This window comes from Schistocerca serialis, chromosome 2 (genome assembly GCF_023864345.2).
Source record: "Schistocerca serialis cubense isolate TAMUIC-IGC-003099 chromosome 2, iqSchSeri2.2, whole genome shotgun sequence".
Taxonomy (NCBI): Eukaryota; Metazoa; Arthropoda; class Insecta; order Orthoptera; family Acrididae; genus Schistocerca; species Schistocerca serialis.
The window spans coordinates 876,433,959-876,578,137 of NC_064639.1; the positions used below are offsets into that span (position 1 = coordinate 876,433,959).

A 144,179-nucleotide genomic window follows, 5' to 3' on the forward strand; every position below is an offset into this window, starting at 1 on the left:
GTATTATTGTAAATGCATATTCGAGAAGTTATTCTCGAACAAAATAACAGACATGTACTACTATTGTAGTGTACTAGCTGTTCTGGAGTAAACATACATTTATATGTGTATTTTCAGTTTTTATATTTCAATTATAATTGTTAATTAATCAAAAATGATTCTAAATAATGCCGAGGATTGTTCGGGATTGTTAAGAAAGTATAAATAGTTACAGCCATGTTGGCAAAGGTGTACTTTGAGTGTATTTGGACAGGATGCATGTAGCTTCATGATTTATTTCATTATTGTAAGTATATTACAACTTATTTCAGATTTGTCAAGATGCTTTTATTTACTTTGAGATTGTAATAAATATTCAGCTGAAACGCTGTACTTGATTAAATATTGTTTTCACTTTATAGTAAAAACCTACAGTTGCTGTTTTCCAGGACTTCTTCTCCGACAGATTGCCAGCTAGATGAGTAAAACAATGCATAGAAGGTTATAATGTGCATTCTTTAGGAGTGCTTAGACTGGTGTAAACACACTTCTGGTGTTTTCCACACATTTTAGTCAAGATTACAATTATTCATATATTTTAAAATCCTAGTGAGCAGTAGTAATGAATTTTCCTAAAGATATTAGCACTAGCAATTGGTTGCCAGCACACACTGTTGGTATGACTTCGCACACAATGGTAAGCATATGTAGGAAAACTGCACCAGAGGAGAAATGATTATTGAACAAGCTACTAAAATAAACATAAGATTTACTTACACTTCTCCAAGCATACTAAGACTCATCAGTACATATATTATATTACGAGGGTAATCCCAAAAGTAAGGTCTCCTATTTTTTTATAAGTACATAGACCTGTTTATTTCTACAATGGTTTACATCAGTTTACAGCTTGAACATTTAGCTATTTTTCGACATAATCACCATGTCTCTCGATGCATTTTTGTAGATGCTGTGGCGGTTTTTGTATTCCAATGTCATACCAGCTCGCCGCCATGCTGTTCAGAAAGTCATGAACCTCTTCTTTCACCTCGTCTTCGGAGCTGAATCGCTTTCCAGGCAAATTTTCTTTTCACCTAGGGAACAGGTGATAGTCACTGGGCTCCAAGTCAGGACTATCGGGTGGGTGGGTGATTATGTTCCACTGAAACAGTTGCAGGAGAGCAACAATTTGTCGAGCGATGTGTGGGCGAGCATTGTCGTGGAGAATGTGTACGCCCTTGCACAACGTTCCTACTCTCCGGTTCTGAATTGCCCATTTGAGTTTTTTCAGAGCCTCACAGTACCTGTCAGCGTTAATTGTCCCAGCGATTCAGCTCCGACGACGAGGTGAAAGAAGACGTTCATAACTTTCTGAACAGCATGGCGGCGAGCTGGTATGACATGGTCATACAAAAACTGCCACAGCGTCTACAAAAATGCATCGACGGAAATGGTGATTATGCCGAAAAATAGCAAAATGTTCAAGCTGTAAACTGATGTAAACCATTGTAGAAATAAACAGGTCTATGTACTTGTTAAAAAAATAGGAGACCTTACTTTTGGGATTACCCTCGTATATTATAAAACTAACTGTACAATGTGCATGCCGCTAAAACTCAGAAATGAGACGTGGTATGATGAAGGGAGTTATATGGTGTTGTATCCCTATATCCCCCGCCCATCAACAAGGTTCTCGTTTTTATCCGAAGAGATTCCTGGGAAGTTTCGTCCTCTAGAAATTTCTAGAACATTCTAGAGTATTCGAGAACATTCCAGAGCATTCTAGAGCATTCCGGAATGTTCCAGAATGTTACACAGTGATCCTGGATGTTCTGAAGTGTTTGGGAATAGTCTGGAACATTCGGGAAGAATGTTCGGGACTATCCCAGAACATCCCAGACCATTGTCTAACATCCCAGAACACTCTCTAATGTTATGGAATGCTCTGGAACATTGTGGGCCATTCGAAACCTATTTTCTATGTTCTGGAATTCATCACTGGTAGGGCTACCCATTGGTATGGGTATACGAAGTAAGACCCATCATAGCTTCTGATATGATTGTTGCTAATATACGGACTGATGGGGAAAGTTTGTGTACATCACTACATATTATAAACATGCCTTCAGGCCACAGATACCTAGTGCTACCCATGTGAAGCCGGAGTGGGTCCGCTAGCTACAAATAATGCAGCTAGAAATAGAGCCCAAATGTCAACAAGGATGAACTAAGCACAAATGATGGTGTCAGAGCAGCAACTAGGCGCCATCTGCGTAACAAACTGGCTCCGAGTGTGTGTGGGCTGGTGGCTGCCACTAGCTGTCCTACATCGCGGCAGCAGAGGGCACATGTAATACGGAGCCACCGGAGGCGTGGTCTCCATTGGGTCTGCTGGAACCCGCGGAACCACTATCGATGCCTAGCAGAAACTTGCAATTCCGTTGCCAACGTTGACACCCGTGTTTAAAGATACAGCCTGTGTTCGTGTATAGTTTGAATACCTCACATCTGAATGCTCTCGTTCATGATGGGGTTTATGCAACATAATGTGTGAGCGAATGAAAGAATGCATGATGATCGCAGATTGTTCCTACACATTACTGGGGAGCGGCGAACTGTAAGATATTGTCCAGGTTAAACACACACCCATCACAAACAATCAAATTTATTTATATCACCAAGATGCCCTATCACATAGGTCTTGGACAACTGCTGCAATTCTGGAAATATTGCGCTTCAATGTGCTTTCATATCTGCTATTTTTTGGCTCCCATCCATTATTAGCACTTCTTGCTCTCAGACCTGGAGAAATGCCTAGATGATTAAAAATTCACATTAAACAATGAGGCTGAAGCTGAGAGACAGATTCACTATACACAGATGCACAAATCTAATTTTACTGAGAATAACAAAAAGTTGGGAAAAGGACATGAGCAAGGAGAAGTGTATCGAGAATCTTAGGCACAGTAGGTTGAGATTAGCAAAACACGTCAACAGCACACAGCAATTCGAAATTTGGCACTGAAGACAGAAGTACATGGCAAAATGGTGGCAGCAAACAAAAATTGCAACAAATGAAATAGTTCGGTGCGGATGTTGGTTGTAATAGACAAGCAGAAATAAAAATATTGGTAAAATATAGGGACGATATAGAGGTTGGAACTACATCACTCAAAAACCTGATAATTTAGAAATAAAGGTACCAATCAGATGTCTGCATCTCAGTGCATTTTCGTTAACTACTCCACGACTATTAAAACATAAACATGCACTACTTTTTTTAAAGACTGGATAAGATAAGTTTCCTTTGACACTAACGAATTGGATGATTTCCGTAGTCAGTTTATAGGTCTACTTTTGGAATTATAATGATGAAGATAGGTTTCATCGCGAAAAAAAAGATAAATTGTACAGACGTTGGCATACCCTGTTAAAAGTTGCCGACGCTCCTCGCAAATCTCAGTTTGCACTTGCTTCTATTTACGTGTTATCAGTCACAACACCCACTGTTTATAGATGTGTATAATGTGCAAGCGCTATCACTATCAAGAATAGTGGATGACTGTACTTGATTTCTGCATTGTATGTGATGACGTTCAGTCTTCGATAAGTCCAACAGCAGCAGCTGTATTAATCACGATCTGCGTCACTGAGGTGATTGTCTACTAATTTTTGTCTTTTTATTTTAAGAAATAAAATAATACATTCCACAGCCACGGAGCCCAGTAAAATGGACAAATTAATGTTAACTTTTGCTCGTCTAGGCCTCTGCCTTCTTTTTTGAACCACGAGAGCAACAATCTCTGTTTTCTCAACATTTTGTTACTGAACCACGTTGGATGCTTTCCAGCGTTAACCACTTAACACGGCACGTACTTCTCCAGTGCGCGATTTACGGTTTTAAACTTTGCCCGTAATTCGCCTACACCCACCATATTGGAACAAAATAACATCCATTCGATGTCTAAGCTGGATGCTTAGAATTGCTTGTCTGCTCTTTCCAGCATAGAAATCTTCTGGCCTTCTTGACGGATTTATTAACTTGAGTAACCATTGTGACTGTGATGACATGGTGATCACTAATCCCCGTCTCCCTGTTTGTAACTACGAGGTTTAAGGTATCTACAGTATGTGTGGCTTTTTGCACTAGTTTTTCAAGACAGTTTTCAGACAAAGCATTCAGAAGTTTTCGTAAGACTCCGCTCGTACCACCTGCAACAAATTCAAGGATGCCCAATCTATACCCAGTAGGCTAACGTCGCCTTCAGCTAATATTGCATGATCGGGGTACTCCTGCGCTACTAAGCGTATAGCAGATTTTCTTTGAATGATTCTACAGCTGTTACAACGGAATCGGATGGGCACTAATAACATCCGATAGCTAATTTGTGTCCACCTAGGTCGGTTACTCGCGTCCAGAACACTTCGGAATCAGACTCAAATTCGACATGGATGGAACTAATATTTTCGTCGACTGCGATGAACAGTTTCCCTCCTATGGTGTCTAACCTGTCCTTTCGATATACGTCGCACGCCTCGCTATATTTCTCGGAACTTTCTACTTCGAGTTTCATCCACCTCTTGGTCCAAAGGACAATTTAAGCGCATTAGCTTTCCTGGAGGGCGTTAAATCCAGGCGCATTACTCGTCTTGCGAATTCTTTCGCAATTTACTATTGATACCTTGAGAGTCGAAGTGCCTCTACATTGTACGTATACACCTGTATCATTGACAATGACTTGCACTAGAATTTTGAAACATATACTGAGTTTCAACGTAATGACATACCTCGAAGAAAACGACCTATTGATATACACTGAAGCGAAAGAGAAATTGGTATAGGCATGCGTATTCAAATACAGAGGTGCAAACAAGCAGAATACGGCGCTGCGGTCGGCAACGCCTATATAAAACAGTAAGTGTCTGGAGCAGTTGTTAGATCGGCTATTGCTGCTACAAAGGCAGGTTGTCAACATTTAAGTGAATTTGAACGTGGTGTTCCGGTCGGCGCACGAGCGATGGAACGCAGAATCTCCGAGATAGCGATGAAGTGGGAATTTTCCCATATGATCATTGCACGAGTGTACCATGAATATCAGGTATCCGGTAAAACATCAAATCTCCGACATCGCTGCGGCCGGAAAAGCATCCTACAAGCACGGGACCAAAGACGACTGAAGAGAATCGTTCAACGTGACATAAGTGCAACCCATCCACAAATTGCAGCAGATTTCACCGCTGGGCCATTAACAAGTGTCAGCGTGCGAACCATTCAATGAAACATCATCGATATGGGCTTTATGAGCCGAAGGCCCATTCGTGTACCCTTGATGACTGCACGACACAAAACTTTACGCACCGCCTGGACCCATAAACACTGACATTTGACTGTTGATGGCTGAAAACATGTTGCCTGATCGGACGAGTCTCGTTTCATATTGTATCGAGCGGATGGAGGTGTGCGAGTATGGACACAACCTCATGAATCCATGGACCCTGCATGTCAGTAGGGGACTGTTCAAGCTGGTGGAGGCTCTGTAAAGGTGTGGGGTGTGTGCAGTTGAAGTGATATGGGATCCATGGTACGTTTTGATACGACTCTGACAGGTGACACGTACGTAAGCATCCTGTCTGATCACGTGCATCCATTCATGTCCATTGTGCATTCCGACGGACTTGGGAAACTCCAACAGGACAATGCGATACCCCACACGTCCATAATTGCTACAGAGTGGCTCCAGGAGCACCTCTTCTGAGTTTAAACACTTCCGCTGACCACCAAACTCCCCAGACAAGAACATTATTGAGCATATCTGGGATGCCTTGCAACGTGTTGTTCAGAACTCCACCCCCTCGTACTCTTGCGGATTCATGGACAGCTCTGCAGGATTCATGGTGTCGATTCCCTCCAGCACTACTTCAGACATAATTCGAATTCATGCCACGTCGTGTCGCGGGACTACTGCGTGTTCGCAGGGGCCCTACTCGATATTATGCAGGTGTACCAGCGTACCAGCGTACAGCAAAGGACCTGGAAGAGCAGTTGAATGGAATGGACAGTATCTTGAAAGGAGGATGTAAGATGAACATCAACAAAAGCAAAAGGAGAATAATGGAATGTAGTCGAGTTAACTCGGGTGATGCTGAGGGAATTAGATTAGGAAATGAGACACTTAAAGCAGTAAATGAGTTTTGCTATTTGGGGAGCAAAATAACTAATGATGGTCGAAGTAGAGGGGATATAAAATCTAGACTGGCAATGGCAAGGAAAGCTTTTCTGAAGAAGAGAAATTTGTTAACATCGAGTATAGATTTAAGTGTCAGTACGTCATTTCTGAAAGTATTTGTGTGGAGTGTAACCATATATGGAAGTGAAACATGGACGATAAATAGTTTGGACAAGAAGAGAATAGAAACTTTCAAAATGTGGTGCTACAGAAGAATGCTGAAGATTAAATGAGCAGATCACATAACTAATGAGGAGGTACTGAACAGAATTGGGGAGAAGAGAAATTTGTGGCACAACTTGACTAGAAGAAGGCATCGGTTGGTAGGACATGTTCTGAGGCATCAAGGGATCACCAATTTAGTATTGGAGGGCAGCGTGGAGGGTAAAAATTGTAGAGGGAGATCAAGAGATGAATACACTAAGCAGATTCAGAAGGATGTAGGTTGCAGTAGGTACTGGGAGATGAAGCAGTTTGCACCAGATAGAGTAGCATGGAGAGCTGTCTCAAACCAGTCTCTGGACTGAAGACCATAACAACAAGTTTCTTTGGCTCTGTTCAGTGCCTAACCGGCATGAATTCAGAAAATATCGTTTTTGTAAAACACAGCTTGCTCTTTCCTTACTACGTGATGAGAGCTATCGATAGGAGATTTCAAGCTGATCCCATATCTTAAAGATTTCCAGGAAGGGTTTGACACCATCTCTCACAAGCAACTTGAAATCAAATTGCGTGCCTGTGGCTATGCGGCTGGAGTCAGAGTTTCCTATTAGGGAAGTCAGTTTAGTAACTGACAGGTGGTCGCCTACTGAAGTTGAAGTTGTATGTAGGGTTCCGTAATGATGAATTACAGGCGCTTTGCTGTTCTTAATCTATACTAGCGAACCCGGCAACACTACGCAATTGCTGAAAACGTATTGGAATTGCATATACGTAGTCCTGACCTCCTTCTCTCTTTCTGTCGGTCTCCTCCTTTTCTCTTTCGTTATGCTTCTCCTCTCCCCTCTCTCTGTCCATCTCCTCCTTCTCCCTCTCATGTTCATTTCCTCCTTCCCTCTCTGTTCATTTGCTCTTCCCCCTCTCGCTGACCTTGGGTCTTCTCTGTTCTCATTGCCAATGAAACCTTGAGTGAGAATTGAAGTCGCTTAAAACAAATGGGCAAATCGGCCGGGATCATTGGTATACGAGCTGAGAGACTTCTCGAGCTGCTGTTTCTCTGAGGACAGTAGCTTCAATGACAACATTTCGCGTACTTTTAATCTGCGAACTTGTAGCATTACAAAGTTTCGGACGATTCAGATTCCGTAACAGTATTCCGATCATAAGCCAGTAAGCCGTAAATAAAACTTTCTGGTTTCTGTTAAAACCGACTGCGAGGGAAAAGAAAGAAGGGCAGCTCACATTTTATATACAATTGTTGTTTAAAATTATATACAAGGAGAAAGAATATCCTGTATGTGGGAGAAACAATTTCTCTGCTATCGTAGTTAAATCAGATGATAAAGTAAACAAAACCGCTCATTTTCGCAGCACAACATTTTCTTCCTCTCAGCCGGCTTCAAAAGAAAAGCTGTACCGGTACATTGTTGTTTAAAAAATATATGGCCTATGTCTGTAGGAATGTTTATTAAGATATCGGTCAAGAACTTTTCATGGTTTTTGATAACCATGTCTCCCCTCATATACATATTAAAAAATATAACCTATGTCCCAACGTTGATTAGGGTATCGTGTAAACATCTGAAGCAAATCGTTAAAACAGACTATCTATCGTCAGGGCCGTTTCTACCATTAGGCAAGACCTGGCGGCAAAATTTTAGGGGCGGCAAATGGAGGAAAAAATTCATTTCAAATCAGACAGCGAAAAAATTGAGCAAATGGGGAGAAAAACAGAAAAAGAAGAAAAAGCAAAGCACAGAACTGTTTTCAAAACCATACGGAACAGTTACTTAATAATTCTTTACTTACTTTGACGAAAGTAAACAAATTGCCTCTGCCTAACTCAAAACTAAAGCAGCCGCTATTGAAACTTTCGACTTAGGGTTTAAAGACCACCGTGATCAACTCAATGGACTATAAATAGTCGCCCGTCCATAATTTAAGGCCACAGCCTATAGGGAAGTGAAGAAACACTGTCTTTAGACAAACACAACATCTATGCCTCACCGGGATTCGAACCCGGTTCCATCTCGGATGAATGATCCGAAGCCAACTTGCTTGGACACTGCACCACTGTGGCGGGTCATAAAAATTGTAAAATTCAACAGAAAATCCAAACAAGATATCATTTATTTATTTAATCGCAAGAGGATGCTGAAAAAGTGAGATTTATTTCGCATTCTAAAACTATTTCAATTAAAACAGACACCAAATAATACTGCGATTATCCAGATCAGCTAGCCTGATGCTTCGGCAGCCGTCCATCAACATAGCATAATTTACAAATTCAAGGAAAAATTCATTTGCACCAGAAAATAGTTCCACATCTTTATTAGTCCATTTTCTTGTAATCAAATAAAATAATTAATTGATGGCAAATTTGGCTACACTGGTTTATGCAGTTGAGTTCTGGCTTAAAATGCTTAGCACGTTCCTCCTGTTCCAATTATTCTGGGGAAATTTCAGAAATTGGGGACAAAAAATAAGAAACTAAGGACATTTGTTGTCCTCAATCAGTTTTAAGGGAATTGCGGACAAAGCATGAAAACTGAGGGCTGTCCCCAGAAAACAAGGCTGCCTGATCACCTTAGTTAAATGACGAAAAGTGTGGGAGGTGATCAGTGTTGTGCTGTTGGATGTTGTTGGTGGTGGAGCGGGTAGTGATACCGGGGAGACCGCTGGTAGTAATAAAGATGGGGTGTCATTTTCCAATTCTCGCCTAAGGCAGCAAAACACGAAACAGCTCCCCTGACTATAGTGTAAAAATTTGATTTAAATCGGCCGAGGACTTTTAGAGATTTGTGCTAACAACGTTTCCGAAATTGTGTAGCCCGTATCCGTCCGACCGTTTGTTAGAATATCGCGTAAAAATTTGACATAAATCTCCCAAGAACTTTTCATGGTTTTTTGGTAACAATTTTTGACATCGACTTGCCTTTAATTAGTCGTATAGGCTTTAAACATAAATTTACGTACCACAAATTTAAAAAATATATATTTAGCTTATGTCCGCCCGAAAGATTATTAGATTATTGTTTAAAATTTGATGTAAATCGGTCAAGAACTTTTCGAGATTTTTGGTAACAACATTAAATAACGATTTGTCTTTATTTAGCAGTTGCATAAACGGTTTAGGATACAATCTCAGTAGCCCTTATATATTTTTGTAGTTGGTGCTGTCGTTTACCGTCAGTGATTGAGACGACATATCTGTGTACTGCGAAAGGTGGCAAGTGACTGTAAATAGTAGAAAGTGTTAGGTCATCCACGTGAGTACTGAAGGCTATTAAAAGGAATCTGTTAAATTTCGTTAACACGATAAATCATACCAGTTTAATGGCTATCTATTCAACTAAAATTCTGGAGATTACAAACTCCGTAATTTGGAATAATCGCATCAACACAGAAAATGTTGTGAGAAAGGCGAACCAAAGAATACGTTTTATTGACAAAACTCTTAAAACAGTCGTTCTCGAACTGATGGTAATTATCCACTGAGAAATAGAAAGAAATTTTATGAGGGTAAAAACAAAAGGGTCCGGTTGTGTTTCGGTCAGGAAACTAATTACTTTTAAAAATAGTTACCGTTATCATTATTTCGTAAGACTGTAATAAGGATTACACGAGTTACCAATAATTACATTTTTTTCAAATACTACCAATGGGTGGTACCCGGGGCGGATATCGACGGTGTCACCCTATTAATAAAAACTCTTAAAATTAAAAAAAAAAAAAACCTGTATGCGTGTCAAGTATACAAGACAAATAAAGAATCTCGAGTCATTAACCATCAAATTACCATATGTAATAGTATTCTTTTATTATTGGGTTATACATTAGTATATAGCAACATACCTTGTACGGTAACATATAGTGTTATACTCTATACATTAATAGACATAAAACTATTTGCCAAAGCGCGATACAAACACTTAAAATTTCGTTCTAGCTTTAACAGTCGCGAACTATGATAACACGTCTTTAAAATTAATAGCTTGTGTTGCCTCGTGTGCCGTAGTTTACAAGGTAAGATTATTTAGCCTCGTGCTGCTCATTGTTGATCGTAAGTAATTTTTGATTAATTTTAATTTTCTAAAGCTACTTTCACATGACGCAACTGATATGCAAATCATCATATATAACTTTAGAGCGAGCATAAGGATTTGAAGAGGGTCTCTAAAATCCCATCCAACGATGACATTCAAAAAGTCGAGATATGCCCAAACAGAAACCGAACATTTGCAGCTTTGAAATGTCTTCTCAGCCTTGGAATCTCATGGAGGAGTTCTCCCTCTGATACTTGACCATAAAAACTAATGAATTTAGAAACAGCTAATTTCAACTCCTCATTATTTGCCAAAAGTGTAGTATTTGGCTGCACAACCTGGAAGAATGAGGCGGCGCATTAAGTGGACTTCGATCTGGTTCGGAGCTCAATACTGATTCGGTCAAGATATTTCAGTAAATCCTTTTGACGCTCTTCTATCAGCGTTGAGTCCTGCATCGGGGACCAATTCACCAGCCATTCGTTTTTTTACGACGAATTCGTCGCTCTTTTAGAACGTCGTATTCCTCTGATTTTTTCACAGCAAGACGCATGCCTCTTCTACAACATGACCTTGTTTTTGTTCAGTATAAAGACGAAGTGCCACTATTTTTATAACTGACTGATAAAGACTCAAGCTTTTACTTTGAATTGCAACCTGAATACAATTTACTTCTCTCACTACATCATTCAAAAAGTAAAGATATCAAAGAAATGCGAAATTACGTACAGCAGGCATAAGATTTTATGCAGCACCTCCGATTTCCAAATTTTTTTGTTGATCACATAATGCGACAACTGTAGCGACAGCCCCATAAAAATTTTCTGCCAATGCTCTTTCTGCAGCATAATGAGCATTCCATCGCGTTGTTGAGATCTTTTAACAGATGCTTTGCTGTGTTTAATAAGAACATCCCAGCGGCTACTGGAAACAGAAAAAATGTAAAAATGGTCTCTATTGTTCCGAAAAATGTTACACAAGATACATTATGCGCAAAGGAATGTTAGCCTCGTAAATTAACTGAATGAGCAATAAATCCAACAAAAATGGCTTTATTATATTTCGCTTTAATAATAGCTTAAACTACTACTACATGACACTCATAACAGCTGCATTGTCATAACCTTGGGAACGACACATCATAACGTCTGAATCGTCAATTTCAAACTTCTTAAGAATTTGTCACTTAGATCAGCGGTTTTTTTTCTTTTAGACCAAAAAAATCCAAGAAATATTTCTTTTACTTCCACTTTTCTGTTATCAGTTTACACGAAACTAATTACTTTAGCACATCTGATCAATAGGTGAAATGTCGGCTGTGTTGTCAAACATAATACCAAAACATTTAGACGACTTGATTTCGTTGACAAGCATAGATTTTACGTGTTTGACTAAAATATTTATAAATTCATTCTGTGCTTCTGGCAACAAATATGATACTTTTTGAGATTTACAATGTTCCAAGTTCAAGATGTGTTCTTTCAACACTGCATCATACTTTGACCGTAGTTTTACTATTTCTATAAAAAAAGAAAAAAAATGCCTTTATTTCTAGAGCCTTGTCCTTCGTCATGTACACGAAATGCTAGGTTTTGTTTATCCGGAAACAAAGGTATATCCAACAACCTTGATAAAAGATGCTTCCACTTGAGTTTTTCAGTATCCATTAAATGCAAGGCTGTGTTACCTATTATTTCATGCAGTTTTAGTATCATTTCCAAAGTTTTACACGATTTCCCAGGTCTTCATTTGTAGTTTTACTGTCGGCACCTTTGGTATTCAGTTTCCACCAATTCTGAAATCCAGTCACAAATGTATATCTTGCATTAGTACTTCTGGTGGCAGCTAACAAACGACATCAGTAGCAGTAGAGGTTATTAGTTCTTGGGGAGTAGACCAACCAAGCCCGCAGAATTTTTTTACCAGCAGGCATCAACTTGTAAAATCACTCCTTTGAAAGATACCACAATCACCTTTTGTTTTTGATCTGTGCCTAGATATAGTACCAAATGGCTCTTCTCTGTTTTGGAAATGTTCACTTCCTTTATTTATGATAGCAATGCAAACATTATCAAGTACAGTTATGCTCCAATGAGAGATGTGTCCGAAGTCCTGCAGGGATTCATTTATATTTGATACTAATAACATTATCAGTATTATCACAATTATTTTCAGAATTTTTGCTGATTCGTCTTCTTCATGGTTTGTCATCATATCCGTGTTGTCGCTATTGCCTTCTGAAGATGAGCTGTTATTATCCAAATCATTCCTTGCATCAATGTGAGAATCAGTTTCTTTTGATGAACTTCAGCTGTCATCAGTTTTTGTAACATATTTGAAGATGGCGCTAGACATGCTCTGAAGTGCATCAGTTTTAGCCTGTTTTGCTTTTCTCTGCTGAAATGCAATTTTTCTTATAGATGCATGAACTCCTCGAAGCTTTTAATGTTATTTGGTCTTTGGTACAAGTACCTAAAAAAAGGCATTCTCAATTAGTATAGCCGACCTCATATATATGTTGCTTTGTGAAAGAAACTTGCTGAAATGCGGTGACAAACTGATACTATTTAATATTTTTTAGTTTCAAGAAAAGCATTAGTGTGGTTTGTCATTAAAGCTTCCTAACAGCTAGACAGGTGCCTCTCCTGAAAACTACCTGTCTACCACTGTATCTTCCATTTGCATGCATTTAGAGTTAATGTGAATGTATTAAGAAGTTCCATTTTAACATTAATCTCACTTGTACATTTATTTTGTCACCGCCCTTCAAAAACGTATAAACGAGGTTCTGCTGTACATGATTCGATTGTCCGCACAAACTAGTTTTCCGAACACCCATTTCCCATAATTAGTTCGGATAATCGACTCTCTACAGTACTTAGTTCAACAGAAAGGTGTCTCCCGTAACAGCTTACCTCAAAAGAATGAAATGGAATATTCCTTGCTGCACATGTTTGCAAAGCATAACATTACATACTAAAAGATAATACGGTGATGTTGCAACCAGTTTCGATTAGTATAAGCCATCCATTTTCTATAGTTACATGAGATGATTTATGGCATATTTGTGCTTGGGTAGCAGAAGTGGTACTGTCAGCACGAATTGAGCTGACGACACTATTGTAATTGACAAGTGATTATTATCACTTCTGTTCTGCCCACACACAGACATGTCAGAAATATTTATGATGCAACTTTTGAAACTAGATAGTTTATGCTAACCGAAAGCAGCCAAAACAAATTCCATGCCAGACACAACTTGTGGCTGTTTATTTCAGCCTGAATTATATCATAGTTCCTGAAGCGACGGAAGTCTTGCATACAATATTGATATATTTTGATACAAATTATTAAACTAAACTACTTTCGTTGGTTTTAGTTTTTTACAAGATATATGTTCTGCTGTTTATAACATGCTATCGAAATAACAATGACTCACTTCACGTCAATCAGACTTTCATAACACGGAAGAAACAAGAAATGAAACAGCCGACAAGAAACAACGATTTTGGGGGAACCACGATCGAACCGCAGTGGTTTGAAAATAAAAAGAACAGAAAGCAGGTCCAAAACAGTCTGTCCAATCCATCGTGAGCTCAAACACTGAAGCTGAACTCTGTAGAAGCCGCTGTACTTCGTGCCGTCTATCACAGCTGCCAATCCCACGATCTGTTGTTTGGTACAAAGCAGGGTTACTGGAATGCATTCCAGCAGTAGCGGCAGGTCCTATTTGAACAAGGATCTTGTACCGAAGTTTCAAGGTTGCATTTTTGAAACGCTTGCAAGAAAGAAATTCTGAATTTCGGCGCCTGCGTTCCCTACGTTCTTTATTTACGAGCGACAAAAATGTAAAATGCAATTATGCTGATGAGAAGACATTTCCTCCGAATTTTTATCCTCAAAACAAATATGTGAATGAAGCAAAAGTATTATGTTTGCTGCCGAAATATGAATATTAATTATATACTTGGTGGCGTATCCTAACAGCTAGGATAACAAATTAACGTTGCGGGAGGAGAGTCTACATCTACTTTTTTTTTCTTTTTTTTTTGGGGGGGGGCGGGGGTTGTCATCAGTCTTCTGACTGGTTTGATGCGCCCCCCCGCCACGAATTTCTCTCCTGTACCAACCTCTTCATCTCAGAGTACCGCATGCAACCTATGTCCTCAATTATTTGCTGGATACATTCCAATCTCTTGTTTTCCTCTACAGTTTTTGCCCTCTACAGCTCCTTCTAGTGCCGTGGAAGTCATTCCCTGATGTCTTAACAGACGTCCTATCATGCTGCACCTTCTCCTTGTCAGTGTTTTCCATATATTCCTTTCCTCTCCGATTCTGCACAGAACCTGCTCATTCCTTACCTTATCAGTCATCCTAATTTTCAACATTCGCCTGTACCACTACGTCTCAAATGCTTCGATTCTCTTCTGTTCCGGTTTTCCCACAGTCCATGTTTCACTACCATACACCGAGCGAGGTAGCACAGTGGTTAGACACTGGACTCTCATTAGGGAGGACGACGGTTCAGTCCTGCGTCCGGCCATCCTGATTTAGGTTTTCCGTGATTTTCCTAAATCGCTCCAGGCAAATGCCGGCCGACTTCCTTCCCCATCCTTCCCTAATACGATGAGACCGATGACCTCGCTGTCTGGTCTCCTTCCCCAAACAACCCAACCCAACTACCATACAATGCTGTGCTTCAAACGTGCTCTCAGAAATTTCTTCCTCAAATTAAAACCTATGTTTGATACAAGTAGATTTCTCTTGGCCAGGAATGCCCTTTTTGCCACTGCTAGTCTGCTTTTGATGTCCTCCTTGCTCTGTCCATCATCGGTTATTTTGCTTCCTTGGTAACAGGATTCCGTAACTTCATCAACTTTGTGATCATCAATCCTGATGTTAAGTTTCTCGCTGTTCTCATTTCTGCTACCTCTCATTACTTTCGCCTTTATTCGATTTACTCTCATTCCAGCCCTTGCTGTGGGTGGGTGGTACCCATGGGGAGAGCCCCTGATCAGAGTGGGTGGTATCAGGGCAGATGCTTGGTGCTTGAAGCGTATCAAGCTGCAAAAATCTGGCTGTTCTCAAACAGCCATCTCTTTGAATGGTGAAGGATGATTGAATGCTGCTTTGTATGACCCGGCAGCCTTCCCTTTCTTGGCTACACCATGGAAGGAGGGGCAGGCTCACTGTCTTGGGATGAAACACTTTTCCCACTACCTAGTCTGTACTAGCAAGGATGGGGACATATTCATCGCCACAGAGCCATTGTTTTTTTGTGGAGGACAAGTTTGATGGAGTCTCTCAGTAAGATGCAGTTGGGCTCCCTTTTGATCAAAGCTTCTTCTGCCACCCAATCTGCAGCTCTTCATGCTTGTGATTATCTTGCCAATGTCCCAGTGTGTATTACTCCTCATCAATTCGTGAATATGGTCCAGGGAGTGATTTTTCATAGGGACCTCATCCTGTAAATGGATGAGAAACTCCAGACTAAATTGTAGCATTAATTTTTTCAAAGTGTGCAGAAGGGTCGCAAAGACAAGTGCACTGATACCAGTGCCTTCATCCTGTCTTTGAGGGGGTCAAGGTTATGTGCTACAGATGTGACATGAAGCCCTATGTGCCGCCACCCATGAGGTGCTTTCGGTGCTTGCATTTTGGGCATATGTTTCCCTCCATATGGTGGACCCTCTGTGTGGTGACTGTGGATATCCAGTCCATGAGGGAAGTCCCTGTGTCCCGCCACCTGTGTGTGTCACTCAGTTTACAAGAGAAAAAAGAAGATCCAAGAGTACAAGTCCCTGGATCACCTGTCTTATGCTGAGGCTCACCAAAAATATGACACACTCCATCCAGTGTCACTTTCTTCAGTTTTTGCCTCTGTTACATCCTTTCCCCCTCCTACCTCTTCCCCAGTCCCATCCCCTTCTCCATGGCCAAAGAAGTGCTCCTCTTCTTTGGTATCTGCCAGTGATGGGGCTCCATCCCCCCCCCCCCCCCCCCCCGCCTCCCCCAGGACCACTCCTCCTGGCAACTCTCAAGCCAGAAGCCTCTTACCACAACTCGGCCCTGAGACACACCATCTGTGTGCCCCAAGTTCGCCCACTCTGTTTTGGTTCCAGATGCTACAGACGCCTGTACTCTCTTTGTACCCTGCCCTCCTTCAGCTCCATAAGATTAGAAGACAAAACTTAAGTTCCAAGACAAGGCCACCCTGGTGCCCCCGGAGGTGCCACTCCTCCCTCGCAACCTGAGTCTGACATCTTATTTACGGATGTCACCCCTTTCTTGTCGATGACGACCACTGAGTGACATGACCTCCTCTCGGCTTCTTTATGTCTAACCTGGCCTCTCACCACACAATCACCCAGTGAAATTGCAACAGATACTATAGTCACCTACCGGAAATGCAACGTCTTCTTTCCTCCTATTCTGTGCTGTGTCCTGCTCTTCAAGAAACGCACTTCTTTGATGACCACTTTCCAACATTTCGTGGTTATCGGGCATTCTGTCAGAGCTGTGCCCGCCCTAGGGTAGCATTTTGAAGTGTCTGCACTTTAGTTCACTCCATTGTCATTAGTGATTGGATCCTCCTCCATACCAAACTGGAGGCAACAGTAGTTAGAGTGCAAACAACTCTGTCTATCACCGTTTGCAATGTCTACCGCCCTCCAGGTAGGCCAATTCCTTATGTTGAACTGTCTACCTTAATGCAGCAACTCCCGTTCCCATTTCTCCTCATCAGAGATTTCAATGCCCGCAACCCACTGTGGGGGAATGCTACTTCAAAGGGTACTTCAGTGCTGCTCATGGCACCTTTACTGTTATCGATCTCATGATCTCCTCTCCTGTTCTTGTGGCTTCCTTACACTGGTCATCCCATGATGATCTTTGTGACAATGACCACTTTTCGGTGATTCTATTGCTCCCCTGCTGCCACCAGGCAGACAGCAACCCACATTGGGTATTCTGCAGGGTCAGTTGGCCTTTATATATGTCTGCTGTGCACTTCGACACCCCCCTCTTGAAGTGCATTGATGCGTTTGTGCAAGCCATCTCTGCCCCTATTCTTCATGTTGATGGTACTGCTGCCCCCCCCCCCCCCCCCCCCCCCCCCGTCCACAGGTTCCCGTCATCATCAACCGGTATCGTGCTGGGCCAAGGATGTAGCAGTCACTGTGCAGGACTGCCAACAGGCACTGCCGCAATTTAAATGACACCCACTTCACAAACCAACCTCCTTACTTTTAAGCATCTCCATGCTAAGGGTTATTACCTTATTAAACAGAGTAAAAAATGAATGCTGGGAGCGCTATGTTTCCTCCTTGGGGACATGTGTCTCTTCATCACAGATTTCATTCAAGCTCCATAGCCTTCTGGGCCACCAGCGACAGCCAACTGTACAGGCTCTTAGCCTGATCCGTCGGTTATTGCAGAACACCATGCAACACACTTTGCGATGGCATTGGCATCCTCTTCCAATTCTGCTGCCTTTCTCCAGCAGAAATGTGGAGTTGAACAGACCCCCTCGGTTTCAACCTGCACCACACTGAACTGTATACTGAGTCCTTCAGTGAATGGGAATTCTTGCAGGTTCTTACCTCTTCACTTGATATGGCCCCAGGCCCTGATTCCATCCACAACCAGATGGTCCAACACTTGGACATTACCCAGAGGCAACATCTCCTCAGGGTCATCAACTGCATTTGGTTCACGGTTGCTTTCCAGTCACAATGGTGAGACAGTGTAATAATCCACATCCTTCACTCAGGAAGAACCCAACATCTCTCAACAGCTACCGCCCGATTAGCCCAATGAATGTACTCTGTAAACTGCTTGAGAATGGTTAGATTCAGATTATGTTGGGTACTTGAATCTCGTGGCCTTTTGTCTCAGTATCAGTGTGGTTTCTGGGAAGGACAATTTCCAGCTGACCATTTACTCAGATTAGAAATGGCAATCCAACAGGCTTTTACTAATCACCGGCACCTTTCTTTAATCTCAAAGGCATATGACATGGCTTGGTGCCATCACATTTTAGTTACCCTCCATGACTGGTGTTTCGTGGCCCCCTTCTGACTTTTATCCAGTAGTTTTTATCTCACTGTGTCTTCTGGGTTTGAATTGGCACTTCACTCAGTGCCCTGCAGATTCAGCAGAACAGTATCCTATAGGATTCTGTGTTATGTGTCACACTCTTCCTCATAGCCATCAGTGGGCTTGTAATCTCTGTTGAGCCTATGGTTACCCCAGTGTTGCACGATGACAATTTTTGCATCTGGTGCAGCTCCCACTTGGTAGCTTCTGCTGAAAGCTGGCTTCAAGGTGTGCCATCTGATGGGTCTCTGCATGGGCCATCTCCCATGGCTTTCAGTTTTCTTCTTCCAAAATGTGGGTTATGTGTTTTTGTCGTCAACCCACAGTATGCCCCAAATCCAGAACATTGTTTAGGCAAGCAGCTCCTCGATATTGTAGCACAGTCCCATTTCTTGGGCCTTATTTTTGATAAAAAGCTGACATGGCTGCCCCATATTGGCCTCCTAAAGACTACATGCTTGAGAGAGCTTAGTGCTCTCCGTCTCCTGGCCCACACATCTTGGGGTGCAGAATGTGCCACTCTTCTCCATCTTTACTATGTTCTGGTCTTGTCCAGACTAGATTATGGTAGGTTTATGGCTCAGCGGCTCCTTCCACTCTGCAACTACTTGACCCTGTTCACCATTGTGGGGTATGTCTGGCTATTGGTGCCTTTCGCACTAGTCCCATTGACAGTCTCCTCACAGAAGTGAGGATTCCCCCGCTACAAATACAACAGAGCCAACTACTGGTTTCTTATGCAGTCACCATTCACCAATTACCTGATCATCCTGTGTACCCTGTTCTCTCTGCAAATGAGGGATGTCTCCTTTCTGACAACCGTCCACAGGTGGGATTTTCGATGGAATGCATCTCAGTTCCCCTGTCAGGATCTCCATCTCCACTCGCTGGAATGTGCTCCATGTATTTCCTCCCACATCCCCCTTTGGATGGTGCCTAAACCATGGTTTAGACCGACCTGTTACAGGGTTCTAAGATCTCTATCACCCCTATGGGTTTCTGGCATCTTGTATGTGCCATTTTGCCGAGTTCTAGGGTGCCACCATCTTCTACACTGATGGTTCTAAGACGATAGATAAGGTGGGATATGGTTTCATGTCTCCTACTGGCTTAGAACACAATTTATTGCTGAGATCATGTAGTGTGTTCACAGCAGAGCATTTAGCCATTCACAGAGCCCTCCATTTTGTTTCTCAGGCCTTCCTCCACAGTGTTTTAATTTGTACTGACTCAATGAGCAGCCTGCAGGCTGTTGACTGATGCTACTCTCATCACCCTTAGGTCTCTGATATCCATGACCTTTTCTCTGCCATTGGCAATGCCACCTGCTCAGTTGTCTTTCTCTGGATCCCAAGTCGTGTGGGCATCCCAAGGAATGAACTGGCTGACTGTTTGGCTAAAGAATCAGATACTTATCCTCCATTCCCTTTCAGGATTCCAGCTGTGGATAAGCGGATCTATGTCAAATCTCTCATTGCCCAAAAGTGGAATGACATCTGGTGCACTACTGCTCACAGTATAAACTCTGCATTATCAAGGAGTCTACTATAGTTTGGCACTCTTCCTTCTGCTCCTCTTGGAAGGACTCCACTGTTTTATGCTGTCTACACATTGGTCGCACCCAGCTCACCCATTGCTTTCTCTTGCATGACAAACCAACCTCACAATGTGCATTACCTTTTACAGATTCAGCATGCAGCCGGAAGCCAGGGTCACGGCAGCAGACCATGTTGCATTTTGGCATGAGGAACTTCCTATGGAGGTGGACACAGCCTCATCCCTGATTCCATCATCATAGCAGCCCATGTTGCCATAGGCAACATTTCTGTGCCCTACCACCTCCCTTCTGCCCCCCCCCCCCCCCCCCCAGAGAAAGATAATCTCACTGCAAATAAAAGATGGTTCTGGCTTTTGGTAAATGTTAGCAGCATTAGCCACAGTTGTTAAGAGGCAGACCAAAAGCCAAAACATGATTCACGTGGTAATAACAGAGATAGTAAATATAAGTAAAATCATTGGTATGAATACTAAAGTTTAAGTTCAGGCAATATTATGTAGTACCCAAATGTGTAATGGTACATTAGAAGCAAATTTGAATGCATAAAAAAATTAGGTTAAAAGACACAAAGAGCTTTCAGCTGGAATCAGTTGACCATACGCCAATCAATGCTTGCAATTGAACTTTACTCTTAAAAGGCAGTGAATTCAACAGAACTATAAAGTGATATAAGCATGTTTTATTTTCACACTGCAAATTAATATGCTCTTGCTATTGACACAAACGAAAGTATAAAATATTCCCGGACTTCTTGCCATGTCAGTTCAGGGTAATACCTTGAGCTTTCAATGAATTCTACAATCATCTTCGTCAGGAGCAACCAACAGTCAAAATTGCTGCTGTAGTGGCCTTATATAGTCCAAAGACAGCTTCTGATTGATCGATAGTTATGTCATGCTGTTGCAGATGGTGTCAGTGTCTGCGCTGGTGTTGCTACCACCCCTGATGTTGAGTAAACATTCTGACAAATATCTCTGGCTCTTATTTGCATTGACAGCTCGTTTCCATGCACAGCTAAAACTATATCTGCCATTACATTTTTATTTCTACAGCCTCTTTAATTTTAGAGTTCCAATATGCGGTGGCCTGAGACAAAACTTTTGTTTCATCAAACAGTATTTTATGTTTGTTTGTGAGGCTGTACCCAGCAGCTGCAGATTTCTCCAGTTCTCTATTTTTAATATGCCACTGAAGTTCTGCACAACAGTCAGAAAGATGTGGCTGGACTAACTGATGTAACTGCTTCCACATTCACGTGGGATGTAGAAAATCCTTGAAATCCTGAGGCTGAGAGTGTTGTTAACAAGGCATAGTGTCTGCTTTATCTTAGGAGGTCAGAAAGTAGATCTGATAACTTGTCTTCCCAGGACTCTGCCTATTTTGCTGACTATAGTACTGCAGAACAGATGGAATGCAATCAGTGACTCAACACATGAATGTTCAATGTTTTCACCTTTCCTTAACTTGGAGAACACTGACTTGTTAACATATGACCCATAGCTATACATTCAAAACACGTACTTCAGATGATTAATTTTGGAATCCAAGCAGCCCTTGTCATTTTTTGCTCTGTATACCAATGCGTTTAAAGCTACTCTCTTCTGGACTGTATGGTGAAAACCCTGGGCACTAGGGTAGAAATCAGTGTGACTCATGGTACACTGAGTGACTGAGACATTCATCAGACTTTTGTTGTACCAGAACATCTAAAAACGGTAGCCTTTCCTCTTTCTCTGTCTTGCCAGTGAACTGGATGTTTGGGTGCATGCTGTTCATATGTTTCTGGAAGTGCTCAAGAGCTTCTACACCACGTGGCCAAACCACAGACATGTTGTCAACATAATAATAAAGTGAAGATGGATGGAGGGGAGCTGAATTTAATGCATGTTTCTCAAAATGTTCCATAAAAATCTTGGTCATTGCTGGTGACAACTGAGAACCCATAGTCATTCTGTTTGTCATTTCATAAATGCTGTACAAGAAGTAGATGGTTGTCGTAACATATCAGAACAACATTATTGTTTCAGGAGTAACATGCTCTGCCAACAGTTTCAATTTGTCTTCCACAGAAACTTTTGTAAATAGTGATATCACATCCAGGATGACTAAAACATCATTTAGACCAACACTGATGTGTTTAATTTTCTCAGTGAACATCTGTGACGTTCACAGCGACCAACTATCGAAGTCATCAACGTACTTAAATATTTGGCCAGCCTCTAGGTAGGACAACCAATGGTGCTACCTTCCTTGTGGACTGTAGGTAATCTGTACAGCCTGAGAGGGCTAGCAGCTCATGCTCTACGATTTTCGATTACATTCTCTGGTACACCTGCCTTCCTCAGTAGCTCCACTGTTTTTCTGCTGTGAGACAGAGTTTGGTCTCATTTTAAGCATTTGTATGTGCTATCTTCCAACAGGGATGTCACTTCATTGTGATATTCGGTGGTATTACAAACAGCTGTGGCATTTCCCTTGTCAGCAGGAAGTACCACAAGATCTTGATCTCTCTGCAATGCATTCAGCCTTCAACTGTGAATGTGGATATAATCTTAGGGGTGCATGGAAATGAGCTCTCGTGGTGCAGAGATGTGCCAGAGGTATTTGTCCCAATGTTTACGCTTCAGCATGAGCGATGGTGGCACTAGTGCAGACATTGACACCATCTGTAACAGCATGATGTAACTACCAACCAATCAGGAGCTGCCTTTGAGCTATTTAAGGCCATCACAGCAGAAATTTTGACAGTTGGTTGCTCTTGACAAAGAAAATGATGGAAATTGTTGAAAGCTCCAGGTTTTACCCTGAACTGACGCAGAAAGACATCCAAGAATGTTTTATACAACAGTGCTACCATGAAAGACTTCGTTCTCAGACAGAAAATATTGTTTCATTGCCTTATGCCCCTTACAGGAGCCAAATTTTATTGCCATTTTCTTTTCTGACTTTACATCATGGAAAAAAAAAAATATTTGAGGTGCAACCAATTTGAATGGTACCACATGTTAATGTGGCAGCTGATAGCTGATTCATTTGATTGTGATGGAAGATACTTTCATCACTTCTATTTGGTTGACCGGGGGTAGAGATGGCACACTGCTACTGATGTCATTTGTTAAATTCTGAACCTATCCTTAACACCACATGGAGAGAGTGCATGTAATACTATCAATTGTGATCCATGCATCAGATGAGTACATTAAGTTCAGCAGCCACATTAGTGTTGTTTGATGGATGAAGGCTGTGGGCTGACATCATCTTATACACCCTTCCTACTGTTCTCAATATGGTCAACAAAAATTTGGACAACATGTTTCATCTTGTATACTTTTACTGTTACCAGGCCTGTTGAATGTGAGCAGTGTCAGATGTTGAGTGATCACTGTGAATACCATGGAGATGCTGTATGTCCATGAGAGACAAAATTATCAGCATCTGAGAGTTTGACAGGGGCCTCATTGTGGGTCTCCATTTGGCTGGCTTGTCAAATCATGCAATATGCAGATTTGTGAGGCATTGGGATGTGACAGTGGCCCAGTTTTTGACTACATGGGAACATGAAGGCAGGCACACTTGTCATCAAGGTTCTGGCCGCCCATTGCAACACAGGACTATCATATTGTGGGCCAAGCACATTGTAAACCCTTCACATCTGTGCCTGCCGTCCAATAACAAAGGAGTTCTGATAGCACAGCATCATGCCACAGACATCCTGCATCCTCACATTTTAGCTGGCATGCAACTGTATTTTGGTGCCATTTCTCAACAGGAGACTGCCTGTCCATGCAAGGCAAGTGTCTCTATGAACTGTCTGCATGATACTGAGGAACTCTCATGGCCAGGAAGATCACCAGATCTGTCCTTGATAGAACATAATTATGTGGGACCAGCTTAGACATAAGCTCTGGCCCTGTGTCAGTATCCAGGATATCAAGGACCAGTTGCAACAGTTCTGGGCCACCATGCTTCAGTAGACAGACCAGTGGCTTTATGACACTGTAGCTAACCAAATTAGCACATGCAGCCAGGTCTGAGGATGCACAAAATCATATTGATAAGTGGTCTCATCCACTCTTCCTGCAAGTTCTTTGTAAATTTGGCTTGATTTGTAATTACTGAAATAACATCTCACACTCTCTCGACTAGTGAAGTTTCATTTCATTCCCTTCCACCTGTAATCTCCCCTCTCCTTCCTAACTGCAGCTGTTGTCCGCATTAGTCTTTTATGGAGATTTGAAAGGAGTGAAGATTACAATAAACTTTCTAGTTTACTTAGCTTTTCATGTTAGATTGGCTCCAGTTCTTCTTACCTAGGGGTCTGATTCTTGAAGGTGAAATTGTCATATTTTAGGTCCTCATGGATGGATTTACCAAATAAATGTGAAGATTGTTGTTGCAGAATTTTTGTTATCATGTAAACATATTTTTTCACATTTTAGTATATCATAGAGTCTTTTGATTTTTCACATTAACAAAGCTGAAATTACATTGTTCACACAAAATAGAAAAATATGTCTGATCACATCAGAGGTGTGCTTACGACTCCCACACTCTGTGGAAATAACTATATTCCAAAGGTTTAAAATTTTTCGTAAAAAATGGATTTTTACAAGTTTCTGTTAGATTTTTACTTTTGATTATTATTTCATAAATGAGTCTAGAAATAAACATAGTAACCAGTACAGTATTGCATAACTAATAACAGAAATTTAGGTGTGCTAATAATTCGTAATTTCAAATGTTTTTTAAAAAAATAATTGTAACTGTACTTTCAGAACTTGTACTTATGGATTATAACATCACAACTAATACGTTTTATAAAGTAATTCATTTTCATAAATTTTAGCTTGAAATATAACATACTGTGTATAAAATTATATGAAAGTTTTCAGAAAAGCAATTGAGATAATAATGACCTGTCCAAAATTTGAAAAATAATACTGGTACCGACAACTACTGTTGAGGAAAAGTAATGCTAGAGGAGGATGCCCCATTACACACCCTTCTGTGTGCTTTACTTTTTATGTCAGACAGTGTATGTTTTCAAACTATGTCCAACATGTAGCTGAGCAGTCAGCAAGAGTAACTATAATGCAGAGGATCCATGTTCAATTTCTGGTACTGCCTCCTTTGGTGGAATAACAAACGGGTTGGACTCAGCCTTGTGAGTCCAAGAGATGACGTACTAGAATGAGAAGTAGCAGCTTCAAGATCTGTGATGCTGGCAACGGCAAGGAGAGCGGGGTCCTGACACTATTCCCTCCCATACCCCATCCAAATGATGCCGTGTGACAGAGGATGGTATGGTGGCCAGTTGGTGTCATGTGTTCCTATGGGCCCTATGGTGGAGTTACTTTTTTAAAGTTTTTTTTATTCAGATTTTATCTCCTACCATTTATAAATTGTTGATAAAGCACAAACTGTACAATGAAGCAAATTGCAACCTCATTTTCGGTGGCATATACAAATAGCAGTTTCATAAAGCTGATCTAAATTTTAAAAGCCAGAGGTTGATATTTCATAAATGTGATGGCTTACCTACATTTATACTCTGAAAACCACCATTAAATGCATGGAAGAGGGTACTTACCATTGCAGAACATATTAAGGTTTCTTCTTGTTCTATTTATGTACAGTACATGGGGAGAATACCTGTGTGCATGTTGTAATTAATCTAACCTTGTATTCATGGGTCCTATGGAAGTGATGTATAAGATGCTGGATTATATTTTTATTTTTTAAAAATATTTTACAGATATGACTGACAATAATTCAGAAGTAACGAGAAGGAAATAGCCACTCAACATGCAGACACAGAGCTTGCTGAAAATAATGACAAGGAAAGTGCTGGAACAGATAGTTTGTTACTATGCTACAAGTTCAATATGCAACGACATCTGATCACACCACTCTCCAAACTAGGTTTCCTTTTATAACAAAACACACTGAAGTTAAAATTTACCATCCATTAAAATTATACAAACAACACCACTAGTAAGCCAAGGCTGATGGGACTAGATGGAAACCATACCGTAATACATTCCAGACAAATTGTATCAGTACTTCTAAACATGAAATTCTGTATCCACACACAAGTGGGAGGCAGAACAATAACTGATGATACATGTTCCTATTAGTTAACTCATTCCTAATTTCATACAGACATTTACTTCCACAATTGGACTATTACCGTAATAACCCACTATATGATTATCCCCAATTTTTATGTGCCTCCTTGAGAAAGTTTTGTTGTTAATATATTCTGACCAATCAAAATTACAAACAGGTTTACTGATATAAGGTATCTGACTAAGAAAGTTAACATCGTACCTATTCTAACCTTGTGCTATTTATTGACGCAATACATTTTGATGACACAAGGAGAAGTAAAATAAGGAAAAAGAAATGGTTTCCATTAATTTTTATCGCCGTGTACTCTTTTTGCTTACTATCTAAACCAGTGCTCTGTGGTGTCACAATTATTAATGATCAACACAGATATGTTACACCATAACTTCGTCAGGTATGATGATCTGCTCTTGTGATAGTCAGCAAAATGACGTCATAAAGAGGGAAGCGAGTGTCAGCCAAGACACCATTTCACAAGAAGGTATATTCAGAATGAAAGATTGCATGTACATGAAGCTGACAAAATGGCAGAAGCTAGCTTTTGCCCCCAAATGGTGAAATTGGGCAATAGTACAGCTCCAGCTAGGCTCCTGCAGGAACTGGCTGAACAAATGAAGCCATTGGCAGCCAATGGCAATATTCACTCTCAGGTGCCAACCAACATTCTCTGTACACAACCATATCGTGGAGAATATGTGATGATGGCCAGTCCAGTCTCCATCAGCTGCTGAGTTAATGGGGAGGCTACTGCAGTGCTAGATGAAGTATCCAGTCTTCTACCAAAGACTTTGCCTCTGGTAACAACAGGCAATTGCCTGAGCTGGGAACGCTATGCAGATGACTTGGTGTCTCGCATTGCTGGGTGACTAGACTCCACACAGAATACTGTGGTGATGCACAGTGACCAGTTTTTGTCCAAAGCACTAGGTGAGTTCATTCATTTGCTCAGAAGGGAGGCCAACATCATTTGTCCACTTTTGGCTGGTTGGCCAAACACTGCAATGACAGAATCGAGGCACATATCCTTCAATCTTTCTCAAATTATTTTACAGAGACTATTCGGTAAAAAATTTCATTTTCACATTACTTATAGCTTTATATGTCAGCTTCATGATGATGCACCCATCATTTCATTAATAGTCATAGTTTTTGTGATATTTGTGAGCAAGTAAGACATCATGCAAAATTCAAAAACGTTCACATTGAAAAATAGGGGTTGCTATCATTTTACATTTGGCGCATGTTACATATGTTGCTGCATACGAAGTGTAGCCAATACATTGAATTTTTCTTTAGACTTTTGTAGTGGTCTCTTGTCTGTCACCAATGTTGAGAAAATTGATCTTATGTAGTGCACTCATTTCTGTCACCAATGTTGAGAAAATTGATCTGATGTAGCACACTCATTTCTGATCGCATGCACCAGTGATAAAGCCAGAAAGAAATATCCACAACATTCCTCACATTTCATAAATGGTTTGAGATATTGAAATCAGTTTTTGGCAAATGACAACACACAAAGAGGAGAGTATTTTGCCATAAGGTTATTACGCAAAACTTCGTTATCTACTGTGTTATTCCATATTTTGCCATAAGGTTATTATACAAAACTTCATTATCTACCATGTTATTCCAGTAGTTACAGACATTTTCAACGAAAGAATGTAATTTTAGAGGGTCATCGATAGGTAGTGAAATGAGAAATGCTGTGAGTTCTGGAACAGCACAAATGAAGGCATTACATGTTTATTTTTGTAATGAGGATATGCTTTTTCATAAACTATTGACCTTTGTTTTCCCCAGTTCCTCAATAAACCACAATTTCAGAATTCTCTCAGAATTGCACCTTCACAGCACGTTAGTGAGAAGACATTGTGTAAACACCACTGTTTTCGCAAAAGAAGCAAATTTTAACATGGCAACAAGAGAAATGTAGATTTTACTAAAAATTCACCACCCATGACGCTTCCCTGAAAGTTACAAATTGTTAACAAGCCAGGCGAAAATAAACTGCTGCTTTTGTTGCATTTTCAGAATTCTTTCTAGATCTACATCTACATCTACATTTATACTCCGCAAGCCATCCAACGGTGAGTGGCGGAGGGCACTATACGTGCCACTGTCATTACCTCCCTTTTCTGTTCCAGTCGTGTATGGTTTGCGGGAAGAACGACTGCCGGAAAGCCTCCGTGTACGCCGAATCTCTCTAATTTTACATTTGTGATCTCCTCGGGAGGTATAAGTAGGGGGAAGCAATAAATTCAGTACCTCATCCAGAAACGTACCCTCTCGAAACCTGGACAGCAAGCTACTCCGCGATGCAGAGCGCCTGTCTTGCAGAGTCTGCCACCTGAGTTTGCTAAACATCTCCGTAACGCTATCACACTTAACAAATAACCCTGTGACGAAACGCGCCGCTCTTCTTTGGATCTTCTCTATCTCCTCTGTCAACCCGACCTGGTATAGATCCCACACTGATGAGCAATACTCAAGTATAGGTCGAATGAGTGTTTCGTAAGCCACCTCCTTTGTTGATGGACTACATTTTCTAAGGACTCTCCCAATGAATCTCAACCTGGTACCCGTCTTACCAACAATTAATTTTATATGATCATTCCACTTCAAATCGTTCCGCACGCATACTCCCAGACATTTTACAGAAGTAACTGCTAACAGTGTTTGTTCCACTATCATATAATCATACAATAAAGGATCCTTCTTTCTACTAACCAAAGCAGAGAAAACAGTGGTAATCACGCAATTATACGCATGGAAGAGCTTCAGCTTAAAATAGCATATCCCCTACAGCTCTCGACATTTCTCTTACAGTGCCTGCCCGCAATCCCCAGCACTACTGCTCTCACCACGTGTGGCCTGCTGACTGTGCATCTACTGGCCGTGTGCACTCTACCTCCTGCTGGCGGCCACCTCCCTCGTGGGATGTGTGTTTGAACCTGGGCCAGGAGCAAATCTTGTCTCCCTGTTGCTGTACACCAGTTCCTGAGGGGTGGCCTTAATGGTCTGAACACTGTGTGTCCGAGTGTGGTACACTCTGATCACAAATTAGTCAGGCTGAAAGGACTTGTGTTTAAGAGACTTTGGGACAGCTTTATTGATGCCACTGCCTGTAGCTGCTAAGGTGTGCTGAGCTGCCTCTCGAGCCAGCAGTTGCTGACCACTGACATCGTCAAGGGGCAGTAGCCTCCCACTTGATGTAATCCCATCTCTGTACTAAAGTGAATAAAGTATTACTGTAAACAGGGCTGTTTCATTAATGACTTGCCATGTGGCTTCAGTCACCACCACTGCTATACCTCACATCCAGGTGAGAAAGCAGCACCATCTCCTGATCTTCAAATGGCAGATCTTTCTGCTGCCCTGGGGCCATGTCCCAACCCTAGCAGGTTATCGTCATCTTCATCTGTAAGTCTACCAGCATTTATTCCTTCCTGACACTCCTCCCATAGCACGTCATCTTCTGAGCCATTCACAGTGCCAGCTACGCAGCATCTTTTGAATTCTTTCACAACAGATTCACTTGAGATTCTGCAGTGGGCAGTAAGGATACATTGGCCTTGCATGATCACTTGAATACGTCAAGCACTGTAAAGCCGTTGCAGGTGAGCCTTAAGAGTTCTATTTATAACAGCATCCATTACTTGAAATTGTGAGATCACGCCATCATGAAATATTACCAGGTCTATGTTGTCCTTTGCTATCCAATCCTCAACTTTCTGTGTAAGATGTCCTCGGAAAGAACCGAGCACCAATATTTTTCTCCTGTTAGGGAAATAGTCTGTTATCCTGTTCCAAAAAACCTAGCATTGGCTCACATGTCATCCCATTCCTTTGCTTGGTATCTGCAGTCGTATTTTCTTTCAGTATCATTTTTCTGTGAAGAATCACATGTAAGAGTAACTTCCTTCCTTCTGCTACTGCACCCAGCATTAATTTCATTCTGGTCTTTCCATTGCCAGAACTTCTCATAGGAACACTTTAACATCCTTCCCATTGACAGTAAAATATCAATCAGGCGCCTGGTAGGTGTAGCAATCTGTCATGCGCTTTCCTTAGATCTGTATGACTAACTGGCTATATTCACCCACTCCCAGTGGCAGGTTGCCTATCTGATGGCTTCCAGGGGCAACAAAGATTTGATCTTCAGTACTTCATATAATTACTGATTCAATTTAAAATGCCATTATAATCTACTCCTTCTGATATATCATCTTGCATTAAATGTTTAACACAGTAGTCATGCATTAAAGATAGAAACTGCTTATATATCTTAAGGCAGTGTAACTCACAGCTCACAAATTCCATAGAACTGTGAATTTACTTTCAAAACCTTTTCTTAAGAATTTACTTTATTTACTAATGATTCATCAAGAACATTAACACATTTAATCACACTATGTGAGCATGGAAATAGTTGCCAGTGGGTAACTGATGAAAACAAATTAAATTTCTTTCAACAAATGGAAATTTTATACCTAAAAGCCCTTTAAAAAAAACCAGATTTAAAATTATAATCAGAAAGAACCCTCTAAAAATCAAGTTACAATTTCTTCAGAGGCAGAAAGAACAAATTTTGACAGTATGAGCTTTCGTACTGAGAACCTTGCTGCTCCCTTTGACACGGCCGTTGTCATGACCGCTCACAACAACCTCTGAAAGTCTACACTGGTGCAAATCTGCAAAACACCAAATTACTTTAAACTAAAAATTTTAACAACTCACACAAGCACAAAAACTATGTACCCCGTAGGAGGGATGGAAATGGTACAAAACACTAACATTAGAAAAAATTAACTTGTCACCGAAGGTGCAACTTGATTTTTTAAAAAAACTTTTAGAGTGGAAGGGTGGCAACTTTATATACTAAAATGACCATTTAAATAAAAACCCATGAAATATACAAACATGCTCTACATTACACATATACCGCCTCTCAAGATGATAGGCAAGATAAAAACATATTTAAGGAATTCGGCCGTTACACTTCAAGCAATAAATTCGTTAACACCGAATCCGACAAACATGACAGAGGCAGCTATTAACGGATGGCAGACCGACAGACAGACACTAACTGCCTAACAAATGCAGACGAGAGACAGACTAGCAAGCTGGTGAAGAGAGACTGATCAAGAAAACAAGTAGAATTTAACAAGTAAATGAAACAACATATCGCGAGTCACTTAACTTCTAATAAACTGCGATGTCTGTTGAAGACCTGGCGTAGCACCCCCGAAATGCTCTCCCGAACTGTCCACTGCCAGCCGCTTCAACGGACGCAGGAAGGCGCGCCAATCTTCTGTCTCACTGCATCACAGATCGCACCGGCCATCCTGATGACGTGGGTTGACTCCTGTTGCTCTCCTGTCGGCTGCAGAGCCACTACCCCTCGCTATATGGCACGGGCCACTGGACTGACGTGACGACCTCACATGCGCTGATGCTCAAGGCGGACAAGTCATCTTGTGTCTCAGGGCGCGACCGACCAACAGATCGATCCAATCACCAATGACTGCTGCCTGATCAACTCGAGCAGACTGGCGGCCTAACACACAGACTCAGATGCAAGAACTCAGCCCCGACCGGGCGACCACAAGCTGAGTTCTGTTACTGGACGAGTGGCAAGGCTCTCATTTTCTGGCTTTAAAGTTTGATCCAAACGACCGACATACTAGCACTCCGAATGACAGTCAGACACTGACTGCCCCACACTGACCCGGCTGACCAACTCACCAGACTCACCACCTAGCAAGCTCATAGCGCCCCTTAAATGCACGTGAACAGGCAACCTTTCCTCTTTCCCAGCAGAGGGAGACACCAAAGTTGCGATTGCCACAGCGGCGCCACCGCCAGAAACGGAGGGCGACTGCTTCACACTACGCGCTGCGGCGCGCTCTTCAAAACAGCAATTTTTACCACAGCTCATTCATAGGTCATATTTGTCCAGTATTTGAAAGAGAGAGAGAGAGAGAGAGAGAGAGAGAGAGAGAGAGAGAGAACACAACTTCAAACAAACTTAAGTGGCATTTTCAAATATTTTCAAAACCTTTTCTCGCTGACACCCCAACAAAATAATGAAAGGAAAAAAAAGTTTTCTACTTTCTACCTTTTTCACTGTTCATAGAGTGAAACTGGTAAATCACACATCAAATTTTAATTTTTTGCTTCTTTAGTACTAACTTTGTTTGCAACACTTTTGCAGACCATATCAACATTTTCCACTGGGTATACATGAAAAATTACATCATTGTACAAGGACTGTTCAAGAAATTCCAGGAATTTCTCCACAAAATTTTTCTACATTTACCTTTTACTTATTGTGCTTAGTCTCCCACAAAAATACTCTCCTCTACAATTCATGCACTGTTCCCAATGCTGTTTCCACTTCTGGATCATGCGAAGTGCTGCCTGCAAATTTTCTTTTATTTCCAGAATGAGATTTTCACTCTGCAGCTGAGTGTGCACTGATATAAAACATCCTGGCAGATTAAAACTGTGTGCCAGATTGAGACTTGAATTTGGGACCTTTGCCTTTCACGGTAGAGCACTTGCCTGCCAAAGGTGCCAGGAAGTTTCTTTTATCTCATCTATCATTGCAAATCTTCATTCTTTCAACTGGGTTTTCAACTTTGGAAATAGAAAAAAGTCCACAGGGGCCAAGTCTGGAGAGTACAGAGTTGAGGCAACACAATGATTTTGTTTTTTGTGAAATAGTCATGCACCAACTGGTATGATTGTGCAAGTGTGTTATTGGGATGCAAGAGCCATGAATTGCCTTGCACACATTTCAAGCCATTTCCTTTTCACATTTTCTCTCGGGTGTCATAATACGTTCTGATAGTACCATCAATTAACAGTTCATTCTTGTGGCACAAAGTCATGATGAACTATTCCTTCAAAGCAAAAGAAAACTATCAGCATGGCTTTGACGTTTGAACTGACCTGAAAAGCTTTTTTTTGGTCTCGAAGAACATTTCTCAACCCACTGTGAAGACTGAACCTTGGTCTCAACAGTATATCCGTAAACCCACATTTCATCACCAGGTAAGATTCTCTTAAGCAACATCTCGTTCTCATTTGCGCTACCGAAAAGCTCTTCACGGATTTTGAAGTCTTGACTCATGAGCTGCAGGACGAGCTAGATGGCAGCACAATGCATTCCAAGATGCTGTGCCAGGATTTCATGACATGATCCAACTGAAATGTTACATTCTTCTGAAATCTCTTGGGCAGTCACTATTTGATTGGCATGCAAAATTTCATTAATGTTCCAGACATGAACATCACCGCTAGACGTCAAAGGGCATCCTGACTGAGGGTCTTCTTTAATTTCTGTCAGCCATTTTTAAACCATGTGAACCATCTGTAACAAAGTACGGCTTAAATAGTCATCACTGTAGGCTTCCGGCACTATTTGGTGCATCTTTGTAAAGGTTTTCTTTAATTTCACACAAAATTTAATGCAGGCACGTTGCTCCTCTAACTCTGCCATCTCGAAATTTGCAAACTGTGTGACACAATGTTCTACTCAATACAGCGCTGAACAGTAACAGATATACAAAAATGCAACTTCCACCAGTTACACATAAAACACAGGTGTTTGCTGGGATGCCAACTGCATTTCACCCCAACACACCATTGGCGCAAAATTACGAATGTTCCAGAATTTGTTTGTGAAACCTTCCTTGCTTCAGGCTCCTGAATGTCTGGCATTCTTTACTTTAATCTTTATCTGATTCAATCTGCATATGTTCCCCTTTGTGATGCCAAATTTTTTCCTGCTGCACACTTGTTGGTGACCATTACCTTACAATCAGCACTGTATTGTTTGAGTGAACCACTTGTGAGCTGTGAACTCATACACCCACATTTCTCAACAGAGGTATGGCTGTGATTTTAATTCGTTATTTATTGTACAATTGACAGCACGGTTGTAGAAGCAAACTAAATGACAACATTACATTGTCCTCTCAGCCCCCATCACTTGAAGCAGCAGAAATCGTACCACTTTAGATCAACACCGTAGCCAGACTTTAAATTCATTTGCTGCAGATCAGTACCAGCTTTTGCTGCTGTTGATGAGGCTCATGTTTCATTTATTGTGATGCATTTCAAGTGTTCTGTGTGAACATATTTTCCTTAGCATTAATTTCTCTGCTGTAGAAATGTATACTATCCTCAGTATTTCTCTGATTTGAAGTCAATTTAAGTCCGACTACAAATGGATTCAAGAAGATGGCAGTTTAAATGCAAAAGGCAACAAAAAATTAAAACAAATATGGTACAGTTGACATTTGGATAAAATCAGCCAATTAAATATGACACAAACAAAATATTAGGCTACACTATAGGTCAACCTGTTACCACAACCTTTATTTGGCATTCAAATTTGTTAGTTTTGCTGATTCATAACCAAATTACCATCTTTCAACCTAGCCCTGGGGTTATGCTACACATCAGCTTGCCTCCACAATCAAATCAACTGTCATCCAACATCAATAGTACCATACTGATTTTAGCAACTCATTAAAAAGCCCAGCCCACAGTCAGCAGCACAACGAAATTTGCTGCCTGCTCACTGCTTCCCTCCCTGCATTCATCCTACTGTTTGCCCAAGCTGGCAAACGGTTGAGCGCCCCCCCCCCCCTTCCCCCCGCAAATCCTTAACAAATGACCTTATTTGTGAAAGCTTCATCTGTAAATTTAAGTTGGCCCATATCTTAATGCATTACTTTACGTACAAATGTTGACCTCAGCAGTGTTGTGACAGGTGTTTGTGCTAGAGGGAATTCAGTCAGTTCACCAAAATGAGAGGGAGACTATTGACCTTCCTAGCTGACATCTCTCTTTACTAAAGCCAAGGCATTTCACAGAGACAGTGAAGGCCTGTTCCAACTACTCACTGAAACCCTTGTCTGAATCTAAGGTCAACAGAGCCTTGCAGCTATCTAATTCTGGCACAGCAGAATCAGGCTAACACTCTGGCTGCCTATGCCTGCACTTATCTCCACCGGAGCTATCTGCTTCTCTACTGTACTGTGTGCTATGAATCTCCCACTGGACCCCTGGTCCTAGCATGGCAGCCAGAGACAGTGGTCATGAGTGTGCGAGATGTGTTTGCATGAAAGTATGTGTGTAAACTGTCTAATTCAGAAGAATGCCTTTTGGCTGAAAGCTTACTTGTTTAGCAGTTTTTTTTGTTGTGCCTGTCTACGACTCAACATCTCCTCTATATGGTGAGTAGTAATCTATCTTTTTCATAATATTGTCATTACTCAACACTGGATTTTCCACTGTTTGCTTCATTGGCTCTCTTACTTTGTTATCCTTTAGCTATCTTTCAAATGTTGTGTGTGAGGGTCAGGAAACTTTTCCCTTAAGACCACCAAATTCATCCTAAGTTTCCCATTGGTTTCTCTTGATGTATCGTGGCCTCTAACACAAGCTCCTCTCTTTTTACCTCTCACACAACTTTGTTTGCAGTCTCACAATTACTGCTTAAGGACCTCGCTTCATTAATCTGTCACCTAATGACCTTAACTATCTATGGTCTTCACCTCATTAATTTGACCAAATTACTTATCCCTTATCTCATAAGCCTCCTGAGTTGCTCTCCTGGCTTGTGTAGCCCAAGCATGTGACTTTTTCGCAATAGGCCGCTCAAGATGGCTCCAGTGGCTAAATAAGTGTGGCGCTTGTGGCTACTTCTGCCACACACAAAATTCCATCTTTATTCTTCTTAATATTGTTCACATGACTTGTCTTTTAGCTAAGGATGTGACAGCAGCAATAGTTTTATTTGTGAATGTAAGGTGACTTTGTATTTTTTAAATGACAGATTTGAGAAAAACCTTGTATTATAGTTGGGTAAGTATGGTGTTCTGGCTTATAAGCAACATTAACTCAGTAACTATGGTGGCTACTAGATCTGACAACTATAAACAACAGATGTGCATTTGACCACACAGTTGAGGGCAGGCACTGTTAATTAGTGGATGTACAACTGTAGTATGTCAACACTGTTGAGTCGTAAATTAGAATGGAGCAACATCTCTAGATCATGTGTTCAAGATATTCTACACAATATTTTGAAGAAGAGAAAGGAATACGCAAAGTTTGTCCTGCACATGTTGACTTCCAAACAAAAACAATGCCACATGGATATTTGCTGTGACTTGATTGAAATGCAAACTGTGAACAGTTCTTTTCCGGAAAAAATCACCAAGGGTGACAGACTTGTGTTATTAATACAAACTTTCAACAAAATCACAAAGTGTAAAAACTCACATGAAGAGCCATACTTTGACAACATAACAGACATTTGAGCCAACATGACATGCAAGTTAAACAACTTCCCAAAGAGGTCTTTTCTGACAATTTTGCATGGTTGTATAATTGTTCTGCACAATGTGTCAAAGTGGCTGGGGACTATGCAGAACATCTGAAGCTTTAAAACCACAATCATAATGTTTTTTTTAATTTTTATTAATCCGGTCTCAAAACTTATTGGACAGATATCATATGTTACTTCAAACTTCTGCGCCTGAAGATTGTGATATTATTGTTGGTATACACATCACACACAGTAAATATTATTATCTAAAAATCTTTGCTTTGAAATAGCAAGTTGTTTATTAGTTGCACTACTGTTGTTTGTTGCAGCTATTTCACATTTTTGTAAATGCGAGGGCGAGGACAGTCTGAAAAGTTCTTGGCCTGATAGTGCAAACAACAATTTATGCTTTCAAAGAACTTTTGTTTTTCAACATAATATAATATCAATACATTTCCAGCGGCGATACAGTGCCTTTATCCCCTCTTTGCAGCATTCCTCCAGAAGTGCTGCACCACTGACCAGTGAGGAATTTCTTCAGTTTTGAGAATAGATGAAAGTCCAAGGGAGCCAAATCTGGAGAATAGGGTGGATGTTCCAGCACTTCATAATGCAAACACCTCAGTCTCCCCTTTGCCAAGATAATTTTGTGGGGAAGTGCAGTGTCCTGACGGAAGATGACTTTTTATAATTTTTTTAGCTGGGCCTGTTTTCACAAATGCTTGCATCCTGTTTAGTTAGAAGTTGAGGGTAGAATTCTCTGGTTGTAGTTCACCATGTTCAGTATAATCAATCAAAATAATTTCTTTCGCATCCCAAAACACTGATACCATGATCTTTCCTGCCAATGGCACTGTCCTTCCCTTTCTTAGAGCTGAAGAACTGGCTTCCATGCACTGCATAGACTGCTGTTTAGATTCGGGTGAGTAGTGTTGAATCCATGTTTCATACACTGTCACGTACTGATGCAAAAAGTCACTTCCGTTTCTCTAAACAGCAACCCAGCACTTTTTGGAAAGTGTCATGTGAACATGGTTGTGATCTGCGGTAAACACAAATGGCATGATCTTGTACAAAGCTAATTTCCGATGTACTCGCACTTTTTGGACATTCTTTGTGAGCATCATCTTGGATGCTTTTATGACCACATTTAAACTTGGCAGTCCATTACTTCACATTGGAAACTGAAGGTGAAGAACTGCCATATGAATTTTAGTTGGTGTTAAATCTTCTTTGACTAAGACTTTAATCATTGCAAAATAATCGATTTTTTTCCATTTTCAACACCACCCACAACTGCTTCAAATGACTGCCTACAGTAAAAATTGTTGCCCGAAATGACTTGCCGTTTTACATGGTGTCTACCACCAATTGTACCAACGAAAGGGGGGTGGGGGGTAAGGAGGGGGGAGATCATACATGTAGTGGTGCAATCTCTAGACCAGACAGAGAACTTTTCAGACAGCCATCAGGAGTTTGACACTGATTATACTGAAATCATGGAGCTTGTTCAATTAAAAAGTTGGTTGGAACTTTGAAGAGATGTCAATGAAAACAAGGTAAAAGTACAGGAGGCCAAAAGCTGTGTGTATGCCATAAAAAAAGAGTATCTGCAAAAGCAGGCAATGCTTTGACAGTTACCTTTACACAAAACATTTTTGGGCTACAACTTACACTGCAAGAAGTAAGTGTGGAAACACATTTTCAGGAAGACAGAGTACCTTCTCACATTTTAGTAGTAAATGTTAATATTGTTAACAGCTTACTTTCAAATCCAGTGATTTCTCAGAATGAGGATCACTGTATGGCCCACATACTCAACAGATTTCACATTTTGTGGCTTTTTTCCCTTGGGTTTACCCGAAGAGTAATGCATCATGATAACACGCCACATACACCCAAAGTGGTGAAATAACAGCTCCAACAGGTTGTTGTTTAGCATTGTTGCAGAATGTGACAAGTAATTTCTCAGGGCTCAGCTGGAAAATAGTGTACATCTCCACCAACGTCATCTTACCAGAGTAAAACTCATTCCTTATCTATTCTTTACGGCTTTTTACCTAAATTAAGGCAATAAACAAAAAATAAGAAAGGTAACTTTTTTCACTTTTCAAAATTGCTCTTTATTCTGCTCATCCTGCATAAGATAAATGTGGAGTAGAGTCTATGCAGGGGATAAAATAAAGAGGGATATGCAGCCAGGAGAACGTTTATGGCTTGGGAATAATTTAGGCAGGCAACAAAGGTCATGTTACATTCATGGATTACTCTCACTTACTGCCCTTCCCCTTCCCTCACCTCTTTCCATATTCAACCCAATGTGGTTGCAGCTTCAGAAGAGAGGCTCACTCATTCCCTCTCTCTTTGTGTGTGTGTGTTTTCCACATCAATAACCATACAGCTATTAGTAATCAACATTTTGTTCACATGTCTATTCACTGCTCCACTTATGTACATGGTGGGTGGCTGTCTTTCTTCACATTACTGATTATGTTTTTTTTAGGTGTCTTATTCAGCTGTATTTTTATTTTGACGAACCTTTTCTACACAAATCTATTTACAACAACATTGCCAAAATTTTTAGGGCTAACAATTAAATGCACAACTATAACCCAGAGTACATATTTTACATTTTCCATGACAAATATGCACATTATTATTGAAAGACATCTATTGAAAGTTAAAAAGAGAGACAAGAACAACAGGAAAATATAAATTTATTTTACACCAGCCAAAATGCAGTACATCATAAATACATATTGTCTGTTAAAGCAATGTAACACGGAGCTATTTCCGTTTAGCAACAGGTTTCTTTTTCAAAAGAAGATCCTCATCGATAGGCTTTATTATCTTTCCAAGGTACGTCTTATACTTGGGTGCTGTAAGCTTTCTGTGGGATGACTGTGTTACCCATGTTGCACCAATTGGAGCTCGGACACTTGCTTCATAATCTTTGACTGTTGTAAATGGGAATGGCACCTCGCTCACCTATCAAAAAATACATTATGTTCCTATACACCATTACACGACATAAATAACAAAAAAATGCTATATCATCAAACACAAACATTTTCATCAGCAACACAAAACATTAAACAAATGATTTTCACAGAGTTACTGAAGACATTTCATTACCTGATGTTCTTTTATTTTAACATCCTTCTCTTCATTTATTATCACATCTCCTTTATTGGAGTCTTTTCGAGGAGGTGGCTTTGGGAATTTAATTATAAATCGCTTCTTTTTCTTCTTTGGAACACTAGCCAGAATACCTTTACCTCCCCAAGTCCCCCAACCTGGTAAGGAAAGGTCTATGTCTTCTGGCTCTGATTTCTTCACAGCCTCTTCTTTCTCCTTCCTATAAACAGTTAAACATTTAATAATATAAATATAATAGAGGGAAACATTCCACGTGGGAAAAATATATCTAAAAACAAAGATGATGTGACTTACCAAACAAAAGCGCTGGCAGGTCGATAGACACACAAACACACACAAACATACACACAAAATTCAAGCTTTCGCAACCCAAGGTTGCTTCGTCAGGAAAGAGGGAAGGAGAGGGAAAGACGAAAGGATGTGGGTTTTATTGGAGAGGGTAAGGAGTCATTCCAATCCCGGGAGCGGAAAGTGTGGTGTCACCGCCAGACACCACACTTGCTAGGTGGTAGCCTTTAAATCGGCCACGGTCCGTTAGTATACGGCGGACCCGCGTGTCGCCACTGTCAGTGATAGCAGACCGAGCGCCACCACACGGCAGGTCTAGAGAGACGTACTAGCACACACCCCAGTTGTACAGCCGACTTTGCTAGCGACGCTACACTGACAAATACGCTCTCATTTGCCGAGACGATAGTTAGCATAGTCTTCAGCTACATTTGCTACGACCTAGCAAGGCGCCGTATTCAATTGATATTGAGATTCTATTAATGTATCATCAAGAGCAATGTTCTACAAATGTGGATTAAAGTTAAGTATTCCAGAAGCTACTTACTTTTCTTTATAGCATTCATTACGTATCCTGTTTCAGACCTCACGCCAGCCTGCGTGAGTTTAAGCGCGTGCCTTTCGGCTTCCTCTCATTGTGTCTAGGCTGTCTTGTCTAGACACAACAGAAAGACTTACCTTAGAGGGAAAAAAGGACCACTATACACTCGCACACACACACATATCCATGCGCACATACACAGAGACAAGCAGACATTAGTACAGGCAAAGAGTTTGGGCAGAGATGTCAGTCGAGGCGGAAGTAAAGAGGCAAAGATGTTGTTGAAAGACAGGTGAGGTATGAGCGGCGGCAACTTGAAATTAGCGGAGGTTGAGGCCTGGCGGATAACGAGAAGAGAGGATATACTGAAGGGCAAGTTCCCATCTCCGGAGTTCTGACAGGTTGGTGTTAGTGGGAAGTATCCAGATAACCCGGACGGTGAAACACTGTGCCAAGATGTGCTGGCCTTATACAGAAATATTCCGCACGTCCAGGGCCTCACTGCGATGGAGCACTTCCTTTCACACCGATCAGCTGCCACCCTACCTAAAACCTCTTTCCTCATTACCTTAGCCAGCTTCATCCTGACCCACAACTTCTTCACTTTTGAAGTCCAGACATACCAACAATTAAAGGGAACAGCCATGGGTACCAGGATGGCCCCCTCGTACGCCAACCTATTCATGGGTCGCTTAGAGGAAGCCTTCTTGGTTACCCAGGCCTGCCAACCCAAAGTTTGGTACAGATTTATTGATGACATCATGATCTGGACTCACAGTGAAGAAGAACTCCAGAATTTCCTCTCCAACCTCAACTCCTTTGGTTCCATGAGATTCGCCTGGTCCTACTCCAAATCCCATGCCACCTTCCTTGACGTTGACCTCCATCTGTCCAATGGCCAGCTTCACACATCTTTCCACATCAAACCCACCAACAAGCAACAGTACCTCCATTATGACAGCTGCCACCCATTCCACATCAAACGGTCCCTTCCCTACAGCCTAGGTCTTCGTGGCAAACGAATCTGCTCCAGTCCGGAATCCCTGAACCATTACACCAACAACCTGAAAACAGCTTTCACATCCCGCAACTACCCTCCCGACCTGGTACAGAAGCAAATAACCAGAGCCACTTCCTCATCCCCTCAAACCCAGAACCTCCCACAGAAGAACCCCAAAAGTGCCCCACTTGTGACAGGATACTTTCCGGGACTGGATCAGACTCTGAATGTGGCTGTCCAGCAGGGATACGACTTCCTCAAATCCTGCCCTGAAATGAGATCTATCCTTCATGAAATCCTCCCCACTCCACCAAGAGCGTCTTTCCGCCGTCCACCTAACCTTCGTAACCTCTTAGTTCATCCCTATGAAATCTCCAGACCACCTTCCCTACCCTCTGGCTCCTACCCTTGTAACTGCCCCTGGTGTAAAACCTGTCCCATGCACCCTCCCACCACCACCTACTCCAGTCCTGTAACCCGGAAGGTGTACACGATCAAAGGCAGAGCCACGTGTGAAAGCACCCACGTGATTTACCAACTGACCTGCCTACACTGTGAAGCTTTCTATGTGGGAATGACCAGCAACAAACTGTCCATTCGCATGAATGGACACAGGCAGACAGTGTTTGTTAATAATGAGGATCACCCTGTGGCTAAACATGCCTTGGTGCACGGCCAGCACATCCTGGCACAGTGTTACACCGTCCGGGTTATCTGGATACTTCCCACTAACACCAACCCATCCGAACTCCGGAGATGGGAACTTGCTCTTCAATATATCCTCTCTTCCCGTTATCCACCAGGCCTCAATCTCCGCTAATTTCAAGTTGCCGCCACTCATACCTCACCTGTCATTCAACAACATCTTTGCCCCTTTACTTCCACCTCGACTGACATCTCTGCCCAAACTCTTTGCCTTTACTAATGTCTGCTTGTGTCTGTGTATGTACGGATGGATATGGGTGTGTGTGCGAGTGTATACCTGTCCTTTTTTACCCCTGAGGTAAGTCTTTCCGCTCCCGGGATTGGAATGACTCCTTACCCTCTCCCTTAAAACCCACATCCTTTCGTCTTTCCCTCTCCTTCCCTCTTTCCTGACGAAGCAACCTTGGGTTGTGAAAGCTTGAATTTTGTGTGTATGTTTGTGTTTGTTTGTGTGTCTATTGACCTGCCAGCACTTTTGTTTGGTAAGTCACATCATCTTTGTTTTTAGATATATAAACATTTAATAATCTATGTAAGGCAAATAAAATTAAAATCTAATAAAAACAGAACAAGTACTTATTTATTTATTTATTTTAGTTTAGTTTTATGTCCCATGGATCACTTGTACATTTAATTGTAATGATGTGAAATGAGTAATTTTACACTCTTATTACAGAATCATATGTAAATAAAACTACACACTGGCCATTTGCAAGTTGATTTTTAATACAGATCCAGATTAGTAATTCTTCCTACCCACCAACAGTCACATATATTGCAATTCTTATACAGATCAGTGCTCATCAAGGAGAAAATTTTTCAGTTTGTATTCAGATCTAACATTGCTGTCTTTCGTACATTTTATGTCACTGGACAATTGATCAAAAATGTTGGAGGCAGCTGTGCGCATGCCCGCCCCCTTTTTGGTTAAATGTAGTCCTAATGTGGAATAATTAGTGTCATTTTCCCCCCTGATATTGTAATTATGTACATCATTGTTTCTTCCGAACTGTAATGCGTTATTTACAACAAACTTTATGAGTGAATATTTATGCTGTGAAGCAGTAGTCAAAATCACTAGCTCCTTAAACAGATGTCTACAAGTTGATCATGAGTCAGCACGACATATTATTCTTACAGTACATTTCTGAGCAATGAAAACGTTCTTACCGCAAGAGAGGTTAACTCAGAACATTATTCCATACATTATTGAATGAAAATATGCAAAATAAGTTAACTTACTGATTTGTCTCTTCCTAAGATTTGCACAATTGGCAAGATTAAGTCACATAGACAGATGGGAGATTTACAAGATCTGTTTTGTAAAAGCGGGAAGGTGTCTGTTTTGTAAAAGAGGGAAGGTGTGTAGACGATACACATTTTAAGAATGAGACAGGTAAGGCATCACTGCCTCATATAATCTCTCATGGGCTCTCATTCTGGCTGACTGAAAGTTCCTTGTCTTTCATTGCCTTTCTCGAGATGTTGGAATCTCTGGTTATGAAGGCTCGTAAGTTGTTTGATTTTGTTACACGACTGCTAATCTGTCATTGCAACTATACAAAATCATATGGTGTCAGATACACAAACCACTGCCGCAACATGCCTAAATAGTAATAAATGTTATCTGAAGAGAAAAGTGGCCCATAAACTTTGGTAGAGGACATAACACCAAATACATTCTCTTTAGGAGAATCACAAATGTGTCCCCACAGACACATGAGAGTAATTTGTGACTTAAAGGCATTCATTTTAATGTTTTATCTTACTAGACACATGAAACTTATGTTTTCCACTAGATACTAACATCTGTGCCCAACATCTCCCCACTGCAACCAGTAGACATCTCTGCAAAAATAAACTGGGGTTCAAAACAGAAGGTATTCAGCATGAGCACACAATATGATTTGACATGGACATGTTTGCACAGAATGCATGAGCCCATTGCAGCTCATAGCTTGTGTGTTTTGTAGATCAATCTGTGTGTCTGGAGAATGTTTCTCGCACATGCTTCACTTTAGTTTGTTGCACCACAAGTGATTTCTTTAGTCTTTTAGAGCTCTTGCCAGAAATTTTGTACGAAATTTCTGCTAGACATTAGCAACCAAGTTTTGAACTACACAACAGTTGGTTTTTATGGAGAGGAGGAAAAATGCAGAGATATAGTCTTTCAACTGTTTTCTGTGTCTCCTGTAGTTGTTGAGAGATTGTATTCTGATGCATTGGAGATACTTACAAATAATTGTACCCACATCTACAGACACACACACACACACACACACACACACACACACACACACACACACAAAATCCACTGTCAAGTGTGTGGTAGATAGTTTATAGTGCTGTTATTAGTTGCTCCAATTTGTGAGTTACCAACTTAATACCCACCACTGTTTGACATTCTACGTGGGCATGAGTCCACATCAATGGCCTCCACCAAACTGTGGCCAAGAGACAGCTGGATCATCCAGTTAATGAATATGCTGCTCAACGTGATCTGCTTGACTTCAATGACTGCTTCAAGGCCTTTGCCTTTGTGGTTCTTCCCATCAGTACAAGCTTTTCTGATCTCTACAGGTGGGAACTATGCTTGCAACATATCCTGTCAACACCTGCACAGTCCTTTCCCTTTGTTTACTTCTCTCCTCTGTCCTTTCCTGCCAACACAGCCTCCCGATGCTGCAGCTAGTAGCACTGTCATGTCTTCACCATTTCCCTGAGCGCACCACAGGCAAAACTAGCATCTTCCTCCACCCCTACCCTGTTATCCCTCCCCCTCCCCACCCTACACTTCACGTGTGCTCCCACTAACCAGTCCAACAAAAATCACTCTCACCTCAGGCGCAATCAGGCACAGTACCTGGAGATGACAGAGGCCGAGTGTGAGTGTGTGTGTATAATTGCTTTGTCTACATCTAACAAAGACTTCATCCAATAATATCTAGCAATCTTTCTTCACTAAAATAATTGCTTGTAATTAGCTTTTTTCTTTTGTGACCCTCTTACAGAGAGTTTTGAAATTCACTAATTTCATGGATCTGTGTTAGGAATATATAGTGTGAGAAAATATAAAGCGGAATTAAACAGTTCAAACAGAAGTTGTACAAAAAAATGTCTAGTTATGAAAATAAACAAACAACTAATGCAACATCTCACTTAAACCTAACTTCTGCATCTGTGTTTACTAAGTACTAATGCTCAATTAGCATCTCTGGGTTACCCACGTGTCAGATGATTAAGTGCTAAAGTACTACACTCAGCAACAGTTTCCTCATAACACTCTACATCCATCATAATCTACAAAAATATAACAAAAAGCTACAGTGCACACAGGTACTCACCTGAATTGTTCCACAACGTCATCATCTGCAAAAGCTTCCGTAATTGTTAGTTGTCTTGCACTCTCGTCACCCTCATCATCGAGAGCTTCTTCCATATCTGCCACATCTGGTAATTCTGAGTCTAAAGGCTTGGCTTTAACAGCAATAAACTTCTTGGGATCGATATCAGTCTTTGCTCGGTTCACCTGCTGCACTCCTGAGATGGTGTCGGTCATCTTCTGCAGCTCACTGATCTCCTGCGACGAGCTTTGCTGAGTTGCTCCTTCTGACAATGCCTCATCTAGCTCTGGGTGTTTCACCTGCTTCTTCATTTCCAATGATACTGGCATTTCACCATCACTATTGTCATCATTGGCAGTCGGTCCTTCCACGTTACTTAAGAATTCTTTTTGATATTTTGCTATCCTCTTGTTAACAGAGGCTCTCATTTTTTCTTCCATCTTTTGAAATAGTTCTTCAACACTTTCACCACTGCCAGCTCCATTAACAGAGATCACAGGACTGTCTTTGTTTTTGCTCTCTTCTGTCTCTCTCACCTCTACTTTAGTCTCTCCTACATCATCACTCGCACACAATGGAGTTACTTGCCAACTACCACTTGAACTAATAAATTCTATTGTATTGTTGGCAATTTTATCGTCACCATCAAAATCAAATTTTCTTTTCTTCTTTGTTTTAGATGGTGACTGTTTCTTCCTTTTGACTTTTTCATTACTTACAATAACTTCCTTTGAATTGTCTGAATCCTGGTGATTTCTGTTTTCTTCTTCCAAAACAGAAGTATGCTTAACATTAATTTCCTTGTTAATGTTATCTGATGATGTCCCTTCACTCATTCCTTGATTTTCATTCTGAACTAATTCTTTATTTTCATTAGAACTATTCACTTTGTTACTTGACTTTGATTCCTCTGGGCTGGATTCACCCTTGTTCTCCTGTTGTTCTCTCACACTCTTTTGTTCCCAGAACCTTTTGTAGCCTCTCAGGAAATTTTCGACTTCTGATTCTGTTTTCCCAGTGACCCAGGGATTATCTGAGTTACTCATGCTGTTGACATTTATATCTTCTTCAACTGCTTCATCACTACTGCTCTCTTCAATTTGTATCTTCTTAGTGAGGTCACGGCTGATAGCTAGCTGTTCCGCCAGCTCCTGTCGTGTCTACAACAAAAGAATGAATTATACCCAGTACTGCAAACAAGAATTTTAGAAGAGGATTCCTATATCTCTAAGCTGACATTAAAAATGAATTCAGAACTTCACTTACTACAATAATTGCAATTTTGGCTCTCGTTCTTAAGCAATTGTCTTATAACTCAAGAAAGAGATATGACAAACAAAACAACAATGAAATAAAAAATAAAAAGAACTTTGACATAACAAGTAAATAAAAACTGATGAATTTTATTCTAGTGTGTCTGCTGCTTCCTGGCAACCATATTTTCTCCCCCTCTTCATTAGAATGTATTGGTTTCCAACCATCTTTCTGATTTTATAGCCACAAAATAAAGTAATTTCTGCAGGCAGATTTTCTTTAATTGCTTCAAGTTGGATTGAATCAAGTTTCTTGTTTCCTTGCCTGATTAGAATTCAATTTAACATTATTATAAATGCTTTATAGTTCACATAATAAAGTAAAAACTACAGTTGACACTGAATTAATGTACCAGCTTTTAAGGAAATCCCACTTTTAATGAATACTTTCGTCAGTACCGGCGAAACTCCCATAACACCAATGTTACTTCTCCTCATTTTCAACGAACTACAGTTTAAGAAAAAGTCTGCTTTTAAGCAATAGACATGAAATATTCTGGAGACTGAAATCCAGTTACATGATTACTAAAATGTTCCTGTGAGCTTCTGATTTCTTTGTATTTCACACAAGTCATAACTTTTGTCCTGTTGCACAATAAATGGTAATCGACTCAATCAGTTAATGTGTACCTAGAGCATAGCCAATAACTCGATTTCCCTTGTAGCGACACTGACAGATGGACTGAAAGAATCAGAAATAGACTTCTGTGCAACTTAGGTCATGTGACCTGACGTCACAGTCACTGAGCCTATGAAAGTACAAACTGCGAAAAGTGTAGTCTTTTGGTTACTGAAACATCGAAGTTATCAACTTTATTTCTGTGGAGTTATGCCCTGCAAACATAGAAAGCTCAGAGTTCACCTAAAGCTGATGATGGCAGTCTTAATGTGAATCTTTCCAACATGGCGAAGAAATACAATGCAGTGCCATCTACATGTACAGCAATTCTAAAATAAGGAAGTGTTATTAAATGCCGAAGCTAACAACTCCTATGGATCCAAAAAAGAACATTCATATGCCTACATTCAGTGAGATGAAAAATATTCTTCTAAGGTAGTTTCACAGTTTCATGGACAGAGAAGTGGAAGAATTTCTGTATAAGCATATAAGCAGGAGATTGCCCATGACACCACTCAAAGCTGGCACTGAAAATTCCAGAGCAACGATTGGCTGGTTGAATCATTTTAAGAAAACATTATAATATATTGTTCCAAAATGTAAGTGAAGAAAGTGAGGTGCGGATCACAGAAAGTGTGCCTATTGCAAGAACATTACATTGCCATGACTGACACACAGTTATGATCCCAGGTACATTTTGAATGCTGATGAAACTGACATTGTTTATAATTTACTTCCTGCAGAATCATATTCTGTTAAGGGAGAAAAATGCGACAGAGGTAAAAAAAAAAAAAAAAAATGTAAAGGAAGGATGGCGACACTACTGCGTATAAATAGTGATGGAAGTGAAAAGTTTACACCACTATTAATTCTTAGGCATTTCCAAAACATAAAAACATACAAAATTATAACATCCAAAATCAGGTATACATTACATATAACAACAATTTGCAGGCTTTGGACAGTAGTAATTTCATGCATATTTTCTAAACCTTATCCAGAGAGTCTCCAACCAAACAAAGCATTTTCTGCCAGAGCAACACACACTATAACATGAAAACAAAACATTGTTTTCTCTTGCTTTAGAGATATAAGAAATGAGATACAATGTTGAAGAAATTTTTCATTATGGTCAGAAGGGTCTAACAGGAAAGTATCATATATAATATTTTGCGTCTTAAGCTATACAATCTCATATATGAGCATACCACTGAAAAGATGAATGACATAAGTATTAGTGTCAGTGTTGCTGGCAAAAAGCTGAAATCATTAAAATTGAACAAAACTCTAGGGCTTGATGCAAACCCTGTCAGATTCTGGTCAAACGCCACCCCACAATTGTGTGTTAGTGATCTAGGCCACGGAGGCGGGTACATGACAGAGGTGAAGCTAGTTAAAATTGGTATTACTGTTCAGATCTTTCAAAAATTAAATACCTGATCATTGTATTTGGCACGTACTGCACGGCTGCGTGCCCATTTCCCTGTGTTTCTATGCCTCAGTGTCATCCTTTCTTCAGCCCTTGCTCTCTCAATCTGCTCCAATTGTTTCAGAGCAGCCTCAGGGTCTGTCTTTTGCAGGTTTTCAAAATCTTTCAGCTGTTGCTTGATTTTCTGACGACGCAGCGTACGATGATAACTGGTACGAGAAAAAGTAATTTTGTAATAATACCTTTGAAAAGTCCTTAACAGCACATCTTCAACTGAGTTTCGAATGAACAATCAACTGACAGTACAAATTCATAAAAAAATTCAGTCTTTTAAAAATAAATTTACACATTTTACAGATTTAGTTGTTCATATGTTTACCATGTCTGTGTGTTGAGACAAAGGCTAACTGAAATGACTGGTGCACGATTATCAAACGACAAGGTCATTAGAGAGAGTATACAAACTCAGACTGTGCAATTACAGGAAAGGAAATTGACTGAATCCTTTTCAGACCGAACCAACCATTTTGGCAGAGAGAGAAAGAGAGAGAGAGAGAGAGAGAGAGAGAGAGAGGGGGGGGGGGGGGGAATTGCTAGTCAGTACTTACAATAAGGAGGATAAATTCCCATACTGCTTATAGACTTATTACAAGAAGAACAGAACTTTTCTAGCTTTTGGATCTATTAGTTCCTTTGTCAGGGACGAGGACGGATAGTTTGGGAAGGAGTCACAGGCCACTCAGACCCCTGTTTGAGACTGATTCAACTGCTGTGAGGATGAGGGGGTGACAATTATGAATAAGGAAGTGTCAGACACAGTAGGAGATAAAGAACTGTAAGTACTCAGCATCAGTCCAGATATGGTGGAAGTACTGAGGGAGAAATGAGAAGTGGAACAATTAGTGCTATTAAAGGCTAAGAAAGCAGAAAGGATACTAGAGAGAGAGAGAGAGAGAGAGAGAGAGAGAGAGAGAAATGGCAAAAAACATAAAGAAAGAGGTAAAAAGTACCATGTAGAGTAACAATGAAATATTACAAACAAAAGAAAAATAAATACATCCATTAATAAATCTCCTCCCCCCCTTTACTCACTCATATTATTTTTTATATATATTTATCTTTTCCTTCAAAGGCATTTGCTTTTGCTCCCTTGTCACCTTCTCTCCTTTCGTCTTAGTTCTCAATTAGAAACCTCTCATTCTTTATAAATCGAACTACCTTGTATCAAGCAGCCTCAAACTTCTGATTACTTTACAAACGAGTTAATGTTAAGCATGTGATGCTAAGCATACAAACAAGAAAATTTTTTGAAAAGGTTTGAGATTATGTTAAGGTTATGGGATGTCACTGAGTGCTCTCATTATCAAACACTGGAAGACTATAGCCTGGGTAATTTCAGCTCCATTTTAAGCAAAAGCAAATTTTTTACACATCTCAATCTTTACGTTGTTATAGCTCATGAACTGTGAGCCGTACAATGACATAATTTTGCAGGTGTGTTCAGTGGTTTATGAGGACATGTTACAAATAGAGTCAGAAGTAAAGAAGTAATAAATTAAAAAGTCATGCCCAATGCAGAAGTTTTACTGCATGACCTGTGGAAACGTAGTACGTGAAAAATTTTTTTTTCTTTTTATCATTTTGTGAGGTCTAGCCGAGAAAAAGTTTCACAAAGGTTTGAAATTGTGTACAAAGTTTGGTGTAAGACACTAAGTACTCTAATTCCCAAATACTGGATGACTATAGTCTGGGTATTTCCATATGGCAAGTTACACTGCCTCAAGACATATACACTGGTTCTGGCTGTAATACTTCTCTTACTATGTTAAAATCTTTAGTATAACACTTTATCTCTTCATTAGTAAATTATGACAACATTTTAAATTTGGTCACCAATTATTTGAAATATTGAGAACCAAATTTATGTTGCCCCCAGGAAGTGGTAAGATAGGCAACCTGCTATGGTAACTGTGCGCCATGGACCAAGAACCAGTCTAGTTCTTGCAATTGCTAAGGAACAGCTGATGCTTGCTAAGGAACAACTGCCAGTTGCTACAAAACAACCAACAATTAATATGGAACAGCCAACTACTGCTTCAGAACACTTAACCAATAATACTGGAAGGAAATGTACAGGTCGAAATATGTTAACTACAGCAAAGTCTGTGGATGAACTATTTGTATGTATTCGACAGTTAATGCACTACAATGTTTGACAGAGATTGCTGTGGAACCAATTAGTGCAACATTTCGTGTAGTAGTATGGCAACATGACTACAAGACATAATCTGAGTGCTTACGATTGTGGACGAGCAGTTGGATGGCTCGGAAGTGTCATTACTGTGGCCACAGTAATGTGTGTGTCCGAAAGCACCATATTGCAATTAAAATGGTTACCGAAGGTGAAAATGCTGTAAAAAAGCATGCTGGTGATCGTAGACAGTCCACCACACTGCAAGAGGATTGATATGTACACCTAGTGCCGAAAAGAACAGACATTTCTCTCCTAGGCAGATCGCTGCAGACCTTACTATCACTACCAGCACCATTTCATGACGATTAAAACTGAATCGGTTTGTATGCTCACAAGCATGTTAAATGCATCCCACTTCAACAACACCATTGTTGAAAAAAGTTTGTTGGGATGGGGAGCAGTTTGGCTGGGGAAAACAGTGATCCAGAGTGATGTTCTCCGACAAATCCCATTCAAATCCCACTTCACCGTGGAAAGCGATTCTAGCCACCTGTTACTGTGGAGACAGACAGACAGACAGACAGACAGACAGAGAGAGAGAGAGAGAGAGAGAGAGAGAGAGAGAGAGAGAATGTGCATGCCTATGCGTTATGGTGTGGGCAAGCATTAAGCACAATGGCCGAACACTGTTGGTTATCTTCGTGCAATGTCCATTACAGCACAGTGATAGTGCAGGGAGATTACTGGTATTCTGAATCCTGTTTAGGGGTGCAGTAGACCCCGAGTTTTTGTTTGTGGTTGACAATACCTGCTCATACAGGACTGCTGAGGTATCAGACACACTGGAAAGTGAAGATAGGGAACATATGGAATGCCCTGCATACTTCCCAGACCTAAATGCTATAGAGCTTGCCTGAGATGCTGCTGGCAGACATGCTTCTCAATGAACACTCCCTCCCCTCCCACTTCCCCACATCCTAGTCCATCCTACTCGCACTCCTAAACCTTTGCCACAGGAATCACATTCCTGTGGAAGACCCAGGTACAAGAACTACCCCATCCACCCACCAAGAAATTCCTATTCCAGTCCTGTCACAAGCTTATCCAACCTGATCACACACCAGGCCACCTGCGAAAGCAGCCATGTTATATACCAGATCTACATCTACATCTACATGGTTACTCTGCAATTCACACTTAAGTACCTGGCAGAGGGTTCATCGAACCATTTTCATACTACATCTCTACCATTCCACTCTTGAATGGCGCGTGGGAAAAAAGGAACACCTAAAACTTTCCGTTCGAGCTCTGATTTCTCTTATTTTATTATGATGCCATTTGGAAGAGAAAGTTAGTGATTGATATTTCATAAATAGATCTCAACGCAAAGAAAACCACCTTTGTTTCAGTGACTGCGACCCCAACTCACGTATCGCACCAGTGACACTCTCACCTCCATGGTGCGATAACACGAAACGAGCTGCCCTTCTTTACACTTTTTCGGTGTCCTCCGTCAATCCTACCTGGTAAGGATCCCACACCGTGCAGCAACATTCCAGCAGATGACAGACAAGTGTAATGTAATTTGTGTCTTTCGTGGGTTTGTTGCATCTTCTAAGTGTTCTGCCAACAAAGCGCAGTCTCTGTTTCGCCTTCCCCACAATACTATCCATGTGGTCTTTCCAATTTAAACCCACATGTATGGAACAGACACCGACATTACTGTAACACATGACCTATTGGTGTAACACTTATTTCATTGTTAAGATGCCGCATTGCTGTCATTCTAACCAACACAGGTTCCTTGTCTGAAACTCGGGCGTGGACTGACTGTCTCTCGACCAAAAATCGGGCCCTTATATATCATCACAATAATAGGTACTGAAACTACACAGTGTTCAAAGTTAAATTTACAGAAATTAAAATTAAAACTTAACTCATTAAATTAACTGAATACATCGAAAAATTGGCGCTTTTTAACAGTTTATTTTACTACAAGGGTTAAGCTGAATTATTTGTTTAAAGATGAAATTAACATATGTAGTTACACAAACAATACTTCTGATGAGACTGGAAATTACTTTGGAATTAATTAAGGGCTGGCTTTGCTAAGATGTTTTCGAATAGAGAAAATTAAACACTTTAAAAATACTATTAGTTCATCTTCCAAATGTCTATAATTAGTACAGAATTTATATTTGTTTATATGTCAATAGAATTTAAGTTATGAAACAATTACTGATTTCACCCTATAATGAAAGATACTACCTAGTAATAGTCAAAATGATTTAGAAAATCAATTACATCCGTAAAACAAAGCACAAAATTAGATTTGGTGTTATATTCTTTAAAACTGAGGGGGCAACCTTTCTCTTTTATGGAAATGCAGATAATATTCACGTATGTTAATGGTAATTAGCTAAAATTGAAAAAATGACTTTTAAGGAGGCAGATGGCAAAAGAAGACGGAAAGTAAAAATATCATAGCTTGCTTTGTCACAGACAGACAGAGCCAGGAGGACATCAAAAGCAGACTAGTACTGGCAGAAAGGACACTCCTGGCCAAGAGAATTCTACTAACATCAAACACAGGACTTAATTAGAGGAAGAAATTTCTGAGAATGTACGTCTGGTGCACAGCGTTGCATGGTAGTGAAAAATAGACTGTGGGAAAACTGGAACAGAAGAGAATCGAAGTATCTGAGATGTGGGGCTACAGACGAATGTTGAAAATTAGGTGGACTGATAAGGTAAGGAATGAGGAGGTTCTGCAAGGAATCAGAGAGGAAAGGAATAATAATGAATGGAAAGTTCTGGTTGAGAATAACAAATTATTGAGGAATAAAGAAGACTACTCACTGAAAAGCAGAAGTGCTGCATTGTCGGTAGATACACAAACAAAAGGTACAGAGCTTTGCTTTGCCAGCTTTCAGAATGAAATTCCTTTCTCAAGTACACACAAAAGTGGTGGTTGTGGGGAGGATCCAGATGAAACGGGTTGTGAAGCAGCCATTGTAATTTCGCATGTTTGTGCTCTGTTGCATGTTGTGCCTTTGGGTGGTCACCCTTCTTTTTGGCAACACTTTGATGGTGCCCATTCATTCTGGTTGATAGCTGGTTGGTTGTCATACCAATATAAAATGCTGTGCAGTGGTTGCAGCAGAGCTGGTATGCAACATGCCTGCTTTCACAGGTGAGCTGGCCTCTGATGGGGTAGGATAAGCCAGTGATGGCACTGGAGTATGACATGCTGGGTGGTGGATACAGCAGGTCTTGCATCTGTGTCTTCCACAAGGCTATGATCCCTGTGGCAGGGGTCTGGGGGTGGGAGTGGCATAAGGATGGACTAGGATGTTGGGTGAGCAGCAGAACACCACTTTGGGAGGGGATGGATGTATCTTGAGTAGGATGTCCCTAATTTCAGGGCACAATGATAGATAATCAAAGCCTTGACACAGGACGTGGTTCAGTCGTTCCAGTCCTGAGTGGCACTGGGTGGCAAGGGGGACACTTCATGGTCATTGGTTCTTGTGAGACCTTTAGCATACTGAGCAAGGGAGTTCTCACCACTGTCAATGCATCTACCATAGGTGGCCAAGCCGTATGGAAGGGATATTTTGATGTGGAAGGGGTGACAGCTGTCAAAGTGCAGGTTTGGTGGGTTTGATGAGGACTGGGGTGTGGATTGAACCATCTGACAGGAGGAGATGAACATCTAGGAAGGTGGCATGATGGGTGAAGGGGGACCAGGTGACGTGGATGGGAGAGAAGGTGTTGAGATTGTGAAGGAATGAGGATAACGTGTGCTGGCCTTGGGTTGAGATTATAAAGATGCCATCAATAAACCTGAACCAGACCAGGGGTTTTGGAATCTAGGAATGTTTGCTCTGGGTGGCCCATGAAGTGGTTGGCATAGGAGGGTGCCATGGGAGTTCCTATGGCTGTGCCACGAATTTGTTTGCATATCTCCCTTCCAAAGGTGAAGTAGTTATGGATTAGGATGTAGTTGGTTAGGTGTATGAGGAATGAAGTGGTGAGTGGTTTTTCAAACTAAGCTGCAACCACTGTGCTGCTTTCTACATGGGCATGACAACCAACCATCTGTCTGCATGAATGGCCACTGACAAACTGGCCAAGAGACAGCTGGTCCATCCTGTTGTGTAACATGCTGCCCAACATAATGTGCTTCACTTTAATAACTGCTTCACAGTTTGTGCCATCTGGAGACTCCATACCAACATTAACTTTAATAAGCTGCTCAGGTGGAAACTCTCCCTGCAATATATTCTAAGTACCCAAAGCCTGCCTGTCCTCAACCTTCGATAGTCCCTCTCCTTCATTCATTTGTCCCCTTTCTCTGCTATCACTCCAGCACTATACTGTATCTGATTCCACCAATGCACCCACTAAATTCTTTCCCCTCCTCTACTTCTCTTTTCTTCCACTCCCCCCAACCCCCCCCCCCCCCCCCGCCCCCTGCACCTAGCAGCATTACTCTGCCCTAACCACATCTCTGCATGGTTCCACAAGCATCACTTCACTTTCCCCCGCCCCTACCCTGCTATCCCTCTTCATCCCAGCCTCCTCCTTAGCTCCATCATCCATGGACTGCTTTTCCCATTTTGTGCAGTTGGCTGTACTGTGGCCTGGGACAGTGGTCGTGTGTGTGTGTTTTCTGGTTTAGAAAAAAGCATTTTGGGAAAAGCTCAAATGTTTTTTCATTCTGCCTGTGTGTCCTCTATACAGTGAAAAGCAATTTATCTTTTTCATAATACTGCCATGAATATCTCTGGACTGAAACTGGTAGATTGCTTGCCAATGCACTATGTCTCGTCATCACCACCACCTCCTCCTCCTCCTCCTCCTCCTCCTCCTCCTCTCTCTCTCTCTCTCTCTCTCTCTCTCTGCTGCCTCCCCAGTCATACGTTGCCTTGACTCGCCCTCACAATAGTTAGCCCCTCTTAACCTTGAGCCTAAGTGATCTGTCCCTCCATCCCAAGCCTATTCTTCTTCCCTCTCTGAAGAAGGAATGAACAGTTTCAAATAGAGAAAAGTTTTTCAGCTTTTAATTTTATTCACTGTGCTGTAATTTATGCCCCTTTAAATCCTGTCCACGTATTATGTCTCTTAGTAATTTTACAAATAGCAGTCACATTAATGGGACCATTGCATGTGTTTGATGTCAAAATATGGTAATCCTTCACAAATGGCAAGTGCAGCACTAGCAGCGGAGTGCATATAACACATGTTGTGGGATGCAGAAATAACTTCAGTCGTTGTCCTAATGTGGAAGCGGAGTGATTTATCTTATGTCCAAAAAGGAATGACCATTGCTTTTGCATCAAGGGTGGAAGCAAAATGCTGCTATCTAAAAATGGCACCGAGGCAACTGTGGTGCTGCACAGACCACAGATGACAAGGGTAAACAGTGACTGCGGAGATGCATGTTTGTAAGGCGCTCAACTGTGCAGTCATCAGCGCCCGTACAAAGTCCCAATTTTTTCACAGTCCAATTTTGTACACAGTCCAATCTATTCACTGTCATGAATGATGATGATGCTAGCCACTAGACCACGAGCTGCGAACAGTCTCCACAGAAGGCACCTGGTTCATGCAACCGTGCAGACTGCTGTTGATTGGTAACAAATGCTGAAATTTGCATGCTGGTACCTCAACTCGAGATGCACTGAGTTGTGACAGGTGGCCTTTTCAGACAAATCCCATTTTGTGCTCCATGAACCAGATGGCAGTTGGCGTATATGGTGTGAGAAATCTGAAAGCAAACACCTTGGAACAACTGTTGGAAGTGGCCAGGAGGGAGCATTATTGCTTGGGGAATGTTTTCCTGGCATTCCCTGTGTGATCTTGTCATTCTGGAAGGCACAATGGATCAATGCAAGTATATTTCTATCCTTGGTGACCATGTGCACCACTACATGCAGTTTGACTTCCTCGGCACAATGGCATCTACCAACAGGACAATGCAAAGTGTCACACAGCTCACAGTGTACATGCATGGTTAGAAGAACACTAGGATGAATTTACTGTACTCCTCTGCCCACCAAACTGCTCAGATTTAAACACAATTGAGACTCTGTGCAGGGTGTGTGCACCATTGATCCTCACCACAGAAATGTAGCGCAGCTGACCACAGAACTGCAGTCGCCATGGATCCAAATCCCTGTCAGTACCTTTCAGAACCTCACTGACTCTCTTCCTGCATTTCTCGCAGCAGTCCGTGATGCAAGAGGTGGCCATTCAGGCTTTTGACAGCTGGTCACATTAATGTGACTGGACAGAGTAAAATATTCATTTAAAGGAAACAAACCATGTGAGGGTAAAAAAAACTGGAAAAAGATCACCCTGTGTTAGGTTTTTACTTTTTGAATAGATACCAGCAACTGTGTATTTGTGACTATTCCTATCAAAAGTAGAATTTTATACATATGTTTACACCATTTATAAAAACAAACTGTAAAAATTGAAACTGTTACAGATTTTATCCCTTTAACTGTAGTTCAGCAATTGCATAAATGTGACTTTTCATATTTCTGTCATTATCTCTTAAATACACCCCTTTGTCTGAAGATTTTTAACAACATTAAAATGGTATCTAAGTTACAGAAGAATGGCAAATCAAATTACCTCTTACTTTTTATCTTCTTCTGCCTGGCAGCCTTGGCTTCTCTGTAAGACTGCTGGGCCCTCAGCTTTGCCATCTCTTTGCGCCTCTCCATTATCTCCTCCAGGCTAAGGGGAAACTCCTCCCCTTCCTCCTCTTCATCCTCCTTTTCAACCTGAGGAAATTATAAAGCTTTTGTGAGAGACAAGATTTTCCTGTGACAAAAATAAATGAACATTTCATTTTCTGAGAGATTTTTATCATTAGGTTAACATTGTCACTGTGACTGGAAAGCTATGGAACTACTTGATTATTACTAAACTAATTCAAAATATCAACCAGCAAAATAAACAAAACTATTTCAATTTGTACACTTCTAGTTAGTGTTCATCCTTACGATACCCAGTAAGTGAGATATTTTATAGATACACAAAACTGTTAAGGCTTTTGTGGCCACTCATTAATAAACTGCCTGTTGGCTTCTGTCTTGGGCTCTTTGGCCGACATTTGTTCGATGATTTTTCTGACTTCTGCCAGCACGAGTGGCTGGAATTGTTAGAGCTTCACCATCTATTGCTGGTTATGGACTGGACTCGAGCTCGCAGCCGCAGATTATATGTATCTGGCGCGCCAATATCCAAGGGCTTTTCTGCAGTCATTTCTGGTGTGGTTCTCCCATTGCTACCTGCAGCAGTCATTCACTGTAGCATGGGAATCCAGGATCCACTCACCTTGAGGCTTTCTTCTTTCTTGTTGAAGCTATTCTCATATTTGGGTAGTTCTATAGCTTCTCTCAACAAGTGGATATGACAGCTCTTCTCTACAGCAAGAACTTGTGTGTCTGTGGTCAGTCTCACACAGCACGTGCTCTGCCATGGCCAATTTCTCCACTTGCGCTAACCTGCAATGCCGCTAAGTTCTGTCATCATGGTGTTGATTGATTGTCCAGTCATTCCAATGCAAATGTTTCAGCATGTATATTCCCAGCATTGCAAGTGGGTCCCTTTCTTCCTTCACTGATTTGAGACGCTCTTTGATCTCCTTTGTCGATTCATAAATAGTCTTTATGCTGTGTTTGAGCAATGCACAGCTGATTCTGTCTGCCACTCTGGGAATGTATGGCAGAAAGGTCATACCCGACATTTTTTTCCCCCGAAACATTACTTCGCTGGGTGTTTGACTCTGTGACACTTCTCGTGCAACTGTTGGAGTACCCATTGCTCCTCAGAACATTTTGCAGGTGTTGCATCTTGTGACTGAGGTGCTACACCTAACAAATTTGTCTCGCTTACATTATGTGTGAATTAATCATGCCCTTTTGCTGGCTCCTGTGGTGATTTGACAGTGTGTGCAGGTATCGGTCCTTATGTGTCAGTTTTCAATACACAGTGGCACACAGTGGATCTGGCACTAGTATCTATTATTACTTGTCTCTTATGATGCCAGAATCCAACCTACAGTTGTGAATAGAAGTATTCGTCTGTGCTTTGTCCCTGAACCACTGTTTTGTGTATTTTTATTTTTAGCTATTCCCATTATATTTTTGTGAAGCAGAGGATGACCAATCACCTAAAATATTGTTAGGAAGCACCTGCAAAAAATTCCCCAAGTTGCCTGGTGTACCACCCCAAGACAGGAATTGGGAATAACATCTAATTTTTAATTTACTTAGTGTTCATGTCAGATCTGTTGTCACTTGAATTCCAAAAACTGCAGCTGAATATTTTCAGTTGCTTAGCCTAGTTTATTTCAAAACTTAATTCTGACACTGGAGGGTTCAAAACATTTGGCCCAAAGTTCTAATAATATAACATTTCAACCCCCCCCCCCCCCCCCCCCATCCAATCATTTACTGCATTTTCAAGGTTGATCTATTCGTTCTCATCCACAGAGCAAAGACTGCACACTGTTTATGCTTCCTAGAGTGAAAAACGCAAGACTGCCAATATGAGAAGTGTTTGGCTTCGTGTACAAATTTGACCTTCATAAACATATTGAACACACAATTTTTCATTTGGTTACTATTCAGCTGTCTTGTTATTTAAGTAATGGGATGTCCAGGATGGAGTGAGTTTATTTTATTTATTTTATGTGTCCAGTACATGAATTTATTACAATACTAGTAGAGCATTAATAACATAAAAGATTACTTACATAAAATTATCCATTTCAGAGAAAATTCAATGAAGTAAAGACAGAAAGTATGGTATGACAGGTGTTTGATAAGTAATGCAACACATTTTTTCCTGGCCAATTTTGGTTGAAAAAATGCAGAATTTGTTGTGGAACATTGTGAAATATTCCTACAGTTTCATTAAGTTCCAATAGGTGGCGTCGCTAATATGTAGCCTTCAAATTGGCATCTGTAATGGAGGTGCTTTCCAAGTAGTGTGTTGTCATTTAGTTTTTTTTAAATTTATTTTATTACTATTATTATTATTATCATCATCATTACGGATCGGAGCGTGGAATGTCAGATCCCTTAATCAAGCAGGTAGGTTAGAAAATTTAAAAAGGGAAATGGATAGGTTAAAATTAAATATAGTAGGAATTAGTGAAGTTCGGTGGCAGGAGGAACAAGACTTTTGGTCAGGCGAATACAGGGTTATAAATACAAAATCAAATAGGGGTAATGCAGGAGTCAGTTTAATAATCAATAAAAAAATAGGAGTGCAAGTAAGCTACTACAAACAGCATAGTGAATGCCTAATTGTGGCCAAGATAGACACGAAGCCCACGCCTACTACAGTAGTGCAAGTTTATATGGCAACTAGCTCTGCAGATGACGAAGAAATTGAAGAAACGTATGATGAAATAAAAGAAATTATTCAGATAGTGAAGGGAGATGAAAATTTAATAGTCATGGGTGATTGGAATTCGGTAGCAGGAAAAGGGAGAGAAGGAAACGTAGTAAGTGAATATGGATTGGGGCTAATAAATGAAAGAGGAAGCCGTCTGATAGAATTTTGCACAGAGCACAACTTAATCATAGCTAACACTTGGTTCAAGAATCATAAAAGAAGGTTGTATACATGGAAGAAGCCTGGAGATACTGACAGGTTTCAGATAGATTATATAATGGTAAGACAGAGATTTAGGAACTAGGTTTTAAATTGCAAGACATTTCCAGTGGCAGATGTGGACTCTGACCACAATCTATCGGTTATGAACTGTAGATTAAAACTGAAAAAACTGCAAAAGGGTGGGAATTTAAGGAGATGGGACCTTGATAAACTGACTAAACCAGAGGTTGTACAGAGTTTCAGGGAGAGCATAAGGGAACAATTGACAGAAATGGGGGAAAGAAATACAGTAGAAGAAGAATGGGTAGTTCTGAGGGATGAAGTAGTGAAGGCAGCAGAGGATCAAGTAGGTAAAAAGACGAGGGGTGGTAGAAATCCTTGGGTAACAGAAGAAATATTGAATTTAATTGATGAAAGGAGAAAATATAAAAATGCAGTAAATGAAGCAGGCAAAAAGGAATACAAACGTCTCAAAAATGAGATTGACAGGAGTGCAAAACTGCTAAGCAGGGATGGCTAGAGGAAAAATGTAAGGATGTAGAGGCTCATCTGACTACAGGAAAATCAAAGAGACCTTTGGAGAAAAGAGAACCACTTGTATGAATGTCATGAGCGGATGGAAACCTAGTTCTAAGCAAAGAAGGGAAAGCAGAAAGTTGGAAGGAGTATATAGAGGGTCTATACAAGGGTGATGTACTTGAGGACAATATTATGGAAATGGAAGAGGATGTAGATGAAGATGAAAAGGGAGATACGACACCGCGTGAAGAGTTTGACAGAGCACTCAAAGACCTGAGTCGAAACAAGGCCCCGGGATAGACAACATTCCATTAGAACTACTGACGGCCTTGGGAGAACCAGTCATGACAAAACTCTACCATCTGATGAGCAAGATGTATGAGACAGACGAAATACCCTCAGACTTCAAAAAGAATATAATAATACCAATCCCAAAGAAAGCAGATGTTGACAGATGTGAAAATTACTGAACTTTCAGTTTAATAAGTCACAGATGCAAAATACTAATACGAATGGAAAAACTGGTAGAAGTCGACCTCGGCAAAAATCAGTTTGGATTCCGTAGAAATGTTGGAACACGTGAGGCAATACTGACTCTACGACTTATCTTAGAAGATAGATTAAGGAAGGGCAAACCTACGTTTCTAGCATTTGTAGACTTACAGAGAAAGCTTTTGACAATGTTGACTGGAATACTCTCTTTCAAATTCTGAAGGTGGCAGGGGTAACATACAGGGAGCGAAAGGCTATTTACAATTTTTACAGAAAGCAGATGGCAGTTATAAGAGTCGAGGGGCATAAAAGGGAAGCAGTGATTGGGAAGGGAGTGAGACAGGGTTGTAGCCTCTCCCCAATGTTATTCAATCTGTATATTGAGCAAGCAGTGAAGGAAACAAAAGAAAAATTCGGATTAGGTATTAAGATCCATGGAGAAGAAACAAAAACTTTGAGGTTCGCCGATGACATTGTAATTCTGTCAGAGACAGCAAAGGACTTAGAAGAGCAGTTGAGCGGAATGGATAGTATTTTGAAAGGAGGATTTAAGATGAACATCAACAAAAGCAAAACGAGGATAATGGAATGTAGTCTAATTAAGTCGGGTGATGCTGAGGGAATTAGATTAGGAAATGAGACACTTAAAGTAGTAAAGCAGTTTTGCTATTTGGGGAGCAAAATAACTGATGATGGTCGAAGCAGGGAGGATATAAAATGTAGACTGGCAATGGCAAGAAAAGCGTTTCTGAAGAAGAGAAATTTGTTAACATCGAGTATAGATTTAAGTGTCAGGAAGTCATTTCTGAAAGTATTTGTATGGAGTATAGCCATGTATGGAAGTGAAATATGGACGATAACTAGTTTGGACAAGAAGAGAATAGAAGCTTTTGAAATGTGGTGCTACAGAAGAATGCTGAAGATTAGATGGGTAGATCACATAACTAATGAGGAGGTATTCAACAGGATTGGGGAGAAGAGAAGTTTGTGGCACAACGTGAGTAGAAGGGATCGGTTGGTAGGACATGTTCTGAGGCACCAAGGGATCACCAATTTAGTATTGGAGGGCAGCGTGGAGGGTAAAAATCACAGAGGGAGACCAAGAGATGAATACACTAAACAGATACAGAAGGATGTAGGTTGCAGTAGGTACTGGGAGATGAAGAAGCTTGCACAGGATAGAGTGGCATGGAGAGCTGCATCAAACCAGTCTCAGGACTGAAGACCACAACAACAACATCATCATCATCATTATTATTTGGCAGAAAACCAGATGATTTCAGATATTCACAGGCACTTCTAGAATGTCTGCAGTGACCTGCCACTGAACAAAAGCATGGTGAGACATTAGGCAAGCCACCTCTCATAATCACAACAAGGTTGCGTGAACCTGTCCAATCTCCCACGTGCTGGACAGCTGCATACAGCTGTAACTCCTACAATGTTGGCCAGCCGGTATGGCCGAGTGGTTCTAGATGCATCAGTCTGGAAGCGCGCGACCACTACGGTCGCAGGTTCGAATCCTGCCTCGGGCATGGATGTGTTAGGTTAGTTAGGTTTAAGTAGTTCTAAGTTCTAGGGGACTGATGACCTCAGATGTCAAGTCCCATAGTGCTCAGAGCCATTTGAACCTACAATGTTGGAACATGTGGACACACTAATTTGAAGTGATCAATGGATCACTATCAAACACCTTGCTGCACAATTGGGCATCTGTATTGGTAAATAAATGCTGACACACTCATCCACCAGTTGGGGGTACTCTAATGTGTAAGCCCACTAGGTTCCTCGCCATCTATGCACCTTCCTACTTCCATCTGTTTGGCCCAATAAAGGATGTACTCCGTGGGAAGCAGTAAATGGATGATGTGGAGGTTACTGATGCAGCAAAATGTTGGTTCCAATGTTGAACATTAGAGTCATACCATGCAGCCATACAAGACCTCCCAGTAATCTGACATAAGGCCATTGCGTTGAATGGAGGTTATGTTCAAAAACAGGGTTTTGTAGCCAAAAGAGTGGGGAATAATATGGTGTTCTGGATTTCTGAATAAAACCAATCTGTTTTCAGAAAAAAACTTGTTGCATTACTTCTTGAATGTCCCTCATAACAACAACAAAAATACAAGGACTAATATGTAAAAAAGAGTTTATAAAATACTGACAAGAAGGTGAAATAAAACAGACAGCCAGTAAGGTGATTCTCTACATATTCTGTGGAGAACCAGTATTCAGTGGTTTTGACGGCTGTTTGGTTAGTTGCAGTAAGATGACCACTATTAAAGGTTCCTGGCAGATTCCTAAAGACTAGCAGATATTGTTCATTCTGCAGTGTGCTACACTACACTGGCAAATTTCATCACAATAGCTGAAGATCCATTTCCTGAGGTTGACCTTACACCATGACACCTCAGTTCTCAGCCTGTTCGGCATCTTCCGTGTCTCACAAGGCAGGTGTGAGCCTTGAGCTGGTTCCTCTGACATTCACTCAGTGTGCCTCAGGCAAAGAATCTTGCCAAAGTTTCTCTCAGCAAGTTATGAGAGAGACGGAATTGCTGTAGTTGCTTGCATGGAGTCCTTTCTTGATCTGAGTCTTGGTTGTTGGGGCTCCTCTCCAAATACGGGATGTCTGGGATCAGTTTCCTGTTTCTTCTCCATTTCTCGAGCTGCTTTCCTGCAAATACTTGGTAGTGCCATACCCATTACTTGGTAAAGTTTACTGACATGAGTTGGTCATTGAGATCTGTCACAATGTGTCCAGTATTGCTTAAAGCTGTATCAATGTATTTGGCATGTTCAGAATTTTGCCAAACTTGTGCAGAATATTCTTTTGGGGGAAAAAACATATTGCCATGGTAGATTTTCAAAACACTTTTGGCTGAGCACTGCAAGTAGCTCCTGTAAGTTTACAGATGACACTGTTCCAAGCAGATTGTTTGAGCTTTTTTCATCTTCACAGTGGGCTTTGAATGTAAGGGTGCAGTCCATCTTTACTCCAAGGTATCTGCTAGTGTTACTGTGGTATAGCTGTTCTCCTCTCCAAGCGACATTCAGTTTTCTTTTAGCTTCCCATATTTCATAGATAGAGTGCATAAACTTGTGTTTTCAGGATTTGGCTTCAGATGGTTAGTATCATAATACTTGCCCCGCTCTTTGACATCTTGTCAACTTTATCTCTGTGAGGGTCCTGCCCACTCGTCTCGTATAGGGTGACTAAAGGGTGCTGTGTTCTCAGAATGCTATATAACAATTCAAGCAAATCACATTAATAGTTTTTATTACAATAAGAAAGATAGACAACACTAAACTTTGTATCACACGAATGTGTCGCAAGCGATGGGTAACAGGCAAACAATGCATTTCTTTTCTATATACTACGTCCATACAAGCAATGGATATGGATCACTAATAACTGCTATCTTAGTGATTTCCTGGTGCTGGTCTAGTACTGTGTGGCCGACGCTGGCAGGAGCAGCACTTATATTCCCTTCTTGTAGAGGCCACTCCTGTCGTGGCTGACATCATCTTATGGCCTTCTCTGCTCTTGCGTTCTTCGTCTTCATGACAATGCTTGTGGTACGCTTGTGGTTACGCTGGAACAATCTCCACCTCCTTAAAAGTTTTGCCTTGGACAGCAATTTCTGTACCATCAGCATAAACAAATGCTCTAGTTCCAGGGCTAATTGGTTGGTCGTTTGTGTAACAGTAGGGACAACAATCACACTTGCCTGAGGGAGGCCATTCTTCTGAATCCTGCATCAACTTTTCTTACTTTGCAGCAAACATTAGATGAACTGTGTTAAGCGATACTCCTTTGTGACTGAATATACTTTCCTAACCACCTTTTTGTGGTTGATCATAAGCTGCTGTGAGGTCAATAGAAGCCACACCAATGCCTTGACCTCTTTCATAAACATCCTCAATATGCTGGACCAAATTAAGGATCTGTCAACAATAAGACCTTCCTGGGCTTTTACAACGTTATTGTTGACATACTCTGATATTTGATTTAGATTCAGTCTTTCCAGTATCTCACACAAATAGCAGAGGAAATGAAATTGGATGAAAGTTTTTGGTTCTGTTGGCTCTTTCCCAGGCTTTAGAAGTACTACTACTTTGGTTTTGCATCAAATCTTGGGAATTTGCAATTCTGAAATACAGGTGTTATAAGATTTAATATCCACTGTTTTGTAGCAGGCCCAAACATTTTATTTTATTTTGTTTCTTCCATGGTTTGTCTAGGTCTGCTGCTTTATTGTTATTCATAGACTTTTAAGATGAAAGGAGTGCCAAGGTAGTCTTCCTCAACTGTGTACCTTGGGGTTTGGAGTTTTTAGATCTTCCTTTTGCCTTACCATTCAGAAGGATTTGAGGGGCAATTTGGCCCGGAGTTATCTTTGAGAGATCAGGAGCAGTGGCTGGGTCATTGTTAAGGTTCTTCAATAATGTTCAAATTTTCAGCTGTTCTGTTTCAAATATAGATTTGCTGCTAGGTCACACCATTTTTTACTTCTGGAAGCTGTTACAGTATGCAGGAGATCTTCACCTGTTTGGATTGTTTCCTCAGAGAATGGCTCATTGTCAAATAATTGTTCATATATCTCCAAGAGAGCCTTGCAATCTTCTTCATGTCCTGGGATATGAAGAAGATTGTTTTGGGATACATTTGCATGAGCTAACTTGAACTGATCTAGCAAATTCAGAATACACTGGAATGGGTATGGTTTTAGGACTTCCATATCATGTTCTCGTATGAAATTCTCCCATTGTGCTTTCTTGAAGTTAAATAGTATTTTGAAATGGGCAATCTCTGGTTTCATAACTGCTGCAACAGAACAGATAATAAGTTGAGCCTGCGTGTGTGGGACTGGTTCAGCCATGTTCTTCTTCATGTGAACTGGCTCAGCAACTTTCTTCTTTACTTCCTGGACAAGGTGTTCACTGACCCAAATGTTAGGTTAGTTATATCCATGACCCCATCTAGCACTGTTGAAGAATGGTGGTATCTTTAGGTCATAAATTAACACCGGTCCTCTCTGTTCAATTCAGTCGCCCAGTTCTTCTCCATTTTTATCAGTTTTCCAGTAGCACCATGATGTACTGTGGCAGTTAGAAGTTACCAATTACTAGCTTAGTTGGAGTAAGTTGTGCTTGTGTGTATGTGTGCGTGTTTTGCTTCAGAAGAAGGACTCTGTCTGAAAGCTTACGAGTAAATATTTTAGCAATCTTTTTCATTGTGCCTGTCTGCAACTCAACACCTCAACTATGTGGTGAGTAGCACTGTAGCCTTTTTAAAACACTATTCTTATTTTAATAAGATATATAAACCTATATAACACATTTTCTCACAGTTTTGCAATAACAGATATATCCTGCACATACTACATAGTTACGTTAATAATGTTATTCAAATGGCACAATGTTTGGAGGAATCCTGCAGTCACACATCCTTTTTAATGAAAGTCCTATTAAGATGGGACAACTTTTATAAGAGCTGTTCCTTTAGATTGCCAATGGTCTTGCCACAGCGGTTAATGCTGGTTCCCATCAGATCACCGAAATTAACCACTGTTGGGCTGGGCTAGCACTTGGATGGGTGACCATCCGGTCTGCCAAGCGCTGCTGGCAAGCGGGGTGCACTCAGCCCTTGTGAGGCAAACTGAGGAGCTACTTGATTGAGAAGTAGCAGCTCCGGTCTTGGAAACTGGCATATGGCTGGGAGAGCAGTGTGCTGACCACATGCCCCCGCATCCAGTGACGCCTATGAGCTGAGGATGACACAACAGCCGGTCAGTACCATTGGACCTTCATGGCCTGCTCAGAAGGAGTTTAGCTTTAGTTTTTAGTCCCTTTACATTACAGTTCACATATTACTAGACCTGCAATACGCACACTATCCACAATGTCGAAGAGCATCCATTAAATTCTTGGGACATTCTTCACAGAAATCAAGCAAAATTTCTGTTGCCAAGTACACAAAATTCTTAACTTTTGTTACATAAAAGAGACAATGGCAAAGAACTCACCTCTTTATCTCCATTTACAACCTTACTCCTACTCAGGATTTCTGCTACTTTGGCCTCCAATTCAGACTGGGACTGTAAAAAGGAAATTGAAAGACAGTTATCAATGACAAATGTGGTATCTTATTGGCATGAAATATATGTGTATCCATAATCACAAAGGAAATGTGTAAAATTTCAAAGATGGGTGGTCTGTTTTGTATTACCACAAAGTAAGTGGAAGTGTGTCATGGATATTATTAGCAAGTTGGAATGGCATATCATTAACACAAAGTTGTTTTGCATTGTGGGAAAATAACACCATAAAATTTCAAACAACAGCTTTATCCTTGAAATGGTAAAATATTTTATTTCCTACCACTCACATAGTAAGTTTAAGGTAAAATAAGAACAATAAAAACTTTAACGGCATGATTTAGGTGTTAGTTTTACCCTACAAGCTACTTCAGAGTTATAAGCTGACTATGGGGTCTTGTACCCTCTGTGTGTTAAAGTTACTAGGCATACTGCCTGTACATTTCTTTTAATACACAGTGGCTCGGAAGTGATCTCGACTGCTGCCTAGCCGAGATCACTGCTCACCTCAAATGCAGCCACAGTCGAGCCTAGCGCCCGGAGATGACAGTGGCATGTGTAAATGTATGTGTTTTGCAATTGGCTGGTTGGTTGGTTGATTCGGGGGAAGGGGAAGAAACAGCAAGATCATCAGTCCCATCAGATTAAGGAAGGATGGGAAAGGCAGTCGGCTGTTCCCTTTCACAGGAACCATTCTGGCATTTATCAGAAGTGATTTAGGGAAATCATGTTGTGTTTTGTCTATGTCTGATGAAGGACTTAGTCTTATAGTTGATAATATCCGATAGTCCTCTTTAAAAGCGCCTCCCTAACACCCAACACCTCCTCTGTGTAGTGAGCACCAATCTGTCCCCTTTATATTGGTATTTCATCCTGGATTTTCCACTTATTGAGGGACAGTAGTACTTACTTAGAGTTACTGAAACAAAAGGCTTTTTGAGCGGCTCTGCCAGGCCAGCCCCCTATAGCACTGCCTGTTGGTCTGTGCTCAATACACATTGCTGGCTGTGAGTAACAAAGCACAGCCAATAAAGTGAAACACTGTACTTGCCATTTTCTAGAAGTACATTTTAACGTTTTTTTGTGAGATGAAGCACTTTAAATACTGAAACTGGCAAATTTCTGCCACTTTGTCACCTGAGGATGGTTCACAGAATCAAACGGGCTGTGACTTAACAAATGCTCCTAAAATAACAGATGTGGTGGTTTTCTTAACATTCACTTACCAAGATGCCATCCTTCAGTATAGGAAAAATTCTTTTAACATACATTTTCAGTGGATTTTTGGTAAACAAGCAGGTAGGAAGCTCAAATTAAGTTTTTTTTTTTTTTGCAGGCATAAAGAAGTACACTCAATAGTTGAACATATTCAAAGAGGGTATAAAAGTGTCACGTCAATGAGGCACTGTCTATTATCAACATTTTCTTCTCTTTGCTGTTGCTATGATGGCAACTATCATGCTCAAGAAATATTTGGTAGTACATAAGTGTTGAATTAATTTTGAATTTGGAATGTTTCATTCTACTCCGTGTGTAGGAGTCTGACAAAACAATACATGAAACTGCTTACATCACTAAGAAACCATTTGCAATAGTGTAGCAGCATGTATTTCAAATTTGAACTGTGTCCTTATGCTGTCAGAAATTTCAACTTAACTATCAACTTGTGCCAATGGATAAGCAATTTCGTACAAACATTCTCTTGCACTCTGCTGGAAATTGTTTTGCACAAGTTCTCACTGAAAAGAAATGAAACTGATGCAGAAAATTTGCCAACTCATCAAATATATTACATTAGTGGTGGTCACCTCCACACACATCTGATTTTGTTCCTTCCAATGTTTAAAAACTTTGTGAATGATCTTTCCTGTGAGGCAAGTTTTGTCTTTACTGGACTGCAAATACACATCTCCAATAAACACTTCATTTCACTGTCATGGAGTTAGATAAAAATTTTCACATGGTAAAGGCACAGTGCAATGCAGAAATCACTTTACTCCACATCAGACCTCACATATTACAAAAGGAAGGAAGATGATCAATTTTTGACAATATAATGTAATTGGATACATAAAAAATCTACTCACCAAGTGGCAGCCGGAGAACAAAGACTTCCCTCCTACATTAAAGACACCAACCATTTCCTAGATCATCTGAAATCTGTGCCCATCCCAGTCCGACTACACACCTTGCTCTTCTCACCATTGATGACATCTCCCTTTGTATCAGCATTCCCCACGGACATGGTCTGTCTGCTGCTGAATATTTTCTCAGTCTGCGCCCACCTGATTCCAAGCCTAGAACATCCTTCCTGCTCACTTTAATCAAATTTGTACTTGCCAACACGTACTTTCACACCGCGTGGGGTAACCGTTGTTTCACGGTCCGCACGGCTCCCCCCGTCAGAGATTCGAGTCCTCCCTCGGGAATGGATGTGTGTGTCATCCTTAGCGTAAGTTAGTTTAAGTTAGATTAAGGACCAATGACCTTAGCAGTTTTGTCCCATAAGACCTTACCACAAATTTCCAAATACTTCACCTTTGACGAGCAGACATACAAACAGATCAGGGATACAGTCATGGGAACTAGGATGTTTCCTTCTTATGCAAACCTTTTCATACGTCACTTGGAGGGGGCTTTCCTGGGATCCATAAGCCTTCAAGCCCCTGGTTTGGTTTAGATACATTGATGAGATCTTTGCCATATTCACTCATGGTGAGGCTGGAATCTCTATATATCTTCTCCCAATTAAATTTCACATGGTCCTATTTTGAATCCCATGCCACTTTTCTTGATGTTGATCTTATCCTCACTGAAGGTCAGCTACACATTCTGTCCGCATAAAACTGATTAACAAACAACAGTACTTACATTTTTACAGTTGCCATCCTTTCCATGTCAAATATTCCATCCCATACTGCCTTGGCATTCGAAGCAAACATATCTGCTTGGATGCAGACTCTTTACAGCAACACACCACCATTCTCACCTCAGCCTTCCCTGGATGTAATTACCCCACCAACCTAGTTCAGAAACAGATATCCTTGGCCATCACATCCAATCCTGGTAGTGCTGATCCCTCCAGAAACAACTTCAGAGTTTATCACTTGTCATCAAGCCCTGAAATGAGATCGATTCTGTCTGATATTTTGCCCACCACACATAAAATAGCTTTTCGCCACCTTCCCAGTCTCTGCAATATCCTTGTCAGGCCCTACACTCCTTCTGCACCCATCTCCCTACCCTATGGCTCATACCCCTGTGACTCTCCCCCTGCAAGACTTGCCCTATGCACCCTCCTACATGAACCTGTAACAGCCCTGTAAATGGCCAAACATGTACTACCGAAGGAGAGCCACCTGGAAATGACCCAAGTCATGTACTAACTGTTCTGTGAACACTGTTCAGCCTTTTTCATTGGCATGACTATCACCAAGTTTTAAGTTAGGATGAATGGGCATAGGCAGAGGATGTATACAAGCAACACACAATATCCTGTTGCAGAGCATGCTCTACAACATGACAGTCGTGACCCTGGTGCCTGTTTCACCGCACATGTCATTTGGACTCTCCCTCCCAGACACCAGTTTCTCATAACTCTGCAAGTGCTACATGTCCTTGGTTCTCACCATCCACCTGGCCTTCATTTACAATTATTTCTTCCATCTCAGCATTTCTTCACAGTAACTACTCCTTTCTTCATTCTGTTTTAATTTTCTACATCTTCCATTTTCTGACCTGCCTATTTTTCGCCGTCCACCTCCCACCTCAGTTACACATACAATGTACTTATCACTCTTCTTAATTCATGCACAACGTTTTAGTGCTAATCTCTGTTTTGCATCTTACCCTGTCTTCCATCTTTAAGCTCTGGGGTTTTCAAATCTATCTGGTGCAGTCCCCAACAATCAGTCTTTCCTTCTTATCTCGTCCTGTAAGTCTCCCCTGCCCCGTGGTTCTGGGTGACTTCTTGGTACTCTATCCCTTTTCCTAAAACCTCTCCAGTCCTTTTCCTTCACCCCTCTCCCACCCCCTGTCACATACTTTTCAGAGACACCATTCTGGTATTTTCCTCAAGTGATTTAGGAAAATCTAAATCTGGATCGATAGACAGGATTTCAGCTGTCATTCTTCCCAAAGAATCTCGTATAACAGTAAAATTAACCCAAAGTTATTTTAAACTGACAGATTCCATTTCCATTCAGTAAATGAACTGATAAGTACATGATAAGATCAGAGAACATCAAAAGAACTGAGATAAGTGTATACAGACACATTCATCTGGATTTCATAAGATTAGTTTTTTGATAATATGTATCAATGAGGATACGGGCATTTAGAACAATTATATCAATATAATTGGACTGGACTGTGGACTGTAGATGGTAAGTTAAAACTGAAAGCTGGACTGGGGATGAAATCTGGGGAATTCCTTTAGCATGCAAAGTGCCACCAACTGCACATAGGGAGCATACCTGACTGACTGACTGAAAGCTTCACCTTGCCACTTCTCTTCAAAATTATTGATGTAACCACACCTTATAATTGTGATGACAAGGGCGTGCATGTGTGTGTGTGTGTGTGTGTGTGTGTGTGTGTGTGTGTGTGTGTGTGTGTGTGTGTTTCAACTTTTGATGGAAATAAGAGGTGTGGCAAGTAAATAACAAAACTGCTGTCAGAAATGTGATTTATTACAAACAAAGTTACAACTAACTTTTATCCTCTTCAACATATGGCCCTCCCCTATCTACATGCATCTACATAGATGTCTTCCATTGTTGAAAGCAAGGCTGTAGGTCATGCACTGTCATCTTCTTCAATAACTCTGCTGTTTTTGCTTTTTCTTCTTCAACAGACTGAAACTGTGTTCCCTTCAATGGACTTACCACTTTTGGGAAGAGATAAATATCACAGGGAGCCAGATCTGGTGAATATGGAGTTTCCCTCAGCTTCATTACGACTTCTTTGTAGTATTTCTGATTAATGGTTTGACCCTCAATTGCCAGTTTGGTCGTGATAACACCCCTAGCAGAAGAAAAAGTCAACATATGGCCCTCCCCTATCTACATGCATCTACATAGATGTCTTCCATTGTTGAAAGCAAGGCTGTAGGTCATGCACTGTCATCTTTTCAATAACTCTGCTGTTTTTGCTTTTTCTTCTTCAACAGACTGAAACTGTGTTCCCTTCAATGGACTTACCACTTTTGGGAAGAGATAAATATCACAGGGAGCCAGATCTGGTGAATATGGAGTTTCCCTCAGCTTCATTACGACTTCTTTGTAGTATTTCTGATTAATGGTTTGACCCTCAATTGCCAGTTTGGTCGTGATAACACCCCTAGCAGAAGAAAAAGTCAGCATTGCCTTCAGTTCTCATTTGCTCATTTCTAATTTTTTCATTCTTGGTGATGTGGGAGTTGTTGTGACAGTGCCACGAGATTTAAAAGTGCCGCTACGTCAGTACGCGAACACGGCGATAGAGGCGCTCCGCAGCTCGGCTGAGCGCGGGAGCGCCACCTGGCTATGAACGGCGCCGGCCGCATGTCACGGCACGGCAGTCGAATGACAGATACGGAGTTAGTAGCATGTAACCCGCTATTGTTTCTACTTTGGTGTGTCCATGCAATTTATTAGTGATTAAAGGTTATAACAGGAGTCTTCCAGGGCATCGATTAATGCTTTGTTTCTGGGCTGTACTTGAGTATCCATGTTTTAACACATGTGATGACGTGTGAGCAAGTCCATTTCCTCATTGAGTCATTCCATGTCATCACAGCAAGATATTTTCTGTTGGTCCTTTTGTTCCTGAGAGAGTTTTGCACAAACTTTGGTCATGTTTAAATCATTATGTGAAACTTGTCTTACTGTCTCTTTGTTCATGGTCAAAATGTCTGTGGTCACCCGAATGCTCACACGCCAGTCATTCCAGACAATTTCATTAATTTAATTTTCTGACTGTATGCTTCAGTTTTTGAGTTTACAGATCGACTGTGATGTTCATCATCTTCAACCTCGTCCTGGCCTTCTGAAAACTATTTGTGCCATTCAAAAACTCACACATGTGATATAACGTTATCACTAAGCACTTCTTTTAACATATGAAAACATTCTGTTGCTGAGTTTTTTAATTACACAGGGAATTTGAGGTTAATGTGATGCTCAGTTTTTTGGTTAACCATGCTTTTGGCACTACTACAAAACAACATCCTCTACAAACAAGGCTGTAAAGCAAACTAAAGCAGACAGAAAGACAAAACGAACAGCGGCTGCTCTTGAAGGTTCAAGGTAAGCCGCACTTCAATAACAACCTCCCTCTTTGCAGCTATTTAACTGCCACACATTTTATATTGTGCTGGACATAAGAGAGGAGCAAGTAGTGAGTACAAAGTATGGGTCAGTCCACTACTTCATTTTTCATGTCCACTGATAACAGATCCCAGGAAACGGCATGGGGCAGGGATGAAAGAAACCCAGGCATTACTTGCTTTTGGCATAACTGAGAAATCTGGATATGTTATTTTCCACCACCATACGAAATATTAAACAGAACGTTCAACAGCTTTGACTGAAATAAGGTGTAGACTCATTTCTCTGCCTGAAGTTTCATCTTTCAGTGCTAGAGACATCACTGGAAGCTATAACGACCTGGAAGTCACTATAAAACTTAAACAACCTCGGTAAGTCAAACTGCTTAAGGAATGCAACACCACTTGTCATCTGGGAAACATGGATAAATCGGCAGATGATGTTGTGGCTCGGAATATGATAAAAGACATGGTTACAAGAAATTCACAATTTATTAGGTCATGGTGTGGCAGTGTAAACATAAGTAGCACAATACCACATAGTGACTAATACAGGACACGTAAAGTTTCATCACAAGTATAGACTACTGGCCGGAGTTGGTACTTGGCAATACATACAGCATTTGAAAACTAAAGGCCCCTGGCTATTGGCTCAAACTGTGTCACACGTGTCACAGTAGTGGCAGTGATTGTGTAGCAATGTACAGGTTACTACAGCAGGTTGTGCTCTGGTGTCAGGGATACATCAAGTTCATTTCTCCAATACCACATTTTTATCAGCATCTAATCATTACTGTATTAGAATGTATATTTATTTATTTGTTTAAACTGATCTGTTTAGGGTCATCAGGCCCTCCCAGGGTTTCACACATACATCATAGTTACCTAAGCAATTTTAGTATGAAAACTAGCACTAAAACGATTTGAGTGTCTGCAGTGGTGGTGTGAGTAAATTATACTGACTATGAAGTAACAAAGCATTAATAATAGCATTACTTGTACTACTACAGATGCAGCCACTAATAGTAACAATAACAATAACTGTTCTAATAATATTAGTAGTGGCAGATAAAAGAAAAAAAAAGAAAAAAAATTGTGGGTCTACAAAATACATGTTTTTTGATATAGCAATTTATACTGCAAGAAAATTTAAGAAGACTACATCAGCTAAGAATACTGTGAAACAAGGAGATCAGATTGGAAAGAGGGATGTACGAGACTTTGAGAATGTGGCTGAATGATGGAGTGGGACAGAGAGAATTTTTCTCTGGTGGGAATGGGTGTGTTCTGCCATTTTGTTCAGACAAGAGAGTTAAGGTCAAGGAGAGAGATGAGGGACAGTGTTCAGTAGAGAAGACAAAGGGTATGGAAATCTCTGTGCTTGTTTGCACACAGCCAGGAGAGCTATGCATATGATGGTGAAATGTGCTCAACAGATATAATGAACACAGGCAGTCAGAACCAGTTCTATGCGCTGTGAGCTTTCCTGAGAAAGGCATTACAGGATAACATTGCTGTGATCAATAATTGGAAGAATAAATGTTTGTACAAGTTTCTTTTTCAGGTCAAGACAGAAGAGCTTTTTATATTTCTGTAGGGTGTGGAGAGTTGCTGATGCCTTCTTGCATATTGCGACTATGTCACAGTCCAGTTTAGACTTTCATCTATTATTACTGCTAGGCTCTTTGCTGAAGGACAGAAGTTGATATATGTTCCATTTAGGGTTAAAAAGATGGTAGAGATTCCCAATATTTTGAGCTAATGGGCCTAGAATGACCAACTTGTATCAATTGGGTTATGGATAGGTTGAGCTTTAACCCTATATCCTGTACCCATTTTGATAGTGCACACAGGTCAGTATTGAGATTCCCGATAGCTGTCTGCATGTTTATAGGTTTTGCACTTAGATACAATTGGAGGTCATCAGTGTACATGTGGTATCTGCAATAGGACAAGACTGATGACACATGATTTATGTATAATGACAAGAGTGTAGGACCTAATACTAAACCCTAGGGGATGCTGCATACTAGCTGCCTCCATTGTGACTTTATGGTGCCAGACATGACACATTGCTGGCGAGACATCAGGTATGAGTGAAACCATTGCAATGCACTTAGTGAAAAATTTATGCTGCTATGTCTGGCAAGTCATAGTCAATGGTGTCAAAGACTTTTCTGAAGTCTAAGAAGCAGATGATAGTTGCCTCTTGTGCGTCCTAGCTTCAGGTCATCTGTTACGTTTATTAAGAAAGATGATGTATTGCGATGTTTATAGAAACCTAATTGGTATTTGTCTAGTAGGTTGTTAGTAGTTAGGTAGTTTGATAGCTGGTTGTGGATTATATATTCTAAGGCTTTGGACAGTGCAGGAAGAATGCAAATAGGTTATTAATCAGATAAGGCTGTGGCAGCACCCTTTTTAGGTAAACCCTCAAATAGTCCCTGTTTCCAGGCCTCAGGGAAAACAGTTGTAGTGAAGGAGTGGTTGAAGATATCTGTTACAGTGGGCCGTAGTGGGTCAATAATAAGCTTCATCTTTTGTACTGTACTGCCATCATGTCCAGTATATTCTGACTTGAAATGCGTTACGGCTTTTTTTTGACAGCATTGCAGATAACATTCTTTAGGTAGAATTTTTGGTGGCTAAAGTCATTTACCCCCATGAAATAATCAATGGCTCTCTGTTTTGTTTGTGGTTCAGTTTTTGTCATAGGTAATGTGAAGTACTGGCTCAGTTCATTGGCTAGGACTTTGCCTATACCAAAACCACACAGGTTTTTGCATAGGACAGTTGGTCTATTTCTGTTGTCAGTTGATGTATGGGCATGCCTCATTTTTGCATTTCACAAACCTTGATTGACTCTGTTGCGCTTGTGCTTGTAAGTAATATGATTTTCAGGAGTCTGGTGCTATTTGTATGCTTGGAATGCAGTGTTTATGAGAATCATGAGCTGTTTCAGTTCTTCAATTACCAGGGTGTATGTTTCCTTCTTACTTTTCCAGTCTTGAAGGGGGGGATACTCGTCACACTGTTGAGTAAGTGTGTTGGTAAACCCATGAAGTTTTTGGTTTATGTCTGAGAAAGTAACAGAAGACATCTTCCAAGCTATTTTTTGCGCCTCAGTTGCAAATTCAGAAAAGTTAATGCGTTTGAAGTCTTAATACTTAGTCAACTGTGGTTTCCTTCTCAGACATTCTAGTGGGGTACATCACAAAAATTATGTCATGGGTGGACATGCTAGGTGCAGATATTTGAGGAGTATGACTTACTCTGTTTGAGGATTTCATTGCAAATGTATCCAAAAGAGTGTGGCTACTGTTCGTATGATGGGTAGGAACAAGCTGAAGTAGTGACACATTTAAGAAGAAAGGATCTGCTTAAATTCTGCTCTGGATGGACTATTGTATAGAAAATTTATATTAGTGCCGTCAGCTATAATTATATGCTCATATGTCAATTCGTGATTTCAAAGAGCAGTTTCAAAGAAGACAAACCTGCTTACCTCAGCAGGCTTTGTAGAGGACACAAACAGGCACTTCATTTGATCTCTCTGAACATATGCTCCAATTGTTTATCTTCATTACTGTTGGATGTGTGTAGCACAGTAGGTGATAAATCAGGTTGTATGAAGGCCCCTACTCCACCCCCTTATCAGTTACATCCGTCGTGTCTTAGAAAGATGTAACCATCTAGATTTACTGAATTTGTGGGAATCCTTGGACTGAGCCAGGTCTTCGACAGATGAATTACAAGGATTTCTATGTTTTGAAATACATAACAGAACTTGTCAAGATGACGTGGCAGAGACTGAACATTTGTGTGTGTGCAGTACATAGCTTAGTCTTTTTTGGGCACGAAGCTTGCAAGGATGCCACTAGTGGATATCGGTGACGCTGGCCCAATGAGGGTGGGGAAACAACGCATTCCAGAGCACTGCTCTAGGGAAGAGGGAGGGGGGGAGTATGGGAGCAGAGCTCCCAGTTAACCTATAGAGAGGCTATAGCAATTCACGCATAAAAACAATATTAACAGGAGAGAAGAATGACTGCAATTAAACAAGTTAGTGCTCAATAAAGTAAACAGCTCAACTCCACCCCATTACAAGCTACATAAAACATGTTGACCTGATGTCATTATCATAGGCAGTGGTCTGACAACGTCTCCGATGATGCCTCCAGCATTCAGAGATAAAATGTTAGGCTGAAAAATATGCCTTGGACCAAGGTTTAAAGGCAGTTGGTCTGTATTTTTTTAACTTTCTTTTCTTAGAAATTACAGAACATGTTTCCATTATAAAAGTTGGTCAAAATACCCTCATCACTCCCATCTGTCTTTCTCATTTTTGAATGTGTTAAGTAACTATTGGATACTTACCAGTTGTCATGAGATTATAAATCTACAAAAAGACATTTTGAGACACAACATTTTTTTAAAAAAATCAAAAGCTGTTATAGTAATTTTCACAAACAGTTGGCAATGGTATCCTAGTGGGCAACACACTCAAAGCAAATAACTTAAAAATGTGTGTGTTAATCAGAATTTCTATTTCTGTCTCACTCTTTATGCATCTTATCATTATCTTCAGTTTCAACATTTTGTTGACAAAGAACCAGCAACTTTATTAAATTGCTTGAAGTGTTTATTAATGATTCTGCCAACCTTACAGGTTCATTTCAAGCCTGGCCCACTGAGGCTGCTCCGACAGTACTTGATCTTAATATTAAACATTAAAGTGGTAACACATCCTTTATAAATGTTTGCAGAATGAATGCCACAATCCACACACGCCTCTTACCAACTCAAAATCAAACTCAGTTTGAGGTAGGTTTGAAACTAGTCACCTAATATAAATGCTACATCTGTTGGACGGAATCATTAATAAACACTTCAAGGAATTCTCAATATCTATTATCTACTTCAAATTTTAATAAATCTCTTATATATTATCTCCTTGGGTATATATACAACAAATACAACAAGAATGTACAGTAATACAACTCACCTCAAATCTTTTAACAAAGTCTTTTGTTGTGTCTAAGGTTATGGAACCTTTGGGAATAAGTGGATATATTAAATTCTCTGCAACTCTGTTTCTGTCAACAACTGCATTCCAGCGATTCAGCTGCTGCTTTACATTCGTGAAACCAACCACTCGTTTTATCTGCAAAATACAACAAGTGAATTATTTAAAACTCTTAGGTCAATTGCAGATGTTGAGATGATATAATTTATTTCACAGTACAGTATATTAAGTGTTTAACACATAATATTCATGGAATATGAATGATATTGTCTTCATTAAACACAAAAGCTTGTAATATTTAAGGCAAGACAACTGTCAAAAAGTCAAAAAATTAAATTGTACATTTAGATTATGAATCGAGCAATTAAAAATACAATAGAAACTGCATTTTTCAACTTTGGACTTGGATAAAATATTCTCGGTTAACTTGCTGTGTCAAATCCAGATAAAATCTCAAGCTTTCAGTGACAGCCACCATAATCGCCATCAGGGGCTAAGTCTGAATTACTTCTGATGACGACGATGGAGGCATTCACCAAAAGCTTGGGTTTTCATCCAAATTTGAAAGAAAGTTAACCAAGAACTTTTTATCCTGAGCTTTTCTCATGTGAGGCTTCACAGCCAAACTGTGGTCTGCTTCTCACTATGCAAAAATTTCTCACTGATCAACATACAAGGCTGTAAACCAATATGTTGTATTATCATGGCTCTTTAGCTGAACTCACACTTGTAAAATACAATGTCGTAAGTGTAAGCTCTAAACCTGTGTCAACATTTAACATAATGTGTGCCATTATCCACAAAATTAGAACTCAGGTAAAAAAAGACACAAATGTTGTTGTGGTCTTCAGTCCGAAGACTGCTTTGATGCAGTTCTCCACACTCAACCACGCTGTGTAAGCTTCTTCACTTAAAAATAACTACATCAACCTTCACCCATATTAATCTGCTTACTGTATTATCCCTTGGTCTTCCTCTACAGTTTTAAACCCCCCTCCTGCCCCCCCCCCCCCCCACCACTCACACACTCACACACACACACACACACACACACACACACACACACACACACACACACACACACACACACTCTCTCTCTTCTGTCCAATATCACATTGACAATTTCTTGACCTCTCAGAATGTGTCCTAACAACCACTCTTTTCTTTTAGTCAAACTGTGTCACTTCAAATCAGTACTCGCTCATTAGTTACATGGTCTATCCATGTAACTGTTAAAATTCTTCCATAGCGCCACATTTGAGAAGCTTGTATTCTCTTCTAGTCCGAATTGCTTATTGTTCATGTTGTGGTTCCTTACAAGGCTACGCTCCAAACAAAACAAAAGACTTCCAAACACTTACATTTATATTCAGTGTTAGTAATTTTATCTTTTTAAGAAATGCTCTCCTATGAAACTTCCTGGCAGGTTAAAACTGTGTGCCCGACCGAGACTCGAACTCGGGACCTTTGCCTTTCGCGGGCAAGTGCTCTACCAACTGAACTACCGAAGCACGACTCACGCCCGGTACCCACAGCTTTACTTCTGCCAGTACCTCATCTCCTACCTTCAGCGCACACTCCGCTGCAGAGTGAAAATCTCATCCTGGAAACATCCCCCAGGCTGTGGCTAAGCCATGTCTCCGCATATCCTTTCTTTCAGGAGTGTTAGTTCTGCATGGTTCGCAGGAGAGCTTCTGTAAAGTTTGGAAGGTAGGAGACGAGGTACTGGCAGAAGTAAAGCTGTGGGTACTGGGCGTGAGTCGTGCTTCGGTAGCTCAGTTGGTAAAGCACTTGCCCACGAAAGGCAAAGGTCCCGAGTTCGAGTCTCGGTCGGGCACACAGTTTTAATCTGCCAGGAAGTTTCATATCAGCGCACACTCCGCTGCAGAGTGAAAATCTCATTCTGGAAATGCTCTCCTTTCTACAGTTGATCTTATTTTTATAGCCTCTCTACTTTGACTATCATCTGGCACTTTCAGTGCCTCATTTAATCTAATCCCAGCAGTGCTGCTTGATTTAATCTGACTTCATTCCATTATCCTTGTTTTCATTTTATTGATGCATATTTTATACCCTGTCTTCAAGACACTATCCATTCCATTCAACTGTTCTTCCCAGTCCTTTGCTGTCTCTGACAGAATTACAATGCCACTGGCAAGCCTCAAAGTTTTTATTTATTCTCCCAGAGTTTTTCCTTTCCCAAATTTCTCCTTTGTTTCCTTTGCTGCTTGCTCAATGTATATTCTGAATAACAACAGGGACAGGATACAATCCTGACACACTCCATTCTCAATTACTGCTTCCCTTTCATCTCCAACTTTTATACCTGCAGTCTGGTTTCACTATAAGTTGCATATAACTCTTTGCTCCCTGTATCTTATCTCTGCTATCTTCACAGTTTCAAAAGGTGTTTCCCAATCAGTATCGTCAAAAGCTTTCACTAAGTCTACAAATGCTATGAATGTGAGTTTGCCTTTCTTCAGCTTATCTTCTAAGATAAGTCATAACGTCAGTATCGCCTTGCATGCTCCTATCTCTCTCTGGAGGAAAAAAATGACATTCTCCAAGGTTGGTTTCTTCTAGTTTTTCCATTCTTTGATAAATAATTTGCGTCAGTATGTACAACCATAACTTATTAAATTGATAGTTTGGTTCACTCCTGTCGGCATATTTTCTTTGGAACTGGAATTATTACATTCTTCCCGAAGTCTGAGTTTGTCTGTCTCATATATCTTGCAAATTAGGTAGAATAGATTAGTCATGGCTGGCTCTCCTATGGATCTTAATAATTCTGAGGGAATGCCATCTTCTGAGAATTTTGATGTAGTGTGTACTAATGATTTCTTCTCTTGGTCAGAAAACAGTGTTATTGATGCATGTAAAACAGGTAATAACTGTATTGGGCCTGAATTAGATGGTATTTTTTATGTAGGTGTGAATGAGAGCTGTGAAATGACTGTGGTTGGTAAGTCTGAGACTGGTAGCTTATTGCAAATGAACGTAGGTGTGGTATGTGACTTTTTGATAGAGATACGACTTGTGTTGTTAGTGATGTTATTGATGAAGTAGTTTTGGAAGAATATAATGATGATGATGACAATGATCAGATTTTTGTGAAATTTAGGAATAATGAAGTTTCAGAGTTATTTGCGAATACAGGTAAGGTAAGTGATGTTTGTGATGATGTAAGTGAGAGTCATGGAATACCAGTCCAGTCAAAGCAGTATTTCATTAATGCCATGCAGAGTAATGATCCAAGCAGTAACGATGAGTTATCTGTAAGCCTAGAGAATAAAGGAGAAAATTTTTTGAAATTTGTGTGGGACCATATTGCTGATAACATAGATAAATTTGCATTCTGGAATAAGTTAACTGTGGTTAGTCAAAATCAGTATCCAGATTGGTGGAATGAAGTGAAAGAGGATCTAAGTATGAAACGTAATTTTGACAGTAAAGTGTTTTGTGTTCCTTCTGTAGTAAGTGATGTTAGTTGTGCTATGGAACCCATTCAGTGTGCTCAATCTTTACCTGTCAACACATGTAACCAAAGTAATGCAATGATACCAGTAAAATTGATAAAACCTTGGAAAAACAGTGTAGATGTAGCATTTGATGAAATTGAAAGTGATCTTTTACATGAAGTGTCTAATAACAAAGATGATTATTCAGATTTTGGATGTCCTCACATTAGGATTAAGATTGATCAGTGGGAAGGGAACTGTTTGATTGATACAGGTAGCCCAATTTGTTGTACAGCCGCACAATTTAGACACAAAATACAGTATAGTAAGAATTTTGTGGAAGTGCCCATTGTAGGTGTAAAGATAAAAGCAGCTTCAGGTAAGCAAAGCAAATTGGTAAAATCTCAAGTACTTTTAACGTTTAGTATAGAATGTAAAATCTTTGAACATGGATGTTTAGTGATCCCTAGTCAGGAAGAGAACATAATTCTCGGTATGGGTTGGATAGCGAAAGTTGTGGATTGTTTCGGATGGAATGCTAAAGAATTGCTTATTTTGGAACCTAAAAGTAATATTTATGTGGAAACTAATTTCTATATCTTAAACTGTGGGAAAAGTTGTAACTATTTGCTAAACATTGTGAACCATTGTGAGTACCAGGTGTTTGATGATGATACAGATTTTGATGGGATTGAGGATCCATATTTTGAAAGTGTAGTGGATTCTAAGCAAGGGAAGCTATGACTCTTAATGATATACAAGAGGAACAACTTAGAAATTTGTTTAGTGAAAAACCAGGGAAAGTGAAAGGCTATCAGTACATGCTTTACTTTAAAGATAATCAACCTTCCTTTCTCCAGCCATATAGTATACCATTTCCAAAAGGAAAGATGTAGAGAAAGAAATTCTGAAAATGGCAACATGGAATGTAATAGAGAGAAGTAGGAGTGTTTACAATAATCCTTTAGTTGTGGTTGTTGTTGTTGTTGTTGTTGTTGTTGTGGTCTTCAGTCATGAGACTGATTTGATGCAGCTCTCCATGCTGTGCAAGCTTCTTCATCTCCCAGTACTTACTGCAACCTACATCCTTCTGAATCTGCTTAGTGTATTCATCTCTTGGTCTCTCTCTACGATTTTTACCCTCCAACGCTAAATTTGTGATCCCTTGATGCCTCAGAACATGCCCTAACAACTGGTCCCTTCTTCTTGTCAAGTTGTGCCACAAACTCCTCTTCTCCCCTATTCTATTCAATATCTCCTCATTAGTTATGTGAACTACCCATCTAATCTTCAGCATTCTTCTGTAGCATCACATTTTCAAAGCTTCTATTCTCTTCTTGTCCAAACTATTTATCGTCCATGTCTCACTTCCATACATGGCTACACTCCATACAAATACTTTGTGGTAAGTAAGAGAAATGGTGGAGTGAGAATTGTTTTGAACTCTAGACATCTTAATAAATTTCTTATCAGAGGGAATGATCATCCTGAGAACATGTACGTGCTGTTACACAAATTTGATTATGTAAAATACATGAGTAGTTTGGACTTGACCTCTGATTTCACCAGATCCCAGTTGAAATTAATTTTAGAAAGTATACAGCATTTTTGTATGGAGGTAAGCGTTTTCAATATTGTATGGTGCCATTTGGGTTAAATGTATGTGTAGCTGAATTCATAAGACCTCTGGATTCTGGTCACAGAAAAGACTTGGGAACAACATTTGAATCTGTTAAGAGATGTGTTTTCAAAATTACAATCAGGAGGGATGATTTTGAAAATAGGTAAATGTAAATTTGGTGTGGAAGAAGTTGAATTTTTGGAAAATGTTATATCTGAAAAAGGAATTGCACCTGATAAAGAGAAACTTGACGCTATTACTAATTTACCTCCACCTCACAATAAAAAAGGGCTTAAACCATTCTTTTGGGTTAACTAGATTATCGAAAATTTTGTAGCAGCCAAGCCTTGAATGCTCCATACTTGTGTTAACTTTTGAAGAAGAATACTGTTTGGGATTGGAATCTGGAGTGTCAAGATGCTTTCGATGAGATCAAACAATAGCTATGTCAAAGTCAGATTCTGTTCAGACCAGATTTGTCTTTTCCTTTTTGTATTACAACAAACAGTAGTGATGTTGGATTGGGTGCTCATTTATTTCAGGAGGTTGAAGTTGATGGTGTTATTGAACAAAGATCTCTTGCATTTGCTAGTAGAGTATTGCAGAAACATGAAAAGAAATACACTGTTACTGAGAAAGAACTTTTGGCTATGTATTGGGCATTCAGCAAATTTAAAAATTATTTACTATGTCACAAAGTCATCATCAATACTGATTACAAAGCATTATGTCATCTTCAGGTGTGTAAGCTGTACCACAACAGAATTACTCATTGGGCCTTGTTTTTACAGCAATTCAGTTATGAAATCGGATACATTAAGGGCACAGATGATGTAGTTGCTGATGCTTTATCTAGGCTACCTTTAGGAGGTGAATCATCCAACAACTTTGGAGAAAGAGAAAGGCGAGTTTAAAATTATGTACTTGAAAGGTGTGAAAGAGGAAAAAGTTTGCAAAGAATTCCGTTAAGTATGAAAATCATGATCAAAATTGGAAATTGGTTAAGAGCCTGTTGGTAAGAAAGGAGGAGAAGGGTACACAAGAGTATTTTATTCAGGAGACATAAGACTGACTCAGAGGATTGCAAACTATGTTGACCGATACAGTGTATTGATACTTTAATTACTTATACACATGAGAGTTTTGGTCATTGTGGAACAACCAAATACACACAAAAGATTCAGGAAAACATCTATTTTTATAACATAGTAAGAAGAGTCAAGAAGAAGATTGCCAGCTGTGACAGATGTCAAAGAGTGAAGATAAGTAACCAAACAAGTAGAGGCCAAATGCAAAGCATATTGCCTAATGGAAACCTTGATCTCGTGTCTGTTGATGTTTATAGACCTTTACCTAAGTCTAAGAATGGATTTTGTTATCAAACCACAGTTTATGTATTTTTGAAGTTCGTAAAGTTGTTTCCTCTCAAGAAAGCTATCAGTAAGCAAATCAACTCTACATTTGAAAACACGTATTTTTATCAGGTGGGTATTCCTAAAATAATTTTATCTGATAATGGTTCTCAGTTTACATCACAAGCTTGGAAAGATTTTGTTGATCACACAAAAATAAGGCATATTCTAACCTCGGTGTACCATCCTTTGAGTAACCCTGCAGAAAGATATATGAGAGAGATTGGAAGTCTGTTTAGAACATACTGTAGTAAGAATCTTACCAGTTGGATAGATCATGTCAGTGACTTTGAGGATATTATGAACAGCTAACTAATTTCTTCAACAGGTTTTTCACCATTTGAAATAATGTTTCATCATAGACCAGCTAACTTTATTTCTAAAAATGTTCAGTTTCCACCATGTAAAATTCTATCACCACAAGAGAGGGAAGAGTGTGTTAAGGAGATGATGAAAAAACAGGGGGACGGGAGAAAGCAGAGACATGATGGTAAAAGTAGATTTTCTGGGTTTGAAGTAGGAGATCTTGTGTTGGTGAAAGCCAAAGAGAAATATAAAGTGTTGACATCTGAGATAAAGAATTTTTTCAGTATTTATATTGGACCATTCGAAATTCTTGAAAATCCACATCCTGGTGCATACAGACTTGTGTAAGCTAAGAAGCTGTTTGGATTACGCAATATCACTTACCTGAAAGCACATAGACATTATTCATCAGCATCTAAATTTTGTTTGTTTGTTCTTTTTTCCATTGTCATGAATTTAATATATAAGATGTTGTGATTTTTAAAGTTTTGTCTTATCTATTGACTGGGTTAAAATCTATGATACACTATGTAATTATGTTCTGCAACAGATTTGTGCTTTAGAATTTAATACATAGATGCCATGAGGCTAAATGAGTAGATACTTTTACAGTTTTGAAATGGGACAGTAATCATAATTTGTACTGCAAAAATTAGGAACAGTACCTTAGTATATCTGTGTGTATCACCTAGTGATTTCATTTCTTTTTTACTGATTTTAACTTTGTTTATTAATTTTTCTAATGTGAACACTTTTTAATCTCAATTGACGTACATCTCATATAACTGACTATGTAAAATGAAGATGGAGAGCATTTCTCATGTGATGTGAAGGAGGTATTGAACAACGTATTTAGTACACAAAATAATGTTTCAGGATTTGATGTGAATGCTAGACAGGAAGTTACGTATATGTTGAAGCATGTGATGATAACTCTAAGGAGGAATCTGAAAGATGTGGGTAGATCCATCCCCCACACTGCTGTATGGCTGAACCCTGCTGGACCAGTCATCTTGCAAGAGATCGTGGGTGCTGAGTAATGTATTCAAGCATCTGTCGACTGAAATGTGTGTTGTACCTGATATTTGTGAATTGTTAACCAAGACTGCTAAAGACAGTGTTTCTCAGCATAAATGCATGGTTATTTTCAACTGGGGGATTGACTCTCCAATCATTATGTAACTTTAAATCAGTATGTATTTTTTTTAAACTGTAAATGAATTTTCTAGGCCTTTGTGTACGTAGGCCATTGTGGAAGACATTTACTAGTGTGAACAATATAAAAAGATGTATGTACAGATGTCTGCTTTCATACTCCGATTTTGGTTGTCAAGCTACTGGATCGTGTCATCATTCAAAGCTAACTATGACTGTTTACCTGAATATATCCTAAGTATTGCAATATTGTATCTAACTGGATCTTGAGTTGTGGACAGACTCATGCTTAGCTCTGTTTTGGGTACACCTAGTCATCATGACTGTGTGTTATTAATTTTATTGTGTTGAAATATTTTTTGATGGTTTGTACCCGGTGTGGTTTGGATTCATGGATTGGCCCCACATCGTAAACTCAGGCCCTAATATTTTTCCATTATTTTGTTCTTTCTTGAGTCAACATATCCTTGAATACCATGGTTTATAAGGCTGACTGATTTCTACTCATGCTCGAGTATATTCTTCTGGTTTGTACCCATCAGTGTGTTTTTGAGTCTGCTCACTCCTCGTACACTTAGACTCTGAAATTTTTTCTCTCCTCTTTTGAAGATTTGATTGTATAGATCATAGCTTAAAGTTTATAAATTCTAGTAATTGCCATTGTTTCTGTAATTATTTCTATAGTTTAGTGGTGTAATGTTGTAGTTTTGACCTAGCATTATTTGTCTTGTCACAGTATGTTCCACAGATCTGAAAATCTGAGTGCCATATCCTGATACAGGTACAGATTATGATTTTTATAGCAGATATTTTTCTTATGTTCTCTATAAAATGTTATGTATCATATACTTCTATACATCCATCTGCTATCCTGTGATCATTTTGTACACCATTTGGCAAACCTTATAGTCTGTCACAAAATATTGTAAAAACCCTGTTTCCAAATTTTGTGAAGGAGATATTGTAATGAATCATCCTCCTCTAACATTTTCTTTTTTATAGAGATAACTGATACCACCTCCCCCATGAACCATGGACCTTGCTGTTGGTGGTGAGGCTTGCGTGCCTCAGTGATACAGATAGTCGTACCGTAGGTGCAACCACAACGGAGGGGTATCTGTTGAGAGGCCAGACAAACATGTGGTTCCTGAAGAGGGGAGCAGCCTTTTCAGTAGTTGCAACGGCAACAGTCCGGATGATTGACTGATCTGGCCTTGTAACACTAACCATAACGGCCTTGCTGTGCTGGTACAGTGAACGGCTGAAAGCAAGGGGAAACTACAGCCATAATTTTTTCCCAGGGGGCATGCAACTTTACTGTATGGTTAAATGATGATCGCGTCCGGAGGTCAATTTGTCCCCCATTCGGAACTCCGGGCGGGGACTACTCAGGAGGACGTCGTTATCAGGAGAAACAAAACTGGCGTTCTACGGATCGGAGCATGGAATGTCAGACCCCTTAATCGGGCAGGTAGGTTAGAAAATTTAAAAAGGGAAAGGGATAGGTCAAAGTTAGATATAGTGGGAATTAGTGAAGTTTGGTGGCAGGAGGAACAAGACTTCTGGTGAGGTGAATACAGGGTCATAAATACAAAATCAAACAGGGGTAATGGAGGAGTAGGTCTAATAATGTATAAAAAATAGGAGTGTGGGTAACCTACTACAAACAGCAGAGTGAATGCATTATTGAGGCCAAAATAGACACGAAGCCCACGCCTACCACAGTAGTACAAGTTTGTATGCCAACTAGCTCCGCAGATGATGAAGAGATTGATGAAATGTATGATGACATAAAAGATATTATTCAGATAGTGAAGGGAGACGAAAATTTAAGAGTCATGGGTGACTGGAATTCAATAGCAGGAAAAGGAAGAAAAGGAAACGTAGTAGGTGACTATGGAATGGGGTTAAGAAATGAAAGAGGAAGCCACCTGGTAGAATTTTGCACAGAGCATAACTTAATCATAGCTAACACTTGGTTCAAGAATCGTGAAAGAAGGCTGTATACATGTAAGAGGCCTGGAGATACTGACAGGTTTCAGATAGATTACATAATGGTAAGACAGAGATTTAGGAACTAGGTTTTAAATTGCAAGACATTTCCAGGAGCAGATGTGGACTCTGACCACAATCTATTGGTTATGAACTGTAGATTAAAACTGAAGAAACTGCAAAAAGGTGGGAATTTGAGGAGACGGGACCTGGATAAACCAACAGAACCAGAGGTTAGAGGTTGCAGAGAGTTTCAGGGAGAGCATTAGGGAACGACTGACAGGAATGGGGAAAAGAAATACAATAGAAGAAGAATGGGTAGCTTTGAGGGATGAAGTAGTGAAGGCAGCAGAGGATCAAGTAGGTAAAAAGACGAGGGCTAGTAGAAATCCTTGGGTAACAGAAGATATATTGAATTTAATTGATGAAAGGAGAAAATTTAAAAATGCAGAAATGAAGCAGGCAAAAAGGAATACAATAAGTGCAAAATGGCTAAGCAGGGATTGCTAGAGGACAAATGTAAAGATAGATAGGGGTCAGATAGATACTGCCTACAGGAAAATTAAAGAGACCTTTGGAGAAAAGAGAACCACTTGTATTAATATCAAGAGCTCAGATGGAAACCCAGTTCCAAGCAAAGAAGGGAAAGCGGAAAGGTGGAAGGAGTAGATAAAAGGTCTATACAATGGCGGTGTACTTGAGGACAATATTATGGAAATGGAAGATGATGTAGATGAAGATGAAATGGGAGATATGATACTGCTTGAAGAGTCTGACAGAGCACTGAAAGACTTAAGACGAAACAAGGCCCTGGGAGTAGACAACATTCCATTACACTTCTGACAGCCTTGGGAGAGAGAGCCCTGACAAAACTCCACCATCTGGTGAGTAAAATGTATGAGACAGACGAAATACCCTCAGACTTCAAGAAGCATTTGTAGATTTAGAGAAAGCTTTTGACAATGTTGACTGGAATACTCTCTTTCAAATTCTGAAGGTGGCAGGGGTAAGACTACTTACAATTTGTACAGAAACCAGATGGCAGTTATAAGAGTCAAGGGGCATGAAAGGGAAGCGGTGGTTGAGAAAGGAGTGAGACAGGGTTGCAGCCTATCCCCAATGTTATTCAATCTGTATATTGAGCAAGCAGTAAAGGAAACAAAAGAAAAATTCGGAGTACGAGTTAAAATCCATGGAGAAGAAATAAAAATTTTGAGGTTCACCGATGACATTGTAATTCTATCAGAGACAGCAAAGGACCTGGAAGAGCAGTTGAACGGAATGGACAGTGTCTTGAAAGGAGGATAGAAGATGAACATCAAGAAAAGTAAAATGAGGATAATGGAATGTAGTTGGGGATTTAGATTAGGAAATGAGTCACTAAATGAGTTTTGCTATTAGGGGAGCAAAATAACTGATGATGGTCAAAGTAGAGAGGGTGTAAAATGTAGACTGGCAATGGCAAAGAAAGCATTTCTAACGAAGGGAAATTTGTTAACATTAAGTATAGATTTAAGTATCAGGAAGTCATTTCTGAAAGTATTCGTATAGAATGTAGCCATGTATGGAAGTGAAACTTGGACAATAAATAGTTTGGATAAGAAGAGAATAGAAACTTTTGAAATGTGGTGCTACAGAAGAATGCTGAAGATTAGATGGGTATATCACATAACTAACGAGGAGGTATTGAATAGAATTAAGGAGAAGATAAATTTGTGGCACAACTTGACTAGAAGAAGGGATCAGTAGGTAGGACATGTTCTGAGGCATCAAGGGATCACCAATTTAGTATTGGAGGGCAGCATGGAGGGTAAAAATTATAGAGGGAGACCAAGAGATGAATACACTAAGCAGATTCAGAAGGATGTAGATTGCAGTATGTACTGGGAGATAAAGAAGCTTGCACAGGATAGAGTAGCATGGAGAGCTGCATCAAACCAGTCTCTGGACTGAAGACCACCACCATAACAACAACAACAACGACGACAACTAATACCATGTATAATCTTGAATCTTGCATAGGTTAAAATAATCTTAACTGTTTAATGAAGTAAATTCATGTAATTTTGTATTATATTTCAGGCTAAAATGTATAAAAAAGAAATTAATTTGTTACATCAATATGTACTAACAGTTAAAATTACTCTTCTTTTAAAAAATATATGAAATTACAAAATTTCTGGCATACTTAAAATTCATATAATTAATTGTGCAACCTAATGCTAATTTTAAATTTGTTTCTGGATTTATTTATGAAATAATGACATAATTTGGTAAAGATTTTTCTCCTCTCAAGAAAGTTTGTAAACTCTTTGGAAATTGTGGGTACTGTAGAATCTAAGTAGTGGTGGGCATGCCTCTGATGGAAATGCACACATTTTGCTAAGTTTGTCAACAACAATGTAATTATTGCTTTTCTGAATGTGGAAATTGTAAAGTTAGTGTGATTTAGAAGAGTGGAATAAAATAAAAAAGAGCATTTATAGCAACGGGCAACTCTTTTAAGAGTTATTTTCGTCAGCAAGAACCTAATTATTTGCGACAACATATAAAAGTTTTGGTGCTGAATACAACTATTTGTGAAAATGTATATCTGTGAAAAAATGTGTCATACCTCAGCCTTTGAGGTTTCTGTAACTGGAAGCAAAGTTGAAATAAAGTTGCTTATAGAAATAATTGAAGTAATAAAGCAAGGTTTGTACCGGTTTTACCCTTCAGGCCTCATTTCAGAGTAATATGATGGTATAAAGTAAAAGTGATGAAATCATTAATACGTATTTTGTCTTGTTATATTATTAAATATATGGTTGTCTATAAGGTTATGGTGCAGTACTGCAGAGTGTTATTCTTTAGAGTTATTTTCTACTAAGCAAAGCAGTTGTATATCTGTTGTTCAATGAGATGATAAAAGTATAATGAATGGGTAATTACAATGTGGAGTATAAGAATAATGATGCATCAACAGTCAGTGAAGTAGTAATGTAGTAGTGACGAGAAACGTGTTAGGTAATGGACCAATGGTTAGGAAGCCTGACTTCGCAGTAGATTGATTATGGTGAATGCATTCCTCTAGCTAAGTGTTTATAGAGAAAGTAAATAATGGGATTAACAGGCAGAAGTAAGTACGGAAACCTAACAGTGTACAGTTTCATATAGTTTGTATAGTGGAACATCTTTATGAGTTAGACAACAAGTAGTTATTTTGTACGCAATGTATGACACTGCAAATGAAAAACTGAATAAGAGAGTAAAATTTTGATGAGGTACTAATAATGTACTGTCACATATCCAGTTTTCTTGCTGTTAGTAGTTGCTATTTATGTCCCGACTCAGAATGATGATGAGAAAGAAACCAGATTTTTCTAATTAAGTGACAATAATTAAAAAGTGGCAGGGACCTGGGTATGCTGAGCAGATCTGACATTAAAGAGATAGAAATTAAGAGAAACACTAAGCAGCATTCTCAAAATTTGACTAGAAACTTCATTTTTGAGATCAGTTAAGTGAGATAGTAATTTGGGTTAAAGTACATACTAACATGGAGCAGATTCCATTCTTTTTACATTTTGTTAGATACCTGAAAAATTAATGTGTGTGTGTGTGTACGTAATTTAAAAAGGAAACATTTTCTTATAGATTTAGTTGTGGTAACTACTGGGGTACTAAGATAGGTTGTTTTGTTTGTTTGTTTGTTTTCCCCTCTCTCCTTGTACAACAATGAAGGGTAACTACCTACAGGAATACTGGTGAAATTAGAGAACATGGGACAAACATCTGGACATGTGAAAGGTCTGGACCTATTTGCAGCTCTGTGTAACAGTGAAACGTGTATATGTGATCAGTAAGTAGCAAAGTGGCTGGAAGATGGGAAATTCCATCCCTTTGTCTGCATACAGTGAAGAGTAAAAAGTGTACTGTATTTCTAAGTTTGTTTTTTCTTGCTATGTATTTTCTGATTTTCAGGGACAATGAAACAAACACTAATTGAATGTAAGCGGACATTTAATAATGAAATATCTTCTTCTTCTTCTTCTCCTTGGCTTCTACAGGGACTCGAAGCTCCCGTTCTGATCCCATGTTGCCAACAAATTCTTCAATGCTACTTCTTGCCAATTATTTACACCAACCTTGTTGCATGCCATTTTAATTTAATTTTCCCATGAACTCCTGTGTCTCCCATTAAATCTCTTACCACTTGACTTCTCCATTAATACTCCTGAAACCACTTGATTCTCTTCCAGTCTCATCAGATGGCCTACCCATTGAAGTTTTCTGGAATTTATTATGCTCATTATTGTTGCGGCAGCACATGATTTTTTGTGTTGTGTCTTCTCTTCCAGCTTTGTGATTGCTTTTCATTGTATGAGCCAGAGATTTTCGTGTAAACTCTGTTTTCAAATACTTGTACTTGGTGTTCTTCCTTTTAGTTACACTCCATGTTTCTGCTCCATAGATAGGAATGGACTGACGATTGTGTTATATAGTTTCATTTCTATTCTCCTTGTCAGTAGCTTAGACCCTAGAAGTTTTTGTATTGTGTGATAGGCTCTATTAGCATTTTGCAGTCTCATTTTCACTTCTATGTATCTCTGATTTTGTTCATCTGTTATTGCCCCCAGAAATATGAACTGTTCAATGCTTTCGAATTTATGTCTGTCGCTTATTAGATGTGATTGGTTAATAATGAAATATGGTTTTCTTATATAGTATATGATATTGCATTTGGATATATTTTAACTAATTTGTATTTCTATGTATTGGTTTAAGATCAGTTTCGATAACCAAACATTTTTGAAGCTGAATGTGTGACATTTTTTGTAAACATTTTGTAGGAAATGTCTAGACACTGGCTTACATAGTCAGCTATTTGGCAATACCTGCCTATATAACTCAATGTGAGGGTGATGTGAGAAGGCAGGTGGATTACTGACAATCTGTTTTGTTTTTCCTACCTCCAAAATTATTATTTTTTTAAATCTTCAATACAGCCATTAAGTGCACTGTAGCTAAAAAAACTCAAAATATTGACTTGGGTCTGATTCAACTTTACATTGTTGTGTGTTACTTTCTTTTGGCTATCCTCAATCCATTAGTATGATCAGTGTGGTTGAAATCTGTGTTAATTACAAAGTAACAGTATGTTCAGATTTCATTATCATTGTTCATACGTAAACATACACCCAATTACTGACTCCCTGATAAAGTAGTTAAAGAAGCTGTAGAAATAAGTAAGGTATTCACACAAACAGCAACAAAAATATGTTAGCAACACCTGCACTCTACTGATTTTGAAGTAATTAACCATTTTAGATAAAACATTGTTACTGAAATAATCATATATTTTCACAAACTAACCAGTATAATTCAATAGAAATTGTTACTGTATCTGGAAGTTCATGTCTGAATGAATCTCCATCCACTATTCAGTTACTAAGAAATGTAAATCTTTAATTGCAATTTGTGAAAATCAGGCACGCAAAAATACACAACTTCAGTTTAATTATTGTAAACTTACAAAAGAGACATGCTGGAAGCCATTTTAGTTCAATCTGCAGTGAGTTATGATATGAGCAAGTTATATGTCAATCCAAAAAAAAAAAAAAGGATAATGCACCGCATACAATTTTGTACAAATTCAAGTTGGGAAATGTGCCATATATTATCTAAATTTCGGTTTGGGAGTTTATTCAGTTATTGTTTTTAATGACTGACTGCGAACTTGTAATTATTTTCACTGACAGTGTTGGAACTTCAATAGTGGCTAGAGCACAATTTTAACAGTGTTACTCCCAACAGTAGCTGGCTATGGACATCGTTTCTGCATTGACTCAATTGTTAGACCTGAGCACAGTGTCTTAGGAGTTATATTCAGTGACTGCATTAATTATGTATTTTCCACAAGTGAACAGTTTTGATTTATTACATTATGGTTAGGTGACTGCGCTCAAGCAATATTGTAGGACATCAGTCAAGTTTAGTGTGAGGTTACTCATTTATCGGGTCTAGTGTAGCAGGGGATACAACCCGTCGGCTTTGGACAATGACGTCACAAGTCGCCAGAGAGCAGTTTACCATTTTCGCTTTTGCTGTTATGCTTCAGTTTCGTTTTTTTACTGATTGCTTAATAAAGTGGATCTGTTTATTCTATCTCGTGAGATTTAAAAAAAAAAAAAAAAAAAAAAAAAAAAAAAAAAAAAAAAAAAAAAAAAAACACTTATCAGCTACTGAAGGGAGCTACAACACTAAGAAGAATCGCTTCTCGTTTGGCGACTTGTGACGTCATTGTCCAAAGCCGACGGGTTGTATCCCCTGCTACACTAGTCCCCATTTATCTGTACTGTAATTAAAACAGCATGACTCAAATTGGCTGTAAACATTAGTTTATTCAGACACCAAGGGCAATTGAAGTGTTTGAACTTCAATTTATGGTGTGGACTACATTACTGACAACAGATTATGCCCACTACCAACTTTTCACTCTTTTGACAGAAGTGCAGTTACTGATGATGACTGTGAAGGCAAAAATGTGTAGGGAACACTACCTACTTAATTTTTACTTTCTGCAATTTCCTCAGTTTTAATCTACAGTTCACAGCCAATAAATCATGGTTAGAGTAAAAACGTTCCCCTGGGAATGTTTTACAGTTTAAATTTGTTTTCAAAACCTCTGTCTTGCCATTATGAAATCTAATCATTACTAAATCCATTGTTGTTGTTGCTCCTGCTGTTATCTACAGCTTATATATAATGCATTCTGTAGCGTTGACTGACTAAGGATGCCTGATTGGATGTGAAGGAGAGCCTGAAATGCAGGATCTTCCCAGGTGACAAAATGCATAAATAAATAAATTCACCCACAGTATGCCAAGCAAATTGCTGTTAAACTTGCACGTTTTTAATAGCAAATATATTTTATTCATTAGAATAATTTCTCCACAGGCCCAATAAAAGTTTAACTTTGTAATAATGTGTTTTTGTAAAATTTCATTCTAAGAAATATTAATAAGCGAAGTATTTTATGACGTCTCCTTAAAGTGCTTATGCCAAATGACTGAATCTGCTTAAAAGCAACTGAAAATGAAGATGTGTGAAGAGAATCATCTATTCCCCCACCACCATCTCCAAATCTTCAATTTTTTTATAATCTACCCTGTATGGTCACAGATTGGGTTACTATTGACTGACAGCTGAGAGGTTGTCCTCAATGTACCTGAGCGGGCACATTCATCCATGGCGCATGCATATTATCAATGTATTGGTGGAGGGTGGTAAACGAACTTCAGAGAGATTTTGTCATTCAACATGTTACCGAGCTCACACGAATCTTACGCCTGTATGTGATGTGCTAGTCACATCCCTTAAACATAATACCAAAACCAGATCTTTTGATAAATACATGAAATTAGAAGTGCTCACCTTTTCTGCTTCAAATTTTTCTAGTGGAGGTTTAAGTGGTTTTGCCTTTTGTTTCAAATTTTTTAATTTCTGTCCAATTTCCACATGGCTCGCACGTTTCTCAAGTGCTTTGGTTAACTCATTAACACCAACAGTATCATTTTCTATCTGATGTTTGCCCAAGTTGAATTCAGATATTTGGCGACTGGTTTCTTTCCTGGTTGGTGCCTTAACACTGAAATATCACAGAACGGTGTTGAGAATGTGTGTATTGGTTAAAAGAGGAACAAGGTAATTTCATGCAGAGAACATTGTAAATATGTGCCTTCTTATTAAATTTATATTGAAAATTTATATTATATTCTCATTGGGCTCAGAAACAAATGCCAGTTGCTTCAGAGGAAACAAAACCAGGTATGCAGATCTCATAATAAGGTATATAAACATTATGTCAACAGAGTGAATAAAAGCAGTTGCATGCCCTCGAACCAGACATCAAACTACATTTAGCTATTCCCTTATTTTGTTTTTACTATCCACTAAACAAACTTTATAAGATGATGATGACATTACTAACCATTTAAAGCAATAACTCTTCACTTCTATATTGTCAAATTACACTTTTCATGTGCAACTAAAGTTACATGGACATCAACTCCAAAGTACATCACATACGAAGATGTCACTATCTCATGAAATACATTACTGTAGTCACTAACTTTAATCTGCACACTGGGATATGTCATCCTAAGATGTTTTTATGGAATTATGTGTGTGTGATAAAACATCCACAAGATAAAAGCTAAGAACCATACTTACAATCTGATGTTTACAAATTGCTACTTACCGAAGAATGTTGTCTGAGAAACAAGCAAACACCAACAGTCACCACAAATCAAGTAATACAAAGGCATATTGACACACTATAGCACTAGTGCGGTTTGTAGGAATGCAGAAACTTGATCTTTCGAAAACCATGTATTATGTCAACAACAGACCCAGAAGAGTTCCATGATACAATACAGCTAAAAAGGGTTAAAACAATAGGTGCAGTGCCATCTGTGATGTCTCTCCGCTGCGGCAGAAAGGATGGCAATGCATCATTTTAACACAAGCAACGGGGAGATAGTTTTAAGTACTCAGTGTGAGGCGATAAAATAGGTGATGTATTTCAAGACTGCAAAACCAATCAATGTTCTTTGCACATTATTTATGGTTTGGTATTATTTTGTTCTCTTGCTTGCAGTTTTCCTGGGAGTCCAGGCAGTGAATTCCATGAAATGGAATTTTGGAGTGACATAGGCCTACAGCTCCACAGTGCATTTGTAAACTGAAATTTGAAAGAACAGAGATAGAAGAATACATTTGCTGGTACAAGGGGAACAAGAAAATTTCATCCACGGGTGTATTAATATAGAGATATAATAAGAGCGGATCTTTTCAAAATGCCTCTTTTTTTTACTGAATAGTCATTTGCGTGCAGCAAAAAGAAGTTGCAAATCATTTTTTAGTTTCCCATCCTACATGTTTACACGTGCAAAAATGAATTCATACATCATGAAATAGTTTTATCAAGCAAATCACTACTGGAGGGAGTCACTACTGTAGAGAAGTTTTTGTTGACATTGCTGTCAAACAGGATGGTCAATGAGGAGAGGGATTTAATAAAGAAGCTGGTGATTTACAATTTGGTGGGAAGTAGTATGAAGCAGGCAACAAAATGAGAAGGAAATAAGTGTTTGGGGGTGTCAAAAGAAGACCCTAAAACCAGATTTGTGCCCTTTTAGAAGCTGTACAACTCAATACCATTAAAGATCACATTTTGTACTGCACAGCTGTTATTTCTGATTGCTCCCACTGTATCGGTGCCTCTATGATGAAGGTTTCGATCACCTGAGTTTGAGATACTGCAATAGATGCTCACACAAATACTGAATGCACACTTAGGAAGGACACAGTTTGACAGTTATCTACTTGAATCTCTAAAGCAGACTTATTCAGGTAGGCCTACTTTTATGTGACTGCCACCTACATTTAAATCCAAAACAATAACATTTCTAACACTTTCATTGTTGCTTTTTCCATTTCATAAAAAATCATTACAATACTGTCACTTCTGTTATCATATTCTGCAGCAAAATATTGTCACTACATTTGCATGTGAAGGATAATGAACTTGCCATCACCACAAATTCATTTTTACTGAGTTTTAGGAATGAAAGTTGTCATGACAGACTGTTCTGTGGGACATCTTGAGATGTAGGTTAGTTTAAAAGCATTAATTTGTTGAGAGCTGAGGCAAAAAAATGTTATATTTACAAGGCAGTTGGCAACATTTTCTTTTATTTATTTATTTGCTGTCCATATAACAACCAGTCTACAGACAGTGTCACAGATTTAGTTCATGTGTACATAAAGATGAAAGTTTGTAGTAAGTTTACAAAAACAAATTTATGGCTATATACATTAACAGTTTTACAGGGAGACCCTACAATGTGAAACCTTATTTTTATTTATTCATTCATTCATGCATGGATCATCTTACAATGATACAGGATTTGTCATCACAGTACAATAAAAATAAATCTTAGCTCAAAAATAAACACACACACACAGAACAAGTAATAACACTAAGAGAATAGCATGTGTCAACCATAGCCTTGGTGAAGGAACCATCCTAGCATCTGCCTGAAGTGACTTAGGAAAATCACAGAAAATCTAAATCAGGATAGGCAAATATGAGCTCAGCTTCTTAAGAACTGCACTGTCTCATTCAGATGCTCCCTTCTATTGAATAACTGCAATTCTCTATTAATAAAAAATTCAGTTTAGTCTTTAAGGCATTTGAATCACCTATCTTGACATCAGAAGGCAGTCTATCGTAAAAAAAAATGTCCTTACTGTATGTGAACCGCAGTCTGCCACTTTTTTATTGCCCACAATTTTGTGAATGTTTTCCCTTCTCTGTGCACTGTAGTTATGTACAGTACTGTGTATTAGATTATGATCTGGGTTTATTTTTGCAAACATGATTGCCTGCAGGCTGTGCATAGAGAGATGGTAGGCCTAAGCATTTTATAATTTCTGAAAATTTCTCTACAAGGCTGTCTCTAGTTTACCTCATCTACCACCCTTATTGCCTTTTTACACAGCCTAAAAAGCTTGTCTGTGCAGACAGCTGGTACCACACACCAGAAAATGCAGATGTATCAACTGAACAGTTCAAATATTATTCAGAAAACAATCCATAACCACAATTTGTGGATGTCTCATATTAATTTGCATACCCATTTTTGAATGTATCATGTGTCACAAATTTATTTTTATCATTGCGGAGATTATTTGGTAAATGTGTGTGATTACAACCAGTGATTTTCAAATATGCTGCTCATTTCACATTGCTTCCTCTCACTGCTACTAAACACACCATCTATCCACTGGTCTCTCAAACTTTCAACTAGCTGTTAACACCACCTTTTGTGTTTCCAGTATGCCCTCTGTCAAGTGCTGCAAATGTTGCTTCATACATTGTAAGTAGCAACACTGTCCTTGATCTACGGACTTACCAGTTAAACGTTCAAGCGAAAAAGCTTGAAAAAGATGTTTTGTGTAGAATATCATGCAGCTTACCAACAGAAAAGTTAATGTTTTCAAAATGTATGGTGTAAAGTATCTATCCACAAGAAACATCATCACTTACAAATGCCTGTGCCTTATCATTGCAACCATTCAATTTAACTCTCTGTATCTTTGGCAGTAAAGGTTCTCCATTCTCTCTCCTTTTCTTGGCTGGCTTGGTTTTTCGCCTACTTTCTCCTCAATAAATATTCCCTTGAAAATACGTCTAAGGAAGCTGTTACGCCTTGATAATAATTTTCTCCTTTCAATTGCTTTTAACTGATCTCTCCATATACATATTTCTTAAACTGTGACGTAATTTCCATTTCTTGCTTTTACTTTATTTTACTTATTTATTTATTAAATTGGTGCTTTAGTTCATAGTGTTTTTCTGTAAGTTTAATAAACAAAACAGGTACACATAACAGAGAATTCATTCATAAATAATATATTATCAATCAGTATTCACAACAGTCTGCCACAGCCGGGGTAACTTTTAAATTTCGCAATTTTAGAAATCCTGTGGTTTTGAGGTGAAGAACTCGTCGAGCCATGTTCAGAGCGCATTTTCGTCCAGAAAGGAAGTTTATTTAGGGTTGTTTGATAAAGAGCACAAGATCAGGTGAATACGGAGGGTGCAGAATGACTTAACACTCCAACTCCCCCCCCCTCCATAGTGTTGACTCAAAATCTAGCGGAATGCGGGTGGGTATTATCATGGAGGAGGGTCACTTCACATAATTTTCCTGGTCGTTGTTCTTGGATAGCATCAGCAAGACATCTCAGTTGTTGATAATAAATGTCAGCACCTTGGGTAAGCAATTCGTAGCATACCACATCGTTGCTGTTCCAACAGATGCATATCACTATCTTTTGTGGACACACACAGCTTTGTTTCGGGTGAACAATTCCAATATTTTCCTTATGAGAGGACAGAGAAACCATTTCCCATCACCAGCAATAAAACAGGACAGGAATGGTTAGTGTTGTTCGTGAGTCAACTGGTGACAAGCAAGCAGAGACGCACATGTGGCTACCTGCTGATTTCTGTAATTTTGGCGTAGAGCATGTGGTACCCATACATCTGAATTTTGAACCTTCATCACATCTGCTAAGTACCATGTACTATGACATGAGTCACTGAGGATTAATGTGTTTAAACAATCTTCATCAGACCCCACAGGTCTCCAAGAACTTGGAGGATCACTAATGTCGAAACGACGCTCCTTGAAACGATTAAAACATTTTCTTTCTGTGCTCTGTCCAACTGCATTGTCCCCGTGCACAGCACAAATGTTCCTGGCCACCTCTGCTGGTGTCAGCCTTCTACTAAACTCAAACAGAAGATGATGTCGTAAATGTTTGGATGTTTGGATTCCGCGACTTCGTGCTCCATTTTCCAGTGTACACAGCTCCATTCACTATCTCCAAATAATAATAAGTAAACTTAATTAGCAACAGTAAACTACAAATAAAAAACAACAGTCCATAAATAAACCCCCAGCAATCAAAATACCAACATGCAAAAAGAAAATTTCTACGAAATTATTCACCATCCTAATAGTTATAACATATGCATTGATTCTAAATGTTTGTCAATCACTCATAGCCAAATACAACAGTACAAAGGTACGGTCTGGGAAAAATAAATTTCCTTTTCTCACCGCTTAGGTCTTTGTTTTCAATAAAGCACTGTTTCAGGCAAAGTAGCCAAAGACAGGGTGAAACATACATTTGCACAAACTACTTTGTGAGAGGTGGTCAATAACATTAACATATCCCTAATGAACTACATAGACAGATTCCTTGTGAACTCAGTTTAATGTTCAGGGCTTATGATGGTATACCAGCTTCTTGTGAATTTCCTAAAACTCACATTGACAACCGGTCTCACCAAAAATACACTGCCTGGAAAAAACATGAAGGAGAAGAGAGAACCACCCAGAACAAGAGAAGGAAATGACAAAGAACTTGGCAGTATGAGCCCACTTAGTAAAACATTGCACCCCTTTGGCCTGGAAGCATCCACTGATTTAGTTAAGAAGGATGTCTGAAGCAGTTCTTTCCTCCCTGAGCTAAGCTCGGCACACCTGTTGTAATTGGTCTTTGACGTACTGGATACTGGCACCAGGACATAGTTGATGTCTGAGCTGATTCCATATGTTCTATCAAGGACAGAGCTAGGGATCTTGTTGGATACAGGAGTATCTCAGCACTACACAGACAGTTCATGGCTACATTTGCCGTGTGTGGACAAGCACTGTCCTGTTGAAAAATGGCATCACGATACTGTCACATGAAAGTTAACACATGGGTATGCAGGATGTCCATTACTTTCCACTGTGCCATCACAGTTCCCTCAGTCACAATTACCTGTGACCTGAAGTCATACTCGCTGGCTCCCCAAAACATGATGCCAGGATAAAATCACTCTGTCTCTCCAAAACATTGGAAGAATGAGACCGCCTGCCAAGTTGCCACCTTACTTGCCTACAATGGCTATTTGGGATAACGCAGAACCACAATTCATCACTGGACACAATGGGATGCCATTCAACAGCAGTCCATGCTTCCAGGTAACACCACCATTTCAAAATGCAGGCATTTGTGTTGTGGTGTTAATGGCAGTCTATGCATGGGTACCATAATTCCCTTAGTCTGACTGCTGCTAGCATCCAACAAATGGTGCAGGAAGCCCGCCCAGTTAGCCGTGCGGTCTAATACACTGCTTTCCAGGTGGGAAGGCGTGCCAGTCCCCGGCACAAATCTGCCTGGCAGATTAGTGTCAAGGTCCAGTGTGCCAGCCAATCTGTGGATCGTTCTTAAGGCAGTTTTCCATATGCCTCAGTGAATGCAGGCTGGTTCCTCTTATTTTGCCTCAGTTACACTATGTCGGCGATTGCTGTGCAAACACTTTCTCCACGTATGCTGTCTGCACCTAGTGGTCCATCTGTGAGGGCTTATGCCTGCCATGCCAAACTGATCCGCCAGCCAGCGAACTTGAAATCTTCACTTCCTCTAACACGGGTCTATCCTGGACTCAGTATCTCGGCTGCCATCCACAGAAGATACCCAACAGCATCCGCTGATCTGCCAGCCATCACCCTTGGAATTTTCACCTCTTCAAGATGCTGGCCTTTCCTGGATTTGGTGTCACCATAACTGATATTCTTCTACATGAACCTGTACACAGCAGTTACTATCTCCACCTACCTCACAACAGACTACTGTCACAACAGAACACTGTCACAACAAAGTCTGGCTTTGCCATATTCATAACGGATCAGGAGGATCCATTTCAGTTGTATCAGTCAGAATCTAAATAATACTGAAACAGATTTTTTTCTGTGCTGTGTTAACAAAGTGTCACATGCTGTTTGGGAACTCATCGTTTATTGTATGCAGCCTACCACCTAGGACACGTCACCCATCACGTCTTTTGGATGTTTCACTTTTTTTTGTCAGACAGGGCATTTATGAAGAACATGGTTTCATTTCTAATTAAGAGTCTTAACATTGTTGAATGCCAGCCACCAGCACATTAAATATCACTACAAGAGAAGGGGCAACAGAGGAAAGCACTAATAATGAATAAAGAAAACTGGACTGAAACCAGACTTTCAACTGCACAACATTTCCAGGCTCAGATGTGGGGACAGACCATAATTTTGTGGTTATGAACTATAAATTAAAACTGAAGAAATTGGAAAATGGGAGGAAAATGAGGTGACGGGACATGGATAAACAGACAAAGAAACACTGATTGTAGGAAATTTTAGAAGAAGCATTACACAATGATTGACTAAAATAAGGGGAAGGAATACAACAGAAGATGAATAGTTACCTTTGTGAGAGGAAATAGTGAAGATAGAAGAGGATCAAAAATGCAAAAAGACGATGCTCAGTAGAGACCATTGGATAACACAAGAAATATTGGATTTCACTGATATAAGAAAAATCTATAAAAATGCAGACAATGATCTACATAAAAGGGAATAAAAATGCGAATAAACCAAAATCAATAGTAAGTGTAAAATACGAAAGTTTTTGTAACGCATAGTTAGGGCACAGGCTGAGCCACTGCACGCGTTAATCATGTGATTGCGACCTTCAGGCACATTGCTTCAAAAATATGTGGCATTATGTGAAAATGACTGTATCATAACAATAAAATATTCTACTTAACTCTGGTTATTGCATCATACTTAAACGTAGGCAGTAGTAACCTTATACCAGATTGTCTCACATTTAACTCTAACCACCTCCTCTGTCTCTGCCACATGTGTGCTGCGTTATTTTTTTTTATCTTATCATTCTCTGCAGGGGCATCAGTTATTTATGTATTTATGAAGCCTAAAAAGTTTGTTTTGCCCACACCTAGTTTCTGATGTATGTTCTCTACATTGTGATGAACTTTGCTGCTGTTTCACATTTCCTCTGATGTGGTTGTGAATGCTTCATTTTACAATAAAGATGTATGTAGGCCTATAATTTCACCCATTCTTCAACTTCATGTACCAAGATGGTTTTGAGATTCGACAGTATATATGTAGCTCATCAATATTGTACTGAATATATATGGTATAAATATTTATCTTCTATTCATGAAATACATTTTGACAATTGTACTAAAAGTTTTTGTGCTGATGGTAACGTGTGACAATCATGTATAGTATGTACCCACGTCTCGATATAATGGTTAGTATAACACAGAGATATACTCTGAAATCTAATCAATATTTCAGTTAGATACTTGCATTTTTATTTTCTGACTGACAGTTACATTTTCCCACACAATCATGCACATGTGTCACTTCCATGAAGCAGTGTATATAGTGCCATTTGTAGGAAACATTGCAAGGTTTGGTTTCTTGTCACTGCTGAGTGGATGCAGCAGTTAAATAATGTGGTAACACTACTATTCTTATATGCATTACCATGCCACACAATTTACATTTCAGATGATGACTGATACAAAGGTGCTGTGCACATATTTGCACAGTGCATGAATTTCTGACATGATCAATGGCAATGCATGCACATCTGTTACCATAGATAATTAATAAGTTTTTGTAATGTTACATCCAATGTAGTTTTGTATAACCTTCATTTTTTAGCTCTCTTCTTCTGTTGTGGTATCCACAACTACATCATTACTCTGTAATTCACAATTAAGTGTCTAGCAGAGGCTTCATTGGACCACTTTTAAGCTACTTCTCTACTGTTCCACTCTCGAACACTTAAATCTTCCCATGCGAGCTCTGATTCTATTATTTTATTACGATGATTATTTGCCCCTATGTAGATGGGTGCCAACAAAATATTTTCACTCTCTGATTGAAATTTCATGAGAAGGTCCTGCCGCTGCAAAAATGGCTTCAGGGTTCTCTGACTACTTTTAAATAATCCACATTGATCATCGGCATGACATGGTTTTCACTCTTACATGCGACACGGCGAATGGGAAGTACGTGTCTAAATCGTTGGCAGCGACAGTTAGTAACACGTGGCTAGTAACCAGTCGTATTTCCCGTAAAACAACGAAACTGATCGTAAAGCCACTAATTCAGAAACAAAAACAAATGCAGCCTGTTAAGTACAGCTCAGTGCTTAAAAATAAGAATTGTGTACACAATAATAACAGAAGATACTTAGTAATCGACAACACTACGTAATTACCGCTGTTTCCCATCCAGTTGTCTAACAGCTGACAAAAGTTTCGAATGCTCTAAATCCAAAACTTCATTCTCGGATTCAATATCACTTGCTTTGCTCTCATCCATTATTGTTGGAAATTGATACACAGTTACGTAGGGAGAATGTAGCTTTTACTGACTGTCTGATTATAACCACATTTGACATAAAACTCTACGACACATAAACATTACTGTTACACAGCCAAACAGTGTAAACAACACCGCACATCTAAACACGTGCATCGCACGATGTAAACACGCCAAAGTTACAGTACAGCGGGCCCAAAGATTTTAGGTAGAGTAGGTCGAGGGTCTGGCTTCGCTGACGTTTCGGATCAATAATAGGAAACTCTTGACCATTCCCACCCGGCTTCAGACAATACCTGGCTGCGCGTGTTCTACTGTTCTGAAAGTAATTGCTTAGACGTGTGCTACGTTCGCCGACTCCCACATTACTCGCTCATTCTCATTTCCCTTTATTTCTTTGTTATTGTATGCCAGAAGCCAATAAAAAAGGAAAAAATTCTTTGTTATCTTTTGTTTCTGTTGCTTTATATTTTATGCTGGAATTTACTTGTTTTTTATATAGTTTGCACTATTAAAGAGATGAATACAGAAGCAGTTTCAAAATAGTGCAGAAGTTATTCGGAGATGAAAAGGGTTGAACTGATAATGTGGAGAGCTGCATCGAACCAGTCTTTGTACTGAAGATCAAAACAACAACAACAAGCACATTGTTATGGTGATGACTGTCACTGTTCAAATTGGTTCAAATAGTCTGCCATTTCTTGCCGATAACGTTAGTTTTAAGAAAGTAGAGTCTCCATAAAGTAAATACACTGTAAAGGTAGAACACCTGAACGCTTAAAAAGGGGCTCATTGGAGTTTCTAGGTTTATATCCTTCGTGATCCAAATGGCCTTTTGTGTATTCTCAAAAGTTAGCTACTGCCAAATTATCCCAGATTGTGAACCCATATTTAATCTGGTGAAGAAAATAGATGTGATAGGTACCCTTAATTTTTTTCTCATGTCATCCATATCTTACATAAAATTAAAGCTGATGCTATTTACATTTTCCATCACAAACTCAGTGACACCTAGTCATACACCTAGATCTCAAATTGACATGGGAGACACACACTCAGTAGGTATACAGCAACCTATTAAAAGTGGTTTCATCCTTCACAAATTAGGAATCATTGTAAATGAAAAACAGTTGCTTGCATGCTACAGTTTCATCTATTAACGTTTTCTTCTTTATATCGGTCTCTGTAAACACTAGAGTGCACACTAACATTATTCTTGTGGCAACAAAAGACAACCAGAGCTATCAAAGCAGTGTTGAATATGTGACAATCATTTAGACAACCTGCCTCAGTGCTTTACACCGTTAATTGTATTAACATTTGAAATCTAGCAGCACAGTTTTCAAACGAATTGAAAGCTGATTTGTATCATATGATTAACTATTATGTTACTAGACAGGACACAAACATGTAATTTCGCCTTGTGAGATCTGAAAGTGATTTTCTAGATCTTCATGTCAAAGTATTCGCTAATAGTGCGTTCATCTATTAGTAGAAACATGAATCGTCTATTCGTTGAATTGTAGTTATCACTATTGTTTACAGACAATTGTGTAACAAAAAAAGAACAAAATGTTCTGTATTTTGTAGTGTTAGTAGACTGTAACAACTCTCTTTGTCATACTCTCGACTTGCTACAATGGTGTTTAACATAAAAACGTCTAATTATGTCTTAATTAGTGTAATTCACAATATGAATCTAAACTGAGAATATAAACAAAGTGTTTATTTAGGCTGCTGGATTATATATTGAAATTCTGTTTACACTAAAAAAATAATATGCTCATATTTGAAGAAGTAAACATGTTAGGAATACTTGGGATAATACAGTACAATTTCAGTGCAGTTAACGAAAATGGAACTAGCATTGTTTATGTGAATCATTTCACCGATTTTTCCATTAAAACGACAAATACCCATTTGACCTTGTATCCTATTTCATGCACTTCAATTGTAACCGCCAAATAATAACTTTTCTGTAATTTTGGACAACTTATGTGATTGTAATTATCGAATTACAATATGTAAAAATGTTCCAATGGTTAGTGAGTGTGTATATGACCAGTGATAAATTGTAGTGGGATTTTGGGGTCAATTCTAGAGTCCGATAGCACCCGTCGGCTTTGACCAATGATGTAATGTGTGATGTTATTTTGTTTGTGCCGCAGATTGCTGTCGATTGACGCTAAATGATTTCTCTGGATTTCCTCGTTCCGCGTGTGTATTAAAAATTTGATGTAGATTGTTTTGTTTTGGTCTCGTAATTAGTTTTCGGCATCTTTCGTTAATGAAAGTAGTCGTGATATATAAGTAGTCGTGATTCATAAGGTCTTGATTTCTCACGCTGTTCGTTATGGATGAGTCAGTTGTTTTTACTGCGAAAATTTTGCTTCAGAAAATGAGTGACCATAAATCAACTATAAAATTTTGCAATCATTGGGCGTCATTGCTGAATTTTGCAAGTACAGTGTCTCTGTAAATTATATGGGTTTGACGAAGGTTGCGTCATCACGAACTTCCGACGAATACATGTGGAGGTGCAGAAAAAATAACATATGGAGATCGATACGCAGGGGGACGTTGTTCGAAAGATCGAGGCTGAATTTAGAAGTAATTGTCATGCTAACCTACTATTTCTGCTATGAATATTCTTGCAGATCTGTCATGCACGATGCAGGGGTTTCATGTGGCAGTGTAGTCTACTGGTTCTCGTTTTGCAGAGAAGTCTGCAGGGAATTTATAAAGTATAGGGGGTCATTGGGGGGGGTTATAGTTGAAGTAGATGAGTCACATTTCGGAAAGAGAAAATACAAAAGGGGGCACGAGGTTGTTGGGCTTTGGGTTTTTGGAATAGTAGTTTCTGGAGGAGATTGTGCTGATGCTGTATTTACGGTTGTACCAAATCGGACAAAGGAAGTCTTGACATATTTAATAGAAGAATATGTGGAAGAAGGTTCTGTAGTCATGTTGGATGGGTTTGCTTCGTACAGGGGGTTGGGTGAAAGGGGTTATCGTCACTTGGTCGTGAATCACAATATTCAGTTTAAAGATTATAAGATGGGGGCATGTACTAATACTTATAAAGGGGTATTGAGGGGCTGCATAATCTGATGTCAGGTGGGGAAAGAGAAGTATTTCAGTTTTGCAAGGCCATTCAGATGAATACCGTTGGAGGAAGAGTATTCCTAAAGGTTATTGTTTATTTCTTGCATCTATGAAAGTAGTCAGCAAAATGTACAAGCCTCATTTTGTTAGTTAGGTGTTGGTGGGTCTGATACTTTTTTCTTGTTTTGTGTTGCGTTTTTTTATGTTACTGTATTGTGCGAGGGCTACGTTTTTTGTTTCTCTGGAGGGAGGTTTTTCTGTCCTTTTAATATTGTCTGGTTACAATGGTGGGCTGACGGGTATTGCTGTGTCTTTGCCAGAGCGTTTATATGGTTGACTCGTGGTTTTATTATTTTAAAATTTTGCATCTGATTGAGGACGGGTGGTAGGGAACAACTGATTTGGGTGGTACCTCCTTCGTGCCTGACAGTTTGTGTTACTTATTATTTTTTTCATTTGTTATTCTGGATTTTGCTTCTTTCGTTACAGTTTCACCTTCTTACGTTATTATTTCTTGTTATGTCCTATTTCGTACTTGTCAGCCTCGATCATTGACTCCTTTGGAAGTTCATATGCGGTAAGTTTCTTTTTATGTAGCCACTTTTATGTTTTGCTTACCGATCTTTCTGCTACACTTCTTTTATTTTTACTGTCACTCCTGGTGTATCGATTTTACTGAGTGTTATTTGGAGCTACTGTAGCTGGTGTGACTTTCGTGTAGTATAGTTATCGGTTGCAAGGTTCGATCATTTTTGCGTTTTATTTCTTTGAGTGTTGCAGTAATGTGTGTAAAGATTTTCATTTTTTGAAAGACTAGTCGTATTCTCTAGTTCACTAACAAGATCATTTTTCCAGCACGTTCCTGATATGTTATAAGACTTTTGCATAACAAACAGTAATATTGGAATCGGTAACTAGTAATAATCTCCTACATTGGTTGATTGTAGTTACCGATTCCAACTGTTGGACGGTTCATTATTTGGATCGTTTCTGCAGTACATGTGCAAAATGTAATATGATATATGCACTCGTAATTGCTCTTGTGTTCTTATTTATTTCAGTCATCTTCAACTCGTTTGACTGAAATTCGCACGTAAATAATAGTCACGTTAAATGTATTATTTTATGGCATGCTACATTCGTTTGTTTACTAGTATGATCCGTTCCATTCATAGATAGTCCATTGCAGCATCTTCGCCTTATGTATGACGTCATTGGTCAAAGCTACGTGTGGTATCGAACACTAGAATTTATCCAGATTTTGAACTGCACTGAATCACCTAAGATCAAGTCAAGAAATAAACAAACTTCAGAGTTCAATACATTACAGGAACAATTAACAGCAGCAGGGCCACGAAGAGAAGTTATACCCAAGCCGACAATTTTTTTAAACAATCTGAGTTACACTCTCGTGACTTCAAGAACTTTAATTTCAGCCATCTTCTTCAAAATCAGTATTCGTAAACACTTTACTTTAATTGATTTATTTTTTTCGACAGTCGTTATTCCCTGCCAGGTGGTTACACAGTACATTGTATGTCAAGAAATGACTTATTGCAAAAGCAACAACAGTTGGGTGAGTCATTGTTACAAATATGTAATGTACACAGACTTGACCCTAAATATGGTAGTAATCTAGATTTCGCTTTGGGACTGAATAAATATTGATACTATTAACTTCGCTAGGATGAAGATATCAATGAACTACATTACATTTACTTATGATGCAGATGCCCAGAAAATTATGAGAGTTTCATATCATACACAGAGTGCTAACAGAGAAATATTTATGAAATTTGAAGGTTTCTTATTTGGTTTAGACAAACAATTATTCAGCATTAAAGTAATTTATAAGCACAGAGTAATAATTACATTTAAAATATCTGTATAAATGTATTTAAAGTAATTCCTCTTGTGCCTGTCGTATATGGGATGTTATTGCTGGATTAATTTTGCGAGAAGAGCTTCAATATCGCAATACATTTCTCAGTATCTAATGTACAATGATAATTAACTTGAGAATTTTGACTAGTCTTATATCATCAGTCTACTTCTACAATGGGGTCACAAGTGTTTTACAAAAATCGCAGTGACATGTTTCTTATCTGACAGACTAAAACTTGAAGGACAACAGAAATGTAATTAGCACCATATTTTTCTTTTAGTAGCAATCAGCCATTTTAGTATACTCGCTAATTTGGTGTGAGTAAGTCATCAAAATTTTTGTTGCAGTATTGTGCATCTCTTTCTATCTTAAAGACAACCGTAATGTGGAGTACTGAATGTGACTTTTCCTTCTATTATTGTAATTCTGCACACCATTCTTCTTTTTCAATTGTCGTGGTTCATTTACAAAAACCGTCATGAGGGAATAAATATACCATGAAGCATTAGCCAGAATGAACACTCTTTAATCATATGACTACAAGATAATAATGGGTTTGCACCATATATTACTCTTACAGCACTTTTTTGAGTAATAAAGACTTTCTTCCTTAAAGATGAGTTACACCAGAACCTTATTCGAAGTGACACTGTTGAACGAAATGTGCAAAGCATGTGAATTTACTGATTTGTCTCCACCCAAGATTTTCTATGATTCTAAGCGCAAATGTGGCTGAATTAAGTTGTTTTAGGAGTTCTAGAAAGTGCTTTTTCCAGTTTAAATTCTCATCAATATGAACACATAACAGTTCTGATGTTTCCACCTTATTTATGATCGCTCACAATGTGTAACCCTTAACATAGGTGTAGTACACTTAGAGGGCAAACTGAATATTTAATGTCTTTCTAAAATTGGCGGTGAGACCATTCACAGAAAACCAGTCAATCATACTTTTAAAGACATTATTTACTATTTCCTCTGTTTCTTTATATACACTTGGATTGATTACAATACCAGTGTCATCTGCAAAGAGAGATAATCCTGCTTGTATATTATATAGATGATCATTTATATAGATGAGAAACAAATGTGGACCTAAGACTGAGCTTGGGGGAACACCATACATGATTTCCCAACAGTGAGAATAATGACCCTGAGGCTACATTGACTGAAATTTTAAGTACAACTTTCTGCATTCTTTTGGATGGATATGCCATTATCCGGTGGTTGACTATGTAACTGGCCTATTGAATTGTTAGAAGCTTAGTCAGCCGGTATCATAATTTTGAAATGAGAGTTATTATGATTGTCGCGTAATAAGTATTTCGCGTGAAGCGCCATTGTGACACAGGCGAAAGGTCAATTGTGGAAACTAAGCCACTGAATATTAAAAGTAATGTTATTTAGGAATACACTTTACTGACTACACAAAATAAGAGGGCACATACATTCACGATAGAGTGGTTCAAAATATGAATTAATATCATAAAGGAAGTTGGTCATAAGTATAATTACATCGGTACACACTCAGTTGTATGCGAATGTACGATCGGAACAGAGGCATGTACATTCTAAGTATTACCATTCCCTGTTGTCTGGGTAAAAAGAATAGTGGTTAAAAGGCACTTATTCATCTAAGAAAGAAAATTATCGGACTACCTAATTAAATGAAAAGAAAGACTGCAGGTTCTGAATGTCGTGGCAAATAGGCCTACGACCTAAATATTGAAACTGACATTGGTGGCCACGATGAGATAGATATGAACACATGCATGTACCTCTGTTGTTGAGCAGTGCCATCGTGAAGATCGTCGCCTCCATCTAAATTCTCCATACAAAATTTGAATGATAATAATCTTCCAGAGTTACAGGAGCTGGGATCCATGGTATCGTAAATGAGAAAGTCGTTTTGTTTTATAAATTGCTTTCATTGTATAACACCATTTCACTTTAAAATTACACAACACATATTATCACCAGGACATGAGAATAACAAAAAGCTATCTAATATTAAAACTAATAAATGAAGAGCGTAAAGCTTCTTTTGTCTGTCAGTGATAAATACTTTTCAAGTGGATCTTTGGTGTGAGAGTCGAATAATAATCTATACATTTATCAATAAGATAATATTATTAAGTTCCTTTACATTGCCCCCTTGAGCGAATTGTCCAAAGAAATGTCAAATTCTTGGCAATGAGCCCAACCATTTTACACACTGGTAATTCTTTCACTGCTTTACACAAGTACTTGGATTGCACTGTTCGTGTCTTTTACGGGATTTCTCGTCACCACTTTGCTCACTGAGTTCTGGTGCCTGCCCTGGCACTTGGCAATGAAAACAAAACATATACTTACACAAAATATACATTAGCTTACATACTACACACAAAAATTCCTGCATGGTCCCTTACATCAAATACATGAATATCACATTACATTTTATACAAGTCCATACTTCAATTCTTTATGACGGTTTGGAGGGTCTTTGGTACTGAGTAAAAATAACATTTCCAATAGCATGCTGACAACAAAATTACATTTCATATTCTACAATTACATTTTTGCTGAAAATAAGAAAGTTTCACAAGAACATCGTATATTTCGGTGTGTCGATCCATGCTGTAGGTTTAGCGAGGGGAACTGGAGTGGTAAGTGAGATAAATTCTTCCTTATAGTTGCTTATGCTGCTCCACACTGCTTCCCTCTTTTATATCAGTATCTATTTGATAACGTCCCAGCATATCTCCTTTCTGGGTTTTGTAGTTGTCTTTTCATGGGAAAGATAAACAAGTAACAAATAAAATTTACAGAGATTGGTACTTTGCCTTGTAACGCTGGAAATGCATATCCTCCTATTTCCATCTATTGTACTTTAAATTTTTCCTTATTTTGTTACCTGAAAATATGACATTTGTGTGTCTTTATATATTGTAATTGTTTTACTGTATATATATATATATATATATATATATATATATATATATATATATATATATATATATATATATATATGCATTTATGTCATTCTATAATTTGTTTGTTTTGTAAATATTATTTGTATTTTTACGCTGGGTCTGGCCTAGGGAAAACTATGCTATCGAACGATTACATCGATAGGACGTGTGGAGAACCAAAGTGCTTAGGATCTTTGGCAGTGTTAACTCTGCCGTGTGGAGTGCGGGCAGAGCAGAGTCTGGCTGGAGTAGGGCGGTGGAACAGGTGTGTTGAGTGACACTCCCACCAGTTGCCGCGCTTCCGGGGTTTGGCAACATGTAACTGCTCTCGACTTGCTATGATAGTTTCTGGCATGGTGTCACAGACGGGAAACATTAGCAGGCACACATCAAGAGCCCGTTTCGCCTGGTGACCGTGTCGAGAAGAAGGCGTGTCAACATCCAGCTTCTGCATCAGCTATGGCCGACAATGAGGGATTGTCGCCACCTCCTCGATCGACGACTTCAAACCTTCAATCAACCAACAAGGAAGACTGAAAGCACGTAAAGTTTTAGAAATGTATGGCAGACCTCAGCTTTTCAAACTATTCCATTAGCATCACTAAAATACAGCAACTTAGCATGAACCTTTGTTGCTCATTGTCCCAATTGCATTACCAAGCAGGGTCCCTTCCTTTTCCAAAATGAACTCGAGTGTCGTTGAAATTCAAACGCCAGCATTAAAGTAATATCATTTGATTTCACTGTTTTAATTCCAAAGTCCAATTAAGGTATTCATAGCAGGCTACAATATTTAGATTACACAAGCACAAATTAAGAGTGTGAGTTTTGTTACCATATTTTAGCTTACCTATGACTGCAGCTCAGCTTGGTACGTACTAAATTTTACTATTGTTAATTGTTCAGAATCATTTAATTCAAGTTCAAAGTTAAATCTCTTATTTCTAAATTGCGTAGATTCAAGTAGCTTTTGAAATGATTGTTGAGGTAGCCCAAGACTAACCTTATTTTATTGAATTTCGTAGTGCTTCAGAAACAAAGTTCACTATCAATTTCAGTCACTAAATTAACTTTCAATTTTCCGGTTTCATTAATTCTTTTGCTAAATTAAGTCAGAGTGTAGCAAAATGTTTTACTTCTGACAAACATTCAGTTTTCACACAACACGGGTCAACCTTCAGTTGCCACACTTTTAGTGCTAATTATATGTGCAATAACCTTTCTTTTTTAGTTATTATAGTAGTTGTCCATAGGACTGGCAACCGTAATTTTCCCCAAATCTCAAATATCTAATTAACACCAGTTAATTGTTAATGTAATGACCACACATTTACTTTCTTTATTAACTTTACCCCTTTTCAAAATTAATTTCCACCAGTTTCACTTGCATCTTTCCTTTCATTTAGATGTAACCCTTTCCTCCCTCCTTACCGGCAGATTAACTTCAGTGACGATTGCTTTTCCCAAATTTCCATTAGGTACACGCGGTTTAATGTTTACTGTCATTAATGTCGATAAGTGAGGGGAAGTTACGCGTGGTGACTTGGTGACAGGACAGTCTTCGGATTTGAGGTTGTTCTGGACATGAATTTTGCATTGTGCAAATCTCGTAACAAAGTACTGGTTACGAACAGGTCGTTACATCAGCGAGACTAAGTAGTGGGAGGAATCCTAATTAGATTTGAAATTTGGCATTATATTGAAAATTGGTAAAATGAGTAAAGGCAACAATTACCAGTATTTGGTAGACTTGGGTACGGAACAATTGGTCGAACAGTGGGAAATGCAGGCGGCTAGCAAGTAAGATGCGACCGCCGAAACGCAACAAAGAGCAGAAATGGAATTCCAAACTTTAGAAAATGTTTCGGAATCGGAAGCGAAAATCAAATCTAAACCCCTTGATGACGAATACGGGGGGACATCTATAGAGGAACTCTCTACGGAAGTAAAATCGGTAGTTTCCAGGAATTTAACTGATTTAGTGAATGTTTTGATTAACGAAATCAAGGCTCTGTCTAGCAAGATAGAAACTCAATCGGCAGAAATTAAAGCTCAGTCTGAAAAATTGACAGGAAGCTAGACAATCAGAACAAAGCTATTAATGTTGTTAACAACAATCTTGGAGTTGTTATCACAATAGTTGATAAAATCAAAGAAGATATTGTCGTGATTAACACCGAAATCGGTAATCTTAAACAGGAAATGATAGGAGTCCAGGCGGAAATTGCGAACGCAAATACTCGTTTTGACTCCGAAATTAGCAGAATCGAGAAAAGTGTAGGAGAAGCAGTTACTCTGATCATCAAGAATAAGGTGACGGAACAAATTCAATCTGGCCAAAGAGGAATCAACGAAGGTGACAATTAGTGAAGTGATAGCAAAGCAACACTTACTGGTCGACGAGTTATGGGAGAAGGTCTCGGTATTGGAGGCGAAGCTACAGACCAAGTCTCAGACAAATGTGTTGAAACTAAAACTGTGTGTGAACAGAGGCTGAAAAAGCCGCCAGATAAGCCGGATTTAGGATCAAAGCCGGATGTTTTTTTCTGGAATGACCTGGATGTAGATGAGGATTTATTGTGGGAAAATAAAGAAACAGTCGAGGACAAGTGTAGACAGATAGTAGTGTCTGTTAATATGTATGACCTACAACTAAACATGTTGATTGACACTGGTGCAGAATTGAGTGCTGTATCTGGGAAAATATTTGAGTTACTTAAGGACAGACCTGGTATCGAAGTTACGCCAGTAAGAGGAGTGAAAATTATCGGTGCTACTGGGAAGGCCAGTAAAACGGTCACAACACAGATTTTTGTCGACTTCGAGATATGTGGGGCGCGATTTGAACAAGAGTTTGTCGTTGTGCCAGACTTAACTACAGGAGTAACTATCGGGTTACATTGGCTATTAAAGTACCGTACAGTGATTAATTGCGAATGCAAAACTTTGACATGTACGTCACAAAATAAAACAATAGTAGTTAGTTTTGATGAGGCAGGAGACGGTGTGTATAGGCAGTACCAGCCTATACACATTGTTAATTGGCCAGATGGAATTGACGTAGGCATGAATTTGAACTACTGTAACGTGAGGTATCTCGGCATTGTCAATAGTGTAGAAAGTGAATTGGAAAGTATTGTAGATGGTGTGTCAAACTTAACACACGAACAAAGACGAGGCCTGTATGAAGTAATAATGAGGAATAAGAGTGTGTTTTCAGACAAACCTGGACTTGTGGAAGAGATAATCAAATTCCCTACATGGATTGACATTAGTATTGGTGTGAAAAAAGATCGTTTGCGAGAAATAGTGAATCTGAAAGCCGATGCTCGCATACGTTGTCATGATGCTGAAGCGTGTTTTGCTAAGTTTGCAATCGGAGACTTAGTACTTGTAAAACCTCATGAGAAATCGAGCGAGATAGACTATGAAATCTCTAAATTTAAGTTTGTTTATAATGGACCATATAAAATCATTGGTATACCTCACACAAATGCTTATTGCTTAGAGTATCCAAGCTCTGGAAAACTATTAGGTATACGGAACATTGTAGACTTTAAACTGTACAAACCAAAGATTTATTAATACCACAGAATGGGTAATTTGTACAATATGTAAATATAGAGTGTAAGATTTAGGGATTTGCCATGTTGCCATACTTTTGCCTGACCAAGAGTCATTAAAGAAGTTGTAATAAATAAGTAATTAATTTTGAATAAATGATTTAAGAGTAAATGATTATTGATCAATTGAAAAATCCAAGCTGCTAATTTAAGTTTTCAGCTGAGTCGCAGTAGATTAAAGAATGTAAATATGATTTTGTAACTAGCTGTACGATTTTATGAATATGTGTTTTACTCGTCATTGCCAATGTACTTAGATGCTGTTTTTTGTTTCAGGCTAGTACATGCGTGTGATGATGGACAGTGTTGAGTTATCTGTTCCACTGAATTCTTTCAGAAAATCTTATTCCTGAGTAATCTCAAGGAGTCCATTAACACTATCACAGTGTTCAGAATTCAGTGGAACAGATGTTCTGGAAATGCCGTTACACAGGCGAGTGAAATCGAGCGTGCCACACAGGCGGGCGCAACAATACTGGCAAGGTGGAGCCACTGTCGCCTCTTGTGCCGCTGTCAGCATTCTTTGTACTTGTGGGTACGGAAGGCGGAGTTGTTTTTCTTCCCGGACAGCTGATGTGAAAGAATTCTGCTGTCAATATTTACGTTTTTTTTTTCGATCTGCTGTATATTATTTTCTTGTTTAGCGTTAAGTGGACTCTCATGATGAGAACATTAATTATGAAAAGGTTATATAAAAATGTGTATTCTATGTAATTAATTATTAATTTGCATATTTTGATCTACCTGTTTTTTATGACAATGTACTCTGATTAATTTTGTAAATACTATTCCATTTCTTGATACTGTTAGGAATTTTGCTGATTTAGAATAGCTGAACCATTTTCTATGTTCTCTATGAATTTTAATACCTTCAGTTGCCATGCTTTTAGTGCTAATTATATGTGCAATAACCTTTCTTTTTCAGTTATTATATTAGTTGTCCATAGGACTGGCGACCGTAATTTTCCCCAAATCTCAAATATCTAATTAACACCAGTCAATTGTTAACGTAACGACCGCACATTCACTTTCTTTATTAACTTTACCCCTTTTCAAAATTAATTTCCACCAGTTTCACTTGCATCTTTCCTTTCATTTAGATGTAACCATTCCTCCCTCTTTACCGACAGATTAACTACGGTGACGATTGCTTTTCCCAAATTTCCATTAGGTACATGCCGTTTAATGTTTACCGTCATTAAGGTCGAAAAGTGAGGGGGAGGTTACAGTCTAACTTAACGCTAGCACATACATAAACATAGGCGCTGTTCAATGAACATGGGTATCGTTTTTATTTCATAACATGGGACATAAATCATGAGCTGTAGTGGTAAGACTTGATTTAGTGTGTCAGGAAATGGGGGACGTAAATCATGAGCTGTAGTGGTAAGACTGGATTTAATGTGTCAGGAAATGGTGTCTCTACATCTCTTTGCACTATGGTGAGCGTCCATTTGGAGGTAGATTTTGCTTCCCATTCAGATTGTCCTCTTGCATCATGCCATCAGTCAATAATGCGTCACTTACAAGTACATCTACATCTACATCTATACTCCGCAAGCCACCCAACGGTGTGTGGCGGAGGGCACTTTACGTGCCACTGTCATTACCTCCCTTTCCTGTTCCTGTCGCGTATGGTTCACGGGAAGAACGACTGTCTGAAAGCCTCCGTGCGCGCGCTAATCCCTCTAATTTTACATTCGTGATCTCCTCGGGAGGTATAAGTAGGGGGAAGCAATATATTCGATACCTCATCCAGAAACGCACCCTCTCGAAACCTGGCGAGAAAGCTACACCGCGATGCAGAGCGCCTCTCTTGCAGAGTCTGCCACTTGAGTTTGTTAAACATCTCCGTAACGCTATCACGGTTACCAAATAACCCTGTGACGATACGCGTACGCAATAATAAGTCTGGCAGGACGCTACGCACCGTTCGGAGTCTAGTAACCATGCACCCACCATCGGGAAGCGATACAGCGCGTGTCGATTAATATATCTTTATGAAGTGTTTTGTGCAGCGGTCACAGTGTTTACAAAACTACAGCACCTGCTTCAACTCATGGTACACCTTGGCTACGAGAAGGGACCTCAAGGCACCTCCTACGTTCACTGCACGAAGGTAAGTACTGCACTTTATTATTTGACTAGCCAATGGCACACTGTCCTATAATTTGCACAAACACCCGTACTGTAGCACGCTTCCTCGATTGACCAAGTCTCCTTTGTTTCAAAGTAGAAGGTACATGGTGTAAAACTTGTTCTTACTTGCCTCTATGCGTATAACTCACACTGTCACTGAGTAACTCACTGTCATTGGGTAACTGTACGCTGTTCCATTCATTGTTTACCGTCGTAAAAAAAAAAAAAAAAAAAAAAAAAAAAAAAAAAAAAAAAAAACTGTAGCTCATGAGACACTGGTTAGTTTTTAGTAGTTTATAGTTTATCCTCACATTCATTATTTGCTCTTATCTTTCAAAACTTTATTGGTCTACATATTGCTCAATATATTTCTTTACACAAGTTGGTAGGTGAATGTGTTCTCGGAAAATACGTGCCTCTAGTATTACCGTTCACGATCACGATACTACCTTACATCTCACAGGGCACAAGAGAACACGTTGTTGCAGGGTGTCGATGGTCGAACCCGAGACTCCACATGACCGAGCTGACGCCGGAACCCACCATGCCACTTCTCGTCAGGAGACTGATTAAGTTCAATAACGTCAAGGGGCAGTGCAGAGTGATATAGCGGTATTCGGAAGTATTCCTTTATTCACATAATTTACAGTACTACGATGGCCACAGTATAGTGTCGGCGTGCCGCCCACAGCGTTGTCCCACGAGTCCAGCTGGCTCAGCAACTCCTGGTATGCCGACACTGGTCTGTCATCTGCATGGCCACTCAGGTAGAAGCCAGCTGCGCTCTGCCCGGTCACCGCCTGCCGATACGTCACGTCTTGCATCGCGTAGCTGCCCGCGATTCTAGAGACTGTTACAGTCCCTGGTTCCTGCCACCCTCTGCCCCATTTGGCCTGCTCTGTCCGACCATGGGACAAAGGTGGATGTACCGGTCGCTCGTGGCCCTCGGCCACTGCTGCTCCCAGGAAAGAACCGGAGTCGAACCCGCGCCCTCCTGGATGCTGTGCCGCAACTTACCGCTTGTGGTGCTTGCCGGATGGCAACACCCGCAGCCGCCTCTGGCGCCACTGCAGCGCTGCCGCGCCTCTCACAGCATACACCTCGCCCGGACCCCAGTACAGCATGTGGGAAGCGAATGTGGCCCGTCCTGGACCCTCTGCAGACTGCTGTCACTGCCGTCTTTCAGGCAGACCATGCAATCTCCAAGTACCTGGCTGCCCTTCCGTCTCGTCCCGGTGTTGTGTCCCCGGAGGCGGAATACAGCCCAAACAAGTACATAGAAATAAAGAACAGGTTAAACAGAATATTTACAACATCACTGCTATTTGGGCCCCTATAAGCGTAGACCAGCCTAGGTCTGACCCAACTCTCGACTGACTTGGCACACTTCCCAAGCTAAAAGTGCCTGACTATTTATACTGCTTTTCCTCTCGCTTCTGATGTAGTGTCAGAGGGAGACAGAAACTATGGCAGGGGTAAATTCCCATACGTCAGCGACTTACACATCGCCCCCTTGGCTCTGGCCTAGTGCCCCGCCTCAGACATCGCAATAACTTAAAGCAACGCTCCAATTCCCTGCCTCGCTGTTACTTCATTACAACCAAATCGTACGTGCATTACACCGCTGCAGCTCCACGCCATGTTTACTCTGCCAGGCCTACTGGTTGCCGACTATTACCACACACTGCCAGCGGCCACAGACTTCATCGCCCAACCGTGCCTTTGTTGAATTTATAGCAAAATTCCCCTTTCCTACGACTAAGACTAATACTAGCGCAGCACACCTCCCTCCTTTCAACGAGATTCGTCCCGAATCGAAATATAACAGTCTTGGCCTGTGGCTGCGTAAACATACATTGTTCACAAAACTTACATTCTACAGACTAAAACTAATGAGAACATCAAAACATGAACTCTACACCTATACACTGTTTGCACTGGTTACCCATGCGGTAGGTAACTGAGGTGTTGGCACCTCCTCTACTGGTGCACGTTTCCACACTCTCCACAAAGCTCTATTCAAGAAAAATAGAAAAACGGCACATCCTATGGCTGAAAGGCTCACTGTCATTATTTTGTCGGTGCGATGCTGTTGTAACGTTTGAATGTGTTCCAATACTTTATTAACTGTGATAGATCCTTCCTGTGCATTAATAAAGGAATGCAACGTTTCCAAACACGCTGGATTTAACGTAGAGTTTAAATATGTCAGATTCTGCATTGGTAATATCTCCAGAACCCCTTCCCACTACTAGTCACTACAACATCGTACCACATCCTCAAAAATTCCCGATAGTTCACTCTGCCCCTATCGAATTCTCTGAACAAAAAAAAAAAAAAAAAAAAAAAAAAAAAAAAAAAAAAAGTCTCTCCCATGACAAAACTAAAACAACAAACAAGAGAAACGCAACTATTATCTGACCCACCAGAACACAAAAAACGCAAATTATCCCTTGATACAAAAATACAAAATATAAACATGGCATACAATATTACACATATAATAATTTACTCCCTCCGAGACCGTAACGCATACGGAACGTTATTTGTCCACTGTTGTCCCTCTGCCGCGACCTTCTTCTTCCGTTTGCTTTGCCTAGCCTCTGCAATTGCGTCACTTCCTTGTAATTGAGGCAATCCATCCACCATTCCTTTAAAATGCTTTACTCTACTTATGTGGATAATGGATTTTTTGTTGGCAGCTGCACTTTAACATTTACAGGCGAAGTCATCTCCACGGCCTGGTATGGTCCGTGGTACTTCATCAATAATTTTTTCATCTTTCCCTTAGGTGTATAATTCGTGATCAGTACCCATTGACCTACCCTGTACTGTGGAAAAAGTCCCAACCGCTTATTTTGTTCTGCCTGCCTTTCCAACGCTTTCGCATTGGCCTTCTGTACCCTCTTCCAGTCTACCCATATTGTCCATGCAAATTTCCTCACTGCACTTTAACATTTACAGGCGAAGTCATCTCCACGACCTGGTATGGTCTGTGGTACTTCATCAAGAATTTTTTCATCTTTCCCTTAGGTGTATATGGATTCGTGATCAGTACCCATTGATGTACCCTGTACTGTGGTAAAGGTCCTGACCACTTATTCTGTTATTCCTGCATTTCCAACGCTTTCGTATTGGCCTTCTGTACCGTCTTCCAGTCTACCCGTATTGTCCATACAAATTTCCTCACTGTATCCCCTTTAGCTCCAGGTTTCGGACATAGAACGTGAATCGGCGATGGCATCTTTCTTCCATAGACCACCTCAAACGATGACATTTCGACCCCCGAATGTATTTTGGTGTTATAATTCGATACCACATACAGAAGATAAACGTCCCAATTATCATGGTTTTCATTCACATAATAACTTAGCATTTTTTTAATTGTCTTACATACTCGCTCCGTTCTCACGTTCGACTGTGGATGAAATTGACTGGTCTGTAATTTTTTAATCCTCAATAGACGACACAACTGTGACATTAATTCGGACATGAAGTTCATTCCCTGATCCGTAATTATGGTATCAGACACCCCAAACTTCAATAACCACTATTGACTAAAGCTTGTGTTACCGTACTTCCCTGTTGGTCTGGTATTGCGACCATGGCTAGAAACCGCGAAAAGTGATCAATTATAGTCAAAACGTAACGATTCCCGGCTGGCGTTTTATATATGACCTGCAGATATCTAACCCGACAAACTCAAAAGGTTTCAAAGCCTCTGGTAACCATTGCAATGGAATTCTTGCGCGTGTCACACCCACTTGCTGCGCACACGGTACACAATTTGTTGCGCGTTGTTCCACATCCCTTCTCCGAGTGCGCCACCAAAATCGTTCTACTACTCGTCTTTCCGTTGCTCGACGACCCCCATGCCCTGAAAGCACATGATCATGGGCCTGCTTTAAGACTTCCTCTCTCAAACTCTTTGGTACCACTACCCGTGGTCCAAACCTGGTAACTCTACACAACAAATTTCCCTCCACAATGAAATGCAGTTGAGTTCTAAAACCCTGGCACTCCTCATCCTCTGCTTGTGCCCTTTGCCACTCCGCGGCACTCTTACTCATTACTTCTAATGCGTCTAACTTGCGACTTAATGCATCTGCAGCCCCGTGTTTCCTTCCTGGCTTACGAATTACTTCAAAGTCGAACTCACTTAATTTTAGAGCCCACTATTTTGACCGACTAGAAGGATCCTTGAGTCCCATTAACCCATTAACCATCTGAACGCTGCATGATCTGTCACGACCTTAAACTTCCTACCATAAAGGTAACAACGAAAATACGTTACTCCATATTCGTTGTATGTGGTGTCGGAAAATTTTGAACTGCCTTTGTTAACCGACGATCGGTTTGAACCCCTTCTTCACTGTTTACGTGACCTAAAAATTTGACCTGCGTCTGTGCAAAATTAAATTTTTCTTAACTTTTTGTTAACCGTGCTGGCCGGCCGAAGAGGCCGTGCGGTTAAAGGCGCTGCAGTCTGGAACCGCAAGACCGCTACAGTCGCAGGTTCGAATCCTGCCTCGGGCATGGATGTTTGTGATGTCCTTAGGTTAGTTAGGCTTAACTAGTTCTAAGTTCTAGGGGACTAATGACCTCAGCAGTTGAGTCCCATAGTGCTCAGAGCCATTTGAACCATTTTTTTGTTAACCGTGCTGACCACAATCTCCTAAGGACTTCTCTTAAACCTGATACATGTTCTGGTATATCCTTCGAAAATACTATAATGTCATCTAGGTAAATCATACATGTTTTTGGTTTCAATCCCCTTAAAATCCCATCTAATAATCGCTGAAAAGTTGCTTGTGCATTCTTCAACCCGAACAGCATATGTGTATACTGATAGTGTCCCCCGGAACAGTAAAAGCTGTCTTTGCCCTAACCTCTGGCGCTACTTCCAACTGGTGGTATCCACACCGTAAATCCATCGTCGTAAAATACTGAAATTGTCCCAGACTGTCCAATGTGTCCATAATATTCAGAATCGGATATGCGTCCGAAATGGTTTTCGCATTCAGAAACATATAATCACAACAATACCTATATTTCCTTGTACCATCCACCGACTTCTTAGGTACGAGAACTACATTACTTGAATACGGACTATCGCCATGCTCTATGATTCCATCCCGTAGTTGTTGTTCTATAAAAACCTCTAGTAGCGGTTGCATATGATGTGCTACCCTATATGGTTTCCTAAACATTGGTGTATTATCCTCCGTTGGTATGTGATGCTTCGTAATCGGTGTTGCCGGTAACCTACCCTCCGTTCCAAATAAATCGATAAATGTCAATAACAGTTCCTTCAATGCGACCCTGTCGTCTCCCTGCAAATGCTGTAATTTTCTCCTCAATTGCGCTGCATCGACGTTTTCCTTATGGCTAACCTCTAAATCCTCCCTATCGAGGCCATGTTCATCAAAAACCCCCAATGTGGCCAATAACAACCCTTTCGATAAGCTAAAATCCGCTCTGCCGAAGTTATCTATACTTACAGGAACCCTATAATCTCCATCCTCATAACTCCGGGAATCACCGATTACCCCTCACCCACACATGGTAACACCTCTACCTGCTCACTAAACTTAGTTCTTGCGATCAAAAATTGAAGTACCGTCGTACCCAAGGACTCCACTTTATTATGCACCACCCCACGTAACGTGGTGGCTCAAGCCTTCTCCTGCTAACCAGGTCTAGACTAATAACAGACACGTGTGCCCCCATGTCAACCAGAAACCTCTGTTCCCTTCCGTTCACCAAGCCTAATAAGCAGCAGTCCGTCTGTGCACCTACAAGCACATTACCTAATTTCACTGGGACCTCCCCCGACGGTTGAAGCAGTCCCATTCTCGTTTGACGGCTGCTGTCGCCGAGGTTCCCCCTGCAATTCACTGCCCGGTGACCCATTTCCCCACATGAGTAACACCACAACTGACGCTGACACTGCCTTCTAATATGCCCTAACTGCCCACAACCAAAACACTTGCTTTCCGCTGCCAGAACTTTATGCTCCACCCTTTGCTTCGTCGCATAATCTACCTCCTCTAAGTACCCGGATGAGTCAAATGAAAACCTTAAATATTTTTTTAAATATTATTTATTGTGCAGAAATGGTACAAAGCTATATTTTCAGCATAATCTTCCCCACGCTCAATGCGAGTCCTCCAGCTCTTACAAAGTGCATAAATTCCTTTAGAAAAAAGTTCTTTTTGTAGTCCGCGCAACCCCTCACGCACCGCGTGGCGTACCTCTTCATCAGAACGAAACTTCTTTCCTCCCATTGCGTCTTTGAGTGGTCCAAAAATATGGAAATCACTTGGGGCAAGGTCTGGTGAGTATGGTGGATGAGGAAGACACTCAGAATGCAGATCTGTGTTTGTTGCAACTGTTGTACTGGCAGTGTGGGGCCTTGCATTGTCATGTTGCAGAAGGACACCTGCTGACAGCAATCCACGTCGCTTTGATTTGATTGCAGCCTGCAGATGATTTTTTAGTAGATCTGTGTACGATGCACTGGTGACAGTGGTCCCTCTAGGCATGTGATGCTCCAAAATGTCACCTCTTTCGTCCCAAAAGAGAATCAGCATAACATTCCCTGTTGATGATCCTGTTTGAAACTTCGCCGGCCGAAGTGGCCGTGCGGTTAAAGGCGCTGCAGTCTGGAACCGCAAGACCGCTACGGTCGCAGGTTCGAATCCTGCCTCGGGCATGGATGTTTGTGATGTCCTTAGGTTAGTTAGGTTTAACTAGTTCTAAGTTCTAGGGGACTAATGACCTCAGCAGTTGAGTCCCATAGTGCTCAGAGCCATTTGAACCATTTTTTGTTTGAAACTTCTTTGGTTTTGGTGATGAGGAATGGCGCCATTCCGTTTCCGGTTGGTGGAAGTGAACCCAGGTTTCGTCTCCAGTACCGATTCTTGCAAGGAAGCCGTCACCTTCTCGTTCAAAGCGCTGAAGAAGTACTTCATAAGCATCAACACGGCGTTCTCTCATTTCAGGAGTCAGCTGCCGTGGCACCCATCTTGCAGACACTTTGTGTAACTGAAGCACATCATGCACAATGTAGTGTGCTGACCCATGACTAATCTGTAAACATGCTGCAGTGACATTCAGTGTCACTCGGCGGTTTTCCTTCACTATGGCTTCAACTGCTGCAATGTTCTGTGGAGTCACAACTCGTCGTGCCTGACCTGGACGAGGAACATCTTCCACTGAAGTCACACCATTTTCGAACTTCCTACTCCATTCGTAGACCTGCTGCTGTGACAATGTGACAAACATGCATCACTGTACTGAACCTTTATTCGTCGATGAATTTCGATAGGTTTCACACCTTCACTACGCAAAAACCGAATAACAGAACGCTGTTCTTCCCTGGTGCAATTCGCAAGTGGGGCGGCCATCTTTATACTGATACTGCGACGTTATGTGTGCATCTGCACTATGCTGCCACCTACAGGCCATACTGCACGCTGTTTGTAGCTCGCTTACCAACTTACAGGATAACGGCGCGAAATTTCGATTTGTTATTACAGATTTAAGATTTTCATTTGTCTCACCCTCGTATGTGGCAATCCTTAGAGCCGTCACAAGATCACTGGGATTCTCTTTTCTCACCTGACGTGACATCTCTGGCAGTACTCCCTGCAAAAACACATCTAATGTCCTGTTCTCGGCCTCTTGTAAGAGCACTTTATTAGTTTTCCCATTCTGCGACAGTTCGAACATTTGTGCATTCAGTTTTCGAATCCTGTATGAGAAAACCTCCAAAGTCTCATTTCTTCTCATAACTAACGCACTTAATTTTTCCCGGAAAAACCTGGTACTATTCTGTTTTTGGTACCTCTGGTGTAACCCAGCCTCAAGCTCTGCAAACGGTCTCACATTGTTCGACGTTTCATGGTACAGTATGTACGACTTGGCATCCCCTATCAGGCGTAACTTCGCCACTCGCAACATTACAACATCCGAACCCCCATTGGCCTAAGCCATTGTGATAATCTCATTAAGAAATACCGACACATCCTCTTGTTTTACCCGAAAAGGGGCTAATCAAGGCTGCGATTGCCGGGTCAAACGGTCTATGGCACTCCCAGATCTTCAATTTACTTTCATCCAACGTCCCTTCCCCTACTTGCAATACCTCAAATCTCCCCACTAATTCTTTGTCCCTTATCCTTGCCTCCGACAATACCCGAATTTGCTCAGTTAGAGCAGGTACAGCTTCCGCTGTAGTCACTGCTGCAGTCTCCACTGCTTGCCGTGTTTCCACCATTCATGCTTATAGCTCTACTGTTAGTATTAATTCCACCCCACTACTCCTAAAACTAAGTTCTTGTGGCGAATCATCGCCCATCTACATTCTGAACAATTGCGCGCCAAATGTTCAAATCTGTTGCAAATAAAACAACACTTTGACACCCCCTTTGCACACAGTAATCTGTGACCTGACAGGTTACAAAAATTACAACGCTTAGGCACTACGTCATCATGTCCCCCATTTCCCCTGAATTCAGATAAATCTATAGGCTCCTCTGGCCTTACATAAGACACCTTCAAAAAAACCATTCTAATTGACACTTAACCCCTTAAAACACAAATGAATGACACATACACAATAAATGAAACGTCACTCAACCATCCCCATCAGGCTCGTGTGCAGGTGACAGTCCTACTTTCCTCCCTAGACTGGTATGGACAAACACTTCCTGAACGACAAGAAGTATACAACCACCCATCACGACTGCAACCAAACACCTCAACTACCCCTCTACACAGGCACACCTCAACGCTACTTGCTCGATATAAGTTGTGGGAGTGGAAACCTGGTACCAGCGTTGTAACCGGCACCACTTCTGACACCACTATTGCGAGGTGTGGATGGTCCAACCTGAGACTCCAGATGACCGAGCTGAAGCCGGGCCCCACGGCGCCGCTTCTCGTCAGGAGGCCGAGCAAGTTCAATAGAGTCAAGGGGCAGTGCAGAGTGATACAGCGGTATTGGGAAGTATTCCTTTATTCACACAATTTACAGTACTACGGTGGCTGCAGCGTAGTGTCGGCGTGCTGCCTGCAGCATTGTCCTGCGAGTCCAGCCGGATCAGCAACTCCTGGTATGCCAACACCGCTCTGCCATCTGCAAGGCCGTTCAGCTGGAAGCTGGCCATGCTCTGCCCGGTCGCCGCCTGCCGATACGTCGGGTCTTGCGTTGTGTAGCTGCCTGCGATTCTAGAGACTGTTACAGTTCCTGGTCCCCGCCGCCCTCTGCACCGTTTGGCCTGCTCTGTCCGATCATGGGACGAAGGTGGTTGTACTGGTCACCCGTGGCCCTCGGCCGCTGCTGCTCCCAGAACAGAACCAGACTTGAGCCCTCGCCATCCTAGATGCTGTGCCTGAACTTGCCACTAGTGGTAGTGGTGCTTGCCGGATGGCAACACCCACTACCGCCTCTGGCGCCGCTGCAGTGCTGCCGCACCCCGCGCAGCGTACGCCACTCCCGGACCTAGATATGCCAGGTGGGAAGCGACCCGCCACAGACCACTGTCACTGCCCTCCTTCAGGCAGACCATGCAATCTCCAAGTACCCGGCTGCTGTTCTGTCCCACCCTGGTGTTGTGTCCCCGGAGGCGGAATACAGCCCAAAAAAGTGCACAAAAATAAAGAACAGGTTACAGAGAATATTTACAACATCGCTGCTAGTCGGGCCCCTATAAGGGTAGACCAGCACAGGTCTGACCCGACTCTCGACTGACCTGGCACACCTCCCAAGCTAAAAGTGCCTGACTATTTATATTGCTTTTCCCCTCGCTTCTGACCTAGTGTCAGAGAGAGACAGAAACTATGGCAGGGGTTAATTCCCATATGTCAGCCACTTACACATCGCCCTCCTGGCTCTGGCCTAGTGCCCTGCCCCGGACATCGCAATAACTTAAAGCAACGCTCCAATTCCCTGCCTCGCTGTTGCTTCATTCCAAACAACTTGTACGTGCAATATGCCGCTGCAGCTCCACGCCATGTTTACTCTGCCTGGTCTACTGGTTGCCGACTATTACCACATATTGCCAGCGGCCCCCGACTTCATCGCCCAACCATGCCTTTACTGAATTAACAAAATTCCCCTTTCCTACGACTACTACTAATACTAGTGCAGAAACGTTTTCGAGAACAACAGCACTTCTCTCAACTTAAGATCCTGCTAAAAATGCACTTATACATAGAAACGACAATTCAAAAAAATGAACGCACCAAAAGCGCTTATAGAAATTGTCTCCACACGAGTAAACTACATGTGAGTTACTGTCGGTGGGGGGGGGGGGGGGGAGATTTCATCTTTACGTCACCCAAGACTGTAACAACACACGGTACACACATTTGAAACAAGTAAAATGAAAACGTATAAATAAGTTAATCACTACACTTAAATTCACAAATAAATAGAAAATTAAAATGCTAGGTAGTATGAACAACAGATTGATAATGAAGCTTGGTTGGTGTACGCTATACTGCTTCCTAAGTCTGTGTCCGTGTTTGTACATGTTTTCATGTTCATGTGTTCATCGTTGTATCACTGGTATGTACACAATTTCTTTTTCTTTAATCGAATGTGTCCTTAGTCACTCCTTACTTTACTTCTTCCACCAAATATCTTCAGCTCAGATTGGATAACATACACTCCTGGAAATTAAAATAAGAACACCGTGAATTCATTGTCCCAGGAAGGGGAAACTTTATTGACACATTCCTGGGGTCAGATACATCACATGATCACACTGACAGAACCACAGGCACATAGACACAGGCAACAGAGCATGCACAATGTCGGCACTAGTACAGTGTATATCCACCTTTCGCAGCAATGCAGGCTGCTATTCTCCCATGGAGACGATCGTAGAGATGCTGGATGTAGTCCTGTGGAACGGCTTGCCATGCCATTTCCACCTGGCGCCTCAGTTGGACCAGCGTTCGTGCTGGACGTGCAGACCGCGTGAGACGACGCTTCATCCAGTCCCAAACATGCTCAATGGGGGACAGATCCGGAGATCTTGCTGGCCAGGGTAGTTGACTTACACCTTCTAGAGCACGTTGGGTGGCACGGGATACATGCGGACGTGCATTGTCCTGTTGGAGCAGCAAGTTCCCTTGCCGGTCTAGGAATGGTAGAACGATGGGTTCGATGACGGTTTGGATGTACCGTGCACTATTCAGTGTCCCCTCGACGATCACCAGTGGTGTACGGCCAGTGTAAGAGATCGCTCCCCACAACATGATGCCGGGTGTTGGCCCTGTGTGCCTCGGTCGTATGCAGTCCTGATTGTGGCGCTCACCTGCACGGCGCCAAACACGCATACGACCATCATTGGCACCAAGGCAGAAGCGACTCTCATCGCTGAAGACGACACGTCTCCATTCGTCCCTCCATTCACGCCGTTCGCGACACCACTGGAGGCGGGCTGCACGATGTTGGGGCGTGAGCGGAAGAAGGCCTAACGGTGTGCGGGACCGTAGCCCAGCTTCATGGAGACGGTTGCGAATGGTCCTCGCCGATACCCCAGGAGCAACAGTGTCCCTAATTTGCTGGGAAGTGGCGGTGCGGTCCCCTACGGCACTGCGTAGGATCCTACGGTCTTGGCGTGCATCCGTGCGTCGCTGCGGTCCCGTCCCATGTCGACGGGCACGTGCACCTTCCGCCGACCACTGGCGACAACATCGATGTACTGTGGAGACCTCACGCCCCACGTGTTGAGCAATTCGGCGGTACGTCTACCCGGCCTCCCGCATGCCCACTATACGCCCTCGCTCAAAGTCCGTCAACTGCACATACGGTTCAGGTCCACGCTGTCGCGGCATGCTACCAGTGTTAAAGACTGCGATGGAGCTCCGTATGCCACGGCAAACTGGCTGACACTGACGGCGGCGGTGCACAAATGCTGCGCAGCTAGCGCCATTCGACGGCCAACACCGCGGTTCCTGGTGTGTCCGCTGTGGCGTGCGTGTGATCATTGCTTGTACAGCCCTCTCGCAGTGTCCGGAGCAAGTATGGTGGGTCTGACACACCGGTGTCAATGTGTTCTTTTTTCCATTTCCAGGAGTGTATTATAAACATAAGCGAAAATGTGTGTATGTATTCCTCTAAAGTCAACATAGATTCTTAGTACTTCCATGCCGAAGAAGAGACAAATTATTAAAATACTATGGTGTTACTGAGCGTCAAGTAGTGTACTTCTCAGTGATGTTGGAAAATATTTTATAACGTAGATCGTAAATCGTGGTGACAATAGTGTAACTTAGTTGCTTCTCATCGCCGATTGATGTCTCGTAGCATCTCGTTGAATGCCAGCTCTAAAGAATTGTGTTTGTTCCAGTATTACCTAATCTCTCTGCTTGTCATTTCCCCGTAACTTACCTCGTACATATTTCCCTTTTTTTCTTTTTTAGCAAGAGGCGGTGTTAAGTTTGCCTCAGATAACGTTTACAAATCGTACCTCAACAGTGTATTTGCACTCTAATGTGCGTATAAAGTTGAAAAATTATTTGTGTTTCAGTAAGATCGCACTAGTTTTTATTTATGGGTTATATCTTTAGATGCGTTTTACTTAGATTAGGTTGTCGCGTGTATGGTATATACCATACTGAACTTTCATTAGCAGCCAGAAAAAATTTCATCATCGCAGCATACAAAAAAATACGAGGGTCACTCCAAAAGAAATGCACACTGTTTTTGTAAAAATGCAGCTTTCATTCTGCGTGTGTGAAAGCTTTACAGTGTGTAGGTACATCCTTCCCGCTTGTTTTCAAACTTAGTTCAACCTGTTCCCGTGAGTGGCGCCGTCACAGCATGTCTTCAAGATGGCTGCTACAGTTGACGTTCGTCAGAAGCAACGTGCTGTCATAGAATTCCTGTGCTGTGAAAACTAGACAGTGGGAAACATCCACAAGAGGTTGAAAAAGGCGTATGGAGATGCTGCTGTCACGCAGTACAGTTAGTTGGTGAGCAAGCAGGTTACGTGATGAAAGCGGGCACAGCAATAGGGAGGATTGTCCTCGCAGCGGCAGGCCTCGTATTTCACACACTCCAGACAGTGGGCAGAGAGTTAACGAATTGGTGACTGCTGACTGATGCATCACAGTGAACGAATTGTCACACTACGTTGGGATAGGGGAAGGAAGTGTTTGCAGAATACTGAAAGTGTTGGCGTTAAAAAAGGTTTGTGCCATGTGGGTTCCCAGGATGTTGACAGTGGCTCACAAAGAAACAGGAAAAACGGTATGCAGCGAACTTTTGGAAAAGTACGGGAATGGTGGAGATGAATTTCTTGGAGGAACTGTGACAGGTGATGAAACTTGGCTCCATCATTTTTCACCAGAGATGAAGAGGCAATCAATGGAGTTGCATCATGCAAATTCACCCAAGAAAAAAAATTCAAAACCACATTTTCTGCTGGAGGAGTTATGGCTATGGTGTTTTTCGATTCCGAAGGACTCTTGCTTGTGGACATAATGCCAAGTGGAACCACCATAAATTCTGATGCATTTGTGATGACACTGAAAAAACTTCAAGCTCGACTGCGTCGTGTTCTACATCAGCAAAAGCAGGATGTTTTGCTACTGCACGACAATGTACAGCCACATGTCAGTCAAAAAACCATCGAAGTGATCACAAAACTTGGATGGACAACACTGAAACACCTGCCCTACAGTCCTGACCTGGCTCCATGTGACTATCATCTCTTTGGGAAACTGAAAGACTCTCTTCGTGGTACAAGGTTTGAAGATGATGGCCGGCCGGTGTGGCCGAGCGGTTCTAGGCGCTTCAGTCTGGAACCGCGCGACCACTACGGTCGCAGGTTCGAATCCTGCCTCGGCCATGGATGTGTGTGATGTCGTTAGGTTTAAGTAGTTATAAGTTCTAGGGGACTGATGACCTCAGAAGTTAAGTCCCATAGTGCTCAGAGCCATTTGAAGATGATGATTCCCTTGTGCACGCTGCCAAACAGTGTCTCCAACAGGTTGGTCCAGAATTTTACCGTGCGGGTATACAGGCGCTGGTTCCAAGATGGCGTAAGGCAGTTGAAAGAGATGGAAATTATGTGGAGAAATGAAAATATTGTTCCTAAAGGATGTATCTACACACTGTAAAACTTTGAGACATGTAGAATAAAAGATGGAGTTCTAAAAATATGTGTGCATTTCTTTTGGAGTGACCTTCGTAATACCGTTTTGCTCGATGTATTCATAGATAATGCCTAGTGGTGTGTCTAGGTAAAACAAAAAAACAAAAAAAACAAAAAATTATCTCTGCAACATGACATGTACTTGCGTGACTATATACTTATGTACGTTAGGGTGTCCAATATCAATATTTTCTGTCACTTACCCTGTACCTTAAAACCTTGGTGAACAAGCGGCATTAAAAGATTACAGCTACTTTGTTCCGAGATCTGTGCTAATGGTTCGCCAAGCTCTTCTGCGTCTTGGTGTCGTTCTTTCACTGTACTGTTTCCTATTAAGTTGCTTGGCTATTTGATTTTGTCAGGCTCATAAGTCCTGTTTCAAAGTTTTCTGTATCTGGCCCGTGTCAGCTTGCAGTTTAACTACAGATGTGTTCTGTGTAGTGTATACTTGTTCCACTGTGTTACTTATCGAGTTTTGTAGCTCTTTTTCTAGAGTATGGTTTATGTGTGTGTCTTTTTCTTCTAAAAAGTCCTCAGACAGCTGTTTTTGCTGTTTTGTCATGTCCTCAACTTGATTTACAGCTTCCTGCATTTTTGTATTGAGCTCAGTTTGCTGTACACTCATGGCATTGAAATTTTTAGTTAACTTACGTACCTGATCTGGCACATCCTTAACTGTGGTTTTCAAATTATCAGTATCCTGATTCATGGAGTTTAAATCTTTACACACCACTTCTATTAGCTGATCCACCACTTCTCTTTTTGTTGTGTCAGTTTTGTTGTCAGTTTATTGTGCATATCAGTAAGGTATTTTACATCACTGTCTAGCTTGTTCATTTGAGTGGTTACATTCCCTATCTGTTTTGTGAAATTGTCTACCTGTGTAGTGACATTGCTTATTTGTGCTGTGAGATTTCCTATATGTGTATTCCTTTGGGCTGTTACATACCCTACCTGTGTTGTGACAATTCCTGTCTGTGTATTCATTTGGACTGTTATATTCCCTATTGATTTGGGCTATTATCTGAGTTACAAATTGTGACATCAGATCTGTCTGCATTAATCTAAACATCTGCCTAATGTCTGGCTCTACTGGACCTTGTACATTTGCAGTGTGGTTATCACGGAAGATTAGTTGAGAGATAACACACTTAATATTGAATACACATTTATTAGTAACTTTTACATATAACAAAGAATGGCTGTTACACATCTGCGCACCGAAAGTTCACACAAGAGCATACTATTCCAAAGAATGAAGGTGCCAAAGATAGGGCACTCTGCACTACAGACACCACAGAGACCCGCCACCCCCCCCCCCCCTCCCCTGCCCGGTAGTGCGGAGCACAGCAGAGAGAAGGGCCGAGATGAAGTTATAATCTTGGTGCCAACGCGGCGGTTGTAGGCGGTGGCTGGCGCAGGAAGTGCTGCAGCTCAGTGGTTCCAACAGCAGAGACGAATCAGCTGAAGGGAGGACTGCTGCGTTGGGAGGAAGGTCGTCGTTGAGGGACCACGCTGGTTTAATGAAGTGCTGCCTGTGGCCGTCTATGGACGTGGATGACGAACGTGTTGGTATTGCGATGTAGCACACGGTGTTGGCACAAATAGGGTGGCTTAAGGGCTGCCCGCACAGTGTCGTCCTGCAGCATAATGAAGTTGCACTTAGCTAGGTCCTTGTGGATGAACACAGGAGGGTGGTGTGGGGGAGGGTCAGGGTGGTGTGGAGGTGTGCGATCTGCATGCGCACATGCTCGACCAGGGGGGGAGGGGGGAGATCATCGGATGTGGCAGAAGGTGAATGTCGAATTCAGTGAGGAGAAGGAGAGGCCCGTCATGCAGAACCTTGGCAAGCAAGGCATTAAGATCTTCTTTATGAGCCAAGCGAATTCCCAGCAGGACCCACAGGAAGGCACATTAGGGCGGCCTTGAGTGTGCGGTGCCACTGCTCAATGAGGCCATTTGCCTGCAGGTGGTAAGCTGTGGTATGAAACTTGGTGATGCCACAGAGTTCGCAGAATCATGCGAAGAGGACAGACTCAAATTGGCGTCCCTGGTCAGTGGTTATAGATAGGGGACTGCCAAAGTGAGTAATCCACACCGAGATGAAGGAATAGGCGACGATTTCGGCCATGATATCAGTAATGGCGACCACCTTGACCCACCGGGTCAGACAGTCAATGATCAATAAGATGTATTTGTGCCCTCGGATGGAGGAAGGGGACCAACGACATCAATATGGATGTGCCAGAAACGCCCCTTCAGGATGCCGAGATGAGGTTGGGCATGCCTGCCAACCTTGCTGCGCTGGCACGGAACGTATACATGACTCCAACTGCTACAGTCGTGCTTCACACCAGGCCAGATGAAGCACTCCATAACCAGCTATGTCGTGGCCCATGTCCCAGGGTGAGCTAAGCCATACAAGGCAGTAAAGACCCTATGGCGGAGGGTGGCGGGGACCAGGCGGCCAAGTATGCCTGTAAAGGTGTCACAAAGGACGTGCATTGCAAACCAGGTAGTATACGGGGCTGGACAGAGAGCGATAAGCTGTTTTCTGATCTTAGTTGCTGTATATTGTTGTCACTGGATTGTAATCGGGTAAGCTCCTCCAGATCCAGTGGTGCAGTTAGCACGCAGATGTGGGAAAATGTAATCTACCACAACATTCTCCACGCTGCGGATGTAGCATGTGTCGGAAGAGTGCTGACAGATGTAGTCCATATGGCGGAAATGCATGGGCAGAAGGTCTTTAGCAGGACTGCGAATAGCATCCACGAGTGGCTTGTGATCAGTATGTTGCCTGAAGGGTTGCCCCTCGAGCTCTCTACAAAAATGCTTAATCGCCTCGTACACTGTGAACAGCTCACAGTCAAATGCCGACCACTTACACTGGCTCTTAGTTTCTTGGAAAAGAAGCTGATGGGGTGGGTTGTCCTGGCAGGGTGGTGCTGTAAAATGGCGCCCACAGCTGAGTCACTGGCATCAGTCACGATCGAGACATGGGCCTCAGGGTCAGGGTGGGCTAGTGTGACAGCTTTGGCAAGGGCAGTTTTAAGGTTACCAAAAGTGTCGAGCATGGGTTGAGTCCACTCCAACTTCCGTTTTCCAGTGATTTTCTTGCCAGAGAGAATGTCGGCACCATAACCAGAAAACGACAGAACTGAGCGTAATCCACAGGAAGAGCAAGTTCAAGTATGGTTTCGACACAAGAACTCGTCGGTTGGAGGCCATTGGCAGAGATAGAATGGCCGAGGAAGGTAACGGATGTGGAATTCAGTCGAGATTTATCATGGTTGATCACCATGCCATTGGCGGCGAGGGCCGAACGGACTGCATCGAGGTGAACTTTATGCTCCTCAGCGGAGCAAGAAAAGATAAGGATATTGTCGAAGCATAGGCAAAAGGCAGAGGGATCAAAATGAAATCAATGAACCGCTGCCACGTCTGTGCAGCATTTTTCAATCTATAAGGCATGCAACAGTATTGAAATAGGCCGAAGGGTGTCATAGTGGCCATTTTTGAAATACCTGGTGGCTGCATAGGAATCTGGTGATACACTTTCGAACAATCTAATACAGAGAAAAAGGTAGAACCATGAAACAACTGTATTAAATCTTGGATATGTGGAATGGGGTAGCTATCAATAATGGTGCAGACATTAAAGGACTTGCAGTCCCCGCACATGTGTAAGGTGCCATCCTGTTTGGGAACAAGGTGTATCACAGAAGACCAGTTGCTATCGGACAGGTAGAGGATGCATGAAGCCAATAGATCCTGAGCGATCTCCTTGGTGCACAGAAGTTTGGAAGTGTTAAGGCACCTGGCCTTACAATGAACAGGTGGGCCATTGGTGGTGCGAATCTTATGACAAGTGCCATTACTGATAATTGTGTGGGGAAGTCAGCATGAGGGATCAAGAAGGTATTCACAGGCGACATTGGTTCACTGACCTTGATGAACCGGGATGATGTATGTGGGACATCGGCTGCAGTCAGTGACAGAAGGCGCAATGCAGGAGTGAAGTGGCATGAAGAAACAGAAGAGGCACATGTAGGTGCATATTGGAAATTCGTCTGCAGTGCAGCGAAAGAAACAGCAGACAGTGGGGTGCTTGACACTGGAGCAGGTTGACAAGAAGACGCTGCAGGGGCATGTGCTGGGATGCCTCCCTGCATGACTGCAGGTAGGTGATGTATGGTACGCTGTGCATGTGACAATTCAGTGGAAGCAGAGGTGATGCACGCGTAAGTCATCATCCTGGGTGTGGAGTTCGTCGACCTGGGATGCACATGCAACAAATCAGAGAGTTGTGTGGTTATGCGCTCAACCAGGGAAGCACACATGGAAAGCTTAGCTAAGGAGGTGGAGAGCATAGTCGTCCTGAACTCGGGTGTTTGGGTGTGTACAGAACTGTAGAGCTGGACATGTGGCAAAATGGTGTAGAAAATCCAACTCGATCACAGGTTCATCCACGTTGGCAGTGTGGAAGTCTGAGGGAAGCTGTGAACCAGTGATAGATGAGTCAAGATCTTGATGGTGCCATGGGCCGCAATGGAAGAAAGGTTGGCAGTGATCAAGGCGAGGATAGAGCGGGATAGTGCTTCGACAGTGTGCTTGGCTGGGATGATGCTAACATTGGCGCCAGTGTCGACGAGAAAGTGGATGCCGGTCGAGATATTTGTGGCATAGAGGCATTGTGTCGCTAAAGCAGGTGGTGCAGAGTCGGAAGAAAGGCGCTGTGTAGGTATGTGGTGGGATGTGGCTCCTAAACGTGCCTGCCAGTCTCATTTGGACAGGTGCAGGGCGCACAGTAGTTACGGGTGGCGACCCATGAGTAGCATGGAACCAGCACAGCAGATAGGCCAGTTGGGGAGCCGGCGCAGTGGAGGCAGGGATTGCAGCTGACTGCAACAGGGCCAGTAGACGATTGGGCCACTGCTCAGGCGAGGTCGGCGGCTGTTGGGAGCCCACTGGCAGTACATCCTGTAGGCCGTTAGGTGGCAACTCCTGACAGGCAGCTGAGGCGCCAAGGCAAGCACGCCGGCCTCTGTCGACAGAGCACGGAAACAGAGGCGCAGGTGTGCCTACTGAGGACGATGGAGATGTCATTCGTGATAGGTGGTGTCAAATGATGGTATAAGCCTGATCCGCCATACATAATCGAACCTTGAGTGGGTCAGCGACACGAGACAGTAGATGAAGCTGCAGATCCAAAGTCATTTTGACCATGCACAATGTCCAAAGGACGGTGTCAGGTGACGCTTTGTCGTTAATTAATGCACGTAGGCGCTGCCAAAGTTGCGAAGGGGTGCAGTCATCAAGATGCTCCTTGTGAATAATGTGATGGATAGCCTCCACTGGAGGGTGGGAAAGGCGCTCGATAAGCAGTGACTTGGCAGTCAAATATTTGTGCGAGATGGGTGGCAAGAGTAGCAAGTCGCTGTTGAGGTCTGTATGTGCGTGGAGTTGGCTCACCAAGCAAACAGAACGTGCGCCGTTGTCGGAAATGCCTTGGATTTCCAGGTGTTGGTCCACTAAGGCACACCAAGTTTTCGGGTTGGGTTTTTGCAATGCAGGTAGCTTATGGAACCTGCCTGGTAACCCATGTTGCAGCAGCACTACCAGGTGGAGATTGATGCGGTCAGAGCAGGACGCCTCTGACGCCAGAAGTGCAGTAGTGGTAAATGGTGCATCATCCAAAGTCTAGGTGGGGCTGTGGCCACATGCAGCACACGATACGGAGGGGTGGGCATATAAGCTGGCAAGGTGTGTCCAATCAGCAAGTGTGATGAAGAACGTGATGGGGGTGTGATGGCCGGTGCCATTGTAACAGTGGGAGGGGGGTGGTTGTGGTGGAGCCACGGGGCAGTGGACCTGGTAACCAGCGCGGGTGGAATGGCCAGCGCCATTACGAAAGTGAGCAGAGGGCAGTCGTGGTGCAACCACGGTGCGACAGTCGTGCAAACCGCCACAGTCAAGGCGACCGGCGTCGCCGAAACTGGGTGTGGGGGTGTTGCTGCGACACCATGTAAATGAGAATGTTTTACCCCATGCATAGAAATGTTCGATTCACAGTCCTGGAATTTTGCTGGCACATCAAGCCATCCCAAAGGTAACGATGTACATGAAGGATAAATCACAATATCTTCAACTGGAAGGTCCTGCCTTTTGTGGTTAGGCAGCATGCACTGTCCATGTTGTGGCTGTTGTTGTGCTGCCACGCTAGGTGGCGGCCATGTTGAACTGGGTAAGGTTTTGTGGCTGATGGGGTGGACAGGTATAAATAACTGCTCACTTTTAACCAAGTTTGAAGGAGGTACACTTGTCCTCTCATGGTCGCAAGCAGCAGAGTTGATGGGGCCCATTACACTTGCACCAAAAGACACTGGTAGATCCATTGTGGAGGAAACAATGCACTCTGGCACACGATATGGGTGAATGACGAAAAGTAGCACAAATAACGATGGATGAGACGACGACGGTGTCAGGGTCACCACTGTGGTTATCACTGAAGATTAGTCAAGAGATAACACGCTTAATATTGAATACACACTTATTGGACACTTGTATATATAACAAAGAATGGCTGTTACACATCTGTGTGCCGGAAGTTTACACAAGAACATACTAGTCCAAAGAAGAAAGGTGTCAAAGGTAGGGCACTCTGCGCCAGAGACGCCACTGCCGAATCTGGAACAGTTTCCAAAGTTGATATATTATCGTCTGCCACTTGCGACTGAGAACCACTAGTCATTGTGATTGCGTTATCGGTATCTGCAAAGGTTTCTTCCTCTGTGTTAGGTATAGCAACTGATTCCTCATCGGATGAATTACCCATAGTTTTGGTTTGTGGTATTAATTTCACCATAGCTGTATATAACTGTAAAACCGTAAAACTAATGCCTTGCATTAGTGATGTATTACATATTTCAAGTAAGACATGGCTTGTTATAAGTGTACAAATCTTTAATACTCTACTGGAAACACCATCAAAACCAGATGAGCTTTTATTTTTGAGAGAGCTTCAAGTTCTTTTAATTTTACAATGAGAAGTTGGTGATATATTCATTTGATTGCATTCTGTGAGCTGTCTTTTTCAAAACACTTCTGTGACTTTCTTTGTAAACTGTTTATCCCTATACTTTTCAGTACATTTAAGAAATGATCCTGAAATATATGTGTTACATATGACTCATCATTTATAGACCTTCCAATCTATTAAGCAGTGATATCATCCTGTTCTATGGCTGGTTGTCTTGCCTATTATTTCACTACATTCCATATAGCCTTAAGTCTGTTGCCAGACTTACTGATTTCTAAAATAATGTTCATATTCCTTGAATTTTCAACAACTTTTGTTTGTAATTTTGAGTAGTTTTTGTAGTGTGCAACTACTGCAGAATCTCTACTTGTGCTTGCTAACAAATACATTTCCCTTTTCATTTCACAAGATACTTTAATCCATTCTTACACATGAACTAAAGTAGCAGCTCATTGTCTTCAAGTGATATATTCACTGCAATTTTGTGAGCTACTTATGTCTTACTTTTCTTTGGAAGTGTTGGTCTGTCAACTTTTACGGAAAAAAACCTCACAATACGACGTGTAAATTGTAAAACAGGCGATCTTGGAATCAGTGTCTCTGTGACTCAGTCAGTTAAACGCTGTTATATCATGACAGAGGTCCCATGTTCGAATTTCTTGGGAGCTCATTTTTTTATGTGAAAAGTGCCTCCAAGTAGCAGTATGGTAGGGTGTCCACATAGCAGCTTGCTAGAGTATCCCTTCAGAAATGATTCAGCTCATAAAATTAACACTAAAGCCAAAGCATAATTTGACAGATATCCTCTATATTGTCAACCAATTACACATATCATTGAAGAACTGTATCAATGTGTCTGAAGTTTATTATTATTGGTAGTTTATTAGTCACATTTCTGAGATATCCAGTTTGACCATGGAGAAAGGCAGGTGCCAGTCTAACATATTTGCTCTGAGGCATCAGGGAAGTCATTAGTCACTTCATAATGTGAAAGTTAACATCTCATTTCGTTTCTATGTACATGATATGTACAGCATTTTTATTGAAAATACGTAACAAAAGAGCTTTCTTCTTAAATACCAGTTTCAAGTGACTGAACTGAGCTGACAATATTTGCAAAGTTTCGTTAATATCATTCATCATAATCCAAAAAATTTAGGGTATGACTAATGACAATGTACATAAGCAAAGCAGTCTGCCCTGATACATGAAACACAAAATGCTGCACTTGTATGTAGAACGACATAGCATGCCATAAATAAGTTTTTCAAGTCCCATTTTACTCGATAGTCAATGTGTATAGAATATTTCAATCTAGTTACCATCATCACTTGGCCACTCCAATGAAAGTACCGTGCAAATTTTAAAATGTGTTGAAAGTAAGTGTCAGATGAGCGATAGTAACAAAACTTTGCAGTTTACTGGTACAAAGAATGATTCACAAATACTGTCAGCTCAGTAAAGTCACTTTAGACTGATATTTGAGAAAAAGGCTTATTGGTTACCCACTTTCAGAAAATATGCTCTACGCATCATGTACACAGAAACGAAACGAGAAGTTAACTTTAGCATTAAGATCTATGTAAAGACTTTGTCGGTTCTTACAGGGGAAATGCTTCCCGACTCTTGTTTGACATGTTCTATGCATAGGAGGAATAAACTCAGTAATCAAAGAACAGATTTTATTAATTTCAACATGTAAGGGTACTGTCCACTTGTAACCCGAAGATAATTCAATTGAAGTGTCAGCCTCCTTACAGAATTACAATTTTTACTCAGAAAGAACGCTGGAAAACTTCGTAGCATCGTATCAAAGAGTAAGCGAAAAGAACAACAACAGAAAATAAATTTTAAATTGAAGAGTAAACGTGCGCATGGAGAAATAAATCGCCAGTGCAGTGCAGCGCTCCTAGTGGCCAGGCGCGGAACTACTCGATAGTGATTCACTTGCTGTGCACAACAACACTCCACCATCACTGCACACCGGGTTCCCGGGTTCGATTCCCGGCGGGGTCAGGGATTTTCTCTGCCTCGTGATGGCTGGGTGTTGTGTGCTGTCCTTAGGTTAGTTAGGTTTAATTAGTTCTAAGTTCTAGGCGACTGATGACCTCAGCAGTTGAGTCGCATAGTGCTCAGAGCCATTTGAACCATCACTGCACAACACTGCACTTCGCGTGAACACGTACAGGTTGACGCTTAGGACGCTACATCAGCCTACCTGGCGGAAGCAGAGCATCAGTATCAAGGAGCCTCGCTGGGAAGCGAACTCGGCAGCCAAAGCGGATCATCCGCATTGGAGGAGGTACTGCGTTGATCGACAGATGCTTCACAGTATGAGGAGGTGGATGCGTTGAGGAGTCCTGATGAGAGCCTTGTCGTCGTCTACGCTGCGCCACTGGCAGTGGCGCCTCATGTAATATGTATGCTGGCTTTGCTCGATTCAATGAGGCAGTTGTAGTTTTGTCATTAACCAGAATGCCTATTGCTTGTGCATGTCTCTGGAGAACCTTGTACAGGTTGCAATATGGGGCTTGAAGTAGAGGTTTAACGCCATCTGGGTGATACATCACATGAGAACAATGTTCGATGTCTTTATATATAAAAGAGTGTGATGAAGTATGCCGTTAAGCCTTTGATGGCCGGATTATGGATACATGCTGTCTCAAATGCTGTAAAAATTCTGGTTGATCTTGCAGAGTCGTCTTGATTGTTTATTTGTCCACAAAATCACCATACACAAATTCTGCTGCTGACACACTGACATCCCATTGAAAGTTGTCCATAGGCTGAGCAATATTACGATGAGTGCCGATATTCAAGATTCGTCATGACATATCAAACAATGTTGCCAGCATTTGATCATCCCATTGTTGGTCGGGTGGTAGGTCATGGTCTTGCGGCGAGTGTCACAAAACTTGGCCAGCTGTGTGAACAGTTCTGACTCCTACTGGCGTCTGTGGTCAATAGTGATACGTAACAAGCACCCAAATCTCTCCAATCATGTCGATGCGAAAGCAGAAGGTAATGTCTCGATTGTGATATTGTCTGTCAGTACTGTTTCAGGCCATCTGGTATAACGATCAATCGTGGCCAAGAAATACCACTGTCTGTCTGATGGAGGAAGTGAGTTAGCCATGTCCAATCCCAAATGGGCGAAACTTGGTGGTATCTGTAAAAACGCCAATTGAGGCGTGTACATATCGAGAGATCTTCATTGCTGGCACTGGAGACACGATTTGACCCAATCATGACGGTATTTCTGCATGCCCATCCACACATAGCGCTCAGA

At 40.6% G+C, this 144,179-nt stretch overlaps 1 protein-coding gene across 1 annotated transcript; it reads right to left on the reverse strand.

Moving 5' to 3' along the window:
* Window positions 1–39,243: 39,243 nt before the first annotated feature.
* On the reverse strand, window positions 39,244–106,163 carry LOC126458203 (U3 small nucleolar RNA-associated protein 14 homolog B). Its single transcript, XM_050095097.1, has 9 exons — window positions 105,862–106,163; window positions 96,586–96,799; window positions 79,202–79,360; window positions 67,818–67,889; window positions 57,781–57,932; window positions 48,949–49,150; window positions 45,581–46,740; window positions 39,679–39,901; window positions 39,244–39,531 (listed from the first exon to the last, which is right to left on the reverse strand). The coding sequence occupies exons 1-9, from the start codon at window positions 105,963–105,965 to the stop codon at window positions 39,331–39,333; spliced, it is 2,487 nt and encodes an 828-aa protein (XP_049951054.1). The 5' UTR covers window positions 105,966–106,163; the 3' UTR covers window positions 39,244–39,330.
* Window positions 106,164–144,179: the final 38,016 nt, after the last annotated feature.

Excerpts from the sequence above, each read along its gene's own strand:
- LOC126458203 (XM_050095097.1), bottom strand. The coding sequence starts at position 105,965 with ATGGATGAGAGCAAAGCAAGTGATATTGAATCCGAGAATGAAGTTTTG. Across the intron at positions 96,800-105,861 it reads CAACTGGATGGGAAACAGCG|TGTTAAGGCACCAACCAGGA; the intron begins GTAATTACGTAG and ends GTGATATTTCAG. Across the intron at positions 49,151-57,780 it reads AAGAAGATAAAAAGTAAGAG|TTATCATCGTACGCTGCGTC; the intron begins GTAATTTGATTT and ends TTCTCGTACCAG.